General features: G+C 30.0%; 5 protein-coding genes across 6 annotated transcripts in view; 3 read left to right on the forward strand and 2 right to left on the reverse strand.

Moving 5' to 3' along the window:
• Window positions 1–9981, forward strand: part of LOC148311099 (uncharacterized) — an 11644-nt gene extending 1663 nt beyond the window's left edge. The window contains exons 2-3 of the mRNA XM_088257246.1: window positions 6316–6370; window positions 8405–9981. Of these exons, the coding sequence (XP_088113372.1) occupies window positions 8447–9652 (1206 nt within the window). The 5' untranslated portion in view covers window positions 6316–6370; window positions 8405–8446 and the 3' untranslated portion in view covers window positions 9653–9981. The remainder of the gene's footprint in view (window positions 1–6315; window positions 6371–8404) is intronic.
• Window positions 9982–23051: 13070 nt separating this feature from the next.
• Window positions 23052–57153, forward strand: LOC148311100 (muscle-specific protein 20-like). The gene is made up of 4 exons (XM_088257302.1): window positions 23052–23169; window positions 52927–53135; window positions 55465–55585; window positions 56329–57153. Exons 1-4 carry the CDS (start codon window positions 23146–23148, stop codon window positions 56518–56520), a joined length of 546 nt encoding a protein of 181 aa, XP_088113428.1. The 5' UTR covers window positions 23052–23145; the 3' UTR covers window positions 56521–57153.
• On the reverse strand, window positions 23603–30520 carry LOC148311101 (protein takeout-like). Its single transcript, XM_088257242.1, has 6 exons — window positions 30442–30520; window positions 29252–29344; window positions 27679–27826; window positions 26171–26304; window positions 25215–25364; window positions 23603–23769 (listed from the first exon to the last, which is right to left on the reverse strand). Exons 1-6 carry the CDS (start codon window positions 30518–30520, stop codon window positions 23603–23605), a joined length of 771 nt encoding a protein of 256 aa, XP_088113368.1.
• On the reverse strand, window positions 37495–41023 carry LOC148311102 (myophilin-like). The gene is made up of 4 exons (XM_088257303.1): window positions 40942–41023; window positions 39579–39778; window positions 39242–39362; window positions 37495–38864 (listed from the first exon to the last, which is right to left on the reverse strand). The coding sequence occupies exons 1-4, from the start codon at window positions 40945–40947 to the stop codon at window positions 38682–38684; spliced, it is 510 nt and encodes a 169-aa protein (XP_088113429.1). The 5' UTR covers window positions 40948–41023; the 3' UTR covers window positions 37495–38681.
• A 1771-nt stretch (window positions 57154–58924) lies between the features above and the next one.
• Window positions 58925–89485, forward strand: LOC148311103 (mitogen-activated protein kinase kinase kinase 15-like). Of its 2 annotated transcripts, XM_088257304.1 has the most exons (25): window positions 58925–59130; window positions 60782–60984; window positions 61771–61965; window positions 62291–62460; window positions 63498–63776; window positions 64118–64288; window positions 64380–64492; window positions 65555–65756; window positions 66190–66307; window positions 66795–66964; window positions 67427–67610; window positions 69601–69801; window positions 70995–71145; window positions 71920–72134; window positions 73244–73339; window positions 74956–75095; window positions 76628–76780; window positions 79425–79523; window positions 82896–82998; window positions 84157–84366; window positions 85048–85312; window positions 86292–86499; window positions 87271–87411; window positions 87981–88175; window positions 89170–89485. In XM_088257304.1, exons 1-25 carry the CDS (start codon window positions 59082–59084, stop codon window positions 89429–89431), a joined length of 4293 nt encoding a protein of 1430 aa, XP_088113430.1. In that variant the 5' UTR covers window positions 58925–59081; the 3' UTR covers window positions 89432–89485. The 2 variants fall into 2 exon arrangements, with proteins under 2 accessions (XP_088113430.1, XP_088113431.1); XM_088257305.1 differs by lacking the exon at window positions 79425–79523.
• The last annotated feature ends 54694 nt before the right edge of the window (window positions 89486–144179 follow it).

A 144179-nucleotide genomic window follows, 5' to 3' on the forward strand; every position in this document is an offset into this window, starting at 1 on the left:
AATATTGATTACACAATACGTGCATCTTTTGCAAAACTACTGCCAAATATTTTCGAACCTTGACTTGCCTGACTGATATAATTGTGGTTTAAAACAAATATCATATCATAATAAGATAGTAAAAATATTTTTTCCGTTCGAAAAGTGGGTCATGATAATCCATTGCAAATAAAGTTAAAAAAAACAATTAATGGAGAATAAAATAAAATTTCATTCATTGTACAGAAAATATTATAGCCCAGTATTGAGTCACTTCATTCGCCAGGTGACCACCAGAGGTTACATTTTTGCTCACACAGCACATGTATATAGGATATTTTTTTGATTTTTTAGAATATATATCCAAAAAATGTTTTTATATTTTTTTTAACTCCTAACCTTTTAAAAACTCTTTTCTTTTCAAAACCTTATAATTATTTCTAAGAAAAACTTATTTCTTCAATGCAAACACGGTATTTTAAGAAAAAAGTCAACTACTTAAATGATACCTGGATTTAGAGAAAATCAAGTTGACATTGAACGTATGTTAACATGTATGTTATAATATACTAAATTATTTCACTTATGGTATCGGTATTAACTTTGCAAATTCATCATAATAAGTTTTGAATGGGGAGTTCTCCTAACGATAGTTTAAATTGATACATATGTTGATGGAAGAACTGCTTTCTCGAAACTAGAAGTGTAAATTTAAAACAAAGTATAATTGTTCATTAGAATCAATCAAACCTTTATCTGCACCCCATGGGTCATAGTGCACTGCATCATATAAACGCAGTGTTATCTTGAACGCTAACACACGAAGGAAAGGTGATCAGCCCTCCACTTCAGTTACCAGTCCAGGGTAATATCGAATACATATAAGAGTGAAAAAATCATTTAAATTTGTTTATTGTACTTTAAACGACACAAATAAAATCATCTTCTTCTTTTGGAGTTGAAATGCGATCTCTCGGAAGAATGTGCGACAAAACGATGTATGATAGATGTGCGAATAGTGAAATAAGGAAGGAATGCAAATCTGAGACAAGCATTATCGATAAAATTGAGAAAGGTGTGTTGAGATGGTTTGGACATCTAGAACGAATGAGAGAATAAAAGAACGGTAAAACAAATTTATGAAGCGAATGTTATTGGAAAAAGTAGCAGAGGAAAACTGAGAAAAACTTGGCACGATCAGGTATGCCAAATACTTGAAAGCGGTCAGGTTAGGAGTCGAAACAATCGGTGGGTGTGTATGAGGAGATGCATGAACGTGGAAGAGGCGAGGAATGTTTGCAAAGACAGAGTGATGTGGCGTTCTATTCTCTCTGCCTACCCCTGCAGAGAAACGGCGTGATGGTAAGTTAGTTAGTAAGTTATCTTCTTCTTTTGTATCAATCCTGTGGATTGGTGTGCAGCAACAAATGACACCTCCTTCGCCACTCAGGTCTATTCTTCGAAACCCTCCTCAACTCTTCATACGTTGAACACCCCATGTTATCATATAAGTCGCAAAGATATTCGCGACGTGAGCGTCCTCTGGCGTTAAATCATAGATAACTAATCAATTTAATCAATCGAAATACAAGCTAATACTCTCCTTATCATTCATCGTTCAATTTGTGTAATACCTATTAAAAACTCTACTTTATGACTACCGGTTTCGGAATGCCCATTCCATCATCCGGTCTGTAGTTGATCTGATGGTGGAATATTTTTCCGAGACCGTTAGTCGTAAAGTAGAGTTTCTAAGTACTATTACTTTAAGTGAACTAGGAATAATAAGGAGAGTGTTATATTACCATACCACAAAGTCAAAATACAATGTAAATGATTTTAATATATAAAATATTATATATATATATATATATATATATATATATATATATATATATATATATATATATATATATATATATATATATATATATATATATATATATATATATATATATATATATATATATATATATATATATATATATATATATATATATATATATATATATATATATATATATATATATATATATATATATATATATATATATATATATATATATATATATATATATATATATATATATACATATATATACATATATATATATATATATATATATATATATATACATATATATATATATATATATATATATATATATATATATATATATATATATATATATATATATATATATGTACGCTTGAAAAAAATTTATAGTGCTATGAAACTTATTTTTTCTGCATCAGATTTTTTAATAAATAAAAGTAATAAAATAAATACCGGTTGTCTATTTTAAGTGTTTGTTTGAAACGTAAAATATTGATAATATTATTTTTTATTCTAACTAACTAACTAACTAACCATCACGCCGCTCTCTGAAGGGGTAGGCAGAGAGAATTGAACGCCACACCACTCTGTCTTTGCAAACATTCTTCGCCTCTTCTACATTCATGCATCTCCTCATACATACTCGACGATTATTACAATATTTTTTATTCTCTTTAGTATTAAAATAAAAATAAAAAATCTTAGTACCGAATTTATTTGACAAGGTATTTCCAAAAGATGTCACATCTCGTTTTCATAAAAAAATGATAAATATAGTTTTCTGCCTCCTGACTTCACCCAATCGTGTAGCAGAAGGTTGAGCAACAAATTTTGAGAGCAACAAAAGTTGTGAGAACTGAAATTATATTACACCTACTACGTTGATATTATTTAATTCATTTTGATAAATTTGTGAGAGAAAGAGTGTGTCCAAATACTTGTTCACAAAATCTGGATTATCTCCAATTAAAGGAGTTATTTTCATATTATTTTTTGACATCCCGTAAATGCCCAGACTTCCATATTCTTCTTCATCTTTAATGATATGTCAAAAAATAATTATTTACTAAATAATATCCACATTTATATTAATAATTTATTTAATAATATAACATACTTAATATATATATATATTAAGTATGTATAATATATATGGTTTGATTTATACGCTCAGTTTGATTTATGTTTGATCTCAGGGGAGATCAATTATCACGTTACTGCGACGGCACTTAAAACTCTCAAATGTAAAATTAAAACAGTGATATAAGAAAAGTTGCGACCCCAACCTCATAATTCACCCCTTCTCACGTATCATAAAGCACACGTAGGGCCTATAATTCATGCCACCTCGCCATAGACCTTTACCGGGGTGAAAAATATCAAATCATCTTTTAAAGTTAACGGGGACGTGGCCATAAAACTCCAGGTATGTCCTTTTGAAATTTGAATTCAACGAAGTCTTGTGAATTCATAGTAATAAAATAAAATAATAATAAAAATAATATATATCATGAAGTTCTTTGAAAAAACACATATTCAAACATGTATAGAGTTTGCGCTTTTGAAAGCTTGGGTGACATAAATACGAGCTTTCATCCTTACTTTAAACTTGTAGAAGAAAGCTTCGAATCTAACAGGATTGCAGAAGGTTGCAGAGATCCCCGCTCAACATGTTTTCAGAATACCTACTTAAAAGCTCTGTGGCACTTTCGCAAAATGTCATTTAAAGAAACGTTTGGCCATAGCGTGAGAGCGAACGATTTCGGACATCTTGATAAATTCCTTTTTGGAAGCTTGTTCTTAGGGTCAACAACTTGAACTCGTATTCCGCTTCGTACAAGTACCGGGATATCGCGAACCTTTAGTATTCCACGTTAGCCGTATCCCGCCAATTTAACCTTCGGCTGTTTATGTTACCCTGGTTTCTACCTCATTGGTAGGATTTGAATAAAATAAGTATGAAGAAACAATATACTTCAATTCCTGGTCCGCCGGTCGTCCGTGAATATTAAATGTGTTACGTAGATAGCTAGTTATTCCGTTGTGTATTTTATTAATCAAATTGTTGTATTTTTATATTTGAAATTATAATTATCAATGAATAATGTTGACATAAAATACTACATAGTTTTACAACGGATATTTTTTTAAATATTTTTTACGGTATTTTTTATTTAAGATTTAGACTAATTCCGTAGTTCACGATGTAAATTCTATTTCATCCTAATTTTTTAATGCCTTAGTTTGTCTTCAGCCTACAATTTATTTAAAAAAATATGATATTTTAAAAGTTAATATCACTTACAAACTTTGATATATGATACATGTAAAATTAATATATGTTTTCTGATTAAAATAAAAACGGCAACGTAAATTAATTCATCCGCAATAGTAATTTAAAAAGTTTGTTCATACTAGTATAAATTAAGTCAGTTATTTAAAAAAAAATTCATGAACAAATAAAAAGGTCGCAAATTTTTACCTACGTTAATAAAGGTTTACGCTTATCAGAAATGTACATTTATACTATATATATATATATTATATATATATATATATATATATATATATATATATATATATATATATATATATATATATAGATATTCACAATTAATATATATATATATATATATAAATATATATATATATATATATATATATATATATATATATATATAAATATATATATATATATATATATATATATATTTATATATATATATATATATATATATATATATATATATATATATATATATATATATATATATATATATATATATATTAATTGAGAATATCTTTCGTATGTTCTGGTTAAATTATGTAAATTTTTGTGTAAAAATTTTGCAACAAGTATATAATTGATATAAAATTTCAAACCTAGTGAAACGACAAAACGGTCCCATCCCCTTGGTAACAAAGCGATTAAGCCTTTTTATCCGCCAGATTAAATCACGGTCTCGCGGTAAAAATGTTCCAAAATTATTTGCATAATGTAGAATGGGTTCTGGGACATAAATATTCAAAATATTACAAGTTAAACCGCCACAAGCAAAGACATAATCCCGAAAATTAATTCGTTTATCACCCCGAGAGTGTTTTGGGACCGCATTTATCACCATTATCCCGGGATAAAATCCTCATACTTCAAACCCTATCCAACTTCACTTAATAAATACACGCATGCAAAATAGTATCAGGGTAGCATAAAACTTCGGCGGGTGGAATCGGTACGCCATGCAAAACATGTCTCGGCTTCAGTTTGGCGCCACATGTGACGTAAATATATGCGGTCAAAATATTTATGTCTTCATCAAAACAAATAAAAAATATCTCGTTTTTGTTCTTAAGATAATGATAAATGTTGTTACAATATAGAAAATCCTTTTTTGGAATTTTGTAAAAAAAATATTTAGCCTAATTTTTTCGAGGGGTTTTTCTTTAACACCCACCTGCGTTTACGGTGAAGTTTGCGATGGTTTTTTTTGGATAAATAAATTACTTCACATACCTTTTATTTCCCTGCATGCTGACATTATTTCCCCTACATACGAGTATAGATAAAAATACCGTGTAAGTCATTAACGATTACATTTTTTCAACGGAAACCTTTTTGTTTACCCGCTCAGAAAAAAATTTTAAAATATTTTTCCCCGAAATTCATTCATTCCCTTTTTTATCTTTTTCAAATTGAAAGGGTAGATTTTTCAACAAACCAACTTAACGAACTCATTTTTTATGATCATTAGCAAAATTTAGAAGTTTTGAAATGCGTGTAAGAATTATAGCGCAGATTTTAATATTATTTATTATTTTTTATTATTCCCTCTCTAGACTCGGCTATTGTGAAGGTACTAGGGGTTGTAAATTAATATTTGTATAACTTGGTACGCTCCCGCAGCCAAACGATAATACAAGAATATTTAATCAAGTTTCTAGCTTTGACTTGAGCTCGTTTCGCGAAATTCATAATTGATGCTTATTAATTAATCAAGGCTTGAACCGCGGTTCAGGATTCACTCTATGAATAATAAATAATTACGAGAGCTGTAATTCGTCATAAAACAAGATACAACAATTCAAAGTAGGAGAAGAATTTTATCCAATATTATTCAAATTTTTACTTTATACAATAAAGTAAAAATAAAAATGTCTATAATTTTAAGTGTAATTTTATAAAATACAAAATAAAGTTTTATGCTCAAAATGTCTGGTTTTGTATGAGATTGGTTTTTCATTCCCGATTTGGAAGGACCCCGACACTGAAATTCGAACAACAACTGTATTAGGAGCGCATGTTTTGTGGAGGGGTATATTGTAAACAGAATTCTACGAAATCGGGTACTGAGCATTCAGAGGGCGCTACAGTGTGTCCTCACGTTTGTAGATGTATAATAAAATCAAATGAAAATGTTTTCCATCTGTGAGTCGATTTGCTTGATAAATTGATAATTTTCTTTGCTTTGTATAGAATTTAATTTTTACTTTTGTTTCAGATACGTTGATTGAAATTATTGGAATATTAAACGGATCCAATCCAAACATAAAATTGTAAGTAAATATCATATTTTATATCAATTGAAGAGCTAATTTATTTTGAACAATAAAAAAATAAATTGATACCCAAATAAAATAAGGAATATAACTAGAATATAAAATTCTGGATATCAAGTAAATAAAATTGTTATTACACTCTCCCTTACAATCTTATTAGAAAGCTCACGGGCGAATTGAGTAATCAGTAAAATAAATATTGTGGCACAAAAACGTAGGAGAGGAGAGTTGAAACTTAATTTAGAAAATAAATATTGCCCTAAACAAAACAATTATTGTTTCATCGTCTTTCTTATTATATTATATATGGCATAGATGTTTCTGCTATTAGGGTTTTTGCTTTAGTTTATCATTTAATTCTTGAAAAAAAGTCTTGAATTTGAAATGTTTATTAAATTTGCTATCCGCTAAATCTTAACTCGTCTGTGAAAATCCAACTTGAGTCTGAAATTTAGAGACTCAACAAATCCATAAAAAAACATTAACTACCTTCCCATTAAAAAGATATTCTGCGAAATTCAAACAACAACTGTACCAGGAAAACATAATATTCGAATAGGACTTCTCGCGAATGCTTTTCGCCGACACTACCTAAACCGTTTTCACCAATACTACGTACAAAATGAATATCTTTGTGTGTGTTTGTCCCCGTGTTACGCAACGATTCTCATACCAGTACAATACAGTGGTGGAAATATGTGTCTAGAAAATTAATACGTATTATTAATATTTTTATAATGAAACCCTTTTTTGCATACGTTGATTACTGTCTAATGTGTTTTTGTACCACTTACGTACATACCATAATATTAAAGTTTGTATTTATTTTAATACCTCCTGATTGACGTGATCAAAACAACTTTAATACTTTGTAACGAGAAAATTGTTAATTCACTTCCAGAAAATGCAGGTAGTAAACATGTTTACAATGTCTGGCTGATCGAATACTGCACGCATACAGTCAAACTCGGTAGCGACTTTGTTCCAGCTAACCGGCAGTAAGTTCAATACACCCCCAAGCTCATGTTCTCCTGGTTAAAGCGTTCATCTCTTGTGGAACACGTCGTCGAATAAACAAAGCCTGGAAAAAGGCTTTCGTATCGTATTTATTTAACTCAAGGCACAGTCCACTTTCCTAAAAACCAAGTTTCCTAAAAAAATACACAACCATGCGGCCAGACATTAGAAAAACAATTTGGGTAAATTCTTGTTTTATTTCTAGAATATAATAAAAAAAGATACGTATATAAAACAGTAAAAACTATACTGTTTTCACATAATTATTTTAATAAAATAAATTTTGAAATAATTTTACTTAAATTTAATTTTGGTCATTAATTTTATTTAAAATGAAATTTAAATTAAATTTAATTTATGAAATTAAATTCATGTGAATAACAAGAAGGACTTAACTTAGAGATCCTTGTATTGTTTGAAAGTTTTGATGCTCTGTCTATCTTCTCTTAGCCTCCGTGAACTGAAAACTACACAACAACGATACCAGGAGCGCATAAACGCACGGAGGTAAAATGTAAACAAGCAAAATAAGGGTGAATAGTAGGGGGTAGAGAGGGGCTGTTGTTGTGTGGTGGGATGCAAGGGGAGATGCTATGTCAAGGTTACTACGAGAAGGAAAGAGAAGGAAGATATTTGTAGCACTCCCTCTATTTATCACAGGGACAACAGAAGCGTATTATATTATATGATGTATGGTACATATTAAAAACATTCTGAATTTTAAAGATAAAAATTACATATAAATTGCCTCAAGTTTAGTTCGCATTTATAAATCTTTATAATTATGGAAAAAATTTAAATAAATAAAAAGCCATATACAAACATTGTGGTCTCACTGCTTTGCGGATAATACCGGGATATAAAGATAAAGTTGGTGATTATATCAAATAATGTTTATTTTTAAAAAATGGGAGATGAGAGTTTTTTATGTATATAATGGGCTATATCAGTAAGGGTAAGGGTAGGAAGGTTGATCAATATGATTTTTTTAACCTATGGAATCTTTTGTTTCAGACTTTCGGAGTGAACGTCCTTATTCATTCCCCGCAAATAACAATGAAGAGTATTACCCAGCCTCCACAGAGAACAAAGAAACAAAATCATGCCAATATACCCTGTCCTTTTGAGCAATGTGGAAAATTCACATACGGAAAACTCCCCGATCATTTAACTAAACGCCATGCCTTAACTGGTGAAGAGAGAGAAATAGTAAATGAAAGACAGAGGAAGAGATTTTTCAACGGAGAACTATGTCAAGTAAAGTTTTTGAAAGAATCAGCAATTATGGAATTATGGGGAGACACTTATAATGACCCTAATATTAAAAGGAAAATACACGATGGCTACGCTATGGTAAAGATTCGAATAATACCTATTTCCGCAACGACTAATAGAACAACACCACTTACGGAACAAGATGCCAACATTCTCACTAATTACAACGCGAGAACTGTCACAAAACCGCAGAAAAACGTAAAAAGAAAAAATCAATCCGAGGAAGTTGACGGCGAAAACGATTCCATTATACAGCATGTTACCAAAAGTAAAAGAAGGAGAACATCTTGCGAATCTACTTCTAGTGATGGAGAGGAAAATAATAATTTGGCCCAATCGCCCAACGAAAGCAACGAGATAACAACGGTACCACCTCCTGCGATACGGGAAACGTCTTCCTGTGAATCGGACAGCAGCAATTACTCTTACGAAATAGTTTCCAGACAACCAGAAGCTACCGGAGACGAAAGATTACAAGACTTATTAAATGCAAAATTAGATGATAAGTACAAATACATCATCAACGACATGAAAAAATCCATGACGATGGGGAGAACGCTGAGCTCGAAGAAACAAAGAACCTACCGTACGTACAAGAGGTACGCTAAACGCCTCATCGTGTACCTACAAAAGCAGAACCCTTGCTCCGCTGACGATATCGACGATTTGCTCGGGAAACAAAAATACGTCTCCATGTTTATGGAAGCCATGAACAACTACTTCAAGCCTAAGACAGTGCGGAACTACATCATCGCTTGCATCAAACTGATGGACTCTAGACTTTTCCTCATCGAAACGGATCCACTGTGCAAGGAGAAGGTGGCCCAACTGACTTTAGTATATAATTTGATGCATACTTATCTCGTGGAGTGTATGAAACTATTACCTAAAAAAATCAGACCCTCAAAAGAATTGAATGCAAATTGTATAGCAGAATCAAAAGCAAAGAAGGAATTATTACGAAACGAATATTCAATATTTTGCTAAATAAATTATTTAATCAAATTTTCCGTAAGTTCAAATTCGTGAGCGAAATAAAATCTGTTTTAAATTATTAGGTAGATTGCTTAATTTTGTCAGACAGACATATTTCTCTGCTAAACATTTTGTTAAACCTTTGTCAACTTGTACATGTTAAAGTTAAGTTTTTGTTGTTGTAAATATGTAAATGTAGGTATATTTTGATGAGTGCTCTATGGTAGCTTAAAAATAATAATAAAAAATCAAGCAATAAATATTTCAATTAAAAAAATGTGTATCAAATTTTCGGTATATTTGTAAATTTCTGAACTCAAGCAAATAAAGTTTTAACTGTGTATTACTTTTCTTTATTTTTCCACAAAATTTTTTATTTCTAGGAATCGAAATGTTGATGATTATGTAAATTATTGTAAAAAAATCAATAAAATTAAAAGGGATAAATTATATATAGTATCTTCATATGCATAACTTAACTTACGAATGATATATATTTAGATTTAGTTTTAAAGTTTTACATTATTTTATCAAGTTATTCATACATAAAGTAAGAGAAAAAAATTAAAATGTGTGTTAAATATAATTCGTTATGATTCTTGTTTATAAGTAAATAATTCGTAACTTATGAGTTTATGGTACATGAAATATAAAAATAACACAATATTGCATTATCCTTGTTAAAAGTTTTTATAAATGCATTTATAAATTAAGAATAGTCGCCTCTAATATGGATATCACAATTTGAATAAGTAAAAAGTCGAATCCACATTACAATTTTTTACATGTGAAGCTACAAACGTCTTCTAAATCTGGTTTTATAATAACCTGTGTACATTATAAGAAAAACAATATTCATATACATATGACACATGTTTGAATAATGAAATGCGAAAACAATGTAAGGCTCATTGGCAATAAAAAATAATTAAAGAAAAGAGTATTGAGATGCTGAATTGTGTTAGGAAAGAACATTAAAAATAGTCCATGTGACAATTGTAGTTGGAAGTTGAAGCCGTAAAAACCGACGAATACTTGGCATGATCAAGTGCACCAAATACCTGAAGGGTTCTAACCTTATTAGTAGTCGTAATAATCGGTTGGTACTCGTTTGTATGAGGAGATGCGTGAACATGGAATAAGCGAATAATGTTTGCTAAGTGCGGTGTGGTCTATTCTGTCTGCCTGCCACTGCGGAGAAGTGACGCGATGACAAGTTGGTGAGTTATATAGTGTAGAATATTAGCAACAAATTATATAGGGCGGAACATGTGATTGCAGGATTTAAGGCGTCAAAAAATACATTTAAAATATAATAAAATTCCCCCTTTTGTCGTCGATATTTTTTATGGGTTCTCAAAATCTTCAAAACTAAAACCTACTCAAAAATTATGAATAATCCTTTAAACCGACAAATCTTAGCGAATTCCAGACATTGTTTTTTTTTTGTCATTATCTTAAAAAACAGGATTTTTTTAAGTAAAGATTTTAAAAAACGTATTGGGTAATTTTTAAATGTTTTGCATGAAAAAACATGAAATAACACAAATTATTCTATTGAAACAATTATGTATGCGTCTATAAAGCAAAAACTCATTTACATTACTGTATAAATAATATATTTTAAAAATATTTATACTTCACATGAAAATAATTTATTAATATATCCATTCATCGTTAAGTATAATATTTATATCTTAATATATAAGTATATATAAATTCATACATATTCGTATAATCTCAAATCGGAAACATAAGCTAGAATTCTCGTTTACATACTACTAGCGCCATCTCGTTTTGAAATTGTAAAACATGTACTAAAACTGTTTTGTGAGGTTCGCATAAATGTTAAGCGTGTGTAAAACCTCACAGGCCTTCGACGCTTTATGTTCTCCTGGTGTTTCGCGTTTTCTTTACCTTCACTTGTTGTTGAAGTGAATTGCGAAATATTTTATTACTTACTGAACTCAAAATCCGAGGCCTTATTTAAATTTTATTGGATATATTTATTTTCATTCCCCCCTCCCTTCTTTTGAAATATAAATGAATAATTAAATTGATGTTTTATTCCTTGTATGTTTTTTTTTATCGATTTCGTAGTTTCGTAGTGTTTTTGTGTATTCTTTAGTTAGTTTTGTTAGTAGGTAAAAATTGACGTCAGTTAGATAAATTCATACCGACCATGCTACCAATTTCCGATCAATGGATTGGCAATACCCGTTACGTTCTATCGACTGATTCGGTTTTTACCAGGATCACATAGCAAACGAGGAGATAACCGATACGAGAATTCATTTCTGATCATCAACTAACTAACCGATATTCTTTTTGACCGGCACTCTTTAAAACCATGAATGTATTAAATAATTTCAAAGAGTAACGATATTCTCATAATGAAGTCATTTACTTATATATATTTGTTAAAAATTGTTTATAAATGATCGTGTTACATATTTTATGAGTGTGTGTGTGTATTGTACTGTTTTCATGAGAAATGCGGTACGATGAAATTCGATCTCCTCAATTTTATGCTTCTCTCGTAGTTGGGATTTCCCATATGAATTGTCAGGTAGTTTTAGAGCGTAGAATTTTTTCAAATATTATTTATTTATTTATTAATAATTTTCTAATTTCATTTTACGAATCACCTGGAATTTCTTGAAAGACTGATTAGTGGAATGAATTTAACATTTGTCTTTTTTCTCGGTAAACAAAAAATTGATCTTACCCTTAATAATATCACGATAATATAAACTCTTGCCACTTTATGAAAAAAAAAACTATTATAAATTGGAGTTTTAATAATAATGTATTTCTTTATTTTTAATTTCAGAAGGAGTGGTTAATTATTTTTACTAATTAGTTCAAAGCGATAGTTGTAAAATAAATATTGAAATACCCTTATCCGCACCCAGTTGGTGCATAGGGCACCAGCCCGAATCGACGCGATACTACATCATATTATATGAAGGTAAGGATATCAAGTTCCATATTCTTCATGGATACCTACAGATGGCGAAATCCCAACCAGTTCCAAACACAGCTGAAAACTTTTTATTTAATTTAAATGCTCCCATCCTTTAATTAAATTAAAATTAGAATTAAATTATGAAATCAAAGTTTTCTTTCTTCAAGCAATATTCCTCCGGCCTTTTTTGTGGAAGGTAATTTATTAATTACATTTATATTCCATGTAAGTTCGTATATAGTACAAAGCATAATAGTACAACATTTTGGGTGTATCCAAATCCTTGTTCACAAAATAAGGTTTCTCCACTTATAGAAGTTATAGTTTTATATTTGATATCTGAACATACGTGAAAAAGAACTTAAGCGATCATTAAAACTTAAACCAGCCTATGATAGGTCATAAGCTATGTAAATGTAAAGATTTCCCTCTCTATGTTGAGAAGTCAAATATCTAAAATCTGATAAATAATAAAAATCTAAAAGGTCCCTTGAGTCATTTTTTCTTCTTCTTCAAACCCTTATCCGCACTCCAATGATGCATAAGACACTGCATCATATAAACGCAGTGTTGTCATGATCGTCAACACATGAAGAAAAGGTGATCATCCCTCCGCTTCAGTTACCAGTCAAGGGTAATATTGAATAAATATTAGAGTGAAAAAATCACTTTTATTTATTTGACCCCCCTGGGAATCGAACCCGGGACCTATAGAACAGTAGCCGAGCGTGCTGACCATTACACTACGGAGGCTGAGACAAATTAGCAAAATTTTATGATTTTTAAAAGTGAACGAATTCGGGGTAAAAGATATAACTGTTATACAGATAGGTAAGCAAATGGACAAGGCATAATAGAAAGGATAAAGAGAATAGCACTGCATACCCGTACTTGTACTAGATTGTGTAATTTCAACGTGCCCTACGTAAAGTGCTCAACTACAATTTTGAGATATTTGGTGTATGCTATCAACTGACCGTTATTTACAAATGTAAAGAAACAAAAAATGGATATCAAATAAATTACGCCTAGTTTTCAGGCGTATAAGACGCTATCTACATCGAATTTTCGAAATGAACTGACCTCCTAAAACGCTAATTACTTTATTTTGACAAAAGCATAAAGTTTTAAAATGATTGAATACATTATTTTATCGTGTTTTTGAATGTATAATACTAGTATAGAGTTTTGGATAAAACCGTTAATTAATAAAAAAAAATACATTGAAAAAATCTTCTAAGCTCTCTCTTGTAAAGTAACAAATTTGCAGATAGAGTACTTTACGTACTTTACTCGATTTATACTCTGCTAATGTGTATTAGTCCCTTGTGGTTAAAATAAACCTAGACGTCTTTAATTATTGAGAATAGGCAAACGTTATACTCACAAAACAAAGGAATCGCTCGGGAGATTAACATAAACAATGTATTCTAATTTTGTCTGAACAGTCATTGCTGCCAGAAAGACTATTATAACCTATACTCTCTAAAATTTCATCGCAAAACTATTTGTTAAAGAGAGATTTACATCAGTCCTGTTGAGTGACAAGACTTACTGGAAGATCTTATTTTAAACATAATTATCATTACACGGGCATTTGCAAAAATAAACTGCCAACTTGTCTTTGTAATTTCATTACTTTATTTAAATCCTCGTGAGTAGGCGGAATCTCGACATTTTAGGAATATTTTATTTGCAATGTTAGCATGTTTTTTCACTCTAATATTTATTCAATATTACCCTAGACTGGTGCCTGAAGCGGAGCTTTCCTTCATGTGTTAACGATCAAGATAACACTGCGTTTATATAATGCAGTGCCTTATGCACCATTGAGGTACGTAGAAGGGTTTTTGAATGTTTTGAAAATGTTTGTTAGCATAGCCCGCCCGTTTGATTGCCGTACTGGATTCTCGTGCTCGATTCCAAGTAGGTTCAAAATTAATCAAAGTTATGTTTCACTCTAATATTTATTTAATATTTCCCTGGACTGGTGTACCTGAAGCGTGGGCTGATCGCCTTTCAATCATGTATTGAAAAATCAAGATAACACTGCTTATATACGATGCAGTACCTTATGCACCAGGCGAATGTGGAAGCATAACATAAGCTGAAGACGAAGAAAACTTGATATGAAAAGATTTTCCCTTGAACGAAACACGAAAATTTGTCATATTATTTTTTGACATCTCATCAAAGATGCAGAAGAATATGGAAGTCTGAGCATTTACGGGGCTAGCGACCAAAAGATGTCTCTAATGAAGTTCTAGTGATTCAAGAAACAATGTTTCAAAATTGGTTCATATATATATACATATATGTATATAGAACTTACAATAATTTGAGTAGTGTGGTTGTCAATAATAGGTAGAATTGGTGAATGTTACACGTGTGTAAAGTGATCACTTAAACCAGCCTATGACGGTCGTCAGCCCCGTAAATGCCCAGAATTCTATATTCTTCTTCATCTTTGATGAGACATCAAAAAATAAAATGAAAAATACTCCGATAATTGGAGATAATCCTGATTTGTGAACAAGCATTTGGACGCAAAATGTTGTAAATGAAAATTTATAATTTGTTTAAAAAATAAAACACAATCTTAAGGTTCTCTTGTTAAAAAGTGACTTTTTATACGTCATAAAAAAATAATAAATCATGAGGGATAATTTGTAAGAAATTTATAATCCTACCCATTATCAGGTCGGCAAGTTTCGATGAATGTTGCTTTTTTTAAATTTGGCCCTGTGCCTAATTCTGTCCGCCATAACAAGAAGAGAGCAAATCTGTTAATTCCAACATAAAAAAAATATGACTGTACTCACTGACTGTAAAACATATGTTGTATTGAGATTAATTCATCAATAACAACAAAAAATCATGTTAAAATTATTACATGATGAGTGTGTCCAAATACATGTTTAGAAACCTGGATTATCTCCAATTGTAGGAGTTATTTTTTGTATATTTTTTGACATCTCAACATAGATGAAGAAAAATATGAACGTCTGGGCATTTACGGAGCTTACGACCGTCATAGGTTTGTTTAAGTGATCACTTTACACACGTGTAACATTCACCAATTCTACCTATGATTGACAACCTCACTACTCAAATTCTTGGAACTTCTTTATACATAGTTTAAATTCGAAACATAGTATTTGAATCACTAAAATTTCATAAGAGACATCTATGGTGAGATGAAAAAAATACCATGTTTAAATTCATTGATACTATGTTTTTGCAGTGTTTTTTCAGACTCCTAAGGAACTATGGAAAAAATTGCAGGAAATATATTAATTTTTAATTTCTATTGCACTATTGTTGTTAAATGTACGGAAACGGTTTTCGTTTATAATAATTCTAACCACATTTCGCACAGTGACGGTAATATACTAAAATATTTTTTTATTCTAACTGGATAAAGTTTAAATACAGGGGATAAGAACCACTTTGTGTCTTTTATTGTATGGATTTTTCGTTATAAGGTGATTTTAATTATAATTTGAGAACACTAGTCATGAAAAGTTTCATCAATTGCAGTGGGATTCACCAGTCATTTTGTGGTAATAACTATCCGTTTTTAAAAAATGTTACTAGCAAAATTTCTTATAATCTATTGTGTCATATATTTTAATGCATTTCGTATAAATATCTAACACCGGTGTTTGATAATGTTGCGGAATGCAAAGAATAAAAAAATGGTCTTCAAAAAGTTAAATATAAATTAGAAAAATATTAATCCTTTATGATTCACAAATAATAAATTGATAAAATATTGACATTATCAAAGAAACAAACCAATGTTTAAAAATCGGTAGGTAAATCATAAATATAGGTATTTTACAGTACAAATAAAAAAATACATTTGAAAACAATGATTCTGAAAAAAAAACACGTTTTGTAATTTTGTGAATTTGAAGACCTGAAAAAAAGAAAATCTGTATTGTGACATTCCGTTGAATGTCAATTTTCCAAGTATATTTTTTTCTAAAAAAAAAATAATCAAAGTAATATGTATTTAAGTTATGTTTTATCAATGCTTGCAATGGTAATTTATATTTTCTTAAAATGAAACTTATTTATAGAAATGTGAAATAAATGTCTTGCCAAAACTGATTACCTTCCAGAACATTTTCTTTTAAATTACAGAATCCTAGGATCTAGCTGCTTCCAAACAGCATTGTGAAAATAATTATGTGATTATTCGGTACATTTAGCTAAAACACGGCAAATCGCGTACGTTGGGATTCTCGCAAGGTCTGCCAAAATCCACCCATGACGTTTGCAATGTGAAGTTCACTTCGATCTTGACCTGGTTTTGCACGCAAATCCTAAATTATATTTATGCACCGTAATCCTAAAAGTGTATCATGTAGTTGACGTTATCATTAATACATGAAGCTTACTGCAATTAAATCAAATTCAAGTGACAAACTTATTTTGTAAAAAGTGCATATAGGTTATCCTTATCGCCCACTCCTTTCAACAACGTCATATGTCAAAATATTTTATTTTTCAGGAGATCGTATTTAAAGTTTAAGAATATAATAAAATGTATGAGAAAAAAAATTCAAACCACTTATTGAACTTTATACTATGCAACAGATCTGTTTAGGTAAAACCTGAAGGTTTTTTATCCATTTGAAAAATATTTAGTATATTTAAAAAAAATAATTAAACAATACCTTTTCTTCAAAATGCAATAACAACACTTTCTGCCCTGTATCGGGTAAATGTTAACTTAAAAATATGCCGCCTTTTCTGAGATATCGTACATTTTCTGGGCATTCCGAAAACATGCACAACTGAAAATTGACGATTTTTGATATATGACGTTGTTGATAGGAGTGAGCGATCTATGTATGCACATTTATATACAGCATATTACCAGTATTAACACTGACCAGTATTTAACAGAAACAACTAAAGAAGAAGTTAATGGTAAATTATGTATGTAAAAATACTACTTTGCATTATTTCTCGTGTACAAAATTACATTAATCTCAAAAACTATAAATGTATTCATTTCTTCTACAACATTATGAGTGTGTTCAAATACTTGTTCACAAATATGATTCACTACACTACACTACACTACTACCATCACGCCGTTTCCCCGCAGGGGTAGGCAGAGAGGATGGAACGCCACACTCTTCTGTCCTGACATACACTCTTCGCCTCCTTCACATCCATACATCTAGTCATACATGCCCTCCGATTACGCAGACTTTTGACTGTCAGATTTCCAATTATCCTTCTCATAAATTGCTATATTTCTCTGGAGACATTTATAATTTTTATCCAATGACGTCCAGTTTCTGAAATCCAGGTTAATTTAATATTGAACAATAGACAAGCCATTAAAAATTATTTTAAAATGTGATATTGTATAATTAGGAACATGACTTGCATAATGCTTTAGCTAAATGCATGACCTTTCATGTTTTACTTACTAACTGATCTACCCAGGCTTGCCTTGTTCTATGCACTTGATCTGACTATATAAAGGCAGATAATGATTTAAAAATATCGACTGACCATATCTGGACCGTCAATGCAAAGCGTATAGTACTTTGATATAGTCCGCTACATTAATAGATCTACTAATATAAAGCCGCTAGTATAATTGTCCGCCTCCGTAGTGTAATGGTCAAAACGCTTGGCTACCACACTGGAGATACCGGGATCGATTTCCATGGTGGGTTTAAATAAATATAAGTAATTTTTCACTCTGGTATTTTTTCAATATTACCCTGGAGTAGTTCCCTGAAGCGGAGGGCTAATCACCTTTCTATATTATTTTGAGAAATAAAAAGACTTTGTTTTTTGATCCACTCACATTTTTATTAACAACCAACTAGTTTCGGCAATAACCTGTTGCCCTCTTCAGGGTTTATTAATGACTTTTTATTTCTCAAAATAATATATCAATATGATCCACAAAGTTAATGATTTCAATATTCAAAACATGATCACCTTTCGTTCATGTATTAACGATCAAGATAACACTGCGTTTATATGATGCAGTGCCCTATGCACCATCGGGTGCGGATGATGGTTTGAATAATGAAGAAATATAAAGCAGTTTAAATCAAAATAATTCACCTTGAATCTCGATAAAATATTTATAACACATACCAAAAGAGTAATTCTTCTTCATTTATGACATTATTCACTCCTCAAAAGTGTTCTTTTTCCCATATCGCTCACTCCTTTCAAGAACGTCATAAATCAAAAGTCGTCGATTTTCAGTTATGCATGTTTTCGGAATGCCCAGAAAATGTACTATATCCCAGCAAAAGCGGCATATTTTTAACTTAATATTTACCCGCTACAGGGCAGAAAGTGTTGTTTTTACATTTTGAAGAAAAGGTATTGTTTAATAATTTTTTTGAATATACTTAATATTTTTCAAATGGAGATAAAACCTTCAGCTTTTACCTAAAAAGATATGTTGCACACTAAAAAGTTGAATAAGTGGCTTGATATTGATTTTTAATACATTGTATTATATTTTTAAACTTTGAAAACGTTCTCCTGAAAAATCAAGTTTTTTGATTTATGACGTTCTTGAAAGGAGTGAGCGATATGTATAAATCATTTAATAATAAATTGCGTTCGAATCTATGGATATCCGATATTATAAATGAAAATACTCACATAAAAATTCATATCACTGAATCATGAAAGCAAGCATATTTGTTTGATGTTTCATTTGCAAAATATATTTTTTATCTTGCATAATAATAAGTTAGTGGATCAATCATTTTACGGATAAAATAAAATTTTTTATTTACAGCTTCATACAAAAAAAAACACCGACGATTGGTAAACATTATAAATATTTAACAAAAAATCGGTTTAGTTTTTTTGCAATAAGCTATTATAACAAAATATTCGTCTTGTTTAATGAAATGTTTAAAGACAATCAACAAAAAAGTATCTGTCTACTTAGTATCTATCTCTAGAATATTATTGATTTCTTGATCACTCACCGGTCTCGAATCTGCCAAAGAATAAGGTCATACGTAAATCATTTAAAAACTTTTTAAAATAAGTATTATTTTAATAAAAGTGCGATCACCCATTTATCGGTATTTATTAACTTTATTTTTACCAATATTTGATTGAATAAATAAAAGATACATAAAGTAACATAATGAATTAGACAAATGGCAATACATTTGATAGAGTCGCTAGTTAACCGTTATATTAAAATAATTGCCACACATAATTAAAGAGTTCCCCAAATTATTTGAATTAAAAAATACATTACCAAGAAATCTTCACAACCAGTGATTTTAAGGTAAACTTTTTAATTTTAGTATTTTTTTTTATGGTAGATAAGTCAAACAATATTTTTTAACTCGCTTAACCTAGAATTCAGAAACCACGGTCCAAAGTCTCGCAGGTGATCATGAAGAAAGGAAGCTAAATTTACACCCAGAATGTTTATGATAATACACTCGACCAAAAGAATTTCAGTTGAGAAATTAAAGGGATTTTCATGGATACTTTATATCACGATAATTTTTTTACTGAAAAATTAAATATACATATATATATATATATATATATATATATATATATATATATATATATATATATATATATATATATATATATATATATATATATATACATATATATATATATATATATATATATATATATATATATATATAGGTATTATTGCTTGTGTAAGAAAAAAAAGTAGAGTCAAACCTAGATGTAATAGATCTAGACATAAGATATAATATAGATATAAGAAACCTTTTAAAATAAAGCTGGTTCAAAGTCAAAAAATCATGAATATAAGACAGACCTTATAAGAGAAAAATGTACCAGTCCTCTTGGCTCTGTTAAATCCAGACTCTACTATGTATTACACAGCACCCAATAAGTCTCCTGTCTGACTCATATATGGCAACACTATTACAAACATGTATTATTAGCAATATTAATTAATTAAAAAAGAGAAATATTCATAGTATTTCTCTGAGCCTAAACTGCTCATTATTAGAAATAGGTATCAAATTGTGGTAGAGTGGGTTCGAACCGAGAACTCTGACCCAAAAGTCCGCGACACTAACCACGGGACCACAACCCAACACAAGTTATTCCAATTTGTCATAATTCTAGGCCATTTTATGAAGAGCTGAAAAGAAAGTTGATCTGTTTTATGGATTTATAATCATACAAAAAATATATAAATGAATTTAAAAAATAATAAATTTTTGATGTGTTTGACCTGCATGTAAAATCTTCCATTATGCTCGCATTACGCATTATTTTCTTAATCAATATTTTTTTAAATTTATATTTGAAGCACTAACTTTGTGATTTTCCATTTTATAATTAAAATTTAACCATGTTTTAAAATCATTATAAAAAAGAAGCACACTTTAAAGTGATTTTAAAACAAAGTAACATTTTGACTATTTATATTTTTTATTAAAAAAATAGCTGAAACATTTAACGAAAAAGTTGGCTTTATCACAAATTTTAATAAAACACTTATTTCTCCAATTAATGAGAAATATGTTGCGAAAAGTGTATGGGTGTAGAATGTGGGCAGAATTCTAAGTTTACGAAGCTGAGTAAGCGCAGAAGTCCTGTGACGTCACCGAGTGGTGCTGGATAAAGGCGTGTAGCCTGGAGTCTGGCAACTATCAGGATATCATGAGTAATATTCGTACTTTTCCAGTACTATTCTAACTTGAAATGGTCATTTTATCGGCAGTATGTATGTGCTCCTGGTTGTATTTATCCGGGATCAAAAGATGCCACCCGAACAAAGAGAAAACTAGCAAGAGAAAAGTAAAATAAATAATTATTTGAGGTAGTTTTTGTTTTTTTAAATTCATGTCATTATAAAAAATAAAATAAAAATTTAAACAGTTTGAAAAAAATCATTAAAGATACTAACATATAATAAATTATTGCGATTTTTACCACATTATTTCACGCTGTTTTGTTATAAAAAATTGAACACACGATGAAGTTTATTTTTATAAAATAAATTATTCTTTATTGTTATTTATTTTATTTTTATAATTTAACATAATGCAACAGTGCCGACGTTCCAATATCGTTGAAAAGGCGACACTGCAAACAGAACCTAGCGTCTGCATCGAGTGCATTCGCCTGCACACTATCTACCAAAGCGGAATGCATTATACTATAATACGCATATATAGTAAACTGCAGCAAACTGCATTTTCAACCGATGTATCTCCTCAAACTTCTGCTGCCTTAATTTGCGATTCCTTTTGTGCATTCAAAGGAAACCGAGAGGCCCTCCGAGTTTCCCTTTCAACGGATGTTGTAATGGTTATCAAAGAGAAGGTCGATTACCTTACCGCTTTATGCACTTATATATCTTCGTGTTAAATGCAAGCAATATTGTATATTATTAATAAATGCAATCTGCGAACCTGGCAAGCTCAGATTTGACCGTTTCATTTGTAGAGAGGAAAGCGCGAGAAATATGTAAATGTTGTTTTTAAAAAATAGAAATATGTGTATTTTTTTTCAAATGTTAATAAATGTTTATTTTAATGTAAAGGTACGGTAAATTATCTTAAATTTAACATAGTCAAAGATAACACGTAGACGAAAATAAAGTTGTTCGATAACAAAAACATAAATAAGTATTTAGAGATTTATTTTTATTTTTATTTCTTTACTTTGCTTATATTACATTTAATACAAACTATTTTTTATATTGAATTTTCATCATATATGTATATATTTACATCTCCTTACATCGTACAACACATTTATTTTTAAATTCTTTCAGACCATACAATCATACATGGAATCATATATCATAATTTTTGTAAAATATATCAAATTGTTATTCGAAGTTTCCAAATAGTAAAGCTTAATTTTACCATCATGTTTTAAATGAGAATTTTATTTTAAATAAGGTTTATTGTATGTATTAGACACTATTTTCTGGTGACTTCTTTCAAACCAAAAATTTTGTAATGTGTGTTATATTTTATTTTAAATAAAACATAATTCAAGGATAGAAATAGTATACATTTGTACTTTGATATTTATATTTAAATTAATTTTGTAAAATAGAGAAACCGTCGAATTGATAAAATGCTTGTAATTAAATCATATGTGTGCATTCTATTTGAAATAATTAAAGAAACAGCTGTGATAGTTGATTTTTTTGTTTGTTTGTTTCAATTTTAGTACTTTAATTTAAATAAAGAAAACGACCAATAGTTTTTTGTCTCTTACATATTGTATTTGAATTTAATCCCGGCTACAGCACTGCCGCGATCACCAATGGACGGTAAACACAGGGATGAGTGTATATAAAAATAAATACTTGCACAACGCTACCGTGTGTAGCACCACTACTAAGACAGAGCTACAACTTGTTTCCCATACAGTATAAAACACATGGTTTGACCTAAAACCGGCATTTCATTTCGGTTTATTCAACCAACAAGTTCAAAGCGTCTCCAGGGACTGCCCCTTCATTTGTGTCAAGTGTCAAATAGTATTTCGAGTCACCATGCCTGGTCGTCCGTTGTGGCAGGTATGTGAATAATGTTTTTCTTTTTGTCTCGCGAAAATTGATCTATTGTCACCGTCAACAATGAGATAATAGTGTGGAAAAAGTGTAGTTTGATTTAAATATGCATAAAATAATAACGATGTGTTTTTTTTAATCGTCGTTTGTTCCCTGAAAATTTCTGGAAAAATATTGATGAATTGTAGATTTTGTATGGGTATTTATAAAATTGCTTTTATAAAATATGGTGAAAATCAAATACAATGACGAATTTTCGACTTTTTTTATTATGAGGTAAAACAAAAAACATATAAATTAGTTCTCCATTACACACATTGTTAATATTAAACAGAAAAAATATAAATTCCTTAATGTTTAATTGAAATAAAAATATGGTACATATGATTACGTTGTACATACAAAGTGTAATGTTTGTGGTTTTGTATGTACGTCTGTGCTATTTTGGTTCTTTTATGTCCGCTATAAGAAAATTGGCTGGAACAGTATGGAATATCTTCTGGAGAATGACAATCATAATGTCTTCTATGGTTCGCGCCAAAATTGGACGCAGTGATTCAGCCACTGGCCGCCAGTTGGCATTGAGGTAGGAGTTCGTGCTGTCCTCTGTTGGAAAGGAAACGCATTATTGACATCAACATAAAAAATAAACATTATCATCATATTCCACTTACATGTGTTATGTTAAACACAAAGTTCATAAGAGCAAATAATACGCTGGTTAACCCAAATATATGGCTTTATAAATATTTCTACATAAAAAAAATATTCAGGAGTAAAATAATTTGATGATACTCATTTTGTATAAATCTAGCACTGGGGCAAATGAATGATTTCTCTAGTTTGGGAATCTAAATAACAAGAGACGATTTATATGTCAATATTTTTCTTGAAGAAACTTTAATATTAAGTGCCAATTCCCTATCTAATTACCCAGAAATCAATATGTCGAAGCAACTAGTGTCACTTCTAAATGTTATCAATGTTGGATAGACAAAACGAGGCTCATTATACGCAAATGGTAAATAATATGCACAACCAACCTAGATAGAATTGAAAATTTTCAAAGATATTCAGGATGTTTGTATACATTTCGGGAGGAACCGGTTAGTGAGTATGCCATTAAAATGTTCCAAAAGCCCAGACTACTTGTAAGTACACATTTTAATAGCCATTCAATATCTAATGAGCCAAATATTGCGAATGCAATCAATTGATTGCTTTCATGTATCTCAATACTTTTTAATAATATTTTAATGAATAATATTTTTTTTAATAAATTATTTGCTCTATCGGGATAGTGTTCATTTTACTTCTTTCTACTTCAAGCGAGGGTTTGTTGTTGAACTCATTAATCTCCCCTTTGGAACGCCCAGTTTCGCGCCCTCACCGCTCTCGGCGCTCTCAACTTGAACGTCAAAATACCAGGAGCTCACAACATCGAGGAGGTTGGAAATACAAAATTCACTGATATTCAGCTTGCTCAGCTACTAGCGCCGGCGGCAATGGGTTTCCCTACCGCATGCCAGTGTGATTTTTCCATCAGCCTCTAGATGGCACTAGCATACTGAATCACGAATTCAAATATGTACGTATGTATTTGCGTATTTCCACAACGTACAGAATTCTCGAGAAGCTGGGTCGAAAATAGGCGAAATATTTATAGACTTGAAGAAGAGTTCTTTTGGCCGATTCCCAAGTAAATTTTGACCACCTACGCTCGCTCTCCTGGCATCGGCAAACGTCATTAAAATATGTTTCCCGCGCCCGATAACTTTAATTTACTCTGTAACGCTTCAATCAACTGCATATAATTTATTATGAGCAAAGCATAAATAAAAACTCGGTTATAACATCCACCACATTATGCTGAAATCTACCATCTCATATGAATATAAATACAGCTTCAATTGTGAAAATATTTTACGATATAATTATTAACATTAAAAATTTATTAAAAAAAGTGTTGAATGTTCTACATATTTTTTTTTATATTGACTGAAATTGATAGTTTATATAATTGCGTATTCATATATACTAAAATAAATTACCTAGTGCTTTAATACCGTCGAATAAATTGTTCATCCTTAATGTCAATCCTCCAATATTAAATTTTACGTGTGTAGCGGTGACATTAAAAAATGTGAATTCATCTCTTTTATATAATTTCACATCGCTCAGTATATCGATTTCCATATTTGCTGAAAATAAAAAAATATTAAACATCAAAGTACTCATGTAATGCATTAATTAACGTGGGTCGAGTAATTTTGATTAATCAAATTATTTTAACTCTCAAAAGGGAATTTCCTTGAACAACAAATAATTTTCATAACCTAAATTCTCTTTTCTTATTTACTTTCAAAACAAAGTTTTCAAACAAAATGGCCAGCCAATACACAATTTGTACATGAGTCTACCAGGCTAGCAGACAGCAGGAGCAGAGAGAGAGATAAGGAAATCTAGTTACAAAGAAGCGGGAAATATAATTTGCTAGAGAGCGCATGCTAGCTACTGACGACATTCCTGACGTTAGTGCTCCGGTAACGGAATATGCGCAAGGCGTCTCAGTATCAGAGCATCATAACAGTAAAGAGATGACGTGGAAAATCTAACAAAATACAAGTTCTTTACAACACTCGTGGAGTTACCAGTATCACTATCAGAATTCAGAATGCGTTAAAGTACTTAGTGATAACTTGCGAAACAAACAACATTTTTCGTCTAATTGTCGTCATGTAAAATATAATTATTATATTAATGGTCATACGATAATAATTGTACTAAAATATAGTAATCAATACATGAAAAATAAAGAAATAATTGTACAAAAAGTTAATTTGATTGTAAAAAAATATTAGGTTCACTGGTACCATCATCACGACGCGGCACGGCGAGTATAAATGCATTGAACATCTACTCGCCTGTGACCTAAATAACTTCAATAAATTACTCAAGTGTTACAAACATAAATAAGCATATTTTATTTTATTTCTATTTTACTTACTCGGTTCAAACCAGCATTTCCCCCTACCAAGTAAGGGTACCAAAAGAATTTTCCCTCTAAGATTGTATGTACCTTCGATTCTTAAATGTGGAATTTTGATTCTGGTGAAAAAGTCGTACGTTTTGCTGTCCACCCTGAAGCAAATTAAACTTTAAGTTAAAATTTTGTAAATTTGGACATGCCTTTATTAACTTTTATTTGCCTTTATTTAAAGTCTGTATATTTAAATAAAAACATATTATAGTTCGAAATGGTAAAAGTTACATATAAACAACGTATAAAGAGTAAGCAGTACGTAAATACATTAACATAATAAACGTTAATTTTTTTTTATTATTAATTTTAAATATTTATTATTTAATGTTAAATATTTAATGATATATATATTTTTTAATAGTGGTATTTACAAAGTAAAACATAAATTAAAATGGAGACATATTTACCACAAAGTGATTGCTGAATCAATTAATGAAGTTATAATATTTTATAAAATAGGTAAAACGTTATGTTTTACCTATTTTCTTATGTAATATATTTTTACGTTATACATTTACATATATGTAATATATTTTTCGATATTTTATATGTAATATATTTTTACGTAATTAAGAATAACGTACATTAGAAATAATAATCATAACACGTATAGTAACAAAAATGGGATTGGATACGGCATATCTCTCCGTGGAATTTATATAAAATATTTTCTTCGTTTATGACATTTTAAAAATGTCCCCAAAAACAATTTGAAAAACGGCAGAGCAAATGTCTGCTAATTCTTACAGTAAAACTACTGATAAAGAAAGGATATTTTATTTTATTTTTTCACACTACATTTTAAATTGAGTTTTTCGTCAAAGTTTATATAAATCCAATATTCTACTGTTAAAAATATTTCACTAAGTATTTCATACCGATAAACAATTGAATGAAAAGTAATATCAAATGAGATACTGTTAAAAATAAAATATTTGGAAGTTTGGTTTTAGTATTAACATTAATTAGGACACACGTAAATGAAGTGTAAATATGTTATCAATGTTTGGTGGGGAGTTGCTACCAGTTTATTTGTTAAATATAACTTATTTATAATTTCTGAATATTACTGTACAGGATTTCCCGAATAAAGGTGAAAATTTTTCACTACGGGCAAACAAAAGTACTCACATTATTTATATGAATTTAATAGTCATGTGTAATCAAATCGGAAATTAACGGTAATTAATTGTATTTACATATTTAATTAGCTATGTTGAAATTTAAAAATTAATAATGGATACAATATATTCTAACATACTGAAAGACAAAACGATCAAATTTTGCAGCCAAATTTAACTATGGCAATAACATCATGTAACAAAACATGGATTTGTGCTTTAATATTAAATATGAGTTTTAAGGAAATCATTACTTATTTTCAAAATTTACTTAAAAACGTGTATGCTATTTTTACCATTGAAGTATTTGAAATAAGTCAATCGTATTATTCTAATCAACGTAATACTTACTCACTAATAAGAACCTTCGTATTTCCAAAACCCTTAACAGTGACGTCATCAAGGGCTGCATTGACACTTACAGGCCCTTCTCCTTGTAAAATCCTTATTTTGGGAACTTTTAGTGGGTCCAGTTGCGAAATACCAATTTCAGGAATTCCTAAAATATTTAGTAACATGTTTATTATTTTTTTATTTGTCCGCCTCCGTAGTGTAATGGTCAGCACGCTCGACTACCGTTCTGGAGGTACCGGGTTCGATTCACAAGGGGGGTAAAATAAATATAAGTGATTTTTTCACTGTAATATTTATTCAATATTATTACCCTGGACTGGTACCTGAAGCGGAGGGCTGATCACCTTTCCTTCATGTGTAAACGATCAAGATAACACTGCGTTTATATGACGCAGTGCCCTATGCATCATTGGGGTGCGGATAAGGGTTTTAGTTTTAGTTAGTTATTATTTTTCAATTTTCTGTTCTTTTGATTTCCAAAGATTGCAAAAATTGCTTTAGAATCTAATAAAGATAAATGATGCTGTTTAATTTAGTACGCTTAAAAAAAGAAGATCTTTATTTTGTCCTTTCGTTTATTGGGTGCAAAATTAAACGAGATTTTTTATAAATACGCATTTGATTCAATTGGCATTTAAATCGTTATTGCTTCGGCACAATTGTTTTTAATTTTTTTTATACTTAAAGTGCCTCATTATATATTCATTAATAAATAATAACCTTTGCCAATAATTCATTCGTTAACTTCAGTTTCCTTCTGTATTTATACATATGTATATGTATACAGGTCGATTAATTTTAATCCAGGGTTAGTCCGTCATGTCGAGGGATTCCATTTCTTCGTCTCCTCTACCTATCATTTTTATTTTTATCAAAGTAAATCGATGACGGAAAAATAAAGTTTTTTTGCATAAATGAATGTTTGAGACAAATAAAGCAGCGTGAGGAAAATGCTCAAATCGTCGAGTATTTACGCAATTTTCCCCACGGCGACTAGCAGCGGGTTAAAAGTTCATTTATAAACTTTATCGATGTCATATCTCAGAAATGTAGTTCTTAAAATAACAAGCAGATATTAGTCGAATATCGTCAACTGTTATGTGCTAGTATTTTATCCAAGACGACATTTCTTAGATCCGTTATAAAAAACGACTACGTTCCATTAGAATATAGAAGCGTTCTTAAAATCGACTTTGGATTTTTGAAATTATGTAAAAAAGATTACATAATTTACAGCCTCAAATATTAATAAAAAAGTGTATTAATCTTTTTTACTCGCACGTTAAAAGACTACGAACAGTTTTGAATTTTTAATGAGAAAAGGGAATCCTTATAAAAATATTAGAAAATTAAACAGCGGAAAATAGAGGGAATGTAAATGCTTAAATCTTTTAAAATACATAAATGTTTGTATATTTCTGCGTACAGGTTATGATAGTTATGACATTCGGGGAACAATGATTTATGGATTGCTGGTATAATAGAAATTTAAAAGTATTTTGTTTCGGTTAGTTTATATAATATTACAATAATATTTTGAACAAAAGTTAGTAATTCATTTCATTTTTACCATCTTTTAATTTATCGAATATTCCTTGCACAGCTTCTCTTGAACAGTCTCCAAAATGTGGATTACTTTTATAGCATGTTTTTATGAAATTAGCTGGAATAAAAAAGAACACTTTAATCTAAATAAATGTATAAAATCCCACTTTTATCTATGATTAATTATTTGGTTTATCTTTACAACTTTAAATAAAAACCTATTTTTTAATGTTGGTTGTTAGTTTACTTAATCAATATTTTGTAGTTTTTTTAAAGAATTTCAAATCTCTAAAAACGGAAAAAATATCATTTTTAGGAGTATGTCTTTCCTTTCTTATGATACCTTAGTTACTGTCAATCAATATCAAACACGTCACATAATTGCTTAGCATCACATATACAACAACAAAAAACAAACAAAAACTACATAAAAAACAACATACGCTCTGCCTGAGGAGCCAACTAATACGTATATATGTAATATGTACTTTAATATGTTAATAATTATAAATATATTAAATTATAAATATAGCCTAATATAATAAAATATTTTTGAACTGGATAAGTGTCACCATAAATAAACATATCGTTGCTCTCCTTACTGACTGTATCCACATTTACACAAAAATTATAAGTGTGTTTTTATGTTGACGCTGCATTACCATTTAATATATGTATAAATTTATTCATTTTGTCGATGTGGAGTACAAAGAAGTAAATCAAACCTTGTATTGACTGGATAATTATTATTAAAAACACGTTTTTTAGGGTGCAATGTTTGCTAAATAGTAAAAAAAATATACGTATGATACAAAATAAGCACGCTAAGAAATGCTAAAAATAATTTATTTATTGTAACTGCAGTGATAGAATTCCATACTGAATTGTTGGGTAATTTATCCAAAATTAAGCACGGTTATTGGATTGAATTCTACTTATATTTACATTTTATCATTTATTTGTAAATAAAAGTAGAATTCAATTCAATAACTAATTAATTTAATTTTGGATATATTACCCAACAACTAAAAATAATTGTTTCCACAAAATATCAGCTTTATTAGTTAGCGAGGAAAACGTCGGTTATACATTAAAATTTTTGAATATTAAGGAAAGGGAAAATGAGTTTATAAATATTTCTCGTTATTGTAGATTTATCGAATAACTTCCGAGTATATTGTTTGATGATGGCGGCAGATATGAAAAAATACTTACGCTTTTCTCGAAAATACTTTTCGCTCGCCTCTGTAAAACACAGTAAAATAAACACAGACGCTATTTCCAGGAAAAACATTTTTAATGTATTTTTAACTTCCACTGGCCGTTGCTATGTTTCCTTCTTTTCTTCTAACTCAATAAAATGGGCGGCTCGTGAAATATAATACTCAAACAATGCCAATTTTATCACTGTGAGGAAATAACTTAAGAACTTTGGAAAAGCACCATGTTTGAAGGACTGCCTAGGCTTTACTAATATCAGGTTTTACTCCGCAGTGCAAAATTGTAGAATGTAAAATTATGTAATACAACCTCCATTGAAATTGCATGTAGACAAAGCAGGGACGAACTGCAACGCCTTTCTTACCGGGGAAATTCTATTTTATATTCGTACAGGTATAAAATTACGAATCCGCCACTGATCTAAATCAGGTTTAATATTGACTCAACATGTATGTACTATTTATATATATATATATATATATATATATATATATATATATATATATATATATATATATATATATATATATATATATATATATATATATATATATATATATATATATATATATATATATATATATATATATATATATATATATATATATATATATATATATATATATATATATATATATATATATATATATATATATATATATATATATATATATATATATATATATATATATATATATATATATATATATATATATATATATATATATATATATATATATATATATATATATATATATATATATATATATATATATATATATATATATATATATATATATATATATATATATATATATATATATATATATATATATATATATGTAAGAGACATATTTTTGTAAATGAAGCGCAGTACTGATCAAATATACTTGCCTTCATGCAATTAACGATCAAGATAACACATCGTTGATACGATGCAGTGCCTTATACATCATTGAGTGTGGATAAGTGTTTAAATTCATATTGTTGCATTAATAAAAAAAGACGATTTAAAAAAAAAACTTTAATTAAACTGCAGCACATTATAATATGGCTCACAACAGGATAGGTTTTTATGCTATTGCAAATAATATACTGGCAATTATTTTTACTATCAAACATACATAATAACTGTATTTTATATTTTTTTTCATGTAGTGGTTTCACGTTTATCTTTTATATCCCAGATGATCGAAATAAAGAAAAGCGTTTTGTTTTCACATCAATATTTACGTATGAATATTTTTACTCTGGACACTTAATCGTTGTGAGATCAATGATCAAATTTAGACTACATAGATACGAAATATTACTACATGAGCTATTGCATGAAGCTTGAGTGTCAGAAGAATATAAAATTATGTACCATGCATACACAATACTAACAGAGAATCTAAAGAATAGTTTTTTGAAGATTCATTTTCTAAGTCGAATATCATTTTGGTGAAAACTGTGCTGAACGGTACACATCACAAATAATTTTAACTGTCTTCTCAAATCTAGCCTCAGTATATTTTGATTCTTAAGAATGTTAAGTGAAGCAAAACAACTGTAAGAAGATAGCCTTCAACGCCTAGTCGAGCTAGTACACAATTCCGTACCTTAAGGTGCAGATACTTCAATATATTTAGGTTAATTCATATGTTAGTTATCCATGTACTTGCACACAATGACAAAGGATCATTGTGTAATAAGATTTCATCATTGTGAACATAATACAAGTAATTGACCCTCACAAATGTAACCAAGAGTGCATTTTAACATTATTCCAGAATGTAGATGTTCTTTTGAAGAATTTACCTTCAGATATATGTGTACTTATAATTCTAACTACATACCAGTATTTACAAATAGTGAGAGTGAGATGATCTTTAAAAAAAAACTAAAAAAACGCATTTGTTTGCTAAATCGTTTCCACTATCTCCTGTTCCCCAATTTTAATCACACTGTAGCACCCTTGAGGTAGGATTTTCCGAAAGTGGAGCTATATATTTTAAAAAAAAAAGGAAAAGAGAAATTTCTTTAATGTTTTTCGCAGATACTTTGTGGCACATTTTATAAACTTTATAAAATCAAACAACTTTGTTTTAACCACTTTTTTATTATTAGTACCCTTCAACCAACCGGTTTCGACAAGAACCTTGTCATCACCAGGGTTTATTAAATTCTAAAACATTAAAATACGCATGGTTAATTACATTCCCTTACCAAAAACTTCCACACTCCGTACACCATATGAAAATATGATTTAAAAAATATTATTCAAAAAATGATTTAAAAACTCCTAAATGTTATTTTTATTGTGCATTGCGTAGCAACTCCAAATAAATAAAGAGAAATATGTATTAGTTACTATTTACAAACGAACTCAATTTCATACTATTTCTGTGAGCATAAGCGGATCTTTATTAGAAATAGGTATCAAATTGTCATAGAGTGGGTTCGAACCAAGAATCTCTGACTTGAGAGTCCGCGACACTTACAACGGGACCACAACCCGACACGATATAAATTATCCAAATGTATTATTATAAATTATACACACACATCAGAGCAAAAAGTTAACTTTTAGGAATTTAATAGTAATTCAGCAAAAACAAAAACAAAAAAGCGCTCCCCTATACTGTATCTATCTCTCATATTGTGTTTTAATTAATGTAATGTAATTTAAGTAATGATACATGTAATATTCAACGATACAATATATTAAAAACCAGTTACCTCTCTAATAGAGTATACTGCTTATGTTAACGATTATTTTTCTTGGCCATCTGTAGATTTTCACGGATGTTCAGACATATTTTTTGGGTTACTAAACCATTTATCTGTACCGATGATGCTAGAAGCTTTTCCGAAAGATTGTGAACGTTGTGGGAAATTAAGATGTTATTTTCTACACAATAAATAAACCTGAATACACTTATACGATTCTCGCAAGCTATTCATGGTAATATACGAGTATTATTATGCCCTTAATTAAAATACGTGTGAAAAAAGGCGGAAAAGTATATTTTTCCTTTCAGTAAAGAGTTAATCAGCTGTGTACAACCTGAATCTGATTTCCGTATGCAATTATTTGGACTGATTACATGCTCGCAGCTACATGCTGCGTAAATACTTGTGTACTTAAACTTACTTGCGGAGAAAGTTAATGCTGTATGACAGTGTTTCCCAACCTTTTTATACCAGCAAACCAGTCAAAGTTTGATAATTTTGAGAGGGGAACGTTGGTTGTTGATATTTTAGATGATTTTGTTTTATTTTTATGTTATTTTATTTGTGCATTTAACATATAAAAATCCTCTTTGCACACAATCTTCGTCTCTTCTAGATACATACATCTTCTCAAACATACACGCCGATTATTCTTACTTCTGACCTGACCACTTTCAAGTATTTAAAATACTTGATTATGCCTAGTTTTACTCGGTATTCCTCTGCTTCTAGCACATTCGCCTCAAATCCGCAAAAATACCTGGGACAAGAGTAAAGGGGGAAGTCAGAAAAAATATTGAGATGTCAAAAATGTCAATAAAATGTAAATTGGAGAAAACCCAGATTTGTGAATAACTGTTTGGACACCCTTAAATGTTGTGAATTTAAATTTTTTATTGGGTATGTTCAATTTTTTTAAGAGTAATTTCAATTTTTATGCACTGTCTTGGACGGCTCAGTACCATTTAATCCACGGACCGGTACCGCTCTACGACCCGGAGGTTGAGAGCCACTCCTGTATTGCACTTCATACTTGTAACAACACTTGCACGAGGGTAATGCAAAACCATTGAACTGCTCTTACATATGTGCAATCGATTAGTGTTAATAAAATGTACTTTAAATGCAAATATGTTATTTGTTCGGGAATTGTACAGCTTTACATTAAAAAAAATATACAATAAACAAAAGTTACATTAACAATAATAAATATTACATTACATTAACAAAAATAGTGACATTAATAAAAATAAAGCCAATTAAACAATTCCACATTTATGTTATAATAACTATTAAAAACATTAAGAGATGAAAAAAAGGGTATGGTATAAAAAATAGATTTTGCTGGAAGGAGAAGAAGAAAAAGATAATGGTCCCATTTTTAATGCGGCCATGTTTATTTTAGGTGTATTCTATACCGTAATATTATCAATTATTTATTTTATTGATTTTATACAGATAAAAACGTTATTTCAATATCATCAAGAAAAGTGTGTTGAGATGTGAATCAAATGTATGAATAAAGAAGGTTTGGGCATGTGAATCAAATGAATGAAAAAAGAATACTAAAATAAATTTATGAGGCAAATATAGTTGGTAATAGAAGTTGAGGAAGACCGAGGAAAACGTGGCACGATCGAGTATTTTAAATTGTTAAGAGTGGTCAGGTCAGAAGTGCAAAATATGGAAGTGGAATAATCGACGAGTATGATGAGAAGACGCATGAATGTGGAAGATGCGAATATTGTTTGAAAATATATTGGTGGGGTGTTTTATTATCTTTGCCTACCCCTGCGGGGAAACGGTATGATGGTTATAGCTTTAAAAATATCATTTGAATATTAGAAGTAAATAATCGTTTTAAAGTAATATGTTTATAATAAATCTAGAATTTCGCTTCCTTTCTACAAAATATTATGTCAACATCTTACAAGCATGGCAAAGTTTCTCGATATCTCTCACCATTCGCTTTGATATATCAAACGACTTAGTAGACAACTTAATTTTTTGACATCACTATCTCAAACAACTTTGTGACCTCCCTGTTTTTGGAATTTTGTCAAATCGTCAAGGAAAGTATATTTATTATACGAGTAGACCGATGTGAACACATCTTTTATAACCCGTAATATCAGAATTCTTACATATTTATTCAACACAATTTTACTAGATGACTAAATAATATTAGATTCGGTGCAGCATTTGTATTCTGAAGAACTTCTCTATATTTTTTTGTTGCTGTATTTTCAATAGTGGTTCGATCAAAAATTTATTAAAATTTAATAACCTTTTTACTTTATGGCACATCTAACCTTATTCCGATGACTTGATTGTTATACAATCGATAATCAACTGTTCATCATATCATCCCCTGCTAGGATCCCTTACATTTCTCCTTCTCAACTCCTTACCTGAACCTACTTTGCAAGCCCTCCTTGTTTTTATAAATTTACAATTTCATAAATATTCCTCTTCTTTTTTTCTTACCGTTATTGGCACCCATTGATCCATAGGATACTGCATCATATTGACGCTCATATTGGCATTAAGGAACATAACTGTAATAATCACACAGAACGGGGCTCTTATAAAACAATAATGAAATACAATAATTCTTCTTATTTTTTAACATCTCAACAAAGATAAAGAAGAATATGGAAGACTGGGCTTTTACGGGGATTACGACCATCTCACGAGTAGATGTCTCTAGTGAAATTCTAGTGATTCAAGAACAATGTTACGAAATTGGATCGTATATATTTTTATTTTATTTTATTTTTTATTTTATTTATTTTATACCCAGCCTATGATGGTCGTAAGCCCCGTAAATGCCCAGATTTCCATATTTTTCTCCATCTTTGTTGAGATGTCAAAAAATAATATGAAAAATCACTCCTATAATTGGAGATAATCCAGATTTGTGAACAAGTATTTAGTCACACTCAAAATGTTGTAAATAATACTTCTTTTTATCGTTGTTGTTAATATTGCAGAATAAATGGATAATACCCATTAAAAGAGATCCAAAAGTTACTTATAAAAAGGGTCCAATTTTAATCGTTAAATAATCATTCATCGTAAGATAATCATCAACCCTTAATCAATTCTAAATGAATTAAATAAATCTAAGGAAAATTAAAAGAAAATTTTCTCTTAAATATGTAAACGTAGACAATGAGATGTGTACTTTTTTCAGTTATTTTACATACTTAGTAAAATAATTAATCAAACATTATATAAACTAGGATTAAAAGAGCTATTAATAATTGAATAACAGAAGTGAGTACATTTAAACTAGATCTTATCATTCGCCCATATCATCCACGATTGCATGGCTAATGATAAACAAATAATGTAAAATAAGCTTCAATAAAAATAAACAAGTTTAGTTAAATGTGCCCTAGGCACGGGAAATCCCAGTGATGAGACATAACTGTGGACTTTAATTTTGAAATATGTAAACGATTTTTTTTAATAAAACGAATAACGTATAACTATTAAATATTTCATGTACGTGTGGTTTGTACTCCTGTACTCCCTTATTATACAAAATAAACTTGTCCATAAAATATTTTTCAAACTTCATTGAAGAATCATATAACTAATTATTAAATGGTTTTAATATACAATTATTATACAAATATATTAGGTTTTTTTTTCTGGGGATGTTATTAAAACTAAATAAAGAATTAATGTGCAATGTATGTTGTTATCATAACAATTGCAATTTTTATTAGAAAATATAGTTTGTACAAATCATTATAATTACAGTTTTTAATTTGATATGTTGATAGTAATATCAAAACAATTTTCTACAAATTATTAATGTTTTAGACGGTTAGGTATATGTATACAAATAATCTACCGTTTTTTATGTTCAAATTGTAGAAAAAGTTGTGTTAAAAAAATATACATTGTGTTGGAAAAGGGAAAATAACTTTTAGATTATATTGCTCAAAATACTAAATATTTGGCAGTAAATTGTGTTAATAAAAATATATTTATTAGCGATAGTAATGTATAGAAATGTATGCGTTATAAAATATTTTATACGTGTATGTTTACACAGGCACAAAATATATTTTAAAGTGTTGAATCAGATTGGGAAAAAAGGCTCAAGGGGTTAGTGATAATTGTTTATTTGCAAAAACTGGAGTAGTGGTGTAAGAGTATTGATTTATGTGTGTGAAAATGATTTATATTCCCTTTTGTGTTACCGTGTATAATGTTTGTGTAGATTAACGCGTGTTTGTGTGTTTGTGAATTTGTGTTTGTGTATTTGTGTGTTTGTGTATTTGCGTGTTTGCGTGTTTGTGTATTTGTGTGTGTGCGTGTGTGTGTGTGTGTGTGTGTGTGTGTGTGTGTGTGTGTGTGTGTGTGTGTGTGTGTGTGTGTGTGTGTGTGTGTGTGTGTGTGTGTGTGTGTGCGGGTGTGTGCGTGTGCGTGCGTGTATGTGTGGGTGTGTGTGCGCGTGTATAATTGTGTTTTCATGTAAAGTGTGTAAATGAATGTATTTTTGTGTTCATGTAAGTGCGAATGTGTGATTGTGTTGTGATATAAAGTGCATAATTGAATGTATATTTGTGTTGGTGTGAGTGTATTTGTGTTTTCATGTAAAGGGTGTTTGTATGTTGGTGTATGTGTTTGTGTGAGACATTATGTATAAAAGTCTTTTCTTGTGAAGTGTAATGTGTAAATGTATGTGTAGTAGTGTTTTTGTGTAACTTAATGTGTAATTGTGCTTGTGTGAGAGTGTATGTGTAATTGTGTTTTAATGTTTGTGTTTTATTTGTGATGTGTTTTCATGTAAAGTGTATATTTAAAAGTACATGTAAAATATGCATTCATGAACAATTGTGTTTTCATGTAAATTAATGCGTATTCTGTGTGTACAAAAGTAAATATTGTATTTGTGTCAAATGTATGTGTATTTTTTTGTAAGTGATATTAACAAATGGTAAGGAAAGGGTTAATATGCTGTTAATATAAATTTAATAAAAAAATATTTGACGTGCATTAGGAGTTTAAAATTAATAAAAAATATACATAAATATATATCTTTATAATATACGTAAGAATAAATTAAGATATTTTTTTATTCAATAATATTGTCTTACCGATTAGAAGGTGTGTTTTCTGTGATGATTGTGTATCCTATTTTGAGAATGTAATAAGAATAAAAGTAATTTTTTTGGTTCATTTTTTTAAACGTGTAATTATAATATATCAAAAGATTTATTGGCTGTAAGAAAATAGGTGAATGATTTGTTTTGGTAGTGCATTCTCAAAATATAAAAATAATTTATTTGAAAATATATGTCATGCAGCAAATGTGTGGTGCCTGTTGTAAAAAAAACTCGTTTGTGTACTGTCAATGTGTAAAATAGAACAGATTTATTATAATAAAATATAGAATAAAGCTATCATAACAATAAAAAGCAAGATTAATATATAATATAGTGTAGGAGTAGCTTAAAAGTTAATGGTAAAGAATAAAGTTATCAGGAGTGCATGAGATTCTACATGTGGCGGGTGTTGCCAAAGCCTCCGTGGCCAGATTGCGAAGCGCCTTTGTTGAATCCCATTTGAAGGTTCATTTGACCTTCAGACGCGCGGAGCTGCTCTTCTGTGAAGGTTCGCTCGTTCTTATCCGCCATCTTGGGTCCCAGTCTTGGTCCCGTGTATTCTGGGTGCTTTTGTGTCTGTGAACGAAGAATAACAAACAATTCTAATAATCCACTATACTATGCATAAAACTGAGAATATAAATGTTTAAATGCTATATTTAGTATTTATTTTCATGATTTTTTTGTTATATTTAAACAAAAACTAATTTCCTCAAATAACATTTCGAGTAAAATAACAACAAATTAATTGTATTCCTTTGTATATATTCAAAATAAGAAAAACAGTAGCCAGTTCGTATAGTTGATCAATGTTTCTAGATTGCTGTGGCAGCTTTTCTAAGCATTTGTATACCCAATTAAGTTTTCAACAAGTTTCAAGTCATTCAGTAGGCGTTACGAGTGGGGGAAGAAACTGTTAGAAATTATGTAAAAGTAAATTTATAAATACTTACGATTCTGGCAAGTGAATAAAGACATAATGTAACTTGGACGATATTTCGGCGCTCGAATAAATCAGCCGTCTGGAATATCTCCTCCTCCGGTACACCGTATTTCTTAATGGCGGCCTGAAATCTAAACAAAACAGAAATAGGTACTTTATTAAAATCTGAGACTTTGTTTACAAAAAACAACGGAAAGCTTTTAATCCCCCTTATATTACACAAACAACTGCGTATCTGAATTTAAAACATAATTCATGATACTTGAGATATATTTTGAAAGAAATCTCCCTCTAAAAATTCTGAAATAATTCAATAGTTTTTGTGTAATGATCGAATTCGTTTATACCTTTGAACGTTCTCCATCAACTGGAAGTTAGTTCCCTTTTCTTGGATTTTCTTGATTGAGCCGGGGGCAATTTTGTTGATGAGTTTGCACAGAACGATTCCATCCCGCAGAACATCTTCGTAAGGGGTGCCAGGAAGGGGTTCTCCAAGAACTTCGTAAATCCAGCACAACACCTCCTTTTCCTGATCCAAACTGCGAATCTGCAAGATTCATTAATAATTATCAAAAATACCATCCGTTTTCGATCGACGATTACCAGCTTACTTTTCAAATTTACTGTAATACGAGTACATCTCGGAAAATATATTTGACTTTATTTTCATTTGCAACCGTTGCACACGAATGTATTTTTATGTTAGATTTGTCTAAAACTGTATTATGCCTTTGGAACGGAACACTGTCACGTATCGCGCGGGTGTAAAAGCTTCAGGAAATTTATTACAGATATTTAACGTTCCCAGAATAGTTCTGAAAATGCAAGACTTTTGTTTAATGAGCGACACAGCGTATGTCATAAAGTGGGAAGTTTTCCTCTTTACCCTTTCCGTTCACTCCTTGTTAAACGCGTTTTTACTGAAAGAACAGATTATTTCATCTCTCGAAATATCCCCTAAGCAGATGATATCACTGCTAAACTAGAGACCGATTCGAACGCTGTAAACAATAATATACGTCAATAGGATGTTAGTAAACTACTGAAATAAAACCGTTTTATGTTAGTGGGGCGATTTTCATAAACAATGATCGTAATTCTCACTTTATCTGTTATCGTTTTACATGAATGTGTTTGGTTTTGAAATATACTGAACTTATTATTTATAACAGTATATTATCCGTTAATTTTTAAAAAGAACTTTCATACTATAAACATATTAATCTATAATTAAGCGATAGCATTGTATGGCAAGTAATTAATTCGAATTGTTTTATAAAAAAAGAATTTCATTATTAAATTTCATGGTTTTTAGTGTTATATTGAGATTGAGTATTTTTTTATGGTGTTGGCGAAACAAGACATGATGTAAATATTAAAAGTTTTTCATTCATTTCATTAATTAAATAATATGACTACAATATTAATCTACAACTGTGTTAATTGAAATTAATTTTAAGCTTATTAGACTGTATTTTTATATAAACATTTGCTTAATTTTCTTAAAATATATCTATAAATCAATATTTTTGTAACAAAATTATAAAAATATGTATGTTACAGATTAGTTTTTTAAGAAAACTCTTTTTTTTTAAATAAACTATAAAATCACTAATTAATAATAATCAAGAATAAAGACAAGTTTCACGATATTTTATGATTATGCACAAGATGGTGTAATTGTTAGATGGATGGCACTTGAAAACATACCGGCATTTTGGTAAACTTGACTGATGGTATACAAACAAGATAACACCACCGAACTAGGATGCTCCGCGGCTGTCGTTTAACTGTCGCAAGAAAGCTTGCGTCGAGCTTTTTGCTTGGGCGTCCCAACGCCGACGCGACGCCTCAAGTAGTGGGGAGACGCCCCAACAACTTTGTTGTTTTTAACAGTTATGTCAGCATTGAAAAAACATTTAGTTAAATTTTATGACCTCACTTAAACTTACTTATAGGAAGTTGTGCGTTACAGACAATCGTTAATCGTAAAATAATAACTGTCTAACAAAAATTATTTATTGAGTGATATGATTTCAAATTGATTTTTTTTGTTGCTTTTATTCTTATTTAATAATAATTTTTGTGAGAAATGGTTTCATGATATGAAGTCAAAATCCTTTAATTTTTTTCTCTCTCAATATCCCTTTCTATAATTTACAAAATATTGAAAATATTTTTAGTTACCATAGGTTTTTAGTAAAGATTTGTGTCATCGATGTATTGCAAAACATTTTTTTTTAATTGACAGATTTATTTATTCATAGCTCTTAAAAATAATTGTAAATATTTTTTTTTGTTTCAAATTGACATTTTTTTCACATCTTTGGCATCTAAATTATTAATCTCGTAATATAATCCTATCCTTATAAAACTTCAGGAAACGTTCAATAAAATTGACAAAAAAACGTCAGTATAACGTCATTGATATGCATCATTACCATTGGGAAAGTAGAAATTGTTATTGACCATATCAGGAGGTCCAGAATGTGTTTTTTTTTAATAAAAAAATCAAAGTAAACGAATTGTATTTAACACAACAATTTTGAGTAGAAAAAGTGAGAAGCCAGGAGCACAGAAGTCAGATTTTAGTGAGACTTAACGAATCTCAATTACGTATTGAAATTTAACATTTTTCAATAATTATAAGGCTGTTTTCATCGACAGGCTAAATGTGTGAGTCTATAATATACATTTTTCTACGGATATGTCATATGTTATTTTAAATGAACGTTTATATAAATGATGATTAATAGGATTTTTTCCTTGGTAATTTATGTGTACCAAACGAATAAGTGAAGCTTAAAATAGACATTGAAATGGTAAATATAAAAATAGTTTTACTCCACGCGATCTAATTTTTGGCATCCATTAGCCCGTGTAGGTGAACGAAAAAAGGGAAAGATTAAATCTTTAAAGTTTAGACAGTGATGCAAAATGGCGTGTAATTTGGAAACACCTCTCATAAACTTGATGGATTTTTTGTTACATAATTATGTAAACCAAATATTATTTTCGTTGCTAAGTCATTATATTAAACGATTTCATTAAGTATCTTTTATAAATATATGTACAAAAATATAAATCAATTTTAGTACGATAAGTAATATAATGGAGTTCTGGTTCCAACCCTTATGTATGGAAGCGAAGCATGGAGTTGGCAAAAGAAGGATGAAAGCAGACTGAATGCAGTCGAAGTACGATCCCTCAGACGAATGTGTGGCAAAACGATGTTTGATAGATGTTCGAATGATGAAATAAGGAAAGAATGTAAGGCTGAGATAAGCATCATCAATAAAATTAAGAAAGGTGTGTTGAGATGGTTTGGACATGTGGAGCGTATGAGTGAAAAAAGAACGGTTAAACAAATTTATGGAGCGAATGTAGTTGGAAAAAGAAGCAGAGGACGACCGAGGAAAACTTGGCACAATCAGGCATACCTGATCAAATTCTTGAAAGCGGCCGGGTCAGGAGTCGTAATAATCGTCGGGTATGTATGAGGAGATGCATGAATGTAGAAGAGGCAAATAATGTTTGCAAAGACAGAGTGGTGTGGCGTTCGATTCTCTCTGCCTACCCCTGCGGGGAAGCGGCGTGATGGTTAGTTAGTTAGTTAGTTAGTAATATAAAATATTGCATTGATAATGTTAAGATTTATAAAGAAAAAATACAGTCGTTACATTTTAATTTTATACAGCATCATTCAATATTTATATGATTGTATTTAGAGAATAATATAGTAATCGAAAAAAAACTTTAAAATACATTTTATTAATGTTTTTTAAGTGGTTGCCAATGTCATTTAAAATATGTCGTTCATATATTTTTATATATGAATAACTAATAAACATAAATGGAAAAGTAGTTTTTAATATAAAATGCTGTACATTTGATAAATGTTTTTAAATAAAATCCAGTTAACTTTATAAAGATTTCTTAAAACACATAGATAAACAAAAAAATATTGAATAATATATTTTTTAAAACCGATAATTTTAAATTGATTTTTATTAAAAAATCGTTAGAATCAGTTCGGAACTAAAATAAATATTATCATAAGTTTGATAATCTTATAATGCATATCACTATCGTAAAAATATTTATATATTCGTATACCTATATGAAGGTACATACATGTTTACAATGACACACATTGTAATGCATTTTTTTCTTCTTAGTAATCCATTTTTAATGTAATTTTAACAAATAAAAACATTTAACAAATAAAATTTAATAATTAAATAAAAAGCTTTACTTTAATTTCTGAAATATAAAAATAAATGTGTGTTATTTCATTGATAAACGAATTTATTTATTTAACTCAGTAAATAACTTAAACCCGATAAATATTGGTGTTTCCTCGGCCTCGTGCCAACGTATCTATAAAAATATATCCTCCTAACGACTAGTGAGTTTTTGGAATTAGTGTGAAACTCGATAAATAGTTTGCTGGAGCTCTGAATTTGGATGATTTATTCGCTAGACTTGTACTAAAAACAGCTTTATATGTGACACGTGGTCGCATTAGTTTTAATGGTTGGTTTTGTAACAGAGTACATCCGATAACATCTTCACAAAAATAATATTCTGAACTACCAGGCGATTTATATTATTTCTCATTCGGGTAGTTTTGGCGATAGTAAAATATCGAGCAATTATCATATTTGAATCGAGAAATTGAGAACTAACCTGACATTATCAGAGTAGAATGTGTTTTACATCAGGGACTGATTTAGAACTGAAATTAGGGGATTTTACGTATTATTACGTAGTTTATCGAAATATCTGTGTAAAATAACAAAAAAATATTGCATTGAAGCATTTTTTTTTATGGTTCAAACAAACAAACAAAAATACGTTTTATTTTATGTTTATACAACATAATTCACTAACATGCTTGCAAATACTTATATTTAAAGAATAATTTAGAAAAAAATTAGAAAACATTTATTTTCAACATTTTATAAATGAGATTGTAATATAATGGTACAATATTATAAAATCAACCAAACATTTTATCCTGCATATTTTTGATAGTTAATTGAAAACATAAAATTTAGTTGGTAATATTACAACATTTTGAGAAAAAGCGTTCAAACGAACAAAATGAAATTGAAAATACTTGATCATACTAGGAGTTTTACCTAACTTCCAAGTGACTCTGAAATCTAGCTACGGTTTATGCAACACCGCTTATCATGTCCCTACTCAGGCTTCAACTTTTTAAGTTTTATAGCCTATGCCTACTCGTGAGTGGATTTACTGTTTATGTTTAAAGTTAAAATTATTTATTATTATATTATTTATTTAAATACTAGGAGTTAAACTCGCGACGAAGTTCCGTTTGCAAGACTAATAATACCTGTTCTATGAGGCCCACATTTAAATGAATACCCTCTTAGTTAACTGTGGTTTATTGTGGTTTTTCCTGAAGGGAATCGCGGTGCCATTTAAACATTATATTTTTTTATGAAGAGCAAAGTTTTTGAAATTGTCGCAAGTAGCATGTGGCCAGTCAAATAATTTTGTTATAGTGAATAAATATGTCAAAACATGTAATAAATCATGACACTTGGCAGCTACGACGATGTCACAACTGATGAGATGAGTTGTTACTTTGTGACATTACATGGCATTATCAAATATTATATTATTTCGAATATAAAATTTTGGCACTTATATTCAGTTTTAAATATAAGTATTATCCACAACCTCTATCAAATATATGACTGTCCGCCTCTACAGTGTAGTGGTTATCATATTTAGCTACCATATCTAGTATGGTTTCGCTACCTAGAAGGGTAGCGAAACCATACTGGATACGGTAGCCAAAAAAACCCACATAATAAATATGTGGGTTTTTTTACTCTAATGTATATTTAATATTACCCTAGACTGATCATCTCCCCTTCATCTAATTGACGATCAAATAAACTTTGCGTCAAATTTATGCAGTGCCCTATGCACCATTGGGTGCGGATAAGGATCGATTGCAGTAGTACATCAAATGTATGGTAAAGTATCAAAAATGATTGGTCAGTTAATTCAGGTAGTGTTGAAATTATTTTATATAAGAAACACTGCCTGAATGCATAAATTAATGGGTTTTCTAAAGCTTAAAAGGAAAATAACTGTTACGTAAAATAAAATTTCACCTCAAAATAAATGCAGTTATTTTTGAAATACACAATTTTTTTAATGAATGTTTTAGCTGTGGGTCGACAATTTATCAAGCTTTTTATGAAAACCTGGAACCAATTAAGTTTCTTCTTCTCTCATGCTGTATATATAATATTAAGATTAATTTACGAGTGAAATTCCCTATTATGCTCTATACCCTTTTCTCAATATATTTGGTAAATAGTATAGAATAGCCTGGGAATCAAATCTGGGAATCAAATACGGCTCGGTAGCTAAACGCGCTAACCGCTACACAACATATTATATTGAAAAACTATTATTTTTGTTGGATAGTCGTAATGTATTGTGGTGCATAGTGGTAATTCTCAAATATTACAGAAATTTTGTAGATATCTCATAATTGCAAAAAAAATTGGCCTTACTCGCAATAATTTCATTCAGTAAGCGTCCGGCAATGCGTAGAGCCGGAAAAAAATTGGGCGTGACCTGTTTTTTTTTAGAATATATTTTGAAAAAAATATATTTGGAATTTTATTAAACTCCTTACTTTACATTTCCATAACTCTTTCCTTTTCAAAACCATCTTTCAACAAAAAAAATCAATCCATAAAAAATGTTTTCAAAAAAATAAAAATAACGTCAAATGTTACCAGGGTTTTAAGAAAATTAAGTTGTGATTTATCGAATACTGGGCCTTAATAAGGCAGTAATTTGCGCTATTCAATATATTACTTTACTAATAATTTTAATTAGGGCCTTTTTCCATGTAACGCAGTGGAACGGCTTTCCGGCACCTTTTTTCACTGATATATATTTTTTAAATTTTCATCAACATATTTTTACACGAAACAATGCTTGCGCTTACGAAATTATAATCTTTATTTATATAATTCTTCAAAATGATAAAATATGGTATTGTATTGAACAATTTTTTTATAAAAAGCTTGACATTAAGTGAGTTACGGGACCTTTTATGCTTTAAAAAAAGTCCTGGTTATAATGAAATATCCATTTACGACGTCGATTATTTAATATGTCGTGTGCAAATATCTTAATTTCTGCATGCAAAGTTGCTCTATGGCCAAAAGCTGAATGGCGAATTCCCCAATTCGTGTAGGCGGGCGGGAAAACCCTAACTGAAACTGAGAAGCTTCTACACATAATGATTTACGGCAACACCACGTCCGACGTCCAAACTGAGCACTGCAGTCCTTGACTTATATAGCTACTGTTTGCATATTATTATTATAATTGGCAATGGCGCAATGTTTTATATCTGAAGACGCCTGGAGAATGAAAATCAAATATTTATAGATAGCGATGCCGGTTTGGCTGAGATTCAGAAATCGATTCCTATAACACATCTCCATACTCTCGCATGTATTCGTTTTCCAATATTTTCTGTCAGATTTACATATTATGTTACATAGTACTTTATTTGACATAAAATTATATTTAAACATTATAAATAATATTTATATTTACAACATTTTGAGTGTGTCCAAACACTTGTTCAAAAAATCTGGATTATCTTCAATTACAGGAGTTATTTTAATATTTTTTTTGACGTCTCATCAAAGATGAAGAAGAATATGGAAGTCTGGGCATTTACGAGGCTGACGACCGTCATAGGCTGTTTTAAGTGATCACTTTACAAACGTGTAACATTCACCAATTCTACCCATTATTGACAACCACACTACTCAAATTCTTGGAAGTTCTAAATATATTTATGAACAAATTTAAATGTAAATGCCCAGACTTCCATATTCTTCTTCAACTTTGATGAGATGTCAAAAAAAATAATATGAAAATAACTCCTGTAATTGGAGATAATCCAGATTTTTTGACCAAGTGTTTGGACACACTCAAAATGTTGTAAATATAAATATTATTTTTTATATCGGATACTTGATATGAAACATGTACTCGTATATGGAAATGTTTTTAACTCATGGGCAAGTGACTCTGAATTCTAGCTACAGCTTATGCAACTTATCGTTAGGTACTTAGGCTTCAACTTTTTAAGTTTTATAGTCTATGCCTACTCGTGAGTGGATTTACTCTTTTTGTTTTACGTTACTATAATTTCATGTAATTCATAAGTGAAAATTCTAGGCAAAAACATGTCTCAAATGTTCAATAATGGACAGAATGATGAACGTTACACAAGTGTATAAATTGATCGCTTAAGCCAGCCAAATGCCTGGTCAAAAGCCCTGTAATGCTCAGGCTTTCACATACCTAAGCATAAGCAGTTTATGTGCAGAGGAAAGGAAAAATATTTTAAGTAACTTAACCAACACCAAATTATTATTTTGGGATTTTTTTTATACATGATTAGTGTTTTCGATTTGCAAAAGTCTAAAATATTTAATAAATATTTGTGAATGTAAATAAATTTTGTAACTGATTATTTTTTCCTGTTTTCCTGTGCCAAAAAATAATTGAAAAGAAAGATTTTCTTAGATACATTTACCACTTAATTAGTTGCAGTGAACGCGGTTTAATAAAAAGATAATTAAGTCGTCAGAAATAAAAATAAAACTCATTTGATAAAAATTTTCTGAGTTCTTAAATAAACATAAGATAACATTTTTCATGAATATGACCAATAATTGGTATTAGAGGCTTGTCTGAAGGTGGGAAAGAAAAAATATATCTGACAAAAATTTAAAATCTCTATAGAATTTCGTTTGAAATTGAATGTGTGTATTTATTTAGGAGTCTCGGCCAATGACATTAAAATTTAGAAGTGTTATTTGTAAATGATTTTTCATTCCTATTAAGAATCCTCGAATGCCAAGATCTCCCCCTAACGCGCGCTATAATCCATCACCGAGACAGTATAATCATCCACTCGCGCTGCGTGTCACTTGCAAAGACGTTTCAAATGAAAGTAACAGAGAATCTTCATTAGAACTGTGAGGAAACATGGTCCTGAAATGAAATCTGGCTCCGTTCCCAACGTTCAACGCTTACAGCCCCTTGAACGTTAGAAAAATTACGTCAGAACCAATTCGGATTTATGTATGTAAACAATTACCTAATATACACTAAACTATAACAAATTTACATATATCCGATAATGATGATTTTTGAACCTTAATTTAAACCTTATTCCAAACTTTGAGGTTTAAAAGCCTCTAGGGTTCGTTTAGCATATACATGATACAAAAGAAATGAAAATATACATAGTGAGAACTTAACACAAAAAATATTATTGTACAAAAAAAAAACACTAAAAATAAAAGAAAACTGCAGATATTTATAAATAAAATATAAATATATTTATATATATATGTATATACATATATATATATATATATATATATATATATATATAATTCATCTTTATTCTAAGCTTTGAGGTAAGTGTTCAAGCCTCTTAAACGCTGAATTGTATTGTATAAAACATACAATATTTAAGATACAATTTTTAAAAAAAGATACACAATTTAAATTTAAATAAGTTTGTAAGTAAATAACACTACTCAATTTTTTGGAACTCCTAGATATATTATTACTCTCATGATACAGTACATTTGTGAACAAGTATTTAGACACACTCAAAATATTGTGAAATTAATTACTTATTAAGCATACAACAGATCCAATTATAAATATAACAAAAAAGATATGTAGGTACTGTTTAGTTTTCAGATTTTGTATATTTCTAAAATTATAAATCCTGTTGTAAAATATTACACTTAAATTAGTAAAAGACAAATAGATATAATGTAATGAAACATTTACAATAGTATTTTTATGTGCCAAGAAGAATGACAGACCTACAAGATATATAGTATTGTATTGTAGTATACATGGAGACTAAAATATATATTCATCGTCTCATTCAGAAATAACACCTGTTTGCAGTGTGCGTATCAAACGAAAATCGGTGATAAGCTGATTACAACTCTCGTATCTCCAATTAGTTAAACATGTGTTTATCTTATCCTGTCATATTGCGGATGTTGTAAATCCATCAAGATTTCATGATGGAAACCAGACTTTATCAGAGCAGAATGAGTCAAGGACGCATAGTTATATGATTATTAATTAACAATCAGATAGGCAGAGAGAATGGAACGCCACAATTATCTGTAAACTCATGTCTTTGTAAACATACATTCTTCTTTTTCTTCTTCTTCTGACCCTTATCCGCGCCCAATGGTGCATAGGGCACTGCATCGTATAGAAACAGTGTTATCTTAATCGTTAAATACACGAAGGAAATTTGATCAGCCTTCCGCTTCAGGTACCAGTCCAGGGTCATATTAAATATATATTAGACTGAAAAATCAATAATATTTATTTTGACCCTCTTGGGAAGAGAACCCGGGACCTCCAGCATGGTAGCCTAGCGTGCTAACCACTATACCATGGAGGCGGACAAACATCATACATACCTGCCGATTTATCCAACTTCTGACCTGACTATTCAAGCATTTGAAATGCTTGATCATGCCAAGTTTTCTTTGGTCTTTCTCTGCTTTTATTACCAACTCCAGTCGCATCATAATTTTGTTTTACTGTTCTTTATTCACTAATTCTATTTACATACCCAAAACATCGCAACGCACCTTTTTTAATTGTATCGATAATGCTTTTCTCAACCTTGCATTCTTTTCTTTTATCACCATTCAAACATAAATATATCACACATAGTTTAAATATGAAAATGTCAACAACTTCTTCATTCATGATGAGAAATCAATAAAAAGCTTGACAACACTCTCTTATTATTCATACCCTCCTCCGTACCCAATGATGCATAGGGAACTGCATATAATTGATGCATTGTTCTATTGATCGTTAGTTATATGAAAGTAAAGGGATCAGTAAAAAATGATGAAATCAGTGAATAAAAATTTGGAAACATTTAAAATAGTTAAACTAAGAATGTGAAATTTACGTTAGTATTGATCATTAAGGCGTAGTTTCCTAGTGATAATTTTAGCTTTTGGTAGATGTTTTTAGTTTTAAAAAAAGCTAAGCGGCGGCTTTAAAGGGAATCGTGGATTTATATCTGACATTTCTACCGCCTGGCGACATTTTATGTGTTTCTGGAGTGTGTTATAAGAGCTGTTTCCATTTTGAATTATAAAATATTAACTTCACTAATCCTATTACAATTCTAGAATGTTTGAAACGTGTTTATTGACTTAGATAATTTTCTGGGCCTACGAGTTTATAAACAGATAATTCAGTCGTATCTATATTTTATTTTAATGTTTATGTGTATGCTGAAAAGTTTGAATTTGTGAAAAATATAATTTAAAAGATATTACTCAATTAGTGCCGAAAATTCTATATTGTTTTAAAATTCTATCTGAAATAAGAAGAACATTTATACAATTTCTCATATTTTTCCATAATTTTTTGAAACGTATTTATTGACTTAAATAATTTCCTGGGCCAACGAGTTTATAAACAGATAATTCAGTCGTATCTATATTTTATTTTAATGTTTATGTGTACGCTGAAAAGTTTGAATGTGTGAAAAATATAATTTAAAAGATATTACTCAATTAGTGCCGAAAATTCTATATTGTTTTAAAATTCTATCTGAAATAAGAAGAACATTTATACAATTTCTCATATTTTTCCATAAATTATTCCTGTTTTGTCTGCCTCCGTGGTAAGGGAGGTCCAAATAAATATAGTCGATAATAAATAAATATACTCCAATATTTATTTATTATCTATGTATATCATGGATCAGTACCTGAAGCAGTGGAATGATAGTCTTGCCTTCAAAAATTGACAATCTATGTAACACTGAGTCTATGTGATGCATTGCCTTATGCACCATTATTACGGATATGAAAATATCCCTGTTTTAATTTAATGAAAACGCTTTTCTCAATTCATATATCTTCTTACTATGAAAGACATAAGTATAAACATTTTTTTTGAGTAAGCGTAATACTGTATATAAAGTGACCATAAGTCCTGTTTTGAACGGGACCGACCCGTTTTTAGATTTAGCCTGAACAATATTACTTTTTTCATATTTTTATTATTTATTCCTCTTATTTTCTTTTTCAACACTACTTTTCTTTTTATTAAAACATGAAAACTAAAAAAGATACCTGTTTTCTTTAATATATACATACTTTTACGTGAAAATTGGTAGATGTCCCATTTTGAGGACAAAAATAAATGGTCAAGTTAGGTTAAATATATATATTTATATATATATATATATATATATATATATATATATATATATATATATATATATATATATATATATATATATATATATATATATATATATATATATATATAAATATATATATATAAATATATATATATATATATATATATATATATATATATATATATATATATATATATATATATATATATATATATATATATATATATATATATATATATATATATATATATATATATATATATATATATATATATATATATATATATATATATATATATATATATATATATATATATATATATATATATATATATATATATATATATATACATATATATATATATATATATATATATATATATATATATATATATATATATATATATATATATTATATACATATATATATATATATATATATATATATATATATATATATATATATATATATATATATATATATATACACACACATACATATATATAATATAACTTTATTAAAGTGAGTTAATGTATGTATACGTACCACTAGATTACTAGATGGTAAATATTTCAGCGCCAACATGAAAAATTCCTCGGATGAACCACTAATGCTTAACCCCGGTCAATAAAGCTCCCGAATTATTATTGTATGTTACACCACCCAGAGCTAACAGCTGTATCCAAATGCTTGAAAGTTTTTATGTTTCCTAAACACATTTTTGATCTCGCCTCGTGAAATCGTGAAATCGAGACCGTGAAAAGGCAACTTACTCATCAATCTTAACTTACGAATGAAGAAAGGTGTTTTTTTTTCCTCCTCCGTTAATAATTTGTTAATTTTGATTTATTGTTGTAAGAATTCTTCAATATTGCATACCACCTTGTCTGTTGAAACTGGAAAATGTACAACTGTTCATTAGAGAATATGAATTAGGAATACTGTAAATGAAATTGGATAAAAATTTATTCGTACTCGTATATTATGTATACAATGCAGTTACACCAATAAATTTCAGTGCAAAACTTATGTATTTTACATTCAATCGTATTAAGGTTTTTAAAATTGTTTATTTTTCATTCAACATTCTCAATCCATGGATGTATTTTCTTTTGTCTAGTATTCTAGATAAAAACAATACTTAGATTTTATGTTATTATACACAATGCAGTAACACTTATAAATATTAAAATATTTCACGTTCAATCGCACTCGGGATTTTAAATCGACTATATTCGGTTATTACTTTATTATATACCATAAAGTTACACCAATAAATGTCAGTACAAAACATATATAATTCACATTCAACCGTACTCAGTTTTTAAATCGTTTATTTTGTGTTGAACATTTTCAATCAATGGATTTCTTCTCTATTTTCTAGTGTTCTGGAAAGAGGGAGCCTGAGCAGGAGATGGAAGCCCAAAGGTGGATCGAGACTGTCATCGGGGAAAGATTTCCTCCGGTGGCCTTCGAGGATGCTCTCCGCGACGGCATCGTCCTGTGCAAGCTGATGAACAGACTCCAGCCTGGCATCATCACCAAGATCAACGTCACCGGCGGTGACTACAAGATGATGGACAACCTCAGCCAGTAATAGCATATAATAATTTCAAACATATCAAAAATAGAATAAAATAACAACTATGTAATTTTTTCCACGTGAATTTTATTTGACCAGCAACCAGATTTCCCGGTTGCTGGTCAAACAAATTTCATTTGGAAAAAGTTACACAGTTTTTATTTAATTTTATAAAATGCACCAAGAAATGTCAGAACAAAACTTAAAACATCAAAAATAATTGTGTCCTTACATTTTTATAATATTTTTAACATTTTGAGTATGTCCAAATACATGTTCGCAAATCTTGGTTTCTCTACTTTTTATTATTATTTTACATTTTTCTGATTTTTTCTAAAAACACAAATGTTTTTGGACACACTCAAAATGTAGTGAATGAAATAATGTTACCGGGGGCGACTACAAGATGATAGACAACCTCCGCCAGTAATAGCATATGATAATTTAAAATACATAAAAATGTGTCAGGTTGTGGTCCCGTGGTTAGCGTCGCGGAATCTTGAGTCAGAATTTCTCGGCTCGAACCCGCTCTTCCACAATTCGATACCTATTTCTAATAATGAGCCGCTTAGGCTCGTAGAAAACGATGTGAAATTGAAGTATTTTTGAAAATAATAAAAACATAAGTAAGTACATATAAGTATATATTTTTTTAATAACAAAAAAATGTAAACGTACATTTCATTAATATTTTCAACATTTTCAGTGTGCCCACATACTTATTCTCAAATCTGGGTTTTGTTTGTTATTTTACATTTTTTTAGTTTTTTTTGTAAAAACACAAGGACACACTCAAAATGTTGTGAATGAAATAAATGGTCAAAGTTTAAGCCGCATAGGAATTTAAAATCAGGTTTTCAGGCATTTCCCAGTATGTAAAGTAATCAGGGTTTGGATGTTGCATTACAAACAAAATGTTCTCTGCTAAATAAAATCCTAATCTAAATCCAAACGTTGAACGTCATGAAATTGATCATATATGTAGGTATGACTTCCAAAAATTTGAGTAGTGTGGTTGTGTTTAATACAAAAGTGCATGTAAAATAGACAAAATTTACAATTAAAATAAAGAATAATCAAGTTAATTGGAATGTTTAAAAAAAAAATAAAACATACTAATCGTGCCAACTACTGTTTGCATTCGACATAAAAATAGTTTCTTAAAAATTTTCATCCCCTTTCATCTTTCTCCAGATAAAAGTAAGAATTTCAATCCGGAAAACTTTATCTTAGTTTTTTGGCTACTTCCCAACAAAACAAAATTTAGTTCATCCATATATTATTTTTCATTCCGAGAATTTTTTAAAAACTAAATTGTAACTGAATAATATAGTATATGTAGGTTTATAAATCACATCCGCTGTCTTAATTCGCTAAATGTATTATTTTTGGCAATTACCCTCGAGAAATTAACTACATTTTTAATGTGTTATAATAATAAAACAGAGGGAAAATATAGTGACTTGGTAAATTTAAATTATATAATGCATAAATATTTAATACATATGACCTAATTTTTTCCAAAGATACGTCGGTATACCTTATTCCAAACATCGCAAAAGAAAATCAAATGACCATAAATATGGAAAACATTTAAAATAAATTTCAAATGAAACAGTTTTCAATTGAAGTATTTTAAATATTGCATAGTTAAAGTTATTTATATTTTACTGCGTCTATTTTATTTATTGTTTCGGCATTCACTTTGTGGTGAGACATAATTAAATTCTAAATTCTAAATTCCACTTGAGTTTATTTTATTATGACGTCTTGTTTCGGAAGCTATGCTTCCATCTTCAGGTCTGAATATAAAGTTTTTATTTTTAGACCTGAAGATGGAAGCATGGCTTCCGATACTAGTGTTTTTCAATTTTATTTTAGGTAACATAAATTGAATACATTTATTTTAATCACAATTTAAAACATATTTAGAACAATTTTTTTGCAGAGACCCACCAATCCACCTTGTGTGTCTTGTCGGTGGAGTTATTTTTTAATACATTTTTTTATTGTTTTTAACGATTTTAACCATAAGGTTACATATTATATATTATATACACACAAAAAAGAGAGAAAAAAAGGATATAAGTATTTTACAATTTTTTAATAAAATAATTAGTAATAAGTAAGTTTTAATAAAATAATCTCAAGTGGTAAAAAACAAGTGTTTTTCTTTTACAATATTAAAATTTATATCTACATATTAAAAACATTTGGAGGCAATTGAAAGCAAAAATGGATTGATTTATTATGACTCCGTACTTTTTTGGACATGCATACAATTTATACATACGTTTTTTTTAACAATCAAAATTTAAATACAGACTTTTATTATTCCAGGTTCCAGAAGGCATGCGTGAAGTATGGCGTCCCTGATGTAGACTTGTTTCAAACCACCGATCTGTGGGACAGGAAGAACATATCACTCGTAACCACTACAATTTTCGCCATCGGTAGAACTGTAAGTGATTGTTTTATGTACATTTTAAGGTAAAAATGTGTATAATACAAAAATATCTGGCACTGCTTACTACCTTACAAATTTAAATATTATATATTTCAATCATTATGTTCTCCTGTAAGGTTTTTTTACTAAAAATAGCTTATGCCGAGATACGTAAAGCGTTCTTTACCAACCCTTATCCGCACCCAATGGTGCATAGGGTACTGCATTGTATCGACACAATACTATCTTGATCATTATTTACACGCGCTTCAGGGACCAGTCCAGGGTAATATTATATAAGTATTATAGTGTAAAATCACTTATATTTATTTTAACCCCCCTCCCCATGGGAATCAAATCCGGGACCTCCAGCATAGTAGTTAAATACGCTAACCATTACACAACGGAGGCGGATTGCAGAGTGATTACATAGATTTTGCGATATAAATTTAAAAAAAAACCTCATAAATTCTTAGACAAACTACTCTCGTGAATCTTTTTAACCTGTTCTCACCAATGCGCAATGACGAAAATAATGGAAAAAATAACGAAATATCCCAAAAACTTGGTTTTATTATTGGTTTTCCTTTAGGTTACAACGTACGTAGAGGATGAAGGTTAATTTTCAAATGAGAAAGCGAATTACTTCTTAGTCCGACGAAATAACTCATAATTAATAATTCCGCAGTCAAAAGGCAAAATTACTATTTCGACCAAAGCATTTTAAAAAACTTAATATATATATTTTTAATTTGCAGGCCTACAAGCACCCTGAATGGCGCGGTCCTTGGCTGGGGCCCAAACCTTCCGAAGAGAACAAGAGGGATTTCACAGAGGACCAGCTAAGAGCCGGAGAGGGCATGATAGGTCTCCAGGCCGGAACTAACAAGGGTGCTTCCCAAGCTGGACAAAGCTTCGGGGCTTCCAGAAAGATCATCCTTGGAAAGTAAAATGAAACAGGAGCAAAAAAAATATCGTTAATAGTCAAAGAATTCACCAAATAATAAATTATTTGTCAAATATTAATTTATCATACACATTGTAAACAGCGTATATTAATTAGATCACGAACATTCTATATCAACAGTGGTTTTTCTATTTATACAATATTTATATATCTAAATATATAGATTTGTAAAATGTAAAGATTTGTTACCTTGCACTTATAAAATCAAATTTTCTAATTATCTTCAATATTTATATAAACCACCCCAATTTTATTAATTCTCTATTAAATGCATGCGTCTCTAGGTATTTTTTGTTGTTAATATCCTTATACTTCTTTGACTCGAAGCTTTAAATAAGTTTTCTATATTCAAGTAATTTTATTTTTCTAATGTGATTTAAAACGTAGTCATAAGCTATATATGTAAAATATATTTTCATATACTATGTAGTTTTATTTATATTTCTAATTTTACAAGTTAAGATTGAATATTATTACATAAATTATACTTTTACTGATAGATTTTATAATCATATGGCCTTTGCATGATCCAAATACATCGTCAATATAATTTTCAAATAATTTATTTCAAGTTACCATACCATAAAAAAATTAAATATATGCATACAATAATAAATGCGTTTTATTTACAAAATTAAACTTATGTTGATGTCTATTGTATTGATTTATTTATTAACCAATTGGAGGACACTTCATATTTCAATTTAGATCGCAATACGATGCATGCAAAATGTTGTAAGGATCATTTTCATTTTCTTCAATTTAATAACAACATATCGCTCACTCCTTTCAAGAACGTCATAAATCAAAAAACTTGATTTTTCAGTAGAACGTTTTTAATGTTTTGAAATAAAATACAATTTAATAAAAATAAATATCAAGCCACTTACTGAACTTTTTACTGTGTAACAGATCTTTTTAGGTTAAACCTGAAGGTTTTTTCTCCATTTAAAAAATATTTAGTATATTTAAAAAAAAAATTAATAAAATTTATTTTCTTCAAAATGCAAAAACAACACTTTCTCTCCTGTAGCGGGTAAATATTATGTTAAAAATATGCCGCTTTTGCTGGTATATAGTACATTTTCTGGGCATTCCGAAAACATGCACAACTGAAAATTGACGATTTTTGATTTATGACGTTCTTGAAAGGAGTGAGCGATATGTGGGGTCGTCAAGGTCAAAATCAACGTGCTGTGACCAGCTGTAAAATAGAAGTGTATAATTCGGAAATGGAAATCTGTAGATGCTAGTAAATGATTCATGTAAGAAGCGTAGTAAATAACAAACTTTATATTATTTTGAGAAATAAAAGATTTTGTTTTTTGAACCACTCACATTTTTATTAAAAACCAACTAGTTTTGGCAACAACCTGTTGCCCTCTTCAGGGTTTATTTGATGACATAGCCTTTAGTCTTAAAAGTCTTAGGCCTGAAAATGGCTACAGGTTGTTGCCGAAACTAATTGGTTTTTAATAAAAATGTGAGTGGATCAAAAAACAAAGTCTTTTTATTTCTCAAAATAATATATCACTGTAATCCACAAGATTAATGCTTTCAATATTCAAAATACAAAAAAAAACCATCTACTTAACTTTAAGCAATGGTCATAAGGTGAGTTATAGTAAGATTTAAACCAATTAAGCGAGTTGTGATCAACGGTAAAAAAATATAACATTTTTATATACTTACGTACTTATGTATTTATATATGAGTACTCCACTTGCAAACGGTATCTTAATTTTTTTTTAACCAATGGCGGCAATCGGTTGAAGATTAAATTTTCTACCGATTTGCGCTTTTTTGAGAAATTGATTTTTGTATTCCATTTTATTCCTAGCTTAACGAGTTTTGGCAGATAATGTTGAATATGGACATTAATATTTTTAAATTTCTACCGATTGGCGCCATTGACTAAAAAACTTATTTTTTTAAGATAATGTTTGTAAGTGGACTTCTCATGTATACAAAACAATTTATTATTATTATTTTTGCTTCTATTCACCCCAGCAATGGGTGAATGGAAATAATACAGAAATTTGACTTTATTCCAATATCCTCACAGATAATTTTAGTATTTCTTCTTTTTTTTTATCAAAAACAAAATTATCGTTGCGATTCCATGGTTAGTGTTGTGGACTTTTTAGTCAGAGATTCTCGGTTCGAACCCACTCTACCATAATTTGATACCTATTTGTAATAATGAGCCTCTTAGGCTCACAGAAAAAGTATGACATTAAAGTATTTTTATTTTGCCCATATATAACTACTAAAATTTCAAACGTTGTATATTTTCTGACCGAAAAAAACCTCTCAAAATGCCGGCGGAAAACTTGCTTGTTCGAGAGGGCTATCGTGAATATTTGCGCGGCAACTGGCAACTTTCTAGACTGGCAACACTGGTGTAAAAGTTTGTTGGGAATTGCTGATTGTTCAAGATTTCGACAATATTATGAAAACAACAAATTCGTTACCGTCTTCTTGTCAAATAAAATTATACCTCCAACTGTAAAAATCGCAAATGATTTAACTTTTCGATGAATAATGCCTCATCCATTGGGTTTAGCCAGTTCAGCTGTCGACGAATCTCAAGGTTAGTCAACACGATTTGACACTTGACACCAAATATCAACGAAAATATTATCATTTTTGAAGCAAAACAAATGTGGTGTTTCTAACATAACCAGTGATATTATTATCCTTATGCTTGATTGTTACAATATATTTGTGAATATGGTTATTTGATGTATTTTACAATATAATTTAAATAGCGTGAACTGACTGCACATATTTCAATTGAACAACTATTAGTACTGAAATGAAACTTGATTAAGGCAACTTTGGACGTATTTACTATAGAGTTATAGCTTTGTATTCGAGACAGGAAAGATGGAACTAAATTATACATTTGTATTTTTTTAACACTTTTGATACAGCATCAGCCCACTTGGACTATAATAGCGATATGATTTGAAAAAAACGATACAAAAAATGTTTTAAATTTTTGTTGAATACAGGGTAAATATTCTTTAATCCTCTCATAGCTATATCATGTATTTAAGAATTGTCTGTTTGATATTAAATTGGAATTCCTGTCGAAGTAATGTACAAGTCTTAAAGTGGAGACTGACCGGAGCATTTCGTCGTAACGTAACATGTTACGATGCGAGCATTCAGGCAGTCAGTACAGCGAGCCGAACACTCCATCCATAGTTTCGGATGCTCGCCGCGAGCAATGTTACGACGAAATGCTCCAGTCAGTCTCCACCTTTAAGTAATGTACAAGTCTTAAGTAGGTATGCATATATTTTTTTATGCAGTCAAAACATATGTTTCAAGGTTTTAATTTGCGGTGAAAATAACTGAAATATTTTTGTTATCACCACAAAACAATATTGCAGTGGACCTATTGAAATAAACTATGAATCCGAGAATTAAGAAGTCAACACACAAGGAGATATGATTGAGTAAAGATCGCCCTCCGAATCTGCATAAGCATTTGTAGGTTAAAATTAAAAAAGGATACATGTTTTACATGTAAAAAAAAAAGAATTTATAAAAAAAAATCTAAGCTGAATGAAAGTTTTCTATCTTTCAATGAGTATGTATGCTTCTAAAAATTAAGGTATAGGCAGCGGCTCCTCTTCATCAACATCGACCTCTTCTGCTGTATCTGCCAACCTTGTATCACACAAGTTTTCGATAGTTTCTATCCCATACTTTGGAATATTGTCGTCGAAAGTAACAAAATTGAGAATTTTTTTAATTTAAAAAACACAGACCTAATAAATCAAAATAGCAGCGTAATTCAAACGATGAATGCGGTAAAATGGTGATTGAGAAACGATTGATGCAATCTATTTTTGTATGAAATGAATTCGGGGTAGGAGAAATAAACGACTAATGATTATATATTGTAACTTCAGACAGTTGGTAGAATTCCATATTGAATTGTTGGGTAACATATCCAAAATTAAACAAGGTTTATTTGGTTGAATTCTTCATTTATTTATGTATATTTTAATGCGTGACGCGTTTCGTTTCGACACTCGCGAGTGTTTGATAATGTCCTAAGAAGACGAAACGTGTCACGTATTAAAATATACATAAATAAATGTAGAATTCAACCAAATAAACCTTGTTTAATTTTGGATATATTACCCAACGACTAATGATTATTCGAGGAACGATAGATAGAGGTTTCACTGTATTAGATTACAACCGTATGATTGTGTCTGCTCTAGGTGAAGTCAGAAGCAACTGTGAGAGTGTGTGCAGCGATGGCTCGGGTACCACGGTCCAAGCGTCGGCAGGAGGAAAGCCTCGCATGGATGTGGTGTGCGTCATCGACATCAACCAGTCGGAGAACTTGCCTCACAGAAAGAAAGCGCTTGAAGAAGTGCAGCAAGCTACCGAGTTAGCCAATGCAAACACACACCATATTCAGGTCAGCTTTTTTTAAATATTTTTTTAATATTGCTGCTGTCTTTAGGCTATACACCACGTGGGCTTCTTGGGCTTCCAGATATCTTTCGAGCTCTGCTACTCTTGTCATCCACCCAGTATCGCGGTGGTCTTATGCCTTTGCATTTTTTATTTATTCATTATTAAAACCCTTATCTGCACCCGATGGTGCATAGGGCACTGCATCATATAAATATAGTGTTATCTTGATTGTTAACATATGAAGGAAAGGTGATCAGCCCTCCGCATCAGGCGCCAGCCCAGTGTAATATTGAATATTAGGGTGAAAAATCACTTATATCTGTCCGCCTCTGTAGTGTAATGGTCAGCACGCTCGGGTTCGGCTACCTACTGGTGGTACTTTAGAAATGAAAAGGCTCCCCGCCCCTGGCATTGACTATCACATTCCCTTTGTGTAAAAATTATCATCTCTGTTGATAAATATTTTAAGTATTTTAAATATTTTAAGTATATTGTAACTATTTGTTTGGTATATAAATAAATATTTAAAAAAAAATGCAAATGAAACAGTGAAAATCTTTTACAAAAACTATTTATTGAACAACAATTAAGAAGCCAATATGTTAGTCTATTCTAGTCTAATCTATTGCATTTTAAGTGGTATTACAGAAAGTGAACACTGAATGATAAGGAGAGTGTTATATTATCATACCACAAAGTTAACAATACTTTTAAATTACAGTAGTTGACCTGCCCGAGTTTGTCTGCTTGTACAATATAAATTAAAAGTACATCTTTTTATTTTCAGTTTGAAAAATTAGATTTTGGCGAAACAAATGTGCTGGATACATTTTACAATGCCGATGTTGCTGTTGTTGATTTGAGCTTACAATTCCAACAAAGTTCCCTGTTTTATCATCTCGGTGTGAGGGAGAGCTTCGGAATGAAAGAAAACATTCTGCTTTATAATGATTGTGACACAGAAGCTACGCTACGTTTAAAGGTATGTAACATATTTTTGCTGGGCAGATTCCAGAACTAATTTGTCCAGGTAGCGAGTTTTTAAAAAAATATTTTGGGTAAACTAAATAATTTGAACTTAAAAATTTGAATAATATGCATGATAAATTGAATAGTATCTTTTTTATAGACGGCAAAAATATTTAAAACATCAAAGATATTAAAAAGATTGTAAATATCAATACATTATCAGATTGCCTTTTATCTTTTGCGTGTCTTGTGTCTATTTGGATAGTATTTAATATCAAATTGGGATGAAATAGATTGAATAAGATGTTATTCAAAATAATATTATTTATTTTTTGCAGCTGTCATGTGGAACATATACCTTTGTGTCTTACAAAATGGTGGACACGGGAATGTGTGTTATCACAAATCCGGCTGCCGCCAAATACAAAGGAGAAGACTATACGGACCCCAAACAATATCTTACCCTTAAACTACGCCAGATCTTCCAAGATGTAGAAGTACAGTCCAAGTAAGAGAATCTTGCTTCTTTTTGTTCTCTTTTAATTAAAAGTATATTGCGAAAATGACCCCTTTCCATTTATGAGATTGGATTTCATTGGTCCATAATTTGTTTGGCAGAATTTTAATTGTGTTGATTTGTACGAGTATATTAAATGTAAAAAATATGGATTGGTAATCATTCTTCTTCTTCTGTGTGTGTCATGTCAGGTCCCACTAACGTCGACTATCTCTTGAGAGTAATGGTCCTTGTCTTGGGCAGCTCTTAACAGCGCCTCGATGGTTTTGATCCCCATCCAATCGCGTATAATTCGTACATTAATTGCATCATAATTGAAACAAATTGAGCTGATTCATTTATAGATATTCTAGGAAGAATTGATGCTTTTTTCTATTTCCAATATGCAATTGATGTTTTATTATTAATTATTGTGACTTACCTTTATACATATGTAGTGTAACCGTGCGGCTTTTAAATGTGTTTTGTTATTTTTCACTAATATGTATATAGTTATTGAAAGTATTTTTTATTTCTTGAATGCTTGATTTAAAAAAAAATAATTTAAACTTATTTGTATTTCCATTGAAATATTCTTTCATTAATTGAAAGTCACTTTGTAGTATGTAATACCAATCCATTTTTAATTAAATTTTACGTGGTTAATACCACTATTTTTTTAAATTTATTGGGACACGTGTTTCGATGCATTTTGCATAATTTTCAAACACCGTATATGTACGTATATTTCAAATACGGTGTTTCAAAATTATGCAGAATGCATCGAAACACGTGTCACTATTGATTTTATGAAATAGTGGTATTTACCAATTAAAACTTAAGTTAAAATTACAAAAATTCTAAGCAAATTACTTAATTAGTACATCTTTTGGTTTGCGTAATCTACGGTGCAATTAATGTAAGCCACAATAAGCTTAATTTGGTTACCCTAATAAATACTTAACACTATTATGCACACAGTTTCTACTTTTGGATGCATATAAAATTACTTGTGATGTATGTAAAAATTCATTTGATTTACTTTTCAGAGCGCACATGCACGAGAAATTCTTGACTGACCTCAGGAAGGCCCGTGACACGTTCTCGGGACCCGACCTTGCCAAGATCCTTCACAATATGCGTAAGAGACTCGATGACCCCAACGTGTTGAACGGAGAAGTAGTTCTCAATATGCTGATATCTTTCCGAGAGATCCAAGACTATGATGCGATGGTGCAGTTGGTGAATGACTTGAAGACCATCCCAAACCGAAAAAACTATGCCAATGTTCCTGCCATTAGATACCTTTATGCCTTTGCTTTAAATAGGTAATAATAATAACTTATGTCTTATTTTACTTTCAAAAGTTTTTTTGTTGTTTTTATTATCTAATGAAAAATTTATTGAAATGATCAGAATTTCATGTTTTTTTTTATTATAGCAAAAATTGAATTATTGTAGTTTGAATAATTTTTTTTTCTTTTTTTTCTTTTTACTAAAATATAAATATTAATATCTTTTCCAAGCATTTCAATTTCAAACCATTTTCGAAAATTTTATGTAGCCCGTAATTAAAATAGGTTGTGATAGAGTTTTGTTCTTTGTTTCAGAGTTAGTTCAGTTGTTAAAGGGTTTTAAGTATAAATATATTTTTATTTTTGCTTTGCAGAAGAAATAAACAGGGTGACCGTGAAACTGCTTTAAAAGTTTGCGTAAGAGCTTTGGAAAAGAGAGAGAATCATTTTCCGGACATGCTGTGTCTATGTGGACGCATTTACAAAGACAAGTTTGTAGAATCTCAACACACTGATATGGAGAGTTTGAATCAAGCCATTCATTGGTTAGTATCTCTTTATTACAGGACTGTTTCTTTTTAACGTTTTTTAATTTTAAATTAATATAAAAAAATAAATATGAAAAAATATTTTTAGGTATAGAAAAGGGTTTGAGGTGCAGCCAAATGAATATGCCGGAATTAACTTGGCCACACTTTTAGTAATAGCTGGAAATGAGTTTTATAAATCTGAAGAATTACAACATGTTGGTGAGTCTCATTATTTGATAAACTTTTTGTTTTCCAATTTTAATATATTTCAGAAGGTTATTTAACCGGATCAACGCGGCTCGCATAACCGTATGTGTTTTCATAAAACATGCCCCATGCAACCGTATGTGTTTTTACTTTGCTCCAAGTTTCGAACCTCAGTTCAACTTGGAGGGATTTTTTCATGGTGTGCAACTTTGGACAAAATAATATGTCAATCCTTGACCTTATGACATCTGTTGAAATATCTGACTAATAATTTGTAACATCACAAGGATAAATAAAAGAACAAATCCCTGATTTTTCTTGCCCACACGATGCGTGCTTTGATTTATTTATGTTACGATCTTATTTGTTTTTATTACGATATATTTCAAGAATAATGTGACACAAGTGTGTTATAGAGTACCGAAAAGGCACAATGAATCCCATTGAACGTTTTTGTTTAGGAAAATAAATCGTTTTTTAACTAAATACATGATTAATAAAAGTAATGATTTAAAAAACCGCAAAATACCGCTGCGCACGGTGGTCTCTTAAGAACAAAGTTAACGTGGTTGAAAGGTTAAAAACCAAAGAGTGTAAAGATCCTCGTTACTGGCACTTCAGGTAGATTGGTTTAGTCAATATCGATTTAAGACTAGTCCATTAATTATATCAGTATAATTTTGTTGTTGTGTAATTGAATGTACAGTTCATTTTAAACTATTCCTTTTTTGTCAAAGGTTTTTTTTTTTTTTTTTAAACTTTTAAAGATGAAAATAAATTAGAAAAAAGTTAAAATATTGTCAGTTATTGGCAGCCTAGACTATTGGGAATGTGCGCGTGTGTTAATGCAATAAGCAAACACGTTAATACAAAATCATCATAGCTAATATGGAATATATTATGTTTTGATATGTATCTAGTATCACATCATATTTACATATGAAATCAGTAGAGCCGATAACTGTAGGTGTCAACAACACCCCTGTTTACTTTACACTGTTTTTGTATGTTTGTGCCGTACCAATTTTTTTATATGATAATAATTATAATGTCTCTAATCAATGCTTCTTTCAGGTATGGTTTTAAACAATTTGATCGGAAAGAAAGGAAGTCTGTCATCACTGAAGGAATATTGGGATGTAGCAACATTTTTTGAAATATCCGTTTTAGCTCAGGACTACTCAAAAGCTATTCAGGCTTCAGAATACATGTTCAAGTTAAAACCTCCAAATTGGTATCTGAAATCTACCATCGGAAATATTACACTGATTGATAGGTGAGTGAAATAAAATTTTTATTATTTTTATTTATTTTATCAAGACACTGGATTATTGAACCCAATATTTTAATATATCATAGGTGTTTTAACTTGAGATAAGCAACAAAGCATCCATCATTTTTATACAAAATAAGATTTAAGTCTGAGTATTCCAGGGCTTACGACCTGGCATCTGGCTGGCTCAACGGGCACCATTCTGCCTATTACATATTGAACATCCATATTGCATTAATTTTTGAAAAATGTACAAATGCACTATTAGGGTGAAATATTACCTAATTTGGCAATCACTATCCTAGAGTATGCATTCACTTTTGTTTTGTATTTACGTAATCTCGGTATTTGGACCATTTTTTATTTTGGTTTGAACAACAATATGTGAGACGAAATTGTCTTTGTCGTATTTTCAATTGATTTTCATTTATTGAAGATTCCGTAAACACGAAGACATGGAAGCTTCCCCTGAAGAGCAGGTTTTCCAATTTTGGATGGACTTTTTTGTGGAAGCAGCTAAACCGACTATAGATAGTAACAGTATAAGGTTTCCTGTAAGTACTGTTTTTTTTTTTACCATGAATTGAATATTGGAAATTAAAACACATTCTTCAACCCTTATCCGCACCTGATTGCTGTATAGGGCACTGCATCATATAAACGCAGTGTTATTTTGCTAAGCTTATCTTTAAAATAAATTGCTAATGGTCCCTGTCCCTTGTAAGGTATCGTATTCCACAGGCATATTGGGGAATAGCTATAACACAGGTATTGAGTAGGCAGCATTTGGTCTTTACTGAGTATGATTTTGATCTCTAGATAGCCTTTGTACTATTGAATACTGTTAAGTCCTAAACCTACTCCTAGTTATTGATGAATACTGCCATTTTATGGATAGAGTTATTATTATGTGCATACTTGATATTCCATTTTACTGATTGGATCTATGTATATTGAATATCAACATTGCATTGATTGATTTTTTTAAAGCCTAAAATTTTTTCAAAGTTATAATATCCTTTTAATTGATATTTTTTTTAGATGCTAATTCTGGAAGCTGGAAAAGTACTAATGCCAAGTTACGCAAACGTTAATTTAGGAGCCGAAGAGAAGTCTTTGCAAGTATGGAATTTGTGTTTGGAATCCCTTAAAGGGGAGTGCAGGCAGGTCCACGACTGGCTCTTTACAGCTAATAATATCCGAAGTCTCAGGTTGGTTATTTTTCAAGTGGAATTTTTAACCCACTTCGGACGGGAAAGGTTCTACCCATTCGGTCGATTGATGCTTAAGGACGGATATGGCATTTTTACCTTCTGCGCCAGCCTCATTTCAAAGGCAGAAGACAATATTATATACCAATCCCTTTGTTTAGGTCTTAACTATGTGTACATAATTATCAAATCCCGTAGCCAGCGATCCGCAGGCATATAAAATACCTGTCTGAAATGTGTTAACAGCGTCAAGTGGAAAGAAATAAAACTGTGTACACAGGACAATAATAATGAAAATTTGTGATTTTTGCCATGAAGATCCCGAAATTGACTTTTCATGATAAATTATTCACTGCGTGCCAAATTCATTGACCTATGCATATGCACCATTGCATGCATATATGGGTCGGAAGATGAAGAAATTCATGGAGAAAGTATTCATAAATTTTATTTTGTTTTCAGTTTATACAAGAAAGACGAACGTTGCCTTTTCCTATACGTCCATCAGAACTCTGACGACTTCCAAATGTTTTTGCCGTCAGTCCAGTGCAGACAGAGATTCTACGATTTAATACTAGAGATGACCGCAGATCAGGAAGGGATGGTCACCGATCTAGACATCGAAACATCAACAGACCAAATCAAAGTATGTCATAAAAAATTTCACTTCTTACTTGAAAAAAAAAGAAATGTATGAAATATATGAAATCTATTAAATTGATAAATATATTAAAATAAAGTAGGATTCGAACTTCACGTACTAATAAAAGAGTTTCTGCTTAATAAAAAGCTTCTTTACATCTCACCAATAGATATCTCTAGTGAAGTTCTAGTGATTCAAGAACAAGGTTTCTAAATTGGTTCATATATATATATATATATATATATATATATATATATATATATATATATATATATATATATATATATATATATATATATATATATATATATATATATATATATATATATATATATATATATATATATATATATATATATATATATATATATATATATATATATATATATATATATATATATATATATATATATATATATATATATATATATATATATATATATATATATATATATATATATATATATATATATATATATATATATATATATATATATATATATATATATATATATATATATATATATATATATATATATATATATATATATATATATATATATATATATATATATATATATATATATATATATATATATATATATATATATATATATATATATATATATATATATATATATATATATATATATATATATATATATATATATATATATATATATATATATATATATATATATATATATATATATATATATATATATATATATATATATATATATATATATATATATATATATATATATATATATATATATATATATATATATATATATATATATATATATATATATATATATATTTATATATATATATATATATATATATATATATATATATATATATATATATATTTATATATATATATATATATATATATATAGAACTTCCAAAAATTTTAGTAGTGTGGATGTCAATAATGGGTAGAATTTGTGAATGTTACACGTGTGTAAAGTGATGACCAACCAGCCTATGATGATCGTCAGCCCCGTAAATGCCCAGACTTCCATATTCTTCTTCATCTTTGATGAGATGTCAAAAAATAATATGAAAATAACTCCTGTAATTGGAGATAATCCAGATTTTGTGAACAAGTATTTTGACACAGTCAAAATGTTGTAAAAAAACTTATTATTCATATCTCGATGTTATGGAAATAAAATAAAGTATTTCAAAAATATTCATATGATTCGATTTATGAAAACAACAGTCGACAAAAAAATCTTATGCTAATTAATTCTGCAATAAAATAAATGAAATATTCATGTATTATAGCTTTAAATTAAGTATTTAGATTGGAGATAGTTAATATGACACGTGTGTATTTTGTAAGACAATCAGTCTTGTCATAGCATTGTCCCTCAATTGTCTCCGCGATAAGCCAAGCAGTTTGTGGGCTTTTCAACAAACACACCCGTTTACTTTTGCATAATACCCGCGTTTCTTGGGAAAATAATTCATTAATTTTACGCGCCGTTCAGGCATTACGGAACGTGTAATGTCAGAAAACGTCTCGTAACTTAAGAGAGTTTATAAGGTGACATGTGAAAAGACAATTTGTTCATTTTCACGTGGAGCATTATCCGCCTACTTTATGGAGAGGGGGATTGTAAGCACTAGAAAAGCTGCCTTAATTTCCTGGACGGCTTATGAAAACGATTATTTTTGCCTAGAACTTTCACAAATGAATTACATGAAATTATAGTAACTATAAACATAAAAAGTAAATCCACTCACAAGAAGGCATAGGCTATGAAACTTATAAAGTTAAAGCCTGAGTAGGGACATGATAAACGGTGTTGCATAAGCCGTAGCTAGATTTCAGAGTCACTTGGACGTTAAGTAATTAAAAAAAAAATAGACGGGTTATGTGCTCCTAATAAATTTTTCATTATGCGAAATTGAGAATACTGGCTATTTGAGACGGTAATCAGCAAAAGACAAAAAATTCAATCAATTTACCTTTTTTCAGTATGAGTATGAATTAGACGATATGAACAAGAGAATAGTTCTGGGACGGGGTACGTACGGGATCGTGTACGCTGCTCGGGACCTCAACACCCAAGTCAGAATAGCCGTTAAGGAAATACCGGAAAAGAACCTTGGGGACGTTCAACCATTACACGAAGAGATCAAGCTACACTCGCAACTGAGACACAGAAATATTGTACAGGTTAGATATGTATTTATAACAACCTATTTTTTTATTTACGCTATAGATTCTATCCTGCAAAAACTGTGTACATATCGCTCACTCCTTTCAAGAACAAATCGACAATTTTCAATATGCATATTTTCGGAATGCCCAGAAAATATACTATATCCCAGCAAAAGAAGCATATTTTTAACTTAATATATACCCGCTACAGGGCAGAAAGTATTGTTTATGCATTTTGAAGAAAAGGTATTGTTTAATTATTTTTTTTAATTTACTAAATATTTTTCAAATGGAGAAAAAACATTCAGGTTTTACATAAAAAGATCTGTTGCACAGTAAAAAGTTCAATAAGTGGCTTGATATTTATTTTTAATGCATTGTATTATATTTTTAAACTTTAAAAACGTTCTCCTGAAAAATCAAGTTTTTTGATTTATGACGTTCTTGAAAGGAGTGAGCGATATGGATACAAGGATGCAAAGAAAAAAATGTATGTCTAACAGAGTAAGCATGTTAGAAGTGAAATTTTACCATTTCTTAAAATTTTATAACTTTTAAGTGTATGATATTGTTGTTCATGATGAAGTAATACTTTTGATTTTGTTTTTTGCCATTTTAAACAGCATAATGGGACTTAAATTCTCACACCTCTTGTAACTTTAATATCTAATATAATAATAATGGTTTTTATTCCTTGACTAAGCGGTGGGTGCGATCCTTAGTCAGCCATATTTTGTTTACAACTACATATACAGTTTTATAAAAAAAAATAACAAAATGAAATTGTGTAAAAAAAACATACTTAAAGTATTAGGGTAGTAATAATAATATGAAAATAAATACTACTGGAGAGAAAATGAAATCAGATCAGCTTGCCGGCAATCGCAACCCTGAAGTTCAGTGCTGCCGTATGTCCAGCCCCCATCTGTGCTCCACAAGCAGTTTTATGATGAGGTTGGAGCTCTTCATAAGCCTCTCCCAGAAGCCCGCCATTCTTATGTCTTATTAGACCATAAGAGTGGCTGAAGCAAACGTACCACTCGCATTAAATTTGAATTTTATATGCATTAGAATTAAACTGAGTTACATCAAAATATGCCCTCATAAGTATTAGATTCTGTTCTGCAAAAATATAAAAAATCAACCATTAAAATGTGTATGGCTTTTCTGTTATAAATATACATTCCTTATTTATTGAATTATTCCAGTACCTTGGGTCAGTTTCTGAAGGAAATTTCTTCAAGATATTTATGGAGCAAGTCCCTGGAGGTTCCTTGTCTGCACTTTTGAGTTCTAAATGGGGACCTTTGAAAGAAAATGAATCCACTATCTCGTATTACACAAAGCAGATCTTAGAAGGTTAGCAGGTTTTATTTTACACTTTTTTTTTGGCACAAAAAGTGGTACCCAAAACTCAATTCCTCTCAACCAAATGCTGACATTGTAATGTTTTTTGGCTTAACACATGGCAAATTCTTCTTAGTATTGACATCTATGGATGTAATCCTGGAGGAATATATCCTTTTGTACATTTACATGATCAAATTAGGCTAGTTGATCTCTGTGGCCAGCACAATCAGGCAAAACATATCTACATCTCGCTCAATCCTGGAGGAATATATCCTTTTGTACATTTACATGATAGAATTAGGCTAGTTGATCTCTGACCAGCACAATCAGGCAAAACATGTGTACATCTCGCTCAATCCTGGAGGAAAATATCCTTTTGTACATTTACATGATAAAATTAGTCTAGTTGATCTCTGTGGCCAGCACAATCAGGCAAAACATATCTACATCTCGCTCGCATCGCATATCGTGATAGTTAATTGATAGCTTGTCTTTGAGAGTAAGTGAGATGCACAGTAAATATTTTTGTTTTGAAGTAATTAAATATTATGTTTCGTATGTTGTCTTTTTTAAAGCTTAAATGAATAATTTACGATTTAAATGATTTGTAACTTATAATTAATAATATGTAATCAGTTGATAATTGCGCTGCATAGTGAAAATATCTCAACTGAATTGCAATCATCTGTTGATCGGGTTAAAATTACTACATAGGGTGCCAGTGCCATCCGCATATGTTTTAATAATGTTGTCCAGGCTTAATTTTGTATTTGTTTTCAACAGGATTAAAATACCTTCATGACCAGAAAATTGTCCATCGTGACATCAAAGGTGACAACGTGTTGGTAAACACCTACAGCGGTGTGGTGAAGATTTCCGACTTTGGGACATCGAAGAGGCTGGCAGGATTGTGCCCGTCCACAGAAACTTTTACGGGAACTCTCCAGTACATGGCTCCGGAAGTCATAGACAAAGGGCAGAGGGGCTATGGAGCACCGGTAAATAAATCAACTTAAATTTGATACATTCTTCATCTGGAATAACCGGAAATTAATTAAATCACAGAACCAAGAATCACGTCTTCGTCGTCTGACATTTTAACTACGAATGCAAAGTTGCAAAGATTCATACAGATTTTGTGTTATTGATTCTATACAAATTAAATACAGATTTCTAGACTGTAATTCAGATTTTTTGGTGTGACATGTGGCAATACTGAGCACCCTTGTGCTCATAACACCTTGTGAGCACCTTTGTTTGGCCACAAACGAGCACTGATCGCGGTCAGTCAGCAATGCCGTAACGTCAAAACGTAACATGCTCGCCGCGAGCGATGTTCCGATGTTACGTTACAACAAAATGCTCCGGTCAGTCTTCACCCTTACAGTTATTCTGATTTTTTTAAACATCCATATATCTTTATGTGTTTATGACCATTCATATCTGAGATCGAGTGCCATCTGTTGAACTTTTTGTGAAGTAACATAGCTACATCTTTATTAATGAATGTTCTACTGATCTAAATTTTATGTACAAATAAAAAAAAGTAACTTTTGTGACTCTGTTAAGATATCTTTAATACAATAATTATCCCATTAAATTCTATTTTTCTGCAAATTGATTTTGACATATTTTAAATAACATTTTTAGAGATATTTGATATTTGCAAAAGGTGTTTTAAAATTTTTGTATTTGTTAGCATAATAAAGCATATTTTTCAAGTAGTAGAGATATTATGTGCCATGGTTTCAACAACAAAAAGAGATTTCCATTTAAATTTGTTGCTATTTGAGATGTGATTTTTTTGCTCTAATAATTTACCCTTAAACAAGAAAAAAAATGGCCTGTTTTATTATTAAATTAAAGTATACTTTTTTTCTTCACAATTTTGTTGTATACATATTACCTTAAATCTAAGAACCATCTGCCCAACACCAAGTTTTTCGTTCAATTTCTCTACATGACACTAAACCTGCTTTTTCTTTTAAAATGGTCCACACAACTTCTTTATATCTTCTGTTTTCCCCTCCATTATGCTAATAATAACATTTTTGTTTCCTTGAAAGTCTTATTTTTTTTAACATCCTTTAACCTTCTACATATACAGGCGGATATCTGGTCCTTGGGCTGCACAATAGTTGAAATGGCAACGGGAAAACCTCCTTTCATAGAACTAGGCTCACCGCAAGCAGCACTATTTAAGGTAAATCATAAGTATACTAAATCTCACTATACCGTTATAAATTTTTTGCCCACAAATAAATGGTTTGTGCGTATTGTCCGCCTCCGTAGTGTAATGGTCAGCACGCTCGGCTACCGTTCTGGAGGTCCCGGGTTCGATTCCCAAGAGGGGTAAAATAAATATAAGTGATTTTTTCACTGTCATATTCATTCAATATTACCCTGGACTGGTACCTGAAGCGGAGGGCTGATCACCTTTCCTTCATGTGTAAACGATCAAGATAACACTGCGTTTATATGACGCAGTGCCCTATGCACCATGCGGATAAGGGTTTTATTATATTATAAGAATATATTATTTCGCTTAGTTTCATACAGTTTGTTTCAAAGTATGTTTAAATTCTTCTTATTCAATTCTTTACCTACGGTGCATTTGGTACACAGTTTACGTAGCGCACAGTGTGGTATACAAGATTTTCACCCTAATTTTTAAGACTGAGTTTTAACATTGATTTTGGCTTTCAACATACTTACTTTTCATTTTATTGACAGTTGTGGAACATTCCAAAATGTGTCCATTTCTATAGTCATGATAAAATTGAGTTGATCGGAAAGGCTACTGTAATCGGGAAAAATATATCCGCATCTTATATCGTTTGCGACAAAAATCATGAAAGTGACATGAGCGCTTGTATTGAAGAGAGAGAAAAAGAGAGATAGATAAAATAAAAATATTTTTGTTTGTGAGTAATTACATTGTAAATTTACACAGATAATAAATAATTTACATTCTTACACTGTAAATAGATGGTTTATTTTCTAAATAATTTATAACGGACTTACATAATTATAATTTTATCAAAATGATCATTATTAAATGTCAACTGATTTAAAGATTGTTCGGGTAAATCTATATAATAAATATTTTACTCCCCCTATGAAATATTTTTTTAGATGTAAATATATTCATTTAATGAAAAAAAGTTTTTACATGCGTAAAACTACAAAACTATGTTTTAATTACATTTTAATTATTACCGCACATTATAAGTTCGCCTCCGTAGTGTAATGGTCAGCACGCTCGCCTACCATTCTGGAGGTCCTGGGTTCGATTCCCAGGGGGGGTAAAATAAATATAAGTGATTTTTTCACTGTAATATTCATTTAATACTACCCTGAACTGGTACCTGAAGCGGAGGGCTGATCACCTTTCCTTCATGTGTAAACGATCAAGATAACATTGCGTTTATATGAAGCAGTGCCCTATGCACCATTTGGTGCGGATAAGGGTTTTATTATCTTTTATTATTTAAAACTACATATGTAATTTTTTTTTTAAATTTGGTAAACAGAAAAAAAAATCTTTTTAATAAATTATGGTATCAACCATGCAATAAATGAAGAGATAACGAATGCACACTCAAGTATTTGTAATTAGACATCTTAGGGTGGCACTACTAGAACATGTCATAAACATGTTTTAAACACACCGTGTACAAGCGATGCGTGAATGTGAGTAATTTGTTCATTCCAACTGTCCGCGACAGGAATACAACCAACAAAATAAAATTCTTATTAATGCAATAGTTATTAAATCAGGATATTTCATTTTCATGATTTTTTGTTCTATTGGTGTAGGTCGGATATTATAAAGCACATCCGGAAATCCCAAGTGAAATGTCCCAGCGGGCCAAGTCATTTATTCTCCGATGCTTCATACCAGATCCAGAAAAGCGGGGAACGGCTGCTGAACTTCTCGAAGATCCCTTCCTTTCAGAGTAAGTTACCATACTTTTTGATTCTTACTGTCCGCTCGTGTTTATTTTACCTCTGATTTATATTTACAAAAAAAACATAATAACTGGAGGTAAAACAATTGTGAATTCACTGTAGTCTCGATTCTTGTAATTCTTAGTGAACAAATATGGGACTCTGCACTTGTTATTTTTACATTTTTGACATCTTAACATAGATAAAGGAGAATACGGAAGTCTGAGCATTTACAGTGCTTACCTGTCAAAGGCTGGTTAAGTGATCACTTTACACATGTGTAACATTCACCATTCTACCCATGATTGACAAACATCTACTTTATTAGAGAGGTAGAAACATTATACATATTTGAAATGTTTTGTATATTTACCAACTATTTTGTATTATTTAAATATTTTTTGTGTAAAAATCAAAAAATTCAATAAAAAAATGGGATCTTGTATACACATCAGGCGCTGTGGCGTAGTTGGGTAGACGCTCAACTGTGAAACTGGCATTGCGGGTTCGATTCCCGCCAGTTGCAAGATGAAATCAAGATATGTTTATTTTCAATTGGTCTGGGTGTTTGTGATGTATTTTTCGCATTTACCTCTATTCTCACTATCCTACCTGCAGACAAGCCTCTAAAATAGAAGCTTTACGGGTTATTCCTTTGAAAAAAAATCTTGATAAAAGGGTCTCTGCTAAATAAAAGCTTTCCTATCCAACCATACATAGCTATTATAAACTGAATGATAAAGCGTCATTAGATTGATGATATATGTATGAGTTCCTAAAACTTACGTACTGTTAACAATTTAACCTTTCCAGGAGTACAATAATTGATGTCGGACTTTCTCTGGGGAGTGAGTTTTTTTTTAATATTAAATATGTATTTTTTTTTAAATAAAATCTTTGTATTATGAATATAGAAATTATGTAAAAATCATTTTAATAAAAAAATAAAGCTCACTATCTCTAGGTTTTATTTTATGACAAAGTCAAATACAAATATCCACAGATCGCTCACTCCTTTCAAGAACGTCATAAATCAAAATACTTGATTTTTCAGGAGAACGATTTTAAAGTTTAAAAATATAACACAATGTATTAAAAATAAATATCAAGCCACTTATTGAACTTTCTACTGTGCAACAGATCTTTTTAGGTAAAACCTGAAGGTTTTTTCTACATATGAAAAATATTTAATTTATTTATAAAAATAATTAAACAATACATTTTCTTCAAAATGCAAAAAAAAAAATTCCGCGCTGTAGCGGGTAAATATTATGTTAAAAATATGCCTCTTTTGCTGGGATATAGTACATTTTATGGGCATTCCGAAAACATGCACAACTGAAAATTAACGATTTTTGATTTATGACGTTCTTGAAAGGAGTGAGCGAGATGTCATTACTATACAAATTACATCATACCAACTGACAGATAGACTTCGACGTTCATTAACGTCGATACTCCTTTGAGGAAAATTCGCACCGACGTTTATTTACGTCCATACTCCCGGAAAGGTTAATTCCTAATTGGCAAAATATTTCAGAAAGAAAAAGGCATCTACTCGTTTGGCTGCCGGTCCAAATGACTTCAGTCGAAGCATCTCAGTTCCCGCAACGAGTGTGCTGAACTTGAAAACCACCCCATCCAGCCAGCCGTGTACCCCCTCCACTAATGTTCCTTCTTCACCGGAAATTGAGTAAGTCAAACTGAAAGCAACAAAATTAACAGACTCCATCAGGTATTCAGAAAGTGGTTGTGATCTCGAGTAATACTGATGCTGAAATGCAGCATCCATTCATTTTCACCATTTGCCATTATTTTGCATCCATAAACATCAATCATGGCATGAATTTAATTATTGATATCAATATATAAATATTTTTCTCTCTTCTTATTAGTTTATACATATAGAATTTCTGCAAAGACGTGGTGATTTTGAAAGCAAACATAAATATTTATTGTAACTGCAGACAGTTGGTAGAATTCCATATTGAATTGTTGGGTAATATATCCAAAATTAAACACAGTTTATTTGGTTGAATTCTACATTTATTTATGTATATTTTAATATGTGACGCATGTTGGCGTGTTTTATAATGTCCTAAGAAGACGAAACGCGTCACGTATTAAATTATACATAAATAAATGTAGAATTCAACCAAATAAACTGTGTTTAATTTTGGATATTTTACCCAACAATTAAACATAAATTTATTTTTAATTAGTAAACCATTATTCAATAGTTTTACTTGGAGATTTATTTACCTGAATGATCATTTTAAAATCTAATCCATGATAACAAATTAAAATATGCAGGCATTGATAAAAGTTTTTTTTTTTTAAATGCAACTATTCTACATTCTAACCCTTATATCCTTATAAGATGTCATTAATAAAGATATTATTTTGACAATTAAGTATTCAAATGTAGGTATAGTTCCTGCCACTTACATATAATTTGTAACAATAATAATCAATTGTAAATGTATTGTCTTTTTATTGTTTGACTTGCTTTTTATTAAATTAAAAATTTAATAACAGTGTTACTTGTTTCGATAATCTCGATTTGTATATACTAAAAATAATAAATTAAAAAGCGTAATATTTATCTTGTGGTGTCTTTTTAACAGTTTTACGATTATAATAATAACTTATTGACAGACATAATATTTGCGTTAAAAATAGTGCACAAAAGTTATTTACGAAGCAGAAAGCCAGATTTAATACAAATAATAAAAAAGTGTTTTATTATTATCATTTAGTGTTTTAAAGAAATTTAATACATATTTGAAAAATGTACAATTGCAAATTTAGGGTATGACAACTACATACATAATATTTTCTTTAAAAATAAGCACATTATTTTAGGTATATTATCACTAAACAAGAAAAGCAAACATTATTTATTATATTTTCTAATTTGATTTACATGTAAAATTGTCTATTTAAATCATTATTTCACTAACTGTAATTACTCACCATATTATACCAAAAACTTGATTTTTGTAAAATGTTTGATAATATTGCAAAAAGAATACATAATTGTTTTTTTTTAAATATGAACATTAAAAAAGACTTGAATTATCGTCATACGTGGGATGTTATTTTAAAACGTATTTGTAATTTGGCTTTCTTGCTTTCTTATGAGACTTATTGTCATCTCCTTTCATTAGGTGTTGCGCCGAAAGAATAATTTATGTTGCCATGGCAGGTCTAGGTAATTTTATAAAATAATTATTCAATAGAAAATATATTTTATTTTTACATATTTATTTCAAAAAAAATATTTTTTACATTTTGGAAATTTTTAACAAAATTTCAATGGAAATTAATAAATATTTAACAATGAACAGGCTTTGTTGATTTGTTATTAATTGTCTTGTTAAGTTCAAGATTATGGGTTATGAGTTAAATTCTCAACTCCATCAATAAAACCATTGTTTTGTCTTATGTATTGGGTATTTTTAAAGTGCTCTCAGAAGGTACATTGTCTGTTTAATAATCAAATTGAATAATTAGAAGTTGTAAGTTAACTCAAATTAAATTCCTACAAAATATACACTTCATAAATCACAATGCGGGAAATTGCTTCAATTAGGGAACTTATCTATATTAATGTAAATGTAACTTTTTTCAAAATCTCAAATCTTCTTAATTTATCTACCAATGAAATTTTTTTATATAAATTTATTTTTAAAAAAAACAGCTTATTCAAAATCTCAAATCTTCTAAAGTTATTTACTGATTTGCTTTGAAATTGTAACCTGCGACGTGTGTTTTTGTCTGTGACAGATAATTTTTATTTTTTTTGAAAAACATTGATTTTTTAACTTATTGGCAGGGCCATCTGTTGAACATGATAGCAAAACACGCAAGACTTAACATTACTCATGGTGGACAGCATGTTTTTTTTGACAGCTACTAGAATATTATATACTCACAAGTATGTATTGTGAAATTAAATATATTAGAAATATGTGTTATGTTTTTTCTTTGTTTTTCATTTAACTAGACTGAGCCACAGAAACGCATAGCCAGGAGCAGCTAGTTCTATTTAAAAAAAAAATTGGTAAAAAAAAAGTTCATTTTTAAAATATAATAATATGCACATGACTTTTGGGTCAAGTAAGAAAGCATATATGTAATGAGTTATCCAGTTGTAGTAATTACCCCGCAATATGTAATTATTGTTGAATATTTGTTTATTTATGCATGTTTCCATGGTTAATATAGTTCCCGCTTGTTTGATTTCCGCTTGACATTAATACCCCCGTAATATGGGCGCATATTAAATTTTCTGTTTTCCCCTTCTCCCATTTGTTTTGTTTTTGCAAGTGTAGAATCACAATGGCCACTCGATCCATCCCCGCGCCCAGCCGCCTCGCCTCATCTCTGCTTTCTCCGATACAAATACACTCTCCGTCTCTGTCATACAGCAGGTAACGTGCACAAGTACTCCGCCATTACACTTGAGAGGTTTCTACCGTCGCATGAATGTTGTGTACCGATCCGGAAAATACATACATATTTGTCTTATACTGTACAGTACAACCTCAGGTTACAAACAGAAGTCTTGAGGAAAGAATGTGTCATTTTGCAAACAAAATTTCGAGTTCTGTTACTTCTTCTTGAACCTCGGGAAGATCATTGCGAAAGAACTAGAACTGTTCATAATGAGCAGTAAAAGATGTTGGAGGAAAAAATAGATACTTCATATATGGATAAGGAAGCTAGAATGTTTCTAGATCTTTGTTTAATTAAATACATATTGTAGTCATACAGGAGAAAGTGACCAAGTGCATTTTTTACAAAAACGTGATCATTGACTATTTGATATCTTACTAGCTTAATATTGCCCTGAAAAAAATCCCAAAGTATTTTAAACTTGGAAGTATAATACATTGACTTGTTGAAAATGAATAACTGCATTGATTTTTATTTTCTTACCAAGCAAAAGTGACTTAAATGGCCCTCTCGAACATTTTACGTTTTGTTAGTTGGTCACTTTCTCCTGTACGACTACGATATATGCAAAATGAAATTAATAGCAAATTTTTTTTGAAACTTAGCACTCCAAAATCTTTTTTGTTGTGTTGTTAATCTATCAAATGATAATGTTTTTTTTATTTAAGTTTTACTTAGTGTATATTATTATTTATTAAAATCTATTGTGACATGTTTCGATGCATTCCGCATCATTTTCAAACACCCTATGTGATGCTAGGTCTACATTTTGGAGTTGTTTCTTTGGTATATATTGAAGGAGGAAGAGGGGGTAGGAGCTGTTTCTTATTTTTATTTATTTTTTATCAGTGGGAACATTGACAATAGGGTAATTTGGTAGAGTACAAACAGTTTTACCGAATAAAAGTTTGTAACCTGAGGTTCCACGGTATCACTTAAAAATATTGATTAGCTGTCATTACACATATGTATTTTACTATGCGATTAATGCTGTCCATGCAAATGTTGAAATAAACCGCCTAAAAAACTGGCGGACAGGGTGCGTAAACTTATTAAAAAGGACCATGTATTTGACCGTGGGACAAGAAGTGTTCATGCCTTTTTTGAAAAGGCACACTAATAGAACGTAATTCGCTCCCTAAAATTCATATCTAAGGACATTCCACTAAGCCGAGCCAATAATAGCCTCATATAATTGCTCATTTAAAAATAAATGTCCTCAAAACAATTTTTTGGGTGCTTAAGTCAGTGACTTTCCTCATCGCTCGCATGTTAATCAGCTTGCCTATCGACCTATTGCAAACACACGTTCCCGGTCAGTTTGTGGGACAGTCCATTGCCGGTTGCATGTTCATCTATCAACTGCGAGATTATAATATGAATAAAGTTAACATTTGCCCAAGTACCTACTTTAAGAAATAAAACAAAAAACTTGACATCCGTAAATGCAATACTTGATCAAAATATCCACGCTGGCAACATAAAAATCCCAGGCAAAATGTTCATATTTGTGTAAAGGTGGAGACTGACCGGAGCATTTCGTCGTAACGTAACACGTTACGATGTGAACATTCAGGCAGTCAGTACACCGAGCCGAGCGCTCCATCCATAGTTTCGGATGCTCACTTATGCTCGCCGCAAGCGATGTTATGACGTTATGTTTGAACAAAATGCTCTGGTCAGACTCCACCTAAATATTCTGGCTTATGAATGACCGTGACAATGGAATAGTTCTTGATTTGTAATTCTTTGAAAGGGTTTTGTCATTGGAATGGCTTAGTGGTATGGCATTGCAGTTAACCTCATACAAATGCCGCATAAAGATTGAGCAAAATTTATTAGAATCTGAAACATATATTTTTTTACATCAACCAAATGCATGTTAAAGCTAGAATGCGGCATGCTCACACTGCCATATTATTTCAATAGGGTATTTGACCTTTTTGGACAACCTGATAAAAAAATTAAAAAAACTTTTCCAAGGAGGTCCTAAATTTTTGCAACAAAAAAGATGGCAATTCTTAGATACCCCTCATACCAAATCTTCATAAAGCTAAACATTTCCACTACATTTAGGAAATTTCTATTGGTAAACATATTCCATACCTCATATTAATGGAATATAGTAAATTAGTAACAAAATCTACTTTTAAATGCAATTTTTTATGTTGTATTAACAATGGTATATGTATTTAAAATATTATATACATTATATTTTAACCACATATTTTAAAATATGTGTAGGTTTTTTCCTACGCACGGTAAGACCACTAAAAAGGAAAACAGATATCACAAATTTACAACAGATATCACAATTTTTTCTGGGTTATTATCGAGTTTGATAACCGAGTAGTTCAAATAACTTGACCACACCCTGGCAGGCTTGAAAAAACTTCAGTTTTTGTAAAGTTGGCTGGTTAATTTTCATTGTAGACAGCTTTATGCCTTCATAAAGTCTTTCTGAGGTCTGTCTTATCAAATTACTGTACACTTTGTATTCCTTCATTTTCATTTTCAGGTAGTAAAGGCTTATAAGTAAAATGCAGTAAATGAAGAAATATTTTTCCTTTATGTAAGGGTATTTAAGGCAATTTATTCTCCGTTGAATTCTCAAATGCAATACAATTCAAAGTATAGTACTGCATTTTCTGAGGAAACACTCTTATATATACTTTTTTAGCCACATTCCCGGTAACCTGGCATTTTCACAAAATTGGCCACCCTTCGGTCCACATAAGGTTTTCAGGACTACTGTATATTAATTGCCATAGACATAAATTTTTTTGACTGTTGAGTGCTATGTGCTAGAAAATAGGAGTGGTTTGTGACAGAGTGGGGAATCAAACCCTCAACCTTAATTCCAAACTTCGTGACACCGTTGCAAGATCGCAACCCGATTTGGATACATCAGAGGTTAATGAAGTCAAAACATATTATAAATTGAGCAAATTATCTTTCGAATGGCTTGGTTGTTAGTGATAGTGGGAATAAATAATATTATATTCCAATTTAGCCAATTATTCATTTGATTGTTAGTCCAACAGCTCTCTGGCAAAATGTTTGAATTTTTTTCTTCTTTTTTAGTTGACAGCTTTTCAAGAATGTTATAGCCGAGATTATTTGTTCCAACATGCCGCTTGTGTTATTCCTGTATTGCTCAGTAACATTTGTCGAGTATTTTACTTACATTTATGTTTTAACCAATTTACAAAACTAATAAATTATATTGTGTTATGAGTTCATATTTCAAATAGAAAAAGAATAACCATAGTACGTTTGCTATATTTAAAAAAAATTAACTGCTTGTTTTATTTTATTAAATTGACCGATTTATTGACATGTTTCAGTACAATATGCAGTACACCTCCCATAGAAACGGACAGTGAAGGGTCCCATAATGGTATGGCCATTACAAGACGAAGTTCATCAGGAGGTCTGCTATCACCAGAAGTAAGGACAGGCAGAATTTATGCTATAATATTAAATAAATCAGAATCTTTCGTCACCCTTTTGTCACATTTGTTTAAAAATATCCAAAATTATTAATATATTAGATATCTTTAAAAGGTGAACAAAAGTAACTGAAATACATAGACTCAAAGTCTGTCTGACAATCCGGAACTCTTAACACATTGTTTGCAGGAGACACTTAAAAGCGTCTCTTACATACTGTTGGTAGACAGCGGGAGATGCTTATAAGCGTTCTATTTGCTTACTATTGGTAGAACGCGAGAGATGCCATAAAACATTGTACAGATCGGAATTGGGTTTACGGTTACTTGTGATTAGTATACTGAGGGTAGGGTGATAGACTGTCTGAGCATAATTAGGGCCGGGGTTGATGAAAAAAACCACCCAACAACAATGTGCTCATTGTTCCCACAGTCCGTCGCTTGCTTCTCTTATGCGTAACACCGGCACTGGTTTCTAGTTTTAATTTACTTAGTTGCTCATTCAATGAAGTGTTCTACGTCATAAACCCAATCCATGAAATACATTGATCAGATTGAAGAATAACTGGAAAGAAATCAAATATTGCCACCAGTATTGCAAGAGCATAAACTAATTTTTAATGCTAGAATTAATCGTATTTACATTTTACAATCTCTTGTGTCATTACCATTTTTATTTATTAATATGAATATTTTTATTCATCACAATGAATCTTTGTGTTCTGCTTTGATAATATTTTTGATAAAGTCTGGTAGAGTAGTAGACTTTAGTAAAAGACAATACCAATGAATTCAAAACAGCAAAAAGTTGAAGTATATAGAAATCTGCAGTCACTACCAGTCTGTTCTACCCAGAGATGAACAAGAAAAAAAGAGGTATAGAACACTCCCACAACATAAGACTCCTGGGTTACTTAAAATATACAAGTCATAAATATTAAGGGATTACAGATTGTTGTATTCTTACAATTTTTGTTACTAAAAAATGTATCAATGATACAAGAGATCATAAAAAGTAGAGGGTTGTTTGCTCCGGGGAAAATGGAGTATGTGTACTCGTACTTGCAATATTGGTGAAAATATTTTTTTCACGGATTGCGGCAGTAAATATGTATTTACAATTCTAAATAAGTACCTGTCTATTTCATTTATCCAGGTGGAAATTATGACATCATCTGGAACCCGATCTTCGACTGTTGTCGGCACAAACCTCGGTGACAGCGAGCAAGATGGATTCTATCTTCTGAAGAAGGACTCCCAGCGCAGGACTACGCTGTGTCGTGTCCTGGAACAAGACAGGAGTAAAATCTGCAACCAGTGGATGAGAAGCATCCAGCAGGATGTGAACTGCACCTTGTTAACTAAGGTAATATTAAGTACAACATCAAATACTGCACCCTGTGTAAAAGGGCCCAAGTTCCACTCTGATTTTTGGAATTTGTAATGCGATAATTTTTAAAATTTTGTGAATTAGTATGAATCAACCTTTCCCGTACTGATCACCCAAAGATTACACCTAATCTGAAGCGGGGTACCAAAAGACCCTAATTCATATTTGAATGGAAATCATAGTAACTCAGAGTTGCAGAGTCACATATTCCACATCCTTTCGAGCGCGCTGTCAAGTGTCGACTAAGCGAGAGCGAGACGATAAGCGAAAGGCCAGAAATCGGAATATCAAACAATAGCAGAGTAATCTAATTGTCTCACTCTCTCCTTGTTGTAATATCACATTTATTAGAGTGAAAGAAATAATATGTTGCTAGCAGACAAAAAACTAATGTCCTGATATATAAGTACGTAGAACTTGCGGTACCGACTTATTGTGCTTTTTATAAAAAACAATGTTTTGAAACATTTAATGATTTGAAATTATAAAAATAAGAAAGGGAAAATTTTCTTTAATATTATTTTTGAGCTACTTACTCGATATTACAAAAAATATGGACTAAGTAGCTCTTATAATACTAAAGTTATCAAATTAAAATTCATATATGGGGGATTTTGATCTCCATGGCTAGGTTAATCAATCATACCTCATTTCCAGCTGCACTTGGAGCCTTTGATGGGGGCGCTCAAGGAGTACATCATGCATCAAGACCGGGAGTGTCTGGAGAGGGTTATCACCTCCCTGAAGGAGGAGCTGGACTTCGACTCGGACGCCATCAACCAGCTGCACCTCGCCATCTACCAGTTCCAGGAGGCTGTCAACGTCATACTGCGCATGCACAGCATCAAGCCTCACTGGATGTTCGCCTTGGATAACCTCGTGAGGAATGCCGTTCAGGCAGCCATTACAGTCTTGTCGCCAGGTAAATAAATATGCTACATAATTCATTGAAAAAATATCAAATTAGTAATATTTTTTTAATTAATAAGGGTCGGGTTGTGGTCCTGTAGTTAGTGTCGCGGACTCTTGAGTCAAAGTTTCTCTGTTCGAACCCGCTCTACCACAATTTCATTTCTATTTCTAGTAATGATCCGCTTAGGCTCACAGAAATAGTATAAAATTGAAGTATTTTTGTAAATAATAAAAACACATATATATCTCTGTAACCTTTAACTGCCGGCACGTACATGTATGGCGGTACCCAGCACACTGCAAATTTTACTACAAAAATAAAACTTTCTAAACATATCGTTATTGAAAGTGTAATAATGTTTATTTATAAAACTTACCAAATAAATGAAGAGCGCGCCAGTTGTGCAGTCATTTATCCATAATCATAAAATTAATTGTTCATGGTGCAGAGTTGTCACAAAATTTGTCATAGAAAATATAAAAACTTGATTATATGTCAAAAGTAATTGTTTGTGTTCGTTTAATATTAAAAGTATACACACACACACACACTATGATTTGAAAAAATTAAAAATCATCAGAGTCGACACTAAAATCACTGTCATCAGATTCGACAGTGACGGCAACTCGGGGATTATTGGACAATCCTGAGCGTCATCAGTTGTTCCGACGACAAAGCTCTCTTTAATTTAATTTTATGTAAAAACTAATTTGGTTTCAATTCTAAGTATGCAAAGATATTATTAATAGATTCACTATGCGTTCAATATATTTGTACATTTTAAATAATTGATTTTCTTTACTAAAATCCCATTTAAAACGGCGCGTCTTAAGACGTAATTTTGTATGAGCGGCGCTCCGTTCACAGAAAATTATGCGTCTTAAGACGCTTTTGGCAGTTAACTGGCTAAGCATCAAACGACCGAACGGGTAGAAATACCTTTCCCGTCCTAAGTGTGTTAATAAAGCAATCTTTTTCCCTTTTTTAGAACTGGGAGCCAATTTGGCCGGTCAGGATGCAGCCGTAGCGGGTCGCGAAGAGGGGGGGATACCCAGCAAAGGAGGGGCAGCTAGGAGGGGGGAAGGGGACTGTCCCTCCGCCATCAACTCAGTCAGTTCCAACAATACCAACAACAGCCTGCTCAGGGGAGCCCTGGAAAACCAGGTCATACAGCAGCTGAGGGCTGATAATCACAGGTTACATATTTTTTATTTATTACCACGTCCAAGCCAGACCTGCACCCCGTAGTTTGGACCACTGCTTGCATTGTAAATGATGGTTAACTCTTTTTCTATGTTCATAACATGTATAGATTTGTCAAATACAGCTACAGGTGTTGCATACTTAAACCATGGATATGTTGAAAAAATTCAACACTCTATTATAATTTAATTTATACATTTTATACACAGTCTTTGTATCACAAGGTTGTATAAATATATTAATTGGTTTGGCATTAACATTGGAATAACATGAAGATTTTAATAAAAAATTAAAAACACTTTAAACATACGTTTATTATAAATTGCTGTAATATTTATATTTTCACCTGTTGATAAGAAAATTTATCGTTCTCAAAAGTAGTCGTGTTTACATTAATAAACAAACTCGAAAGTGGTCTTATACGGGGTGTATATAATAATGTTATAAATATACTGTTAACAGGCACCGTGGCGTAGTTGGGTAGACGCTCAACTGCGAAACTAGCATCGCAGGTTCGATTCCCACCAATGCAAAATGAATTTCAGAAAGATTTATTTTCAATTGGTCTGGGTGTTTGTGATGTATTTTTCGCATTTACTTTCCTTATCCTTACTATCCTACCTGCAGACAAGCATCTAAAATAGACGCTTTGCGGGTAATTAATTTATTTAAAAAAATCTTTTTCCATTTCAATGTCGATTTATTTAATTTGAATTCTTAGTAATGTATTTATTGTATTTTTATTTTATATGATAATTTTACAGACTGGTACAAGAAATGATGACCAGCGAACAAGCATACCAATCCCTCATCAAGCAAATCCTCGAGGAACACAAATCCAGATTCCAACTGATGTCAGATCTTTGCCAGCAGCTAACACAAGTGGATAGTCTAGTCAAAAAGGGGTTAGTTCAAATGTCTTCCTTGCAATATTGTTTAATTCATTATGTGTATGAGATATGTCTTCATCTTCTGACCTCCCTCTATGTCAGTGGTGGGCAAATTTATTAGCCAAAGAGCCAAATATGCACATACAACGATCAAAAAATTATTGAGAGATCAAAAAATTATTTAACTCATTCTTCTTCTTCTCCATCTTATTCCTCATTGCTGAGGGTTGTGACCCTTGCAGAAGCAATGACTCTTCTCCAGTTATCCCTTGACTGCGCTGCACGTAGCGCTCCAACCACTGAGGTGCCTGCTGCTGCCTTAATTTGATCGGTCCATCGTGTGGGGGATCTTCCTCTCCCTCTCTTTCCCTCCAGGCTACCGATCGAGATTTGTGCACTGATTGCCGTGAATAGCTGTAAGCCAAAAACCGAACCAAGTAATGACTCATTTGAAAAAAGTCACCATTTAATTCGGTTTTTTAATTCAACTGTCCATCTCCACTCTGCACCATTGTAGATTGGTGTTGACATATTAGAAAAATTTTTTTTATTAATGTATGTACATATTTTTGTTCTATTTGTAGACATGAAAACTCCACCCCTACTAGTCCCAAGAAGGAAGAGATTTACAAACCACGGATAGATGTTAGACTGTCCGAGTGGTTGAAGGATCACGGGGTAACACAACAGGCTATAGATATAATTACTTCGGAAGAGTATACTCTGGAAGACTTCTTGGCTCACATCCAAAGAGAAGATCTGAAGAAAATGCAGCTAAAGTAAGCGTGTCATAATGAAAATATTAGATTAAAGTTTGTACTGACATTTGTAGTTTTTTCTACTTCTATTTTATTTGACCAGTGACGAGGATTCCGTCATTACTGACATTATCAAACTAGTCTGTCATCACCAGCCTGATAATGTCGGTAATGATGAAAAGTAGAAAAAAATATATAGGAACTATTTTACAGTACTATAATAGTATCATAGTGTATAACTAGGATACTACATATTACAGTGCTACAAAACTATTTTATTATAATTAAAATACTTTTGAAGTGCCATATATTAGTATTGTAACTAGGATACTATTATAGCGCTACAATATAATCCAAATTGCACACATATCTTCTTTGTATTGTAATGTAACTAGGATATTATTGTAGCGCTACAATAGAATCCCAATTGCACATATATCTTCTTCGTATTGTAATTAGGATACTATTGTAGCACTAAAATAGAATCCCAGTTGCACACATATCGCTCACTCCTTTCAAGAACGTCAAAAATAAAAAAACTTGATTTTTCATGAGAACGTTTTTAAAGTTTAAAAATATAATACAATGTATTAAAAATAAATATCAAGCCACTTATTGAACTTTTTACTGTGCAACTGTACAGATCTTTTTATGTAAAACCTGAATGTTTTTTCTCCATTTGAAAAATATTTACATAGTATATTTAAAAAATAATTAAACAATACCTTTTCTTCAAAATGCAAAAACAATACTTTCTGCCCTGTAGCGGGTAAATATTAAGTTAAAAATATCCCGCTTTTGCTGGGATATAGTACATTTTCGGCGCATTTTGAAAACATGCACAACTGAAAATTGACGATTTTTGATTTATGACGTTCTTGAAAGGAGTGAGCGACATATCTTCTTTGTATTGTAATATGTATAACTAGGATACTATTGTAGCGCTACAATAGAATCCCAATTGCACATATTCTCTTCTCGTAGTATTAACTATTTGATTTTTCTAAATATTTAGAGGTGGCGTTGAATTACGCATATGGCGAGCTCTAGTGGAGCACAGATTTCTCGACGAACCGAACAAGCGGTCCAAGAGCCACCACCGGAGGGAGAGCGGCAGCGAGGTGGACACGGACCCGGCCAGCACGATGGTCGTGGTGGAGTGCCAGAAGTGCACCTCCAGCAACGGGGGCCCGCCCCCCTCCAAGGGGGCCCTGGACCTCGGCAGCCAGGACGAGAGCGCGGAGGACTACAGCGGCAGCGGAATTATCAACCTATGACTATCTCCCGGATGGTGCAGTCTTCAGTAATTCTATAACATTTATTTTTAAAAATTTTGCGTTTAATTTGTAGAACTCCATTTTAATTTACAATATGTATTAAATGTTAAATTGAACAGTGATTTTTTTAAGTCTACTAAATTGTATTTTATCGTTAAAAAAACACATAAAAATTAATTTTGTGACAATTGTTTCGCCTAGTTATGGCATTTTCAAAAGATTTAATCTTCACATCCGTTTGAAAATGCCATAACTAGGCGAAACAATTGTCACAAAATTGATTTTTTTTGGATTTTCTACAATAAAATACAACTGAGTAGACTCATAAAAACAGTGTTTGATTTTACATTTAATGCATAAATTCTATATCAATCTATTGGTATAAATAATAATCATAATAAGGGTATTATCACTAACAAATCATCACATTGGCCTCAATGTAACTTGGTATTTTTCAACATTTTGAGTGTGTCCAAATACTTGTTCACAAATCTGGATTATCTCCAATTACAAGAGTTATTTTTCATATTATTTTTTAACATCTCAACAAAGACAAAAAGTGATCACTTAAACCAACGTATGACAGTCGTAAGCCCCGTAAATGCCCAGACTTTCATATTCTTCTTCATCTTTGTTGGTATTTTTCTACCAAAAAATCAATATTATAGTTAAATCTCAGATTTTGAAATCTACCTATCCATATGTGACTTGAAATGCAATGACTAATGAAAAAATTACAATATTTTCTTCTTATGATCCCTATCCACACCTAATCGGCTGTCCAAACTCTAAACACAGTAAGGGACATTTTTTTTGTAGTTCGTTATTTTTGAATTTTTGGAATAAGTAGATTCTACTTAGTCCAAAAATGCAAATAAAACGTACTACAAAAAAATGTCCCTTACTGTGTTTTAAGTTTGGACAGCCGTAATAGTGCATGTATATTGTATGTCAGAGCGATACAGATTTAGCTTATATTTCTTACACTTCTGATTCTTGGATATGAAAGTGGAATATATTTAATAGCATACAAATGATGTAAGTGAAGCTCAGTTTAAAAAACATTGCTGTAATGTGAGTAAGGAATAAAACGTTACATATATAGAAAGTATGCAGCAGGAGAATAACGGCAATGGCTAGGGTATTTCAAGGTTCCATACCTGTACTCCCACAATCTTGTGTAATTTGGACACAGTCATGTGTACAGGTCACTTAACTTTATAACACACATAAGAAATGCTGTCTCATTTACTTTGTCATGCAAATTTAAAATTCAACAGGAAAATAACACGTTTCATCTGGGCCAGTGACCAAATACTATAAAAAAATCTCAAGACGATGTACTATTCTGTTTGAAATTTTCTTACACTTAAATTGTGCTGACAACATTTGTAATGTCATTGCGAGTTGTCGGTCAGACTTGAGATCGTTTCTTAGACTTGGCTATCTATGAGCTCCATTACTCAACTCCTACTGTGTAGTTTGTGGACCATATTCAAATGAAATCTCTTTTGGACTCATTCTAACGCCATCGGTACTAAGTTACGCAATATGACGCCAAGCAACTAGATTGAAGTTTTACTAATGGAAACTAAAAGATATCTTATATAGACTGTGAAAATTGTGAAATTCCTTCTGAGTAATAATACCCTTTTGTTTGTTGTTAATTGACTAGTTGTTTTCATTGTTGTTTAGTGTTGTGTCAAATGTTTGGCCTCACAAATTTTGCTTCAATTCATAAATTTTAGGGTTGCTTTAAACCCTAAGGTCTCACCACAACCGTTTGTAACATACTAAAAAATAAAAATGTAATAAATGTGTAAATCGAAGCATCGCAAAATATTATTTTATGATGCTTGGATTTCCAGTTTGATTTGTATTCAAGTTGAGATTTCTATAATATACATTTATATAATTATGTTAGATTACACCGTAGCCACATTGACACAGCATTAATAGCAAAAAAACTGCAAAATTTTACAAATATTTTTTCGCGTCACTCTGATTAACTAATGAAGTTGCTTAATAAGAACTAAAAAAAAAATTGACACAATTTATTTTCCAGTCACATTGACATTTGAGATTTTTTTGTCCAATAAACCACATAATGCTTATAATCATTCTCCGATTGACATTTGAAATGCTATAAAAATGTCTTTATTTTTTCTCAATTTATTGTATTGAATTTGAAATAGACTGATAATGCATTCATTTTCATGTATAGATTTTTATTTTAGTAAAACATATAAAAATTTTACATTCATTAAAAGCTTGTTTATTTGAAATAAAAGCAAACAAAAAAATACACATTTGAATAAGCAAATAATATAATTTTTTTACTCATTTCCATAAAAAAAAACTGATGAGCAGTGTTCAACATTGCTTATTTGAAAATATTAAGAAAAACAATTGTTTTTAAAAATTTTCCACTTCTTTCAAAAGGTTTATACAAATATCTTAATTTCAAAAGTTTATTTTTGTGAATTTCAAATTAACAAGCTTTTTATTTACCAAAAAATTATGAAAAAAACGGCAAAAAGTTTCAATAGAAAAAAAACTTAATGATATCTCGTATTCAACAAAAATATTTAAAATCAATTTTTGTCTTCCTGGTACATATATCTTTTGATTATTTCTACTAAATTCTATTAAAAAGACTCACCATCCTAAAATTAATTGTAGTTTTACTATGTATAGAATAATATTGTTTCTTTTGGATTTGAATCCTGATTTAATAGTGCCTTGAATTATATTAAAAATAGACTGATAAGTTTTGGCACAAATTGAATATATAATTTTAAATCTGTTAATACATATAACATCGTAAAATTATTTTATTTACAATATAAATTTTATTTTTAAAAGCCATTTTAGATACCTTATAATTGAAAATTAACATAATAAATATGATATACTATGTATATTGTAGTTTTAAAGTAATGATAATGAATCTATGTTTGATCCTAACAAAATCTAGTAAACTAATTATGTATAATTTTATTTAACTTAGGGTAAGTTCTGAGATTTCTAGTAATATTGTTTAGTTTATATTCAGGCTTCAAAGGCCACAATTTTGAAGTTATTAAGTTTTAGTATAGTTTTACACAAGATTAAAGAACTCCCTAAACAGTCAAATATTGGTATTTTTAAGCAAAGTATGCATACTGTCATCTCATAATACCAACTAAACAGAATGGCAGAATTAATTCATTTGTATAAACACCTCTCACATCCACAAAAAAATAGTGAAATCGTCAATGTTCATTATATTCATAGAATATTACTAAATACTGTCAGTTGAAAGGTAAAACTTATGTGCCATACAGTTAGTATGCCTTTATAAGAACATTGGAAAGCATTTAGTACAGTAAAACCTCGTTTTTATGTTTCTCATTTTGTACATTTACCACTTTTTATACTCATTTCACTTCCTCGACATCAGTCAAGAAAAATTGGTTTAAACAATGTTGAAAATAACCTGGTGGCATTTATAATAAATTTCTCTCCATTGAAATCATCTTTTAAGTCATATTTTTGTTTCATAACCTGACAATCATGTTTTTCTTAAAGATATAAGTTTGGAGAAATGTTTGATCACAAGAAATAATATAAGTATAAAAAAACTTAAAAAAATAAGTCACTTAGTGTACAGCTGTGAAAATACCGCTTTAAACATTTAATACCTATATGGAATGGTACCCCTGATTATCAATCTCGTTTTATACACATTTTTATAATTATTTTACGTATTTGAAAGCATAATATGATGAGTATCTAGTTACAATCAAATCTATGGTTATTTCTACTCAAACTCCCTGGAAAATAGAATATCTTTCATCTTAAATGAATACACTAAATGTTTGATAAATTGGTGCTATATTTTGGTATTATATTTTACTATTGGTTAAATTTTATTTTTGTGCAATAAAATATATACCTCCATGTGAATTTGACAATGAAATTGTATGAAAATGGAAAACGTGGCCTTATTTAAATTTGCCTTAATACCGCCTTTACTTGTTGATTGGAAATGTATTAAAAACTTGCTGATACGTATAACATTGACATCCATAATGAGAGCCTTATGAAACGTTGTATTGATATATATGTACCAACGCGTTAATTTTACTTTTATAATACTGTTGTTTATTACAATTTATATTATTTTATCTTTTAAATATAATTTTTTTAGTATGGTGCAATAAATTATTATCTTTTAAATGCCCATAATTTTTATTTCAATATGGCATAAAAAAAAAAAAATCTGCAATAACAGTTTTGATTTTCACAACATTATTTGGCTGTAATTTTTTTAAATTAAAGTGTCTAATTTTTATAGCAGCTACATTATTTTGTGATAAAATAAAATGTATGTTAAAAAATGCACAAAAGTGTGATAATTAATTTTCATAATTATATTTTTCCGCTGATAACTAAGGATTAAAATGTTTGAGATTGAAAATATAAAAACTTAATTTTTTTAATGAAAAATATCTTAGTTTTGAATAGCACAAATGAATACGATTTTTTCGTTTAATTATGCTAGATGAAATAAAGATACTGTGCAAATTAAAATAAATAAACCGTTTATATCTGAATACGTAGTTTGTTAGTTTCTAATGGTAGGGACTGACCAAAGCCATTTCGTCGTAACGTGACACGTTACGTTGCGAGCATTCGTATAGTCAGTACAGCGAGCCGAGAGCTCCATCCATAGTTTCAGGCGCTGCGAGTGAAATTACGACGTTACGTTACGACTAAATGCTCCGGTCAGTCCTTACCTTAAGGCACACTTAGTCTTTAAAAGTTTACTTCACTTCTGTTGTAAAAATTCTGAAATTAATGCGCAACAAAGAGAGAGGAAGTTATTTTTATAATATTTAAAAAATGGAGTTGTGCTTCCATAAAATGATCTTCTATTTTGCAAAGTGAATATGATAGTTACATATGTCTACCATTGTTTTCCTGTATGAGGGGCATAAAAGTAGCCTATTTTCTATAATTGATATATTGCGATTGTTTTTGCCTAGAATTTTCACTCATGAATTACACGAAATTATAGTAACTTTAAACATAAAGAGTAAATCCACTCACGAGTAGGCATAGGCTATGAAACTTAAAAAGTTGAAGCCTGAGTAGGGTCATGATAAGCGGTGTTGTATAAGCCGTAGTTAGATTTCAGAGTCACCTGGACTTTAGGTAATTAAAAAAAATTGATATATTTGAGTTTTTGCTTGATAATTGTTGTAAGATCTGTATATTATACAGAATTGGAAAAACAAAGTATGAATATGCCTACAATGATTAAAGAAAACACTTGTTTTTTACCACTTGAGTTTTATTAAAGACTACATGTTTCAGAAGTTAAACTTCCATCATTCAGGTCTGTATAATAACTATTATAATAGTTATTATACAGACCTGAATGATGGAAGTTTAACTTCTGAAACATGTAGTCTTTAATAAAACTCAAGTGGTAAAAAACAAGTGTTTTCTTTAATCATTGTAATATGTCTTACCACAAAGTTAATGCCGAAACAATAAATAAGAATATGCCTGGCCTGTTTGTTAAATGATATAATCTTATAATCTAACTATTTACAAAAAATCTTTGAAAATATTTTTGAATGTTTAAAAAAAAGTTTCTTGTTACGGCAAAGGTATGATTATTGCGAAAAAGTAGTTTTGATTTTATTCAGTATGAGATATTTCTTGTAAAATAAAATAAAAAAATACAACTTCTAGTTAAACATACGTTTATTTTAATAAACATAGTAATATTTTTGATAATCTATTGTTATTAATACAGAAATTAACTACAAATTAAACTGACACATGCTCACCCTTTCAACGTCATATACATATCAAAAAACTTGATTTTTCAGGAGATCGTTTTTAAAGTTTAAAAATATTAAAAATAAATATCAAGCCGCTTATTGAACTTTTTACTGTGCAACAGATCTTTTTAGGTAAAACCCGAATGTTTTTTCTCCGTTTGAAAAATATTTAGTGTATTTAAAAAAAATATTAAACAATACCTTCTCTTCAAAATGCAAAAACAACACATTCTGCCCTGTAGCGCGTAAATATTAAGCTAAAAATATGCCACTTTTGCTGGGATATAGTACAATTTCTGGGCATTTCAAAAACATGCACAACTGAAAATTGACGATTTTTGATGCATATATGACGTTGAAAGAAGTGAGCGACATGGTGTCTCAATTTTTTACTGTAACATCGTTATCGCATTATTATAGTGTCTAATAAATAAAAATGAAAAAAATACAGGCTTCTGAAAGGAAAAGGTACAAATTATTTATGTAAAATTAGTCAGAATGTGGTTTAAATACTTTAAATTTTCTCAAAAAACTAATTTATAAGAAAGTTATGCAATTTCTCGCAAAATGCCTCCTTAGATAAATGAATTTATTGCAGTACAGGATAATTATTTTTTTTTATAAATATGTATATGTAATTTCAATAGTTAAGTTCTTTTAACAAAAATAAAAACTAATCATCACTTTAGTACCTAAATAAAATATTTTCATTTAATCAAAATGGATTAATTAATGTTTGTTTTATCTTAATTGTAAAATAAGAAATAAATACCAATGCAATTAGAATTATGTTTTTTATTTATTTTTATGAATATCGTCTTTTATTATGCTCATAGTACGCTGGTGATTTGTATCACTGGTTCCACCACCTTTCTTGGAAATGTACTCTGACAGGGTGGAAAAACATTTATACACAAAAAAGACCTGGATAAATATATCGTAGTCATACAGGAGAAAGTGAATAAGTGCATTTGTTTACAAAAACGTGATCTTTGACTGTCTGATATCTTACTAGCTTTAATATTGCCCTGAAAAAATCCGAAAGTGATTTAAAATTTTGAGTGTAATATATATAGTCTTGTTAAAAATCAATAATTACTAATGTTTATTTTCTTGCCAAGCAAAAGTGACTTAAATGGCCCTCCTGAACATTTTATGTTTTGTTAGTTGGTCACTTTCTCCTGTACGACTACGATATATCTAACTAACTAACCATCAACATTTTGAGTGTGTCCAAACACTTGTTCACAAATCTGGAATATCTCCAATTATGGCAGTATTTTTCATCCTACTAGTGAAGTTCTAGTGATTCAAGAACAATGTTTCAAAATTGGTTCATATATATAGAACTTCCAAGAATTTGAGTAGTGTGGTTGTCAATAATGGGTAGAATTGATGAATGTTACACGTGTGTAAAGTGATCACTTAAACCAGCCTATGACGGTCATCAGCCCCGTAAATGCCCAGACTTCCATATTCTTCTTCATCTTTGATGAGATGTCAAAAAATAATACGAACTAACCATCACGCCGCTGCTCCGCAGGGGTGGGTAGAGAGAATGGAATGCCTCGCCAATATGTCTTTGCAAACAATTTTCGTCGCTTCCACATTGATGCGTTTCTTCTAACGTACCTACCCTTTGATTATTCTGACCCTTGACCTGACCACTTTTAAGTATGTGAAGTACTTGATCATGCCAAGTTTTCCTCGGTATTCTTCGTTTCTATTACCAACCACACCAGACTCATATTTATCAATCATTCGTATCGCACGTCCAAACCATCTCAGCCTTGCATTATTTCCTTATATCACATGTTGAGAGATTTTTTAGGCAACTAATAAATATTTTTAAAAAACCCACTCTCCCACAATTTGATACCTGTTTTAGTAATGAGCTGCTAAGAGTCACGAAAATGCTATGAAATATTTGTGGATATAATACAACTACAAATAAATCTCTTTTAAAAAAAAAACCACTACTGTATCCAACAATCTAGAGCGCAGGACTGATCACATCGCTAATTATTATTGGTCATTATCCGCAACAATGGTGCATAGGGCACTATACCAAATTGATACAATCTTTTGTTGATAGTTATATGAAGGCGCTACAGTCTAGGGTTAAATAAATATTATAGTTAAAAAATACTATTTTTATTTTTTTAAATCCCCCCTCCCTGGGAATCAATTAGAGATCTCCAACTTGATAGCCAAACAATTACACTTCATGTAATGGGCGAATATTCAAACCGATAAAGTACCCTATGTACCATTGTTCGCAAATACGGTGGGAAGATTGCTGTGAGAAGCGAGAATTACTGGACCAACTTAGAAATCCTCAAGGGTTTTAGCGCTCCATATAAGTTATACGTTATCCGCCTAATTAATACACCTACCTATAATATACGTAATCTACGTTTATAAAATACATTCAAACAAACATAATAATCTCGAAACAGCTCCAGACTTAAGTGCGTCGTATATTGCAGCAAATACTATCGTTGGTACTACAACCCAACAAAGATAATGCCACATAATCTCCACCGCTAGGGGTGGAAAATTTATTGAGTATGCATTATCATAAAATGGCGGAAACTCGAAGTCAAAATCGAAATTTTTTTGTACAAAAAGTTAAATTATTTTTGCGTTATCAACATGTTTGTGACATCCAATGGTCAACCAAAATAAAAACGCTATAAAATAATAAGAACAACTGATATTGTCGCCTTATAACTGACTGGTATATGTATTGAACATAATAATTTCTAACGTTCTCCTGTTGAAACTAACACGAATTTCAATCAATATATGTCGTTGAATTATCCATAGTGATGAGGCAGCAATATCGGGTTGCCTTAAAGAAAAAACTGAAAGAATAAATGCGTGAATATTGAGAGAAAAGTAAACATAAACAAGACATCTGTAAGATTGATGGGCACATAAGGGATAGAGACCAGAGCAGACACAGCGAGAAACAAATCTCTTCTAAGAACTTCAGATATTAGGAAATTGAGGTGCATAACCGAAAACACGTTGAGAGACCAAATAAGGAACACGGAAATTCGGAAAATATGTAGCACGGAGGATATAGCCAGATGGGAAATAAGACGTTTCTGGAATGCCTATGTCAATAGAATGCAAGAAAATTGACTGGCCCAAATTACTCTTCAAGGGAATCCAGATGGACCTGGCAGTCCACATTAAAAGAGACGGATAACGGATCGTCGGATCCATGAGAAGGAAGAAGAAGAATAGGGGTTTATACATATCGCTCACTCCTATCAAGAATGTCATAAATCAAAAATCGTCAATTTTCAGTTGTTCATGTTTTCGGAATGCCCAGAAAATGTACTTTATCCCAGCAAAAGAAGCATATTTTTAACTTAATAATTACCCGTCACAGGGCAGAAAATGTTATTTTTGCATTTTGAAGAACAGGTATTGTTTAATTATTTTTTTAAATATACTTAATATTTTTCAAATAGTGAAAAAAAAATCTGGTTTTACCTAAAAAGATCTGTTATAAGTTCAATAAATTGCTTGATATTTATTTTTAATACATACACTGTGTTATATTTTTAAACTTTAAAAACGATCTCCGGAAAAATCAAGTTTTTTTTTATTTATGAATTTATATATATATATATATATATATATATATATATATATATATATATATATATATATATATATATATATATATATATATATATATATATATATATATATATATATATATATATATATATATATATATATATATATATATATATATATATATATATATATATATATATATATATATATATATATATATATATATATATATATATATATATATATATATATATATATATATATATATATATATATATATATATATATATATATATATATATATATATATATATATATATATATATATATATATATATATATATATATATATATATATATATATATATATATATATATATATATATATATATATATATTAGGTCGCTTAGGCTCACAGAAATAGTATGAAATTGAAGTATTTTTGTAAATAATAAAAACACAAATATTTCTCTTTTATAATACATAAAAAATATATTTTCATACATACACGCCGATTACTCCGATTCCTGACTTGAATACTTTCAAGTATTTGAAAAAATTGATCATGCCAAGTTTTCCTCGGTTTTCCTCTGCTTCTATTACCAACCACATGTGTCCTTTAAACTTGTTTAACTATTATTTCTTCATTCACTTGATTAACATACCCAAACCATCTAAACACACCATATTGTATTATACATATAAAAAACATACCATTTACCTATACATATGTAAATATGCCATATACCATATACATATTTATTTACAAGGTTTTGTAATAATATATTCAAATTAAATTAATACGTACATATGTATGTACTCGCACATAATAGGCATTACCTATGTTTTTATTTGTGGTATAATTAAAACTCCTTTGTAGGCTATAATAATACATGTAAAACACTTATCTTGCCTAAACAAAAATTATAAATATCGCAGTCATACAGGAGAAAGCGACCAAGTGCATTGTTTAAAAAAAACGTGATGATTGACTATTTGATATCTTACTAGCTTAATACTGCCCTAAAAAATTCCGAAATAATTTTAAACTTGGAAGTATAATATATTGACTGGGTAAAAATGACTAACTGCATTGATGTTTACTTTCTTGCCAAACTAAAGTGATTTAAATTGCCCTCCTGAACATTTTACGTTTTGGTAGTTGGTCACTTTCTCCTGTACGACTACGATATGACCAGTTGAGAAAATATAAAAATTTGTTTTAAAAAATGGAAAGGTTTTTTTTACTCTGATTCTCCTACCTTTCATAATTCAATGTTTGAACATTAATTACTGTTAGTATATGAAATCATGAAACAAAACCAAACAATGTAAGAATTCTCGATGACACTTGTATCTACCCCTTAAATGACAAAGGGGTGCTGTTTTCGGATGTGACTTTATCTTTCTTCGCGCGCCCTTTCGCGCCCTACAACCCCCAACTGCCTAACTGGCGTCCAATCTTCCGACGCATCAATCATCCGTCCGAAATGTCACTTAGACCTCTTCATTCAGCGCTCCATTATGAATTATAAGCGGCATTTGTTACTCCTTTCGCAGATTAAAAAATACATTAGGCCCCTTGTGACATCCACCTGTTTTGGATAGTATATTTTTGTATACACCCCTGGTAGCATTTATGTCGGAAAACCGAAGATTGATATATTTATGTTTGAGAGCATACTTCTGCTATATTAGCATTGGTAATGTTTAAAATAATAAAATGGGATTGGAAAAATTCAAGAGCTTTTCCGAACAGCTCAGGATAAGGAAGCCTTAGTCATGATAATCTTCATCATCCGGAAGACAGAATGAAGAGACAATACGTACACCTACCTTTATACAATAATATATACAGGGTCCTTTATAAAGGTATGTACATAATGCGCATTTCTGAAAAAAAAAGATTTATTGATCGCACCGGTACAAATGCTTTAAATTCTTCTAATATAGGTATATATTTTGAAACAAATACACTCAAAAACTTATTTCAATCTCTTGTCTTAATTTTTGGCGTATATTTAGTGCACAATGTAGCGTGTTTAGCTATTGTGTACGCGGTCTCGAGTTCGATTACCGCTTAGAGTACACGGCCGCGGTACACATTGCAATTTGGGCAGATAGTTTTCCAATTTATAAAATTGTTTCACGTGTTGATGAGACCATCTGTAGTTTACGAAACTTGTCTTGTTAATATTAATACGTTTTATTTTATATTTAAAACTATCCCACAAAGCCCAATCAATACATAATACTTTGTCATATATTTTGACAATTTTATCTCAGTCATATGGAATACATCACTGGCAGTACTACAGTCCAACAGTTGACCCTCTTGCAGTTAGGAAGGTCGTAAATCACGAACCAGATTGTGCGCGTGGAGATCGAATAAAAATTGAATCATTTATTAAAAATATTAACGTTTTAAATTTTTCAACTCCCTCAACATGTTTCCCTTGTGGTTTGAATATTTTTCTGATGAAATTTGAATTTTGTGCGTTTCTAATATTGGATATACCTGTTTCCAATGTGTTGAACTTTTACTAGTAGACATCGATATCATTGTGTAAAATTATAAAATATGCCAAAAATTGTAAGAACGCAGAATTTTATTTGACCAGCAACCAGGTTTCGTCGTTACCGACATCACCAATCTGATGATGTCGGTTACGACTAAACCCGGTTTCTGGTCAAATAAAATTCATATGGAAAAATTACGTTCTTGTTATTTTATAGTTATATAGTTGTGTCGGGTTGTGGTCCTATGATTAGTTTTCATATGATTAGTGTTGATAAGAGTTTATCGTTTCAAACCCACCTTACTACAAGTTGATACCTATTTCTTATAATGAGCCGTTTAGGCTCACATAAATAGTATAAAATTGAAATATTTGCGTAAATAATAAAAATACAAATATTTCACAAAAATGTAATACTGCACAAAATCTAGAATACCTTATTTTTAATACAACCTTGAGGCGATTTTTCATGAAAATGGCTTTATAAAAATTAGCCACATTCATTATACATAATTATATTGACTTGTGGTTGGCGCGTTCGGCTACCGTGCTGGTGGTCTCGGATACCTACGGGGGTAAAAATGAATAAATTATATTTTTTACGCTAATATTTATTTTTAATTACCCGGAAGCGGTGTCGTGCACAGAGTTTTTAATCAGGGCAGGCAGTAGGATTTGTTATGGATAAGGCCTATGCCTTAGCCTACTATGGGCACTGGTCGTGTTTCTATATGGAACGCGAGTAATTCACGGCTCTGCCCTCAGCTTAGGGCTGATCACACTTCCTTCATGTATTTAACGATCAATATAACACTGCCTGATTACAATGCAGTGCCCTTTGCATCATTAAGTGTGGATGAGGGTTAGGAAAAATACTGAATCAGGATTTTATTTATATATATTTCATAATATCGCTCACTCCTTTCAAGAACGTCATAAATAAAAAAAAAACTTGATTTTTCAGGAGACCGTTTTAAAATTTTAAAAATATAACACAAATATCAAGCCACTTATTGAACTTTTTACTGTTTAACAGATCTTTTTAGGTAAAACCTAACTGTTTTTTCTCCATTTGAAAAATATTCAGTTTATTTTTGAAAAAATTACTTAAACAATACATTTTCTTCAAAATGCAAAACAACACTCTCTGACCTGTAGCGGGTAAATATTAAGTAAAAAATATGCCTCTTTTGCTGGGATATAGTACATTTTCTGGGCATTCCGAAAACATGCACAACTGAAAATTTACGATTTTTGATTTATGACGTTCTTGAAAGGAGTGAGCGATATGTATTAATTTATTTTTAAATTTTCCAAGAAACTAAAAGAAGTTTTTTTTACACTATTTTTAACCAAAATACTTATTGCACAAAAATTAAATCTTCTTGTAAAAAATTATAATTGGATTTACGGATGGTTATTATTTTCCTCTGGAAATATACCTTAGTTGATTTGTTTGGTTGGAAAAGGGATTGTTTGAAGATATAATTCACATACCATTGCGAATTTGGAAAACGTGATTTATAATTGGAAATTTATTAATGAACTACTTGTAACAAGGCATCAACTACCTTCCACTATTAAGGTTTCAGTAATCTCGAGAAACTAATTATAAGAGCGAACACGAGTACCTGCTATGTGTACTTCACTTTCTAGGGGTGGAAATTTATCTAAAGCTCCGCCATGTGTGGCGTAATGCGGGTGAGGTGACGTCACTTCACGACGAAACAACCCCAGGTACAATATGATAAATAAATAAGTAAATGTTACATTTTTGGCATCTTTGACACTTTCCCCCCTTCAGACTCAGCCTATTGACACCTTTTTTCTTTAATATTTTTTTATCCCTCATTATCATCATCATATTATAATCCATATCAGTATAAGCACCATTGAGGTAGTATTTTAGAAAAATGGCGCCTTAAAAATTATTCCAGACTATTATTATTATTATTATCTCAACATAGAAGAAGAATATATCTGTCAAAGACTGGTCAAGTGATCACTTTACACACGTATAACATTAACAATTCTACCTATGATTGACAACCAAACTACTCTAATTTTGGATGTCATAGATGAACCATCTTATGACGTTCTATGATTGAGTTCACAAAAGTTATCTATGGTTGGATAAATCCAAACTTTTATTTAGCAGAGACCCTTTATTTGTATGCAAGATATATGATTTCTTCTATGTTGAGATGTCAAATAATATACCACAAAGTCTCCTGATATGGGAATATGAAAATGGAGCTGCAATTTTTATTTATTTATGCTTAATATATCTACAGAGAATTCTCTTTAATTATTTTTTTATTTTATTTATTTTTAAACATATCATTTTCAAAATAATCTGCTTTAAGTGAAAAAATGTACCTTGCAAAAATACTCAAAAAATTATTGCAGTGGTCGGAGAACTTTTATATTAAAAGGTCCCAGTCTATGACTGGGTAAAAAAATCAGTCTTAAAATTTTTATTTGATAAGTGAGTAAAAGTTCGTTGAATTTGTTTTTTAAATAAATGATATTTTTTCATCTAATAAAATATAAGCATGTACATGTCTGTAAACAAAGCAATTAAATGTTATTAATCACTTCAAATTATTAAGTGATAAAAAACACTATTAATTATTCACCTGACTTTTGTAACTGTTGTTACTTTCAATAAATATATAATTTAAAAAAAATAAACAAAATACTTATTTCATCATGATATTTTGTTGATGGGTAAATCAAAATGTTATAGTGGGTAATTCAATTACTCGTTTTATTACGAATCATTGTATTATTTTGATCTTTGGATAGCGATTGACAGCTTTTCACATGGCGATAAATACGTATGAGGTATAGCATTGTGCATAAATTTGGCATTATGTATCGTATCTCGTATCTCCACTCACACCGAGGCTTAACCGCCACCCGCCAGGTAACTAGCGAATGACTTATGTCTATGAACTTGAGACATAGGCTCCTATTCTCGTCCCAATTCCCATACGAATATAATATTTAACTTAAAAGCCCTGTCTCCTTACAATATATGAGGAAAAATTCGGCATGTATTTCACCTATGTTCAAAATAAATAAGCTAAATGCTTCACCAATCGCTCAACTGATGGCATAACAATCGGACACATTTCACGAATAAATCGAATACCTTACCGGTATGCAGAAGGATCTAAGACTATTGCATATATACAGGTTTTAAGAAAAAATGCAATAGCATCCATATTCAATAATGGGCAGAATGGTGGACGTTACATAAGTGTATAAGCTTAAACCAGTCAAATGACAGGCCGTAAGTCCTGGGATGCTCAGACTTCTATCACCTTTCATAAAAAACGCAATATTAGACACATTAAAAAAGAAAATAGATATTTTTAATTAAAGTTTTATTGAGTAAATACCACAATTTCTTCAAATCTATTATGACACGTGTTTCGATGCATTCCGCATCATTTTCAAATACCATATTTTACGGTATTTGAACGATAATTATTTGATTATATAAATTTACAATAATGAAATCACGGCTGTTCAATTATTTAAATTACTTGAGCGTGATTAGGTCAGGAGTCGGAATAATTGGCTGTAATGTGTGAAGGGATGAATGAATGTGGAAGAGGCAAATAATGTTTACGAAGTCAGAGAGATGTAACGTTCTTTTTTCACTGCCTACCCCTGCAGCGTGATGCTTAGTTATGTTTGAATAGTAAAAAAAAAATTAATCACCATTAATTATTATATCTTACCCAAGGTAGACGACTCCCGGGCAGATCACCAAATAGATGGATTGACAGCTGGGAATCGATATCGCGGGAGGCTAATCCCTCTTAAAAACAGGCCACAAGGCTTATATCAAGAAGAAGAAAAAAAGAAGAAGAGAAAGACAATTAATTGGAATAAATCCTCATTATTTCAATTTTCACGCAGTCTTGAATAATCGTTGTCGAGTCGAGGCGGTTGATTTATTCTTTGAATTCAATCTTAATTTTATACTTGTGAATAATATAGCTCGTTATTAGGATGAATCGCCTCACTTATTTTATTAGCTTCCCTTGTTAAAGCAGTAAGCCACTTACGCTAGACGGTGGAGAGAAACTATTGTTATTTTCTTGTCGTAAATTAATATATTCTAGCGGTCGGGGGTGGGGGTGACTTATTAACTACTCAAATGCCAGGTTAATTGGAGAAAGTTTAAAAACACTAAAACCCAACATTTTATTTTACCAGTAAGTTTTAATGGAATTGACAGTGTAGTCGTGAGGTACATTCACTATCAACATAAACTAAGCGCCCTCGAGATACTATTTTACGAAAATGAAGCTATATATAATCTAACCAAAAGTATTATTATTATAGAATTCTTCTTCGTCAAACCCTTACCTACAGGTAACACCCAATGATGCATAGGGCACTGCATAATATAAAAGCAGTGTTATCTTGATCGTTAACACAGGGGAAAGGTGATTAGTCCAGCACACTTCAGGTACCAGTCCGGGGTAATATTGAAAAAATTAAAGAGTGAAAAGTCACTTATATTTATTAAACCCCCCTCTAGGAATCGAACCCGGGACCTTAATTACGATAACCGACCATTCAACTACAGAGGTGGACAATTATAGAATACACACCATATATATGGGGAATTTTTGGAACAGGTAGATGAATTCGTATATTTGAAATGTATGTTTTCTAGGGATAGAAAGATTGATTAAAATATAGAAAGGAGAGTAAATGCTAGGAACAGAGTTAATGGTGAGCTAAAATCAGTCATGGCAAATAAAAACCTTTCAGCGAAAGCTAAACTGGCAGTGCACAATAAAGTCCTGGTTCCAACACAAATGTGAAGTGAAGCAAGGAGTTGGCAAAAGAATGATAAAAGTAGACTGAATATAGCCGAAATGCGTTCTCTCAGATGAATGTGCGGCAAAACGATGTATGAATGATGTTGGAATGGTAATATAAGGAATGAATGCAAGGTTGAGATAAGCATTATCAATAAATTTAAGAAATGTTTTTTGTAATGGTTTGGTATGGTAACCAAATGAGTAAAGAAAGAAGATTAAAATAAATTTTATTAATAGTATGTATAATAGAAAATAATAAAGAGCAGGTAGAAATGTCTGCCTCAGTGGGATATTGCTTAGTGCGTTCAGCTATCATTCTGGAGGTTCGATTGCAAGGGAGGTTAAAAAATATCATAGATTTTTCACACTAATATTTATTTAATATCAACCTAGACTAAGTGCAGGATTGATCACCTTTCAATCATGTAAGTAACGATCAAGATAACACTACATCAAAACGATGCAGTGCTTTATTCACCATTGAGTGTAAGTAAGGATTCAATGAAGAAGGTTGAAAAAGTAGAATAGCCGCAATAGCCAGGACACAACGGTTTTAAGTCAGTTGTAAAAAATACCCTTATGTGTGTCCGATACTTTTTCACTCATTATTTTTTTATTCTACGCTATGCATTAGGTGTGAAGGGGTTAGAAAGGTTTTTTTTTATAATTTAGGATACGAAAAGAAAATTAAAGAAGAAATGTAGAATTTGGATGTACTTGCTTACTTACTTTGATTACTTATCTACACTAAGTGCAGATAAAAAAGCATGCAAAAAATATTTTTTTTTGTAATATTTTTATAGTTAAAGCTTTCAAAGATATATATTGCTGTAAAGTGCTTCTTATGACATTATACCGTGAGGTGTAATATATAAAGCTCTCTTCTTTGCCTAGAAACAGTGATAATAATTGTTTTTCACTAAGAGTGAAACAAATTTTTGGTTCGTTGCCAAATCCTTAATTCTATGGATTCTTGAACATTGGTCGTGCACATATATTTATATGTACATATTAATATAATACTATTATTATATTTTGTGGAACAATTGTAACATCCACAAATATATTTTTAGGTCTGATAAAATCCTATTTTATTTTAACTCATGTTAAAATCGTTTAAAAACAAATATTTTTTGACACAAAATTTATAACGATAATATCATTGAAAAACATTTATTCGTCACAAAGGATTTTATGACACAATTAGTTTATTTTTGAAATATTGATAATTATTCAATGAAATATATTTTAAAATATATTTTCAACGGTTCGAATTTTTCTTAATTTGTACTTTTGAAGTAATGGTTGGCGGGTTTAGCTATTCGATTCCCAGGGGGGAGTCAAAATAAATATTAGTGATTTTTCATTCTAATATTTATTTAACACTCCGTCAATACGATGCAGTGACCTATGCACATTTAAGTGTGGATAGGGAAGATAGAAGGTACTTTAAAAATTAGATAATTTATTAATTCGTGTTCTTTTTTTACATATAAAAATGCATTATAATCGTATTTTTACCCTTTTTGCAGAAAAAACGTTCAGTCTAGGGGTAAGAAACTTGTTATTATTAAAAAAGCTGTGTTTTATTTTCCCGATATGTTTTCTTTGAAAGAGTTTCAAGTGACTTGAAATCCTTTATATTCGATTCAAATCTTATTTATGTTAGTAACTTTTCCAATAACGGAATAATTTCTGCATTCCTTAACATCGAAATCTTCTCATATGTGTGCGTAAAGTTTTTTACTCTGTAGAAATGTTTCCCAAGATTTTCAGAGCTTACTCACGCGAATAAGGGCTCTCTTTGTATCGAAACAGGAATAATAAAGGTATATTTTATTTTTCCTTCTTTAAGATGTTTATATACTCGTTCAAAGAAAAACTACATCCGTTAGCGGAACGGAAATGGGATTACAAAATGTCTAGCTACAAAGAAATTCACGTACCTCCTCATTTTACATATTGCTTTTTTTTATATGTTGGTATATCAATTGAGGTACTTTTTTATAGTAATGATAAATGAGTTTTGTAAGCAAATTTCTTTTTTTTTTTAAATTACAATTTATGTTAGAGTAAGGTTACACACACACTCACACTCATATAGTATACTTAACAAAAATACTTGGTAAAAAAACAGTACCAATGTAATCTATGATAATTACCAAAAAAAGAGGAATATAAATAATAAATCAGTAGTTTGACCTTAAATTTAACTATGTAAATAACTTCTAAAAATAATGTTTTATTAAACATATGCATGAAGATCCATTTTGTTTTCACATATGTACCTACCTACTATATCCTTTGAATCTAGCCCATATTATTACATACCATATATATCTAAAAAATTACGAATATTTTTCTTCAACTTACATGATTATTTGACTTACACGATTTTTTCACATTTTCTTGTCGCTAGAATATAAACATACACAATTTGTAAGAAGTTTTGTTGACATAATATTTTCGTAATAAAATGAAGAATTTTATATTTTTGACAAATATTAGTAAAATTCTATATTTTAACGATAACAAAGCTTATTTTTTGCTCAGTAAACAATAGACGTTGAATTAAATTTTACATTCAAAAAACGAGTTTTCGTATGATTTTCCATGGTTATATTGCACATTGTGGAATATGTTTGTTTTCATATGCATAAACTTGTACATTTGCTCAACAATACTGAGCACTACTCTCTACTTAAATATGGTAAATAATGTGATTTTAGTAATCACTGAATGTTATTTGTTTTCATACCCGTCTCGACTTCGAAAGCTTTGTATAAATTCAGACATAAAATCTAACAAGGAACAATATGTTGTATAGGTACTGTACTGAATATAATATTTATGTACGTAGCGAAGTCCCGAATGTAGACATTAAAGTGTATGCTAATTTTCTCTATGCAAGTGTTCTCGCAGACGATTAGAATATTAATATCGCGACCCTCTGACGTACTGGATGCAAATTTTTCCAATTAGACACGTGAATTATTAAGTTAAAACATTCACCCCTCTTTGTAAGTACTATACTATTTGTTGCGTATTGGTGTGTTGACAGCAATATATGATACATCGATATTCGTTGTGATGAAATACAGTGGAACCTCTCATAACGAGCATAATTTGTTCCAGAATCTTACTCGTTAAACGAAAAATTTTTGTTTTGACCAGCGCCCAATCTCAGATCACAAATAAATGTCGTAAAAAAGGGACTTGCCCTTTATCTGTAACGCGTTGCTCGTTAATGGAGCAACTTTATCAGATTTTTATTTCTCGTTATGCGAATTACTCGTTATAAGAGGTTCCACTGTACAGAGTATTTTTTTCTAATATATAGGTATATTTTATACAGAAATTTTCGTGTTTACATCGAAACTAGTCGTGTTTACATCGAATAACTCAAATATGGTGTTTTACTAAAGTTAATCTTTTTATATTTAAATCATCATGCTTTTATATAAAGTTAATGCTAAACCAATAAAAAATATTCTGATTACTCTAGGTAAAATCTAAATTTTTCATGAGAACAACTCACTACCGTTCTTTGTACTGTTTTAAAACTTTCGAAGTACCTTATCATTATTTTATTATTGAAATACACGACTCAGTTCTGCAAATAATAAATAATCAAATATATTGAGATGGACGAGTGTAAGACTTATATTTACAGTTTTGATACATATTACGTTAAGTACCTTTTTTCTATCATCTATATCAATATTAATAATATTTATAAAATTGTCTTGTGATTCTTGCTGTGTTAAGTTGAGTTGAATTTAATACTAGAAACGAGAGAAGACAGAACCGGCGACAGGAAATTAAAAATCTTGGGCTCTATTGTGACGAGCATATTCAGCTGACTAAATATTTGCGAGAACATGAACCCAAAAAGTAGTGTTCGTGAAATGAATTGTCGCTTTGACAACTTATTCCTATTTAAGTTCTACCTGCAGACAACAATCTTAAATAAAATCATTGTGGGTTATTCCTCAAAAAAAAGTTTAAAAAAAAAGGTTTTTTGGGTAGTGAGTTTCCTAAGCGACACCTTCAATAACGAATGCCTGCTCACCTCAATAGAGCCATAAATATAAATCGAGCTTTTTCGTTAATTAAAGTAACAAGATAGCTTTCACATTAATTTTCTTTGTTTTTGAAGTTTAATTAGTATCGTTGTTGCACTTAATAATGATTTTCTTCTAATTTATGTTCCTCGGTACGAAGTGTAGATACATACATATTTTAATAAAAGAGTAGCTGAATAGAAACCGTGTCTACTGTACAAGTTTTAGTACACAATGTACATTTAGGTACACCCTCGAGACTTTAAGGTAAAATATTACCGCCAGAGGACCAACTAGAAATAATTACACCCTTTAGGTAAACTAAACCGTGCATTATTACCTTGTTAAAAGTGAAAGTAAACAGGAATGAACGTCTGAGATATTTTATACGTGTTTTAATGAAAATAGTGTTATAATTGAAATGTAACAAAAATTGTTTTATTAAATGCTTCATTTCAAATAAGATCGGAGAGTTACATATTGGGAAAACACGATAAATTAATAATAATGAAATGATATATTCAGTCACAAATGATATTTTCATTTATCTGAAGTGTGATCTCGCATGACTACATATGCACTCGTATATAATATGTACGAGTACATCGAAAATCTCGATTGGAATTACAGTGAAAAAATAATGTCATTGATTGATCCGGCAGTCACTTTGTGGTAAAAGCTATCCATTTTTAATTTAAGTTTTACTTAAGAAATACCACTTTTTAAAATAGTGGTATTTAATAAGTAAAATAAAAAAAATGTTAACTGAGTGGGGAGATAATTTTTACTTCACTTCTGAGCTTTTATTTCTAACGATTATGGTATTTTGATACCGATATCCATCAGTAATAATATGAAGTTAATGATACCAAAAATAAAATTAATGAATATTTGTTATTTACCAAATATAAGTTAAGATAAAGGTATCGACACTACGTAGATAGAACATTATTTTTTACTAAAATTTCACGATAGAAATGTACTTATTGTGAAAAGCTTACTATTAATACTCACGGGTATTATTGGTACAATTTTCATCTCATAACAATGAAATACGTATATGTTCTGTGCTGCCTGTTATGTATGTGAAATCACATTTTACATCAAAGACGCACTAACACGGTTTCATTTGCAATTACTACCGTTAATGTTTGATAATTGATTAATTCCCAGTTATAATATATTTGCGGAATACGTATTTATGCGACCGCAATTCGGCTGCAAGGAATTCTAATCAGTTTCATGTGAGTACGTGGGGTTGGCGCTCTATACGGACAAATAAATATACAGCATGTAAATCTACCAGGGGTGGATAGCGGGGAAGGAGATATGAGTTTGTTACTATGAAAACCGGGCGAGGCACTAGTGACTACAAATATAACTTTGCGTGATATTTGCCAACAACACTAAACGAAGTAAGTAGGCAAAACTTATGCGCTCCGGGTAGTACAAATAATCATGAGTATATTCCAAAAATTTGGGTTGTTTCATTGATTGATACGTTTGACTAAATACCGCTCCTTGAAATAACATAAATCAGAATATTCAATCGCATTGAAATATTATTCTTCGATTGTGTAAAATAATATTTTAATTAACTATGAAATATCCTTTTATTTCTCAATGTAATATCCTTTTTCGTGCATAAACATCTTGTCACAAAAGCGTTTAAAAAAATCAGGAATAGATTCGGAGCTCACTTTGTGATAATATTTATCCTTTTTATTTAAATTTCAGTTGGTAAAAAATACCAATATTTCTGAAAATCAATTGTGAAACGTATTTCGATGCATTCAGCATCAATTTCAAACACCATGTGTGATTTTAGATTTAAGTCCTTGGGATGTTGAGTAGGATTTTTTTTATTTTCAGTGGGAACATAGATAATGGGGGTTGAGGAGGTTTTAGTAATTAAAATATTGTTTTATGTGGGTTTTATTATTATATTTATTTTTACGACTTTCTTTTGTTGCAAAACGATGCTATTTATTACTTTTCGTTTTAGTAATTTATGGACTTTTGACGTTATTGTTATTTTATTTGTGGTTATTGTATTTGTGAAATATAAAAGTTAGCATATTTTAAGAAATTAATGCATAAACAGTGATTTAAAAAAATATATTTATATATGTACTTACATAATAAAGTAATATAAATGATTTGAGTTTGTTGAACTGAAAAATAAAAACAAGAAAAGGTTTAAATAAAAGTAAGCTGTAACTAAAGCGAACGTCTCAAAACACTTTAAAACATTTCATTAAATATGAGAATAGTTTGCTGAGATTATTCCGTATTTATATTTGTTTCAACAAAGTAAATATCTTTAACCCTGGCTAGTTCGAATTGTTTCCGAACATTCTTTGCTCAAACTCGAGATGTCTGAAATAAATCTGGTACCAACTTCAGTCGGTACAATCACACTAATTGCTTTTATACATCCTACCTTGAAAATGTATTGCAGCGAGAGTTGAAAACTTTCCAGTGGAATTGATAATTGTGTGGTACGTGAATTGAAGCATTCTGTTCACTGTCTTTTGTTCTTTCTCGGTAAGATTTTATATCAGAATTATGCAAATTGCTGAAGCAGTGTGTTTATTTGTCTTTGAAAGAACCTTTAGGGACATTGAATGAAGCTTTAGAACTTGTTCGGATTTAATTCGCTTAAAATATATTTAAATGTTTGCCGAAGTCGTCCTATTGCGATGTTTAACAGAACTTTTCTTTATAACGTTTTTATGATTTCTTTAACGATTGTTTGTTGAGAATTACGAATGCCAATTTAAAGAAAGTTTCGCAGTAAATATTTGCGAGAAATGTATAAATTCGATGAAAAAATCAGTTCATTGATGAAATACGAACCGTCAAATAAAGAAAAAATTACAAATGAGTATTTCTGTCAATAATTTAGGCATATTTTTTTTTATTTCAAATTAATTTTGTGGAATAACATAATAATTTTAAAAGAAATATATGTAAGACCACTTTAAGTTTCATAATGTGAACACGAATATTTTCAAGAACATCGATGGTTTTCGAATTAAATCGTATTAACATTTTAAATCAACATTTTTTTGACTTAGCACCTTAAATCGAATGTTACATACAAAAGTTGTATGATACAAGTGTTTTATTTTTATATTTAAATAGTTAAGGTTTACGCATATTACGAAATAAAAGTTAATGCAATGAATTTATTAATTTATATAATACTCTTTTCTCTTCCATTTTCTATTCCACTAAGCAGTAATATAATTTATTAATAGATTTATATTATCCACTGACACTTCGTGATGGAATTGCATTTTAAATATATTATTAGATTAAAACCAATATTTTTAGCTTTTCCACTTTTTTATATTGTTATAATTTTTATAATTTACATTTCAGAGAACTTCGGACTTCCCCCGGACAACCGCAGCGTAGTGGAGGGAGCCGTCAACCAGCAGTTCCTGATACTTCGTTACATAATTTAAATTCATTCACAAAAAATGCAAATCTAATATAACTTTATATAAAATCGTGCTCTCAATACAAAAAACCTTTATAAAAAATATTTTTAATATCATACAATACTTAAATTCACTCAAATTAAATTAATTTCTCAATAAAATTATATAAAATCATGGTTATCAACTCCTGCCTTGTTTTATATATAACATAACAATTTGTATAGCCTCCCACCAGTCTGATGATGTCGGTAACGACGAAACCCGGTCGCTAGTCAAATAAAAAAAAGTGGAAAAGCTAAAAATATTGGTTTTAATCTAATAATATAATATAATTTATTATTGAAAGAAATATAAACCACTCCTAGATTAAAAATCTAGACCGCAGGATTTCAAATAATTAACAGTTAATGAATTCACAGGTCATATGATTTGATTCACTTTTTAATACACATGATTAATAATTAATATTTAACCATTTTAATGAATATTATAATGCAAATTTATATCCATCTTTCTTGCGATGATCCACAAGTGCTGTGGAGTTGTTTATCTTCAACCTTAATGGAAATATGGTGTCATCATATAAGGGGTGATGTTTGCTCCTAGTAAATACTAACGCATCCCAATACAGGCGTGTGTTAGTCAAATTATAATAAAGTGGGGGTACATACGTATTGTTACATACTAATTGCATAGAGAAATCTGAATTATTTTAAAGTCAATTAGTCACCGTCACCGCCCTAATTTGTGGAGTAGTTCTAAGGTTAAGCACTTTTTAAAATATACATTATTTAAGATTCCAACTTATACTTAAATTAATTTTTATTTTATGAGTTAGATTTCTACGTTTATTACAAATGTAAATTTTAAGATGAAACTCCTTGGAATGAGAGAGTCTTATTTTTTAGGGAGTATCACATAGTTTACTTTTTTTTTATAGAAACGGTACATTGATTGTAAAAATAAACTTATAAACGTAAATTATTACAATTTATGTACTTTCGCTTTGAAAAATAAAACTCTGTGATAAACCAGTGAATAAGTGCATTAATATATTTTTACTCCAATGTTAAAATACAATAGAAAATCGATGGGTTGAGATATTACTCATATTTTTAAAAATTATTTCAAAATTATTACTTCAGTTAGTTCATTATATTTTATTTACATAGTTTATGAAAATCTAGAACATTTTTTTCTATTTAAAAGTTAATTCCAATGTATGGAAACGAAATGAACTAGCATTTCTAAAAGAACCTTTACACCATATACTTACACTATATCTTTGAACTAATAATTTTAGGGGATGTTTTAAAAAAATGTATTTTATGAGTATCTATTTCGTCATCATTTTTTAAAAAGATAATAATGAAAACATATTTATCATAATTCTGGTGAAAATTGAGGTTTTCCCTGCTGTATTTCTTTAATCAAATCAGGACTAGAAACCAGGGTAGCATGTGTTACGCCAGCTATCCCAAATCATTTAGTAAGCGAAGAAAATTAAAGGGGTTCCAATATTCTCCGCTAAGACAATGAGGTCGCTATATTGAGAATGCGGTTCATCTGTAGGAGTGTGTTTAGTATATACATAATATAACCATGACTTGTTGATGGCTAAGTGCGCAGAAGAGAGAGGGGGTGGGGGTGAAAGGAGGAGGGGTAAAGTCTATTGTTGTTCCCTTGCAATCAAACTGGAGTGAAGTCTACAGAACGCTACTAATTTGAATAAAATGTGGGATAAATTAAGACGGGGAAGGTATAAGGCCTGTCAGGGCAGTTCTGAAACAAGGGCGGAGAGCTTCCATTTAAATCCAACATAAATATTCTTGAACAGCAGTAATTATTTCTAGATTACAACCTTTCACATTTAGATTAAACACGAAATTTTATCACAGACAATCCTAGTTTAAAAAGCACCTCATTTAACGATCACTCATACTTTCGACAGTTATCGTACGCCTACCAATACTCCCCTAATATTAAAGTAGAGTTTAGCAAGTTTGGTTGTCATACATGCGGTTCCATGTTCGATACCCTGTGTGAGTCACTATTTATATATATAATTTCATTTTACATTGGTATATTTTTAATGTGGTTTACAAAGAAGCAGGGGTTAATTTATTAGATTTCATCTAAAACTTATGGTGTACACTTGCTTTCTGAAAACTGCTGTAAAAAACTTTTATATGTCAATATTATCTGTCACACTCTTGAGATACCAGTCATGGTAATATTTATCTGTCTTAGTCATTCTCTCCTTATCCAATCGTTCCATGTGTCCATACTATCTTAAAAAACTTTCCTTATTTTTTTCAATAACCCTAGTTCAGCCTTACATCCTTTATTAATATCTTAATTTTGTCTATTCTGTCATACATAGATTTTCCACACATTCGTTTGAGGTAATGCATTTCAACGGTGTTCACTCTGTTTTCATCCTTCTTTTGGCAATGTTTCGCTTTCACAAATCAGTGTTGGTTCACTAACTCCGTTATGAACTGCCAGTTTAGCCTTCTAGGGACAAATTTTTATTTGCAAACATTCTTTTCAATGCAACATTTTTTATATTCCCAGCATTCACCCTTCTCTCAATATCTTTATCAACTTTTCCATTCCTTGAGAACATGCTTCCTAGATATAAAAATTCTTACAATTGTTCCAGACATTTATCATATACATCTTACATTATGTTACATCTTTCTCTCTTTCTTTTTGTAATTAACGACAAAAGTATAAACCATAACGTATTAATATCGATCAAAAGCTAAAAATAACACATACAAAATAAACTCATTATTTTGGTAAAATATCTGATTAATACACCTTACATCTCAAATGAGTGGGAGGTAGGGTAAATGCCACGCTCATTTTATATAAAACAATGAAACACAAATTCATTTTATTTTAAGCTAGGGTAATTCACCCATTTTAACCTTCTTCTCAGAAGGTATGTTAAAACCCTTCCAATGGTTGTCTTTCTTCTGCACACAAAAGGGCAATATTTGTCTTTTATAATTGAAACATGTTCAGAAATCGGATATCTTGCATATGATCGCGTTGGAAAAGGCGACAGCAAAATGCTTTATTGAATCGAGTCCGTCGCAAATATTCGTCTAATATCACTTGATAGGGGAGGTGTGCGAGTATGTAACTTTATACTGAGCACTTCGGTAAAGAAGCAATATTGTGTGGAAAGTATGCCTGGTACTCGAGACTTTATACAATTTCATGTTAACGATACTATAAAATTGTAACGTGGGTATAAAATACATCTTGTTATAACGCTAACGAGCACAAAGTAAAGTAATAATTGCGTACCTATTTCATAAAGCATTTTGTACAGTATAATGTAGCGTAATTTAAAATATCCGTTATAAAAAAAATATATGTACTTTTTTACATTTGGTAGGTATTAACTTTATGAAATATCACGATGATTTGATCAAACACGTGTATAAGACCAGTTTTTGAGTTTATTCATGTAAACACGCTTAGTTTCGAGCACTATAGATGTTCTCATCAACAAATAAAAATACAAACTTGTCAGATTGTATTTTCACTTGTTGACGTATTGCTTTAAATTTAAACTTGTTAACTTGTATTTTCACTTACTGATGAGAACATCTGTAGTAAAACTAGTCTTGTTTACATTAAAAAACTTAAGTGGTGTTATACAGTTAGCATTTAATATCTTTAAATTAAAAGTGTTATTTAAAAATTTTAACAATTTATAATATAAAACGCATTTTATTTTTGTATCTTAAAAAAATTAGTTTAAATAATTTTCAAGCAATATATTACGAATATTAGATGATTCGAATACTGTTTATAAGAATTTAAAATGGAAATTTTGAATAATGCACGAAAAATCTTAAAAGTTAATCTTAAAAGTGGTTTTTTACAAGTGTTTTATCTTAACATTTAAAACATTTCAAATATTGTAAAATTCAATAATATTTACATGTGCATAAATATTTATCAATATTTATTACCCTGTTTATATATATATAAGACACAACCTCAGCATATCCTTTCCCTTAGTACGCCGAACTTCTCGTCCTTCGCAAGTCCCAGGTGGTCCTCCACCATTCTCAGGATTACTTAAAGAATGCAATACGGGAGAGGATTTGGATTTACGGATGCAGCGGCTATTTGACTTGCTTTATTTTACGCCCAGCGGATAACTTTTATGCCAGATCGGATTGCAAGCGAATGGAATAACTTCTGGATTAGGGAATGGGGAATTGGTGTAGAAAAAAGTCACATATATTGCTATTATTCCGATACTTCGAAAACTTTCATCATTATTCTTGAAATATATTCATATTTATGCATTGTGTAATACAAATGAATAGTAAAAACAAATTAATTAATAAGTTAAACGCTTTAAGGGTATACAACAAAAGACTGAATTCAATCAACACTATCAAACCTTTAAAACTAAATTTAAAAATCATATAAGACTCACCTCTACCTAGACTCCATACCAAGGAATATTTTTATTATTTTTAATTTTTTTTTAATAAAAAAAAATTAATTGTAAAACGAACTCCCTCTCTAAACATAAGTTTCTATTTTATTAGAGAGGTAGAAATGTTATATTTGAAATGTTTTGTATATTTACTAACTACATATTTTGTATTATTTAAATGTGTATTTTGTTAAAAAAACATTTCAATAAAAAAACACGTCCTTCAACGACGGATTTTTCAAAATAATGAATATTAAATATGTTTTTGGAATACATACGAAAAATATTTTTTGTATTTTTTTCTCGTTATCTTTCAATAAATCTTTTGTTTTCAAAACCATATATTATTTCGAATAAAAAAATTTTTACAATGCAAAAATGGTGTTTTGAGAAAAAATCAATTATGTAAAATGTTTACCAGGATTTAGAGAAAATTAATTTGTGACTTAAGTAGAAAAGAGGCAAATAACACCTCAATAGCTAAAACGAATTACATGTACCTACTCGTAAAGTAGGAGAGACAACGACAAGACAACGTCAGTCTCGCTTGAAAACCCTATTCGTTTAATGATTCGTCGAAACATATTACTACCAGAAAATAATATCGACGGATAATATTGCTTAGTGAATACCACTATTTCTTGAAATCTATTGTGACACGTGTTTCGATGCATTTCGCATAATTTCAAATACTGTATGTGAAGCTTAGTCTAAATTTTTGATATTCGATATGAATGCAATTTAAATTAAATATAGATAGATAACACCGCAAAGTACACGATGAATCAATTTATAAGTAAAAGCTCGTGTGTTTTGTAATATTTATAAAGGAATATTGCTGTTGAATCTTTTCATATAAAAATATTTTATATCATTTTTATTCTATTTAGAAATTTGAGTATACCAAATCAAAATTATGTTAAATTTTGATACATCAAAAGTGAACTTTTAAAAGTTACCTTTTTAAAACATCAGCTTGCGTATTATGTTTTATCAAAGTAATGTAAAATTATTATATTTTAAAAGTTATTTAAAATGCCTTTTTGATCTTTCCATAGAGTAAAGATTAGTACATTCAGTACAAAATAAAGTGCATACACGAAATTATGTATCTTTACATATTTTTTAAAGGAATAACCCTCAAAGCGTCTATTTCATATGCTTGTCTGCAGGTAGGATAGTCAGGATAGGGAAGGTAAATGTGAAAAATACATCACAAACACTCAGACCAATTGAAAATAAATCTTTCTTGAATTCATTTTGCAATTGGCGGGAATCGAACCCGTGACGTCAGTTTTGCAGTCGAGCGTCTACCCAACTACACCATGGCGCCTGTGCAATGGCATTGACATTGACCTATGACCGTTGCAAATATTTTTTGCAATAGAAAAATGTTGCGTTAAAATGTCGGAATATAATTTAACTTTATTAAGGGAGAAATGGGTGATGTTTTTATTATAAGTTACATAGATATATGTAATTTATAGCATTAACAAGTATTTTCAAAGATTTTTAAATAGAACCTTGTTTTAAAATAATTTTTAACCATAGTTTTATTTTAATTATATAAAGAAAAATCACAAAGTTATTGCATAAAATTATTAAATAATATATTATATATTAAATAAAAATTATATTTTTTTTTAATGAGCTTAGAATGATCTCGCGTATTAATATTTTTCACGTTTTTCCTAACATATTTACTAAATTGATTTTAAAAATGAATTAATGTGCATATTCTAATCCAGTACCGCCAGTGGCGGGGCCGAATAACGAGGATTTGTGTGTTTCTAATTAAGTGACTAACACATGTGACACGATATACCATTTCATAAAGTCACTTTGGTGCGCTTACCCCGCCACATGCAAATCCTTCTGGGACCCTGGTACTTATATTTCAGCAGTGCGGGGAACTTTCAGACAATTATTTATTACTGAGACCGCGGAATAATCAAAAGTCTTAGAGAAACAATAGCGGGTGGATCTTCTGCGATCCTGGTAGCATTCTTACTTTAACTGCTGTAAGGAGAAAGTTAAACTGAGACTTAAGTGATGTTTTTATTTCTTATTGAAGTGGTTTAAGAAACTTTAGAAGAAAAACAAACAAAATGGGGAAAAATTCACATTTTTACCAAGTAAAAAATGTTTTGGTATTTCTACTAGGAATACTATTTATAATATTACAAACAAAGGTATAGTTGTATTTGAAATTTAATAAATTAGTATATTATAATGATATTATAAAAATATTTATTAGATTCTTACTTACTTAATACAACATATTGAAAAAATTGAATAAGATAATATTGAATAATAAAATGAATTTTCACTCTAATATTTATTTAATACTACCCTGGACTGGTGCCTAGAAGCTGAGGGCTGATCACCTTTCCTTTGTGTGTTAACGACCAAGATAACACTGTGTTTGTATTATGCAGTGCCCAATGCACCATTGGGGTGCGGATAAGGGTTTAAATTGAAATGAATTAATAGAACATTCTTTATATGTTTAGATGATAAAAAATCTATATTATATATTTTAGTGATTTAAAAAAATGCACTTGCAGCAGTATACACGGGTTTGAAGTATTTAAAATATATATATATATATATTTATATATATATATATATATATATATATATATATATATATATATATATATATATATATATATATATATATATATATATATATATATTATATATATATATATATATATATATATATATATATATATATATATATATATATATATATATATATAATGCCTCTCTCATCGACTGATGGGTTTTAGTAATGGTATCCGTGATCAAGTGTGTGGTGTAACTATTTATAATTTATTGAGACAATATTAACTTAGAAACTTCATTATTGATCAAATTTTAGTAGTTTAAATATGCTAACACGATAACTCTTCACATATAAATATTACTTACACAACGCATGTTACCTCAACTGTTCATATATAGCATCTAACGTGTACATCAACAATGCACGAATGCGCGATAAGTTCTTATTCTATCAATTATTTATAGTTGTTGATACGTAGCATGACGCAACGTGACGCATCCTTTAAAATTTTCTCTTAATTCTCGTTCAATTATCCATTATTGAGTTACCGTTTAAGAATAAATTAATTTCAATTCAAAAGGAAACTGTACCCAGAAAACAGGATTAAAAATACTATAAATTTAAGGAGTTGTTTGCTTGTTCTGGAATAGTCGATTTCGAAAATCGATATACATATATACAGCCCTCATCATTACTTTCCTTTACCTATCCCATCTCTACAGATGAACTAAACAAATCCAATTTTACTGTTCCATTAAAAACTATCGGAGGTAAATAGCTTCCCAGCATTTGATGTTACCTATAAAGAGTAGTACGCAGAGAACTGAAGGCAGGTGGTCGATAATGAAAAGCAAAGTCCCTTGCTGTACGTACAATATATAGGTATACCCCGTAGTCACAGGCCCGGATTTTCTTGAAAATGCACAACTATTTTCGATTATTTTAGATTAATGGAATAAAGATGATGTACATATTAGAAAAAAACAAACAATATTATAAACGATGCTCATTTTTTTTTATTTGAAATCTGGCCTATTTTAACATTTTGAGATGGTTTGGACTTGTTGAGTGAATGAGTAAAAAAGTAACGGTAAAACAAATATATAAGAGTATAAATAAAATATATATAGATAAAACAAATATATAAAACAAATATATAATGTAGTTGGAAATAGAGGAAGGCCAAGAAAAACTTTGCATGATCTAGTCAAGAAAGTGGTCAGGTCAGGTGTCGGAATAATAGGTGGTTATGTATAAGAAGATGCATGAATATGGAAGAGGCGAATAATGTTTTCGAAAATAGAGTGTTATGGTGTTTTATTCTCTCTGCCTATCCCTGCGGTGAAGTGGCGTGATCAGTCAGTGAGTCCGTTAGTCAGTTGGTAATTCTAATTTGATCCCCATGATTCACAGCCACACTTCTCAAATTTTAAATTCATATAACTATATGTATATCATATAATACAAAACGTTTTTTATGTGTGAGTTTCCAGCACCTTCTATGGTTGATTTAAGTAAGATTTTTTTTTAATATTGTGAATATAAATAAATATCTGATCAAATTTTAAGCTTCATAATTTTTTAAAATCATTTTTCAGGTGTCTCCTAGCAAGTAAAAGAATGCGGGAAGGATCCTGCACACATTTATAATAAGGGTCTCTGCTAAAATAAATATTAGTGTTTGATTTGTGAACAAGGATTTGGATGCATCCAAAATATTGGTTTAATTTATTTATCATATTTATTTCAATCCTAGAAAAAAAATACGTTTAATACACATTTCTTATCCTTTCATCAGTTTTCTATTTCATGATTACTAATTACTACAATAGTATTTAGTAATCATGAAATTCAGGAAACAATATTTTTTATCTGATATTTTAATCCGATTCTGGAATAGTGAACCTTTTCACACGCTCCCCTATAAGTCATTAATCCTTTACCTAGCCTACCTGATTTCTGGGTAAGCCTGTAGGCATTAGTAATAATAATTCTTTGTAATATTATTTGTAATGCGATTTAAATAGGTCATAGAGCGAAATAAATAACTGGAACTTTGCATTATTATAGGTCATTAAAAATGTCATATTAACTCACGGATAAACATAAATTTTACACGGATTATTAGGAAATCAACGCGCATTTTAATTTAGTGTTTCTGTTACCCTTACAATAATTACGATGAAGATGACGTCAAAATATTGTAGTATGTTCCTTTCAGGTTGAAAAAAAACTATTTAAATAATATTGTTTTATTATATCGATAATTGATATTTTACCATAATTGAGATGTTTTTTCAATTAAAATATCAAGGCAAAAAATATATACTTTCACGAATTTTACGTACGTGAAAATTAGAATTTTATTACATTGATTTTTCTGAAAAATAAAAAGGTTATATTTTTCAGTACAGAATCCTTCAAATTAAGTATTTTTAAAACTTCATCGCTCGTTGAAGTACACTCGATGTGCCCTACGTAAAGTACTCTAACTACATTTTTGGCAATTTTGGGATATTTGGTATACGTTTTCAACTGACCGTTATCTACAAATATAAATAAACAAAAAATATATATTTAAAATAAATTACGCCTAGTTTTCAGGCGTATAAGACGCTATCTACGAAATGAACTGAACTCCTAAAACGCTTACTGCTTAATTTAGAAAAAGCACAAAGTTTTAAAACGATTTAATAAATTATTTAACCGTGTTTTTGAATTCATAATACTAGTTAAGAATTTCAGATAAAACCGTTAATTAATAAAAAAATACGTTGAAAAAATCTTCTAAGCTGTCTCCTCTAAAGTAACAAATTTGGAGATAGAGTACTTTACGTAGGGGCTATCGCACTGTCACAACATTATTAAATATGTAAGTAAATTAAATTGTCACCCCCCGTAGTCATTTGGTTATCTTGCTGGAGGTCCCGGGTTCGATTCCTAGGCAGGTCAAAATAAATAACAGTTATTTTTCAGTCTAATACTTATTATACGTATATAATATGAGTATTAGCATGTATTTTTTTTAAACAAAAAAGGTCCCAGAACTCACTTCAAGTCAAGCTTTTACTGAAAAAATATAATAAAATATCATTTAAATAAATTTTAAAGCTTTTTTCCCCATTATTATGACGAATTAATTGATTGATTCTTTTAATTGATTTTGAAAATTAATTAAAAAAATGAAAATTGAAAAAAAAAAATTATATACATTATATATATATATATATATATATATATATATATATATATATATATATATATATATATATATATATATATATATATATATATATATATATATATATATATATATATATATATATATATATATATATATATATATATATATATATATATATATATATATATATATATATATATATATATATATATATATATATATATATATATATATATATATATATATATATATATATATATATATATATATATATATATATATATATATATATATATATATATATATATATATATATATATATATATGTATATATATATATATATATATATATATATATATATATATATATATATATATATATATATATATACATATATATATATGTATATATATATATATATATATATATATATATATATATTTATATATATATATATATATATATATATATATATATATATATATATATATATATATATATATATATATATATATATATATATATATATATATATATATATATCCGTGAAAAAAGATGCCGGAATGCCATTCTGTTGCGTTACAGGGAATTTTTATTAAATAAATGATTTGACTCTCTAACATTTATTTAATATTACCCTGGACTGGTACCCTGAACCTAAAGCGTAGGTGTGATAACCTTGCCTTCATGTAAGCAACGATCAAAATAACACTGCGTCAATACAATGCAGTTCGCATTGGGTGCGGATAAGGGTTAGAATAAGTAAATATGGTTGTATATAAGTATAAATGATACACGAACATTTTTGATTTGAAAAACAGCTTGATTTGAAAATATTTAATACTTGTGTTTCGTTCTCTGTCGATTCGAAGTAATATATCATAGTCCTCTTATCTATTGTATGAACGGACACATATCAAATTTAACGGTGGTGTTTTCAAGAGAAAATAGAAAGTAGTACCTATGACTTGAGACATTAAGGTTTCTATTTGAAAAGCAATAAATTTTTACTATTCAGATCCCCTTCGAAGAGGATTACGACCGCCCATTCCTACTGAGGTCCCTCAGTCAGGGTGACCAACATTTAGCGGTAGAAACCTCAATATCAGAATTATTTATCAATAAATATATGGCTGTAAAATTATTTTAATATTTTTACATTCATAGTTGATAACTAACAAATAATTTAAATTTATAATAAATTACACATTTAATTTGAAAGTAATGTCGATTGTGATTTTGAAGGTTAAATATTGGTTCTAGAAATGATTTGTTTTTTAAAAAAAGAGAAATATTTTTGTTTTTTATTATTTACACAAATATTTAAATTTCGTACTATTTCTGTGAGCCGAAGCGGCTCATTATTAGAAATAGGTATCAAATTGTAGTAGAGTGGGCTGGAACCGAGAAACTCTGACTTAAGAGTCCGCGACACTAACCACAACCGACACTGATGATATAATGTAAACCCATCCTTCCCCAAAATGACGTCATTAATCCAGTTTCATACTAGCACGTATTAAAATGTTTCATAAAAATATAATTTACATTATTTAAATTACATTCCGTATTTTCAATCCTTTTAACATACATTTATGAGCTACCTACCGCATTGCTTTGACAGAGTTGTAAAATAATATTTCCTATATATAGTTAGTTTGTTCATATCATCAACTCAATGTTAATCGATTTAAAAAATATATATGGATTTTAATAAAAATTGAGAAAAAATGACGCAATGTCACACCACTTTACCTTTGTCCAAATCTATCGCGTGTTTATCCGGATAGAAAGATGAAATATCTCTTGTTTGTTTTTGTGCTCCTGATATAATAAGGGATGTCTATTCATCTTATTTCTTATTGGATCTCACGATAAGTATTTACAATATGAACAATATACTTAATATATAATACAAATGTTGAAGTAGTTTATAAAATAAGATTTTATTTAATCTGGTATAATATTTTTATAGAAGACAAACGAAGTTCTAGCATATTATCGCCCAACTACAATACAATGGTACGAATTAATAGACCTCGGCATAAAAAAATCGAAAGTAAAAATTGTTTCCTTGTTTTTGGTTCTTGAATATTTTATTCAAATGGCCAGCAAATTAGGTTACTCAAAAAGATAGTACGTATATTGATAATAATTGTTAAATCAAATTAAAGTAGAAACGATAAACATACATGCTTAGTGAGACTTTAGAGGTTTTATAAGTGTTTATATATATATATATATATATATATATATATATATATATATATATATATATATATATATATATATATATATATATATATATATATATATATATATATATATATATATATATATATATATAAATTTATATATATATATATATAAATATATATATACATATATATATATATATATAAATATATAAATATATATATATATATATATATATATATATATATATATATATATATATATATATATATATATATATATATATATATATATATATATATATATATATATATATATATATATATATATATATATATATATATATATATATATATATATATATATATATATATATATATAAATATATATATATATATATATATATATATATATATATATATAAATATAAATATATATATATATATATATATATATATATATATATATAAATATATATACATATATATATATATATATATATATATATATATATATATATATATATATATATATATATATATATATATATATATATATATATATATATATATATATATATATATATATATATTTATATTTAAATATATATATATTTATATATATATATATATATATAAATATTTTTATAAATATATATATATATATATATATATATATATATATATATATATATATATATATATATATATATATATATATATATATATATATATATGTATATATATATATATATATATATATATATATATATATATATATATATATATATATATATATATATATATATATATATATACATAAATATACATGTTTAAATAAATATACATATTATTATTTTATTATTTCCTATTATTATTCCTTTTGTTCTATATTATGTATTCTATTAAACATTGTTTTTTCGACATAGTGGTCTGAATATTGTATATTTGATAGATAAATTAATCACAGACAAGAAGATGAATAAATTAATCACAGAGACCCATTAAAATCTTTAAAAACTTTCCAATGACTCACCTATCAATCTTAATTTGCATTTGCAATTATTTTGGGGGATGAAATATATTGAAAAGGCGTATCCTGCGATCCCTTTTTTCTTTTCTCTTTGTCCTTCGAGAAAGTTGGAAAAGTGACAGACACTGATTCCATTAAACAATTGCTTCTTTTATTTCATTAGTAACGTATCGGAAAAGTTTTCCAAAGGACGCATTATATTTAGATGCTTTTCTTGTAAAAGATACTTCAATAAACAAACAAAACACTGAGAGTATTATTTTAATTATTTTATTTTATTTGTTCGGAAATTGTACAGCTTTATATTAAAAAAAAATAGTTACATTACAATCATAAACATTACATTATATAAACAAACATAGTTTTATTAATAATAATAAAGACAATTAAACAATTCCACGTTTATATTTAAATTATAAGAAAAAAAAACTTATGACGGTAAATCTAGTGTTTGGAAAATAAAAAAATATCTTTATCTACTTATTTATTTTCACAAAGCAAATTACAATTACGATTCTCCGTGTTGAGGGCACAATTTAAAATATAAGAATTAAAAACAAAATTATAGTTAATACATTCACGAAGCAACATAAGAATGCAAATTAATGTACAAATTACTTAGTTTTTTCTCAAAATGCTTATCAAAAACCAATTTGCATTTGAGACAGTTTATCATTTAATAAATTTTTAAACATATTTATGTTAAATTTAAAAAGATAACAATAAGTTTATAAATTCGTAAAAAAACTTATTTTTCATTATGATGTATTTGTTGAAAACTTGAGAATTTTATCAGACTTTTTTTTGCTTCGCAAGACCGTTTTCTTTGTTATCCATTTACGGCTTCTAGAAAAATCTAGATTATTTTGATGACATAGAGTTTTATTATTTATTAAAATTCTAAGAAAATATGACAATAATTGAAGCGAAAACCCGTCGTCTACAATTCTTTGCAACGATCTAAGTGCTTTTTGATTATTATTATATCAAATTTAAAAAAAAAAACATATTTTTATTTTTGACTATAAATTCGACATTGAAGTATAAAGGTATACGAGTGGGCAATATTGATTTTTCTACAGACAATAAAAATAAAAATTATTTTATATACCTTAAAATATATATGAAGAAACGTAGAGGGCTACTTGTAAACCTTAAAGTAGATTTTTAATACAAAATTGTTTCGTTACTGGAAACTTTAATACCATTTTTCGTACAAATTTACTAAATGTTTCCTTTGTCGAGGGAATTCTTTGAGAGAGGTAGCTGAGATGAGATATTTAGTGATTGTTTATATTCCTCTTATATTTTAAGAATGAAATAATTAAAAAAAATATATAAGTAAACGTATTCATAAGCATTTTAATGTTAAAATGTATATACTTGCTATTATAAGACATAAGTTTTGTACTGACGTTTCTTGGTGGAACTGCATTTTATAGAATAAAATAACAACTAAGTATGTGGTTTTTACATATGAATTTTATTTGACAAACAACCAGGTTTTGTCGTAACCGACATCATCAGACTAATGTCATCATACTTGTAAGTATATAATTAAAAGAATATCAACACTTTTGTTCCTCATTTTCATATTGTAATAACTTTAAGTATGCAAATTTTTGCTAGGAATTCTTATACTCATCTAACACTCTATCATTTCACGTACTTACCGACTGGCGTTTTGTTACTCTTATTCAGAAAGACTCATTCTTATTAACGTATCTTTCAAGTAATATATTATATTTTGCGACAAAGTATCTTCTTCTTTTTCTTCATGAGCCCTCTATCATCCACTGCTGGATAGGCCTCTTCCCTTCGTCAGAGAGATCGCATTTCTACTACATTCAGTATATTTTCATCCTGTTTTTTCTCCAACTCCACGCTTCACTTCCATATATTAGAGTTTGAATAATAATAATAGTAGGTACTAGTATGAATAATCAAATTTTAATTATTCTTTACTCTTTTAAAAATAATATTTTTTATTTTTTCATTAATTAATTCAGCAGTCACTTTGTGGAATAATTTATCCATTTTTATATTAATTTTACTTAGTAAATACCATTTTTTCTTAAAATCTATTGACATGTGTTTCAATGCATTCCGCATCATTTTCAAACACCCTATGTGAAGCTAATTCTATTTTATTGGGTTAAAAAGAAATAAATAAATATAATAACATTTTCAAGATTATTAAATTGTCTTGTAACCCAATGGTGCATAGGGCACTGCATCGTATAAAACAGTGTTATCTTGATCGTTAATTACACGAAAGAAAGGTGATCAGCCTTCCGCTTCAGGTACTAGTCCAGGGTCATATCAAATAAATATTAGACTGAAAAATCACTAATATTTATTTTGACCCTCATGGGAATCGAACCCGGGACCTCCAGTATGGAAGCCTAGCGCTCTAACCACTACACTATGGAGGGGAACAAATTAAATTAATGAACAATAATTAATATTTCTATAAGGGGAAGCTGATAATCTTATTCGATTCTACCTGCATTAATTACAGGGTAGTCGCTTTCCATACTAAGGGGTCCCGGTTGAATGCAGTAACGAATGAATCGCGAGTTCTTAGTCGGTAAGTTCACCAATTAGCCAAGACTTGTTCTGATTGAATTGCAAAAAAAGGACGCACCCCCTCCCCCTGCCCAAAGTTTCCGGACTGTTCACAGACTTGATTGGTTTAAAAACTTAATTACATTACGCATCCGGCCAGACTGAGCCACCATGGGAAATGAAGTATTTTTAAGGGTGAACTAGTTGAGTCTTCATACGAATCGAAATGGAAACAAGGAATGAAAAATAATAGATTTTGGAAGTGAAATTTCTAATGATTTTTAGTGCCAATTTATCTCATCCAGAGATCAGAATGAAAAAAATAATAAAAGTTCATCAGTGTCGTAAAGCTGGCGCATCAAATATATTTCGTAGTTATTTTTTTTAGTGTGTCCAAATACTTGTTCACAAATCTGGATTATCTCCAAATATAGGATTATTTTTTGACATTTCACCAATAGATGTCTCTAGTGAAAATCCTAGTGATTCAAGTACAATATCGAAATTGGATCGTATATGTATTTATATAGAACTTCGAAGAATTTAAATAGTTTGATTGTCAATCATGGGTAGAATTGATGAATGTTACACGTGTGTAAAGAGATCACTTCAACCAGTCTATGACGGTCGTCAATCCCGTAAATGCCCAGACTTCCATATTCTTCTTCATCTATGTTGAGATGTCAAAAAATAATATGATATATCGCTCACTCCTTTCAAGAACGTCATAAATAAAAAAACTTGATTTTTCAGGAGAACGTTTTTAAAGTTTAAAAATATAACACAATGTATTAAAAATAAATATCAAGCCACTTATTGAACTTTTTACTGTGCAACAGATCTTTTTAGGTATAACCTGAAGGTTTTTTTTTCCATTTGAAAAATATTTAATAAATTTTAAAAAAATACTTAAACAGTACCTTTTCTTCAAAATGCAAAAACAACATTTTCTGCCCTGCAGCGGGTAAATATTTAGTTAAAAATATGCCTCCTTTGCTGGGATATAGTACATTTTCTGGACATTCCGAAGACACGCACAACTGAAAATTGTCGATTTTTGATTTATGACGTTCTTGAAAGGAGTGAGCGATATGTTTATGTTTACAACACATTAAAACACTTTAAAACCATAAACTGTTATTACTACTACCATCATGCCATCATGCCTCTGCAGGGGTAGTCAGAAAGGATGGAACGCCATACTCTTCCATCCTGAAATTCACTCCATCATATCCATATATCTAGTCATACATGGCCTCTGAGTATAAAGACTTTTGACACCACCAGATTTTAGGTTTTGATTGATCTGGTCGTGCCAAACCTTTTTCGGCCATCCTAATTCTATTCTCTCGATCACAATAAAACGAGTGCTCAATGCGATTTGATTTGTTTGAAACCAAAAACATAATGACTTTGAATTTGTTGAAACGCAACAAAATATTATATCTCAATGATAAGACTGATGTGGAAAAATCCATTTCGTTTCTAGGAGCCAGCTCGGATTTTTCTCAGATCGATCGCTCGGGGAATATTCTGAGAAAGTAATTATAAAAATGTCACGGGCGAAAATTCGTTACCATCAACGTGATTTCATCCTCATCCCCTCCCCCTGCTCCGTTAATAAATTTAACTCATTGTTAAGCAGTTTCCCCGCCGTCAGAATTGCACCAATCGTTTTGTTAATTGAAAATAAACAAAATAGCTGCGTAATGTTGTTATTGAAATTTGAAATTTAAAAATGAAAATGATTTTTTTTTATTTTCACAATCTCGTCTAAAATCAGTTTTTGATGACACAACGTCTACATAATTACATAGAACTTTATGTCTAAATGGTTCAGCATATCATGTTGACAAAAATTTTCATATCTCTTTTTTATAATGTTAACCCTTTGCGGTCCATGTTTTTTTTTTTAAATCCACCTGGTCCACAATAGATTTACAGCATTACAGGGTTAAACAATACATCCAAGTTTTTTTTTAAAATAAAACTACACTTGTGTTAAAAATTTATTTTTATTTTGAATGTATACAATCTTGTGTCTTATTATTACATTTTACACTAAATACGAGTAAGAAAAAAATAAGTTTGCTTGTTTTTTAACACTAAACTGATGAAGAAAAAAATGTCGAATGATATTAGACATTGGACTCACCGGAATAAAGTCGATGTCAAATGACATTCGATATAGGACCGGAAAGGGTTAAGTTAAATTATTATTATTCATTTATTTGATGGTTAAAAATCTCCTTTTCACTATTTAAAATATATATATAAAGCGAAGTCAAAAATCCTTACTTCATTCATCTTTATATGATGAATGTTACGTAAGATTGACGTTATGATTTTATTTAAACATGGGAATGAAAAGCAGAGAGAAAGCCGTTTAAATGTGTTTGCTCAGACGAATGTGTGGAAAATCATCGACAATTTTTTTTTATATAGATAGAAATGTAAAGCTTAAAACTAGGGATAATTTATTAGATTAAGAAAAGTTATTTAAGGGACTACATACGGACATGTGGAGCGAATGGATAACGAAAGGATGACTAAGATTGTATATTTGGCAAATACAAACTGGAGAAAAAAATGAGGACGGCCAAAAACACCCAAAATCTGGTCGTGTCAAAAGTCTACGTAACCGATAACTATGTACTCGTATGACAAAATATATGGATATGAATGAGCTAGGACTGTATGTATGTCGGGAAAGAAGAGTGTGGCATTCCATTCTCTCTACCTACCCCTGCAGTGAAACGGTGTCATGGATATGATAAGTTTTTTTAAACCCTTATCCAAACCTGATGGTGCATAGGGCACTGCGTCATATAAACGCAGTGTTAATCTGGATCATTAACACATGAAGGAAAGGTGATCACTCCTCCGCTTCAGGTTCCAGTCCAGGGTAATATTGAATAAATATTAGAGTGTAAAAATCACTTATATTTATTTAAACCCCCCAGGGAATCGAACCCGGGACCTCTAGTACGGTAGCCGAGCGTGCTGACCATTACATTACGGAGGCGGACATAGAAGTAGTAATAGGTACATGACCAACAAAATGGAAATAATGAAAGTACAAACATAGTATTTAGTAAGGTATACGAATACTAATTTAATATTTTATGATAAATACCATTGAAGAACTATGAGTTTTGTACTCTTACATAACCGAACTTGATATTTCCTTGTAAAAATAACGCGCTGGTAAGTGTTTGGTATATAATATGTATTACATTTGGATGTCTGCTAAACTCATCGGCTTTCTTTGTAAATAGAATACATAATGCAGATTAAAAGCCTAATAAAATATTTACATTCTCCTCGTAATCTTCTCTAAACCAACATTTTAAGAACAAAACATTTTTTTTTACATTCGTAAAAATTAGGGGGGATGTTTTATTAAACGCTTCTTTCTTTTGCCTTTGTACAAACAGGCAATTACGCGACGGGGGTCTCTAAGTAAATATTCAGTTGTCGACTGTTAATATTGGTTGAGTGAGGGGAGAATTTGATTTTTTTCAAATTTCAAATTTGACACACTGAACAGTGTGGGTTTTGAAATATGAGTTACCATATCGCTCACTCCTTTCAAGACCGTCATAAATCAAAAAACTTGATTTTTCAGGAGATCGTTTTCAAAGTTTAAAAGTATGACACAATGTATTAAAAATTAATATCAAGCCACTTATTGAACTACCTACTTACTATGCAACGGATCTTTTTAGGTAAAACCTGAAGGTTTTTTCTCCATTTCAAAAATATTTAGTTTATTTAAAAAAATAATTACACAATACCTTTTCCTCAAAATGTAAAAACAACATTTTCTGCCCTGTAGCGGGTAAATATAAAGTTAAAAATATACCTCTTTTTCTGGGATAAAGTACATTTTCTGGGCATTCCGAAAACATGCAGAGCTGAAAATTGACGATTTTTGATTAATGACGTTCTTCAAAGGAGTGAGCTATATGTACACGAGTTGATGATTATAAATATTACCTATTTTTAATCCAATTGATCCTGAATAGGATATTTTTTAACTGACATTTATTTATAACATTTTTGGTGTGTCCAAATCCTTGTTAATAAATCAGGGTTTCTTCACTTAGGACATATTTTAACATTTTGACATCTCAACAAAGATGACGTGGCATATGAAGTCTGGGTATTTACAGGGCTAACGATCTGTCATATGCTGGTTAGGTGATCAATTTACATGAATTATTTGCATAGTATAATGTAGGCACTCTTAAGTGTTATCGTTGGCTTTTGTATTGTAATAGTTAGCGCGTTTAGCTACAATGTTGGAGAACTTTATTTTCACTCTAATTTTTAATTAATATTACCGTGGACTGGTACTTGAAACGCATTATTGCTCTCTTTGCCATTATGTTTGTATCGATCAAGTTAACCCCGCGTCAATACGATGATGTGTCCTATGCGGATAAGGGTTAAAAGACTCAGAAAAGAAAGTACACACACATTTCTAAAGTTGAAGCTTCGCCAAACTAAAAGAGTGTAAGAAAACAAAATATAAAAATATATTTAAAACAACAACCATATTTTATAGAAAGTGTAACTAAGCACTAGCTTTTATGAAGCATGCCCGGAGAACATAACTCAAAGAGGGGGGGGTATTTTTTTGGACATTGCAACTCCGCTCGGACAAAATTATGAATAAACCTTTCAAATCTATTTCACGTATTTTTGTATTAATTATTCAAGTTGGCTAGCCGAATGTCTGGCTTGCGATAATATCCCCTCGCGGACCACAGCCATACTTGCCTATTATTTAGTAGAAGTTATGACCACGGGTTATGGGGCGTTTATTGTGGAAGCCGAGCGCTTACTATAACGCGAATACCAGGAGAGCAGACGGCTCACATATATTAGTTGGGCAACACCTCGTCGCTGTTATGATATCCTGATGCATTTCCGGATGTAATTGCTTTAACACAACAAAGGAAAGTCGGAAAAAAGTCAGCATAAAAGAGTTTACAATATTTTGTGAAAAAATATAAAATATCTGATATTGTCTAGATACCACCATTTCTTAATTTATAAGTATTTGTTTTTCTTCTTCAATAATTATCGTTATTGTATTTTTATTTATCGTTTTGATTATTTTTTTTTATTCATGAGAGATTGAGAGAATTCAAACAAGTACCTAACTTGGATACTAATAGTATTTAGATAGGTTCCGCTACAATTTTTATATCTTGTGTATAATAAATATTACACAAACTGATACTCAATAGATTTTCCAACAATTACAAAATGCATACAAAAAATTTAAACTTTCCTCACTGAGTTTTCTTTTCATTTGATAAAAAGTACAAAATTATTTATTAAAATTAATGATGGAACGTTTCGTAAAAAAAGGTACTACTGGCTTACCAAATTGAAAATTTCGAAAAATTCGGTGCTAAGACGTGCAATATATTTTTCACCATGGTAAAAAGTTATTTTCTACGAAAAACGGGTAATTTGGCTTGAAACTTTCTACGGAATACGAGCAAAATATATTTATGACTTTTGTGGCAGAAATATTAAAATTTCAGCACTACTGTATGTAGAGTCTGCATTACTTCGGCTATTTTAATTTATATTGTATTTTTTAGAGGAATTTCACTTTATTAAGGATATTTTTATTCTATATAACCATAATTTATCATCTCTCTAATCCTACATGTTACGTAGTATTATATCTAAAATGTAGGATTATTTTGTTTTCCTGTTTTTTTTTCATCTTCACAAATGGTGAAATAATTTAAATTTCACAGTTTATTACAATAATCAATATTTTTTTTTTCAATTTTAATCAATTTTATATTCAATCATTTCAGTGATCAAATACACTGCTTTTTTGTAAACATGTGTGATGAATAAAAAAAACGAGATAAATAACATTCCATTACGTCAAATTTTACCTGGGTTTAAACAAAATTAAACAGCGAATTGTAGTATATTGGGCCTTTTTTTTTCTTCTTTTAACCCTATTCTACAATATAATTAATACTTTAAGCACTTTTAAAATTAAAATTTTTTCTTTTTGTTATTTACGGATATCTTATATTATCTTTTTGTTATTTATCTTTGGTAAAAATCAGTATATATCATATTTAAAAAAAATAGTGGTCATTTTTTCAAAACTTTATCTGCATCCAATGGTGAATAGGGCTCTGCATCATATCGACGCAGTGTTAACTTGATAGCTAAATATATAAACGTAGGGTGATCAGTCCTCCGCTTCAGACACCGGTCTAGGTTTATTTTAAATATAAGAGTGAAAAATCACAACAAAAATTTTGACCCCCTTGGGAATCGATCACTTCCAACACGGTAGCTTAACACGCTAACTACTTCACTACGGAGGCAGACAAAACGTCTACCCATCTACAATATTATTGGCTGCTATTATTATTAATAAAACCCTTATCCGCACCCCACTGGTGCATAGGGCACTGTGTCATATAAACGCAGTATTATCTTGATCGTTTACACATGAAGGAAAGGTGATCAGCCCTCCGCTTCAGGTACCAGTCCATGGTAATATTGAATAAATATTGCAGTGAAAAAATCACTTATATTTATTTTACCCCCCCTTGGGAATCGAACCCGAGACCTCCAGAACGGTAGCCGAGCATGCTGACCATTACACTACGGAGGCGGAGGCTGACATTACTATTATTATTAGGCATATTTTATTAAATAAATACTCTTATCCATACGAGTATTTATATATTTTATGGATTTTTTTATAATATATGCCAATTTTAAGAAGCGAAATATTAAATAAAAGTCGCAGAACCTTTGAAGGATATTGAAAAATTTACAGTCATATAACTCAAGTACAAGCAATGCGTAGGTACTATTGTGATGTGCATGTTACTGGGTTTTTGATGTAAGTGTAATGAAACATTTTAATATAATATCTAGGCCCAGATTTAGGGGAGAGTCAAAGAATTATTGCGCTTTACATCATAATACGAGTTATCGCACACTTGACTTCTTCTATTGTAATAAAACGCCCGCCTTAGTTCGCGCAATATCAACATTTATTATGATCCTTTATCTATAGAAAATGACAACCATCTGACAACGATAAAATATACAAAGGTACCTACGTGAGTACAAACAGAATAACAGTAAGAGCAAACCAATTTTACTACAAATTTTTCGAGATATTTTTTCTCATTTTTAGATTTCGCGTTTAATTTGTGGAATTTGTGGAAATTAAGAGGATACAACGGAGCGATGAATTTTTTTCTGTAAAATGTGCATTATTTATTGATTGCTTACCAAAAACTGGGTGAATTTAATGAAGAATTATTTGTAGTTTTTTTATGAATGTTTATTTTTAAACGTTTTTTCATTCATAGATTCGAAAAACGAATGTTTGAAAATGCCATAACTCGGCGAACAATTGTCACAAAAAAAATAACAGTAAATTACAACTTAGTGCAATTAAAAAAATCAATGTTTGATTTTGATATTTGATAAATATTCGATCATACACTAAAACATGCTACTTTTTCCTTTTTTCATGCTGTTAATTACTTAATAGTATTTAAAAATATTTTGCTCATGAGAAAAACAACAAAATTTTAACATATTAACAATATTTTTATAATATACGATTGAAAAACAGTTTGATCTAGATTTTATTCATATCTTTAAAAAAAAGTTGATGATGAAGAAGCATGATAGGAAGAATGGTAAATGTTATACAGCGTATTTATATTGTGATTTCTTAAAATAGGCAATAGACAGAACGTTAGTCCTGTTATCTTCTAAATAAATAAAATCAATTTATATATTTAAAATACAAGTTGTATTATTACCACATGTTTTATCGCGCAATCCATAGAAGCTTTGTATTGTGCACAGATCCATTGAGTGAACGTCTTTGTAGACATCGCTCACTCCTTTCAAGAACGTCATAAATCGAAAATCGTCAATTTTAAGTTGTGCGTGTTTTCGGAATGCCCAGAAAATGTACTATATCCCAGCAAAAGAGGCATATTTTAAACTTAATATTTACCCGCTACAGGGTAGAAAGTGTTGTTTTTGCATTTTGAATGAAATGTATTGTTTAGTTATTTTTTAAAAGTATACTAAATATTTTTGAAATGGAGAAAAAACCTTCAGATTTTATCTAAAAAGATCTGTTGCACAGTAAAAAGTTCAAAAAGTGGCTTGATATTTGTTTTTAATACATTGTATTATATTTTTAAACTTTAAAAACGTTCTCCTGAAAAATCAAGTATTTTGATTTATGACGTTCTTGAAAGGAGTGCGCGACATGTACTTTGCATTATCAATAATCTGAAAATCTTTTATTTACAAAAAAATAATCCATTACTTCGGGATTCATTTCAACCTCAAACTATATTACGGTACATACATTATTCCAAATAAATTGAAATGACAGAAAGACAAAGGATTTCCATTATATTGTTAATAATTTTGAAATTTAGTCAATTTTAAGAGAAAATTTGAGTATTTTAATCTTTGACCTTTGGTGAATATTATTTTTGGTCCTTAGAGCATGTTAGTCTTCGGATCAACCAAAAGCGATTGTGATTAATATGATTATCCACAGACCACCAAAGACATGGATAATCCTTTCTAAAAATAGGTCACAAGGCCTACACCAAAAAGAAAAAGAAGTAGTAGTAATAGAAGAAGAAAATGAAGAAGAAGAAGAAGAAGAAAAAAAAAACAACATCTACCCATGATTGACCAGACTTCCATATTCTTCTTGTCTTTATTGTATATCAATAAAAAATCTTCATAAAAATAATTCTTAGAAAAAAAACTAACTAATCATCACGCCGCTTCCCCGCAGGGGTAGGCAGAGAGAATAGAACGCCACACCACTCTGTCTTTGCAAACATTCTTCGCCTCTTCCACGTTCATGCATCTCCTCATCCATACCCGCCGATTGTTAGATAAATCCGAAATTTGTGAATTAAAATTTGGACTCTGAAAATATTTCAATTTATATTACGTTTCTAAATACAAAAAGGTTTGCATCTGTTGGAAAACGATAGAGTGAAATCTCGTCCCCTTCTGATAATATAATATAAACCTCTTTTCTTACTTCTCCGTGTTTCTTCACCCATAGATATTTATTTATCGTTAAACACTTCGATGCTTCCTTTGAATAATCTTTTGTAATTAAATTACACGCAGAACAATACCGTTTCCATTGTACACAGTGCCTATATTACGTAACCTACCTACATTGTATAGCGCGAGATGAAAGGAGGTATTATTATAATTATAATCATTCAAGTGAAAAAAATAATTAATTATACGCTTGGCGGATATTCTTAGAAAGGATTTATGTCGACGGAATGATTTTTGACAGGATTTAATATCAGACTTAGATAAGTGAGATCAATTAGTTAGTGTAATAGAAAAATAATTAATTAATATCATTCAGTAAAGTTTAATAAGTTTTAATTAACGATTTAGAGAAAGTTTACAATGGATAATATAAAAAGAATGATGTTGAATGCAGACTGTTTTAATTGATTCTAAGAAATTCATAATGGAGTTTTGTTCAAATTAGCTACGAATTACATCATTTTTAAATGGTTTAGTTACTTACAATTTAGTAGTGTTTTTTTTTTCAGAGAAAGGATTTTTTTATTCTTCTTATAAACTTATCACATTATTTACTCAGTCTCTGCTTCAACAAAGATTTTTTTTGTTATTGACATTATTCACACTCATACTCTCCTTCAAGAGTAGTACATTTATTCCAACGCTTCTTTTACGTTTAGATGAGTTTATGTACAGTGATTTCTCTAAGTTATGGCAATCACTTTTTCATTTGAGACAACTTTCTCTCCCTGGAGCTAACTCTTTTGAAATATTTTATTGATATCTTAACAAAGATAAATAAGAATATGGTATTTACAGAGCTTATAACCTGTCATAGGTTTGTTATGTCTGCAATAGGCCAGTTGTGGCTGGGTGCTTGTTTTAGACAGTACGGTGGGTAGCAAAGCTGTTATATCTGAGTTGTTCTTATATTTTTACCTGTTATATTTCAATTTTATTGGAATCAAGTTGTAGTACAGTGGGCTCGAACCTAAAATATCTGATTCAGTGTCTGCGACACTAACAATGGGAGTTGTATTGGATATCATTGAATCTTCGATTTAATATACAATGCAAGCAGTATATTATCTTAATTATTCTCTACTTACCTTTATCCGAAAATAATTGGGCATAGGGCACTGCACTGTAATGACGCTGATATATCATGATCGTAGCTTATGTGAGGGTAAAGAAATCACTCCTTCGCTTCAGGAATAAAAAATAATTAGTCCGGGGTAATACAAAAATATAAAAGTAAAAAAAATATATTTTGACACCCCCTAGAAATAGAACCCGGGTTCTACAGCACGGTAGCGTAACGCTCTAATCACTGCAAAGCAGCGTAATTTTATATTTTATTTAAATTGTAGCATTTCAAAATTAAAGTTCTTTAAAGGTGAAATATTGAATCTACTAGTAATGAATATATAAATTTATGAATAATTTTGTAAAATAATAAGTTATTTTACAAAATATGATATGCTGTATATTTTATTACATTTAGAATACAATTTATTATGTATTAGGCAAATATCTTCTTTTAACCCTTATCCGTACCCAATGGTACATAGGGTACTGCATCATATTGACGCAGTGTTATCTTGATCGTTACTTAAATGAAGGCAAGGTGATTACTCCTGTGCTTCAGGAACTAGTCCAAAGTAATATCAAATAAATATTAGAGTGTAAAGTCAATTACATATTTTCACTCCCCCCCCTCCCATGGGTATCGAACCCAGAACCTCCAGCATGGCTAGACAAATATTATTCAAATGTTGGGCAAATTTTATTAAAATATTATAAATACTTCCTAAAAAACAAAGACATAAATTGTTACACTCTCGCTGCTCACTGATAGTGTGTGAAGGAGACGTGTATTTACCAGTGCTTACTATTTGTTCATAAATTTGTTTTACCGTTCTATCCTCACTCATTCGCTCTACATGTCCAAACCATCTCAACACACCTTTCTTAATTTTATCGATAATGCTTGTCTCAGCTTTGCATTCCTTCCTTATTTCACTATACGAACATCTATCATCGTTTTGTCGCATATTCTTCTGAAAGATCGCATTTCCACTGCATTTAGTCTACTTTCATCCTTTTTATTTATGAAGCGAATGTTATTGTAAAAAGGGGCAGAGGAAGTGCCGAGAAAAACTTGGCACGATCATGTATGCCAAATACTTGAAAGCGGTTAGGTTAGGAGTCGAAACAATCGGCGGGTGTGTGTGAGGAGATGCATGAACGTGGAAGAGGCGAGGAATATTTGCAAAGACAGAGTGGTGTGACGTTCTATTCTCTCTGCCTACCCCTGCGGGGAAACGGCGTGATGGTTAGTTAGTTAGTTAGTTTTATACTTTTTGAGACTTTTTAAGACTTTTTGTCTCTCTATTTGTGTATTTTTATATTAGATACTGTATATGTATTATGTTAGAGGCTTTAGCCGTTCAATAAATAAATAAATAAATAATATTGTTCGAATAACATGTAATCCGAATTACACGATGTTTTATTGAGGCTTTGACAACGTAAGGATTATTTATTTACCCAACCCAACACTACCCTCGGGATCTAATAATATCCAGTGTGGGTACATTTTTTCATATCCGGACTCCTTTCAGTTCTTATGTGCTTTTTGGGTCATCTAATACGACGAAAGGAGAGTTTATGTAGCCTTAAGCTTAAGACGACAGCAGTGGATAATGTTTGCAAAAGTAAAGGGGAGATGTGCTGAATAAATGAGTAAAGCATTTTCACCCCTCTATTCACTGAAGTGCGAAATGTGGCGCTTCATTCAACCAACCCCCGAATTTCAAAAGGTCAAAAATTAGCGCATGCATAGAACTGAATGAAGAATTTTTAATTTCTTCCTTTTCTCTTGGAGTGTTTCGTATCGAGTTGAGTCGGCAACCATGAATAAGGGATTATTCACGTTATCTTTCTTAGATGAGAGGGTTGAAGTTTTCACGGCGATCTTAAATTTAATCGCCTTATAGCGAATCGTTTTAAAAGCAGATTATTTATAAAGAGCAAAATACTCGCAGATTCTGGGGGCATTAGCCTTTAATTTAAATTACAGTGTCTGAGCAAATATTAATACATTAAACTGAAAATTCACTGTCTAAGACGTGTCACTACTTTTTAGATAGAACGAATAGTTATACATATCGCTCACTCCTTTCATGAACGTCATAAATCAAAAATCGTCAATTTTCGGTTGTTCATGTTTTCGGAATGCCCAGAAAATGTACTATATCCCAGCAAAAGAGGCATATTTTTAACTCAATATTTACCCGCTACAGGGCAGAAAGTGTTGTTTTTGCATTTTGAAGAAAAGGTATTGTTTAATCATTTTTTTAAATATACTAAATATTTTTCAAATGGAAAAAAAAACCTTCAGGTTTACCTAAAAAGATCTGTTGTACAGTACAAAGTTCAATAAGTGGCTTGATATTTATTTTTAATACATTGTATTACATTTTTAAACTTTAATAACGTTCTCCTGAGAAATCAAGTTTTTTGATTTATGACGTTCTTGAAAGGAGTGAGCGATATATAATTAAAAATGTATGTATGAGAAGATGCATTAATGTTGGAAGAGGCGAAGGATATTTGTAAAGACAGAGAAGTGTGTTTCTGTGATTCCATCTGCATATCCTTACGGCGAAGCTTCGTGAAGATTAGTTAGTTATTTATTTAATATAATTTAGTACTTCCACGTGAATTTTTTTCGGGCATTGATAAGACATTATTTCTTACTTTAAGGGCATTAATTTATGATTACTGAATGATGGTTCTTTGAGCATATTATGTATAATATAAGCTAACCCATCAGATAACAATGAAGTTCTAGAGCCAACAGTTATAATTTATGGAAGCCAAAAATCGATGTAAAAACCGTTGAAATTCGATCCTCAAGATGAATGTGTGGAAAAAACGACATATGACAGAATTTAAAATAAATACATAGGAATGTAATATAAGACTAGTTAAGCATGTTGATGAATGAATAAAAATAACCTGTAGTGAGGTTTGGACGTGTGGAACGACTAAATGACCAGAGAATGACTATAAGTGAATTTTTCCAAATGTTAATGGGTAAACCGAATGTGGCCTCTTAAAACAAATCAATCAAAACGTAAAATTTGGTTTCGTCAAAAATCTATTTAACTGGAGGGCATGTATGACTAGTTGCTTGGACGTAGAGGAAGGAAGAAGTGTACGCAAGGAAAAACGACTGTCGTGTTCCATCTTCTCTGCATAACCCTGCATAAAATGGATTTTAATATTAAAATTAAAACTAAATGACTTTTTTTTATTTATCTACTATACATGTTTTTTTTTCTCACAAAAAGATAAAAAATATTACAATATGATAACCTAGTAGCGTATATAAAAGCTTTTAAAAATATTATTTTCTTATTTGTGTTTAATTTTTTGCTGATATATCTGAAAAATCGGTGAAATAAATGATTTTAGATTTGAATGTTTCCACGAATGTTAGTAAGTAATAGTAAATAATAAAAGTAGTATGGTTGTCAATCATGAGTAGAAGTGGTGAATGTTACACGTGTGTAAAGTGATCACTTAAACCAGCCTATGACGGTCGTATGCCCCGTAAATGTCCAGACTTCCATATTTTTCTTCATCTTTGTTTGAGATGTTAAATAATAATATGAAAAATAACTGTTGGGTAACACATCCAAAATTAAACAAGGTTTATTTGGTTGAATACTACATTTATTTATGTATATTTTAATACGTGACGCGTTTCGTCTTCTTAGGACATTATCAAACACTGACTAAAATTATTTACAAAATGTCCTTACCCCTAGACTTAATAATAGCAATTATTGTTAGTATATAAGGACATTTTGTAAATAATTTTAGTCAGTGATGATAATGTCCAAAGAAGACGAAACGCGTCACGTATTACAATATACATAAATAAATGTAGAATTCCACCAAATAAACCTTGTTTAATTTTGGATATATTACCCAACAATTCAATATGGAATTCTACTAACTGTCTGCAGTTACAATAAATATGAAAAATAACTCCTATAATTGGAGAAAATCCAGATTTGTGAACAAGTATTTGGACACACTCAAAATGTTATAGTAAATAATTATTTGCATAGTTTTCGGTCAGCGACCTGGCTAATTTACTAGACTGCAATCTCAGTTCTACCAATGACATTTATTGAGAGTTTCGAAAATAATTTACAAAACATTTCAGACTATCATCAATGGTTTGAAATGTATTATAAAACATTGCCGGGATAAAA

Source organism: Brachycentrus maculatus, unplaced genomic scaffold (genome assembly GCF_059751285.1).
Source record: "Brachycentrus maculatus isolate JH-2025_06_01 unplaced genomic scaffold, ASM5975128v1 h1tg000077l, whole genome shotgun sequence".
NCBI lineage: Eukaryota > Metazoa > Arthropoda > Insecta > Trichoptera > Brachycentridae > Brachycentrus > Brachycentrus maculatus.

What these genes read in the sequence shown, in the direction of transcription:
- LOC148311101 (XM_088257242.1), bottom strand. Translation starts at nt 30,520, where the DNA reads ATGTTTTTCCTGGAAATAGCGTCTGTGTTTATTTTACTGTGTTTTACA. An exon ending in GAAATGCTGGTTTGAACCGA is followed by an intron (nt 25,365 to 26,170) that starts GTAAGTAAAATA and finishes TTTTATTTTCAG; the next exon opens with CAAATATGGAAATCGATATA. An exon ending in CGACGGTATTAAAGCACTAG is followed by an intron (nt 23,770 to 25,214) that starts GTAATTTATTTT and finishes CCTTTCCAACAG; the next exon opens with AGGACAGCACGAACTCCTAC.
- LOC148311103 (XM_088257304.1), top strand. Translation starts at nt 59,082, where the DNA reads ATGCCTCATCCATTGGGTTTAGCCAGTTCAGCTGTCGACGAATCTCAA. An exon ending in TATGCCTTTGCTTTAAATAG is followed by an intron (nt 63,777 to 64,117) that starts GTAATAATAATA and finishes TTTGCTTTGCAG; the next exon opens with AAGAAATAAACAGGGTGACC. An exon ending in CATCAACAGACCAAATCAAA is followed by an intron (nt 67,611 to 69,600) that starts GTATGTCATAAA and finishes ACCTTTTTTCAG; the next exon opens with TATGAGTATGAATTAGACGA.
- LOC148311100 (XM_088257302.1), top strand. Translation starts at nt 23,146, where the DNA reads ATGCCTGGTCGTCCGTTGTGGCAG. An exon ending in CTGGTCGTCCGTTGTGGCAG is followed by an intron (nt 23,170 to 52,926) that starts GTATGTGAATAA and finishes TCTATTTTCTAG; the next exon opens with TGTTCTGGAAAGAGGGAGCC. An exon ending in TTTTCGCCATCGGTAGAACT is followed by an intron (nt 55,586 to 56,328) that starts GTAAGTGATTGT and finishes TTTAATTTGCAG; the next exon opens with GCCTACAAGCACCCTGAATG.
- LOC148311102 (XM_088257303.1), bottom strand. An exon ending in TTGATGGAGAACGTTCAAAG is followed by an intron (nt 39,363 to 39,578) that starts GTATAAACGAAT and finishes TGTTTTGTTTAG; the next exon opens with ATTTCAGGCCGCCATTAAGA. An exon ending in TTTATTCACTTGCCAGAATC is followed by an intron (nt 38,865 to 39,241) that starts GTAAGTATTTAT and finishes CTTCGTTCACAG; the next exon opens with ACACAAAAGCACCCAGAATA.